The 144179-nt window shown below is 44.7% G+C and overlaps 1 protein-coding gene across 7 annotated transcripts; it reads right to left on the bottom strand.

Moving 5' to 3' along the window:
- Positions 1-36166: 36166 nt before the first annotated feature.
- LOC309333200 (zinc finger protein 711-like) lies at positions 36167-104890 on the bottom strand. 7 transcript variants are annotated; one of them, XM_081846599.1, is made up of 9 exons: positions 104593-104889; positions 95494-95595; positions 91228-91752; positions 50745-50903; positions 46623-46769; positions 44378-44515; positions 41823-41867; positions 40809-40952; positions 36167-39007 (listed from the first exon to the last, which is right to left on the bottom strand). In XM_081846599.1, exons 2-9 carry the CDS (start codon positions 95576-95578, stop codon positions 37830-37832), a joined length of 2421 nt encoding a protein of 806 aa, XP_081702725.1. In that variant the 5' UTR covers positions 95579-95595; positions 104593-104889; the 3' UTR covers positions 36167-37829. The 7 variants fall into 7 exon arrangements, 6 of the variants coding, with proteins under 6 accessions (XP_081702725.1, XP_081702724.1, XP_081702729.1 ...); XM_081846598.1 differs by having other exon boundaries at positions 41823-41870; positions 104593-104888; XM_081846603.1 differs by lacking the exon at positions 40809-40952 and having other exon boundaries at positions 36167-36400; positions 41823-41870; positions 104593-104890.
- Between the last annotated feature and the right edge of the window lie 39289 nt (positions 104891-144179).

Here is a 144179-nt window from a genome sequence, read left to right as displayed (position 1 = left end):
TTATTAGCTGGTCTTTCAAAACAAACAAACCATTTTTTAGTGACGCTGTAACCACTTTTCCAGCTTTCTCTATTTTACAGCCTGAACTAGAGAAGGTTATCTTAAACCCCTGCTTAACAAGACTTGTAACTGAAAGCAAATTATTTTCTAAACTTGGTACACATAAAACATTGGTAAATTTGGTGCTTAAACAGTTAATATCCACACTACCCTTTCCAGCTGACTCATGCATTGTTCCGTCAGCTAGTACTACATTTACAGATTTACAAGATTGCTTTTCTACAAGGGCTTGTGCAGACTTAACAAAAATGTTTCTCGCTGCTGAATCTAAAATCGAGTCCTGTCCAACGTCGTGACTGGTGCCTCGAACTGCTGCAGAAACATACTGGACTGGACTCTTCCTGTCTCCTCGCTTCCCAGTAAACACAGGCCGCCCTTTTCTTGTGTTTTCTCTCACAGAAACAGTGCACTGCCGTACTAAATGCTTGGTTGACCCACAATGATAGCATCTTCTGACTGTGAAAGCTGCTTCCTCTGCGTGGTCAACAACTACTTTAGGTTGCCACCCCTCGTCAGTTGCATATCTTTTACTGGACTGCCTCCCATTTCTGGAGTTATGGCGAGGGGTTGTCGCCTTCCTCTCATGGCGTCTTTCCTCCTCATCAAGCAAACACCCGGTTAAGAAATGCATTGCTGTTATTTTTTGTTGTTGTTGTTTTAAAAATTTTATTAGGTTTTCCAAAAACGAAAGGAAAAAAAAACAGACAACATAAAAGTGCAATACATAAAAAACTTAAATAAAACATTATTTACAACTATACATATTATCAACTTATCTACTTGCGTTATATCACGCCTCGACTTCCCTCCTTCCCAGTTTCGGTTTTCTTATTGTTTCTTATCTTTTGCAGTTTCTTCATATTATATATATATATATAAAATCACAAGAGTTAAACTAACCCTGCTGTAGTCCTTAAGCTTCTACAATTGGTTTCTATATATATGACAAATTTACTCCATTCCTCTACAAACTTTGATCCGTTTTGGTTTCTAGTCCTGTGTGTCATTTTCACTAATTCCGTATATTCAAATAGTTTTACTTGCCATTCCCTGACAGTTGGAATTTCTGGTGTCTTCCATTTTTGCGCTACTAAAACCCTAGCTGCCACCGTTGCGTACAGAAATAGTCTATGATCGGCTTTTCCCCCCCCCCCCCTCCTATTATGCCTAATAAAAATGCCTCCGGCCTTTTTGGAAAGGTATACCTACAAATTTTCTTTAATTCATTATATATTAGTTCCCAGAATCTTTTCATTCTCTCGCATGTCCACCACATATGATATAAGTCTCCTTCTTTGCTTTTACATTTCCAACAAGCCTTGTCTCCCATTTTATACATTTTTACTAATTTAACTGGCGTAACATACCACCTGTACATCATTTTTTCTAGGTTCTCCCTTAGTGTGGAACATGCCGTAAATTTCATTCCCTTATTCCATAAATTCACCCATTTATCATAATCTATATTATAACCCAGGTCAATTGCCCACTTTACCATCACCTCCTTAATTTCCTCATCTTTGGTGTCCCATTCCAGTAAAACATTATACATCTTTGATAAGAGTTTTGTTTTCCCTTCCAAAATTTCTGTTTGATATTTAGATTTTTTCTCACTAAATCCTAATTTTTTTATCTTCGTTCCATAGCGCATTTACTTGATGATATTGTATCCACCCTGTCAAATTATTTTTTAATTCCCCATATGTTTTAATTTTCCAGCCTCTCTCAGTTTTCACTAAAATTTCCTCATAAGTTAATCTTTTTCCTTCCATATTCGATTTTTTTATTGTTAGTATATCTATCGGTGAGAGCCACCAGGGTGTTTTCCTTTCTAATAATTTTTTATTTTTTTCCCCAAACTTCGTATAAGGCACCTCTAAAGATATGATTCAAGAAACCTTTATGAACCTTAACCTTATTGAGCCATAAATAAGAATGCCAGCCATATCTGTTGTTGAAACCTTCTAAGTCCAATAAATCCGTATTTTCTAACATGATCCATTCTTTGATCCAACATAAACAGGATGCTTCATAATACAATTTTAGATTTGGAACTGCGAATCCCCCTCTTTCTTTCCGATCTGTTAACAGTTGAAATTTGATTCTTGGCCTCTTTCCCTGCCAGATTAATTTTGATAATGTTTTTTGCCAATTTTTAAATTGTGTTACTCCCTTAATTACTGGAATTGTTTGTAAAAGAAACAGCATCTTCGGGACTATGTTCATTTTAATTGCAGCCATTCTCCCAGACCATGACAATTCAATCAAACCTTTATTGCATTAGCATACAGCCATAGCAGGATAAAAAAATAAAAATAAAAATAAAAATGCTAGAGACAAACAACCAAACAAAATTCAAAGCGATATTACTGCGAATGTATATAAAGCATATAATGGCCCCAAAATAGGCTTGGGACATTAGGTTAAAAAGGTAATAAAAGAATTAAGACAGGTCCAGGTCTAGGACACACTACCCCGTCAGAGTAGCCCTGAGTTTCAAGGCCTGCACGATAAAGATTGCCACCCCACGTGTAACTTGGGGATTTGCGTCCACAAGAAGCGATTTCAAACAGTCTTCCTTAGATGTGATGGTGGACGGGATCAAGAGGAGGAGCTTAGTTCTTATTAGCTCATAAATAGGGCAGTAGAAAAAGAAATGTATGAAGTCCTCTACTTCATTCATTGTGCATGGACATAGACGCTGAGTAATAGGGGTCTTAGAGTAAATCCCCTGCAGGAAGGCCGTGGGTATAGAATGGAAACGGGCCATGGTAAACGCTCTTCTCAAATTGGGCTCCGTCAGGTCTATCAAATAGTTGGCAAGTGATCTTACCACTTTCACTTTAGGGAGCCACATGGAGAGGCGAGCTGTGGTGGACTGTGCCCAGTCCATGGCCTCGTCTCTAGTAAGAATCCAGGCCCGGATTTTATGTTGATCCCAAGCTGACAGCGTGTCCAGATCTGGGAGGGAGTAGCGTGCAGTAATAGTCTCCATGGCCTTGGACCATTTATTGCTGTGAGAACAAGTTAAAAAGTCTTGCCTGGCTAAAAGGGAACCTGGGGCTTTGATTAATTTACAATAAAAACTAATAATTCTAATGTGGGCTCTCGCAACAATGGAGGGGAGGCCCAGTTCTGTTCTTAACTGTGCAGCAACCGAACCCTTGGGGAGACCCAGTACCTTTCGTGCAAAGGAGTTTTGTAGAATCTCGAGCCGTTGTAGTGTTTTTAAATTCCACCCCCAGATTTCAACCCCATACAGTAGCATCGGGAGGACTTTGCTGATAAATGCTTTTCTGATTGGTGGAACCAACTGGCCGCCTTTTGCATAGAAGAATTTCTCCAAAGCTTTGATGGTTCTACGGGCAGCCAGGATGGACATATTTAGGTGAGCTGACCAGCTAAGCCCATACTGAAAAGTGATACCCAAATACTTGAATGCTGAACAATATTCAATAGAGTGGCCCTCAAAATTCCAGAATGGCTTCCGAGTTTTCGTGCCAAAAGTAAGAATTTTGGTTTTGGCGAAATTGATTTTGAGGGAGTTGGTATCACAATATGTCATGAGCCCTCTGAGCATGTTGTTTAAGCCCTGCTTGGTTAAAGACAGTATCACCATGTCGTCCGCGTAGAGTAATATGGGGATCTTGAGCTGTTGTAAAGAGGGGGCAGATTGGTTTAGGGCTTTCATGGTTGTAACAATGTCATTGATGTAGAAATTAAATAGAAAAGGGGCCAAGAGGCAGCCCTGTTTGACCCCTTTATTCAGAGGGAAAGAATCAGAAAGGGCTCCCAGAGGGCCAAATTTTACTCTGGCCGATATATCATTGTGAATTTCCATAAGAAGGTGGAGGAGCCTCTTATCTATGTTGGTGTAACTAAGCTTCTGCCATAGCCTATCTCTAGGGATGGAGTCGAAAGCGGAGGTCAGGTCCACAAAAGCCGCGTGTAGTTTGCAGTTGAACCTGTTTAGGTATTTATCAATCAGGGTAAATAGAACAAGACATTGGCCAGATGTACTATGACCTTTACGGAAGCCAGCCTGTTCCGGGTGGAATAGCTTTGTTTCTTCTGCCCACTTGATTAATTTCTCTAGCAAGAATCTAGAATGAACCTTGTATGAGATATCCAGCTCATGACAATTTTAATCTGTTCCATGTATCCAGATCTCTTTTGATTTCTTTCCATATTATATTATAGTTATCACTAATTAAATTGATGTTTCTCATTGTTAATTTGATCCCTAAATATTTCACCTTTTTCACTGCTTTGATTCCATATTTTTGTTCCAATTGTTCTATCACATTCCTTTCCAAATTTTTGACCATCATTTTTGTCTTTGTTCTATTTAATTTAAATCCTGATAATTTACCAAATTCGGACTTCCGGTTCAGCGCGACTCCGACTCAGGCGGGGATTTCTTCTCAGCGGAGAATCCCGAGCTTTTCGGAGAAAATAGGGGTTCCACAGGGCGCCGTGGTCCCCTGAAAAGTATCTGGAGGGTGTTCAGATACACTGGTTCCCACGGAGCCAAATCGCGGACCTCTCGGCCGTCAGGTAGCTCCGGTTCGGCGCGAAGAGTACGGCGGGAGGAGAAGCGGGCTGAGGGAAGCCATAGCTGTCTCCGAAAAAGCGAAGCCCCGAGCCTGTAGAAGAAGCGCTGGATTCTCAAAAAAGCAAATTCGAGCTCAAATAAGGATGAATTAATGTGACTCTATTTAAGGAAAGATTCGAACAAAAGGAAGTCAAAGAGAGCTCAATTTTCATCTGAAATCATCGCGGACGCAGAGATCTAAACAAAGCGGTGGAAAACGTGAGTGACGCTAGCGGATAAGTTTCTCTCTCCTCTCTAACTTTTCCTGATTATATTCGAAGAAACAAAATAACTGGCAGAAGAGGAAAGTAGAGGGGGAGCAAAAGGACAATATTTTGCTACTTTTAGCTATCCTTTTTTGCTACTTTTAGTCCTCTTTGTGACGGTGGGAAAGAAGGGAAATTTAGTTTCACTTTTGAAAGTTCTGCGCAACAGAAGATTCCATTGTGTTAATGCTCAGACTCCATTGCTCATTGTTTTTGTGTGCCTGGAAGAAGGAGGAGGAGGAAGAGGTCTCTTTTTGTGCTGTATTTTTACTTTAGATAACTTTAAACAACTTTAAATAACTTTTATTGACAGGCTAATACTGCCATTGTTTTTGGGAAATTAAATTAAAAGTTGGGCAGGGTTTTTTTTCTGTTCTTTTCTTTTTTTTTCTTTTTTGCCGGATGGTGGACTCCTGGTGGATGGGGGAGAAACTACAAGTTGTTTTTCTGGTGTCTGCTGGATGCTCTGGGCTGGTCTGTCGTGTTTGAAGCCGGATTTTTGACTTTTGGGGGAGGAACTTTAGTCTGCCTGTATCTTTTTTGGAACTTTTTGCTAGTCTGAGTCTCTGTGGGATTTAGCCCAATTGAGGGCAAGAAGATTAAGAGTGGTTCTAAAAAATAAGTGACCCTGTAAGGAATAGCCTAAATGGTGGCAGGAAGATTCAAGATTTGACTTAAACACCTGACTTCAATTTAAACTTTTGGATACCCCTGGAGGGATTATAACTGGAATTTTGTTCTCTTTTTCCGGCTCTTGGATTACCCTATTTGGTGGATTAGCCTAATTGGTGGCAACAAGACGAAGATATTGGACATTTAATCAAAAAGATTTATTATAACCATATTAGGACTAAATATACTGAACTTTGATGATTTTTATTGAACTTAAATGATTGAATTTTGTACTGATACTGAGCTTTGGAAAAATTAATCTATATTTTTTCTTTTCTTTGGGATTGGTGATCTTAATATTGAAATAGGCTTTATATTTAATTGATGTGTTATTAACATATTTGTGTAAAATGTCGCACTTACCGAAGAAAGGTGGGGATGGGGGGACCCCGGCAGAAAGAAAGGGGTCCAAGCAAGAATCAGACTTTAGAACCAAAATACTAAAAGTGTTTGCAGAGATCAGACAAAGTGAGAAGAACTTAGAAACAAAAATAGAACAGGTGGACTCAAAGATTGGGAAAATGGATAAGAAAATAGATGAAACAGTAAATGAGCTGAAAGGGCAAATTAAAGAGGTATCTAAAAGAACTCATGTGTTAGAGGAAGGAATGAAAAGGATGAAACTGGAAATGAAGGAGCTGAAACGTGAAGATGATAAAATTAGGGTAGGTCTCCTGGAAACTAATAAATCACAAGAAGAAATGTGGGATGCGATCTCCATGAATGAACTTCGGCAACGGGAAGTTAATTTAAGGTTGAGGGGGTACCAGAAAGCCAAGGTGAGAATATTAGACAAAAACTAGTAACAGAATTGGTTGGAGTTTCAAGAAGAGGAGGTGGCGAATACAGTACAGAATGCTTTCAGAATGAAAGTGAAAACGACTAAAGCAAGGAAATTTCCAGGGGACTGCCTGATAACTTTTAAGGACAGAGATATGAGAAATTTGGTTCTTCAAAAAAACAGAGAAAAAAGATTGTCTATAGATGGTTGTTACATAATCATCTTTAAAGATATTCCAATTAGATTGTTGAAACAGAGAGACCCCTACAAATCACAAGTGCAAATGCTTAAAAAGAATAACACAGAATTCAAGTGGGAGTTCCCGGAAGGGATTTCTTTTACTTACAAAAATAAGAGACACAGACTGACCAGCCCGGGAGAGATAGGCAAATTCCAGAGAAAATATAAAGAATTACTAACAGAGGAAGAAGAAGAAGTCAAAGGAGCAACAGGAGGAGTGGGTGTCAAGAGGAAAAATGGAGGAGAACCTCATGAAGAAGAAGAAAGAGAAGAAGGAGAAGAAGAAGAGGAAGAAGAGGAAAGATTATAACAAAATAAATTAGAGGAAATTATTATTTTTATTAATTGGAAACAATATGGCATTAAAAATATGGAATTGGAATATTAATGGACTGAATAAAAAAAAACCGGAATAAGGTGGAACAATTCTTAAAGAAAAAAAACTTAGATATAATTTGTTTGCAGGAGACACATGTGGCAAAAAAGCACAGGAAAATTCTGATTAACAAACGACTTGGAAATGAATTTATATCTTCAGATAAAGAAAAGAAAAGAGGAGTGATTTTGTATATAAAAAGTAAAATTGAAGCCCAGCAAATTTGAACGGGGTAGTCTCTTCAGAAATGGATAGACTGAGAAATAACGGATCGAAAGAAGGTAAACTACCCAAAACATTCTTTGAAATGGTTAAAAATTGTAATTTAATAGACATTTGGAGGTTAAGATACCCAGTGGAAAAACAATTTACATTTTATTCAGAACCAAATCAGTCAATGTCTAGAATCGATCAAATCTGGATTTCAAGTGAACTAACTCCAAGAATCCTTCAAGTGGAAATTGAACCAAGAGTAATCTCAGATCACAGTCCGATCAAGTTAGAACTCAAAGGTTTTGAAGAAAGAACATTCAGATGGAAAATGAATGATTATCTATTCGATGACCAAAAGGTTGTACAAGAGGCACAGAAGAAACTGAATGAATATTTTGTGGACAATTGCAACAAAGGAACGAAGATGAGTACAGTGTGGGATGCAAGCAAGGCGGTGATGAGAGGGTTTCTTATACAACAAAATTCAATTAAAAAGAAGAACAGAGAGAAAGAAAAGAGAGAGATTTTAAAACAAATCATGGAAAACGAAAAAAAACTAATTAAAAAACCAAACAATACAAGAATTAAACAAAGCATTAAGGTTTTACAAACTCAGTTCGCAATGATAATAAACAAAGAGGTGGAATGGAATATCAAAAAACTAAGACAAAAGAACTTTGAATTCGCAAATAAATCAGGAAAGTGGCTTGCTTGGCAGATCAAGAAAAGAAAAGAGCAAAGTACAATAAACAAAATTAAAGTGGAAGAAGAGATAACCAATCCTAAAGATATTAGGAAAGGATTCCTGGACTTTTATAGACAATTGTATAGACACAAAGAAAAGAACAATATGAGGAAAATAGAAAGATATTTAAAAGAGAAAGAGGTGCAAAAGATCCCGACAGAAGCAATAGAGAGGCTGAATACCCCAATTGACATCGAGGAGATTAAGGAGGTAATAACAGAACTGAAAAATGGGAAAGCCCCAGGACCAGATGGTTTTACAGCAAGATATTACAAAGAGTTGAGAACAATTCTGATGACACCATTAAAAGAAGTAATGAATAACATTTTAAAGGAGAGAGAGATTCCGGAGACTTGGAAAGATGCATTTATAACCTTTATTCCAAAAGAGGATGCGGACTTAACACAAGTAAAGAACTACAGACCAATTTCTTTATTAAATACGGACTATAAAATCTTTGCAGGAATAATGGCAAAGAGACTAAAAAAGGTATTACAAGAAATCATTCATGAGGACCAAGCGGGTTTCCTTCCTGGCAGACAGATGAGAGATAATGTGAGGAATATAATAAATATTTTGGAATATCTGACAGCCAGGAATGAGAAACAAGCAATGTTAATGTTTGTGGATGCTGAAAAGGCATTCGATAATGTATCATGGGATTTTATGTTAAAAAATATAGAACATATGGAGATGGGGAATGATTTCTTTAATGGAATTAAGGCAATATATACGGAACAAAGGGCGAAGTCGATAGTAAATAACGTGATAACAGAAGAAATTAAAATATCAAAAGGTACTAGACAGGGTTGTCCGCTCTCACCACTACTGTTTATAATGGTCCTGGAGGTCTTTCTGAATTCAATTAGGAAAAACGAAAGGATAAAGGGGGTGACAGTAGGCCAAAATGAATATAAAGTTAAAGCCTTTGCCGATGATTTGGTTATAACGGTGGAAGAACCGATGGAGAATGCAACTGAAATATTGGAGGAAATCGAAAAATTTGGTGATGTGGCAGGTTTTATAATAAATAGGAAAAAAACTAAAATTTTAATCAAAAATATGGAAAAAACAATGATGGAAGTGCTGCGACAACAAATGGGTATTGAAATTGTCAAAAAGGTTAAATATTTGGGAATATGGTTAACTCCAAAAAATATCGACTTGTTCCAAAACAACTACGTTCCAGTGTGGAATGGAATTAAGAAGGATCTGGAGGTATGGGGAAGGTTAAAACTATCCTTGTGGGGTAGGATTTCAATGATCAAGATGTCGGTGCTACCAAAGATGTTATTCTTATTTCAGATGATTCCAATACTAAAAGGAGTGACTATTTTTAAGGAATGGCAAAGATTGATTTCAAGATATATCTGGCAGGGCAAAAAGCCGAGAATCAAATATAAATTACTAACAGATGCAAAAGAAAGAGGAGGCTTTGCCCTGCCAGATTTGAAGTTATACTATGAGGCATCGTGTCTTTGCTGGTTAAAAGAATGGATAAAACTTAAAAATACAAAACTTCTTGACTTAGAAGGATTTGATAACAGATTTGGGTGGCATGAGCATCTATGGAAAGAAAAGAAAAAGGGTTACAAATCGTTTGAAAACCATATCTTCCGGAAATTGTTAATTGAAGTTTGGGACAGATATAAAAACATATTAGAAACGGGGATCCCACATTGGTTATCCCCATTAGAGGTTATAGGAGTTAAAAAAACTAATATGAGGAGCGAATGGATTACTTATGGAGATTTGGTGGTGAAAGAAGGAGAGAAATGGAAAAGGATTCAAAATTTCAAATAGAAATTGTTAATAATGATTGTAAGATAATCTCAAAAATGTACAAAATTTTACTGGAATGGCACACGTTAGATGAGGAAGTAAAAGTGGTAATGATTCAATGGGCCAGAGATTTAGGGTATAATATAGATATGGAAGATTGGCAAAAAATATGGAACGAAAATCTGAAGTTTACAGCATGTACTACGTTAAAAGAAAATGTTATGAAAATGGTATACAGATGGTATATGACACCAGCTAAATTAGCAAAAATGTACAAAACTTGTAACAAATGTTGGAAATGTAAAGAGAAAGAGGGTACATTTATTCATATGTGGTGGGAATGTAAGAAAGTGAAGGGGTTCTGGGAAATGATATATAATGAGTTAAAGAAAATGCTGAAATATAGCTTTGTAAAGAAACCAGAAACCTTCCTACTGGGAATAACTAGAAAGGAAATAAATAAGAGGGACTGTAAACTCTTTCAGTACGCAATAACAGCAGCGAGGATATTGATGGCTCAAAAATGGAAACAAGAAGATGTACCGACTCTGGAAGAATGGAGAACAAAACTAACAGACTATGCAGAACTGGACAAATTAACTGGAAAAATTAGATTCCAAAGAGATCATAAGTTTTTAGAGGACTGGGGAAAATTTAGAGAATATTTGAAAACGGTATGTGAGGAATACACAACGCTAGTGTGTTTTAAAGAAGCTTTGTGAAAAAAATAAGGAATATTGCAAGAATGTAAATGAGGATAGAAAAAATGTATTTTTTTAAAAAAAATATTTATTAAGATTTTTAAATACAAGTATAAACATAATAACCAATATAACATGTATCGTAGCATAGTTTCATAACTTCTTTGGACTCCCTCACGTCTCCCGCTCCCACTTACATCATTGTAAATTTTTACCAGCAATTTATCATCTTGTTTACATTCTTGTGCCCCATTCATTTAAATATAGTCTAATAGTTCTCCAGAAGATTTATATTTCTCACTTGTCATCCCAATTCCATCTAATTTAGTGGTGCTCAATTATTTATGATCTAGCATCCTTCTTAACATTCAACCAAATTACAATATTTTTGCAAATACATCTTAAATTTCTTCCAGTCTTCTTCAACCCTCTCCTCTCCCAGGTCTCGGATTCTGCCGGTCATCTCGGCCAGTTCCATATAGTCTATCAGTTGCATCTGCCATTCTTCCAGGGTGGGTAGATCTTGGGTTTTCCAATGCTTAGCGATGAGTATCCTTGCTGCCGTTGTTGCGTACAGGAAAAAAGTTCTGTCCTTCTTTATCACCCTCTGGCAGACAATACCCAGGAGGAAGGCCTCTGGTTTCTTGGGGAAAGTATACTTAAATACCTTTTTCAACTCATTATATATCATTACCCAGAAGGCCTTCACTCTAGGGCAGGTCCACCAGAGGTGAAAGAATGTTCCTTCATTTCCTTTACATTTCCAACATTTGTTGTCAGACAAATGGTATATTTTGGCAAGTTTAACTGGGGTCATGTACCATCTATATATCATTTTCATTACATTTTCCTTCAAAGCATTACATGCAGTGAAGTTCAGCCCAGTGGTCCACAACCTTTCCCAGTCCTCAAACATGATGTTATAGCCTATATCCTGTGCCCACTTTATCATAGCCGATTTAACCATTTCGTCTTGTGTGTTCCATTTTAACAGCAAGTTATACATTCTTGAGATTACCTTAGTCTTAGGTTCTAACAATTCTGTTTCCAATTTTGATTTCTCCACCTAGAACCCTAACTTTTTGTCATTTTTAAAGACTTCTTTAATCTGAGCGTAGTGTAGCCAGTCTCGCACTTTATCCTTCATTTTCTCCAAACTCTGCAATTTCCAATTGTCAGAAAAAATGTATTTAAAGGCGATACTAAAATTAAGGAATGTGAAGATAGAAATTTAACTACGGATGATTGTCAGAGAAGTTGAGGGAGGTCCAATAAGTTAAAATATGTGATGTGAAAATTTGTATGATTAATAAAAATTCGATAGGAAAAGATAATTTACCAAATTCTTCTAATTCTTGTAAGCCTTTACCAACCGTAATTTGTGGTTCTTCTAATGTAAGTACCAAATCATCCGCATATGCTTTCAGCTTAAATTCCTTTTTTCCAATTTTGATTCCGCGAATTTCCGGTGTCTTCCTTATCTTGTTTGCTATCACCTCTAGAAACATTATGAATAGCAGGGGGGATAGAGGGCACCCTTGTCTCATTCCTTTTGTAATTTCGAATGACTCTGTCAGATTGTTATTAATTAATTTGGCTATTTGTTTAGAATATATAGCCTTTATACCTTTTATAAATGTTCCCTCTATCCCCATTGCTTCCATGCTTTTTAATAGAAAATGCCACAACACATTATCAAACGCCTTTTCTGCATCAATAAAAATTAGCACAGCTGGTATTTCATTTTTAACTTCCAGGTATTCTATGATGTTTACAATGTGGCTTATATTCTCTTTAAGTTGTCTGTTTGGCAGAAACCCAGCTTGACCTTTATGAATATAGAAAATTGGGTTTGTAGCATTTGAATTGCTTGTTTATTCTGATCGTCTTTGGGTTTTGCTATTAATTTCTTTTCTCACTCTTTCAATTGTGCCAGGACTTCTTTTTTCTTTTCTCTTAACCTTCTTCTATAGTTATTTTGTTGAATCAAGAAGCCTCTCATAACTGCCTTGCTTGCATCCCAGACAGCTTCCAAATTTGTCTCATTGTTTAAATTCCATTTAAAATATTCTTTCAGGGTTTCTTTGGCTTTATCAATAACTTCTGAATTCTCAAAAAGATTTTTGTTCATCCTCCATCTATATGTGCCTTGAACATTACTTTTCACCTCTAAAATTATGGGATTGTGATCTGATAGAGTTCTTGGTAATATTTCACATTTCAATGTTCTTGGAGTTAGTTGAGAGCCAGTGTGGTGTAGTGGTAAAGAGCGGTAGTCTCGTAATCTGGGGAACCAGGTTCGCGTCTCCACTCCTCCACATGCAGCTGCTGGGTGACCTTGGGCCAGTCACACTTCTTTGAAGTCTCTCTTCCCCCCCCCCAATAATTTTTATTAAGTTTCCATTTGCCAAATTAAACATATCATACCAATTAGTCCAAATTATATCAATACAAATCATAAAGTCCAAATGTTTTCCAAATTAATTTTTTTTTGTGGGGGGTACCCATGCTTCTCGATCGTCAGGAATCCAAACATCCAAATTCATGCTGCTTTTCCTCATTGCAATGATGTATCCAGTCCCATCTTCTCATCTTTGTCATTATTCATTTTCCTTTTCTGTCACCTCTGAGTTTTTTCCACAAGTGGATTGAAAGGAACAGTCTTATTTTGTCTCTGTGTGGGTTTTGTAATGCTCTCGTATGTCTCTCACAAAAATCCAACAATCAAGTTTACAAGTTTCCGAGCAGACGCGCCATCTTGTCATTACCATGAAATACAACCTAAATGTCCACTCGTTTACTTTCCAGACCCGCTGCCTCATAATTAGTCTTCCAGGAGGATAACAGCCCTTTCAAATTTACGATTCCAGCATGATATCCAAACGGCTCTTCCTCCCTAGACCATCCCTCTTGTAGGCAAGGTCTACCTACGCATCGAAACATTTCTTGCTGCGTCACCGAGACTCACTTCTTTCCAAATCTTTCACAAACATATTTTTTCCACACAGTTCATTTTCTCTCCCACTTGCAAACTGGTCGTCGAGACGGTTTTTTAAGGGGGAGGGTTATTGTATACTCACATAAAAATAAAATAAAAGTCTCCCCCCCCTTCATACCGTTCCACATACCAATATGTTGGCAGTCCTCTGATATTATCTGTTCCTTCCATCCTTCTGTCCCGGTCTTCTCTCAGTGGTAACATTATTAGCAGATAAAGCATTCCTGACTTCTCTTGAAGCATGTGCGTTTATTTTCCAATTATTTTCTTCTTTTTAATCATTTTTCGCAACCAGGCTCGCTCCTGAAAGTAGCTGGCAGGGAGCTCCGAGCCTGCCCGAGGGCTTTCCGCCTAGTGCCTCTCACCCCCTCCTTCATCCGAACTCAGGGGTGATTTATGGCAACAGCAAGCGAGGCAGCATCTTTTCAATTCCCTGAAAAGACGAAGGGAGGCTGATATACTCCCCATATTCAGCCTCTAATTACCTCGTGCAAGCTGGACAAGATGTTATAGCAGCCATCTTTCAAGGTGCCCCTAGCGGTCCACCTGACTTCTTTGAAGTCTCTCAGCCCCACTCACCTCACAGAGTGTTTGTTGTGGGGGAGGAAGGGAAAGGAGAATGTTAGCCGCTTTGAGACTCCTTAAAGGGAGTGAAGGCAGGATATCAAATCCAAACTTTTCTTCTTCTTGTCTCGAGATCCATATTTGGTCTATCCTTCCCCAGCTTTTCTGAGGTTCCGAATAAAAGGTGAATTGTTTGGTGGTTGGATGTCTAAGCCTCCAGACATCTGTCAGTTCCAAGTTCTCCACAAGACTGAAAAAAGTCTTAGGTAATTTACCCTGCATTGTTAATTGGCTTTCTGGAATTGCCTCCAGAGTCATCACTGAATTATCCCATGACTCAGGAGGTGAAGACAGCACAATATAAACCTTTCTCTGCTCAGAAAAATGTTCCCCAAGTTCATTCAACTGTGAAAATAAATCACACATTCTTTGAAGGTGTTTTGAAACACATTCACCCTCACTTAGTCTGGCTCGGTACAGAGCTCTCATTAGAGTAATTTTGCTGCCAGCAGTGTCTCTAATGTGTATCTATGGCGAAAATTATGGCTTTTTCGGTAGCCTTTGGAGCCCGGCACACTTCCTCTCCGCAGCTCTGGTTACCGTCAGCTACTTGTAGCAGAATTCCGCAGCGTAGAAAACTGATGCAGTGCGTGTGTGATAAATCAGGCTACTGACGAGCATTCTGGCTTAGCTCTCAGTCTTTAATCGTGTAGAAAAACAACATAACTCAGACATTGATCAGACCCGGTGAACGCGCTGACATTTTGCTGTTCACCGTCCGGGAACGGAAGAACAAACTGGACACAGAGAAAGAACACTCCCCTCTGTGAGAACTAGCTACGCCTCAGGAATGTGAGACGTCACTCAGAACTTCTTAACCCTATAAGTTCTGATTCTCTCCACACCCCCTCTCGTCTTGCTTCCTGAGGGGAAATGTGACCATACATGTACAGACCTCTGAGAGTTCAATCCCTTTCCCATTGCCTTTCGCCCCTTCCTGGCATCTTTGTCAGGCAACTGTTGAACCTCCTCAAAACTCCCAGGTTCGCACTGTGCGAAACCAACCCACACACCTGTGGCCTGATACCTCTCAGGTGGAATGCCCTTCGTGGCGCGACTGGACCGTCTGGGCACAAATTCAGGTACTTCCTCTGACTCACTGTGGTCAGCAGGTGTGTCCTCACCATCTTTATCCTCCCCCTCTGACTTAACGCGTCTTCAGGCCTTTTGTACTTTGCTAACAGGAGACGAGGGCTCACTTTTGGCCTCTCCTTTAACAACCTGTGGAGATGTCCAACCCTGTTCTTGACCCTGGTCATCGACCTGGTCCTCATCAACAGGATCAGCCTCTGGCTCCCCTTCCTCCTCAGAATCAGACAGACATTCAGAGAGCATGTCATGACTAGCAATGCACTTTGACCAACCATCCTGCTCACAGAACTCAGCATGTTTACTGACCAGAAGCTTGGTCTGATCACCTGCTGGATATGCAAACCTCCATCCCTTAGTTGCTGGTTCATATCCACAGAAGATCATTTTCTGAAACCTAGGTCCACCTGGCTTTTGTAGTGCCTTTGGCACTGGCACCAAGGCCGGTGACCCAAACACACGGAAGAAACGCACCTGCGGTTTCTCTCCGTAGAGCACGAAATGTGGGGTTTCACCTACCACTGAATTGTAGGACCTGTTAGCCGTAAAGGTCACTGTCCTCGCCGCCTCCCACCAAAAACTTTGAGGCAAACCAGAGTCACACAGCAAAACCCGTTGCTTGAACCAGAGCTTCACATATGAGCTCTGCCACGCCCCTCTCCTGAGGAGCCGTCACCTTGTGACGTATCCCTTTCTGGCGAAAGAACTCCTGCAGAGCAGACCCAGTAAACTCTGCACATCGGTTACTTTTGAACCCCTTCACCTTGGTGGAGAACCTTAGTTCCACCTCTGCAACCCAGTCTTTAATCAGTTGTGGCGCATCTTCTTTCGATTTCAGTGCATAAGACCAAGTGACTCGGCTGTAATCATCCTGCAGCGTCAGCAGAAACCTGGCCCCTCCCAGACTTGGCTTTGGCATGGGACCAAACAGGTCTATGTGCACAAGCTCAAAAGGTTTTGTGGTTACCCGCTCTACCCTGGGATAACTGCACCCTTTTACCTTTGCCCTTTTGCATGCCCTACAATTTAGGGATCTGCCACACTCCTGTATCTTGCAACCCTCAGTGCACTCTGGTAACATCTGGATTTCTTCAAGAGAACCATGTGCTGTCTTCTTGTGCCACGCACACGCACATGAAACATGAGTGGGATCGGTTGCACACTTTGCTTGTGCTTTCCCAGCATTCCCCTCACCCTTCAGAGGCATTTCCAGAACAAAGAGGTTGTTTTCCCCTTTTGCAACATTGGCTAGTTGCTTTCCCCCTCTGAAAATTGTACAAACATTGTTCTCAAAGCAAACCTTATACCCCTCCTGTAACAAAGAAGGAACAGATAAGAGACAACATTTCATCCCAGGTACCACGTAAACTTGCAACTCCGCCTGCAAGACAGAAAAATAAACATTTGCAACATTAGAAATCGATTTTTGTCTCCCATCAGCTAGCTCAATTCATTTCCCAGCTGAAACAGTTCTGCAGTTCCACATCTCGACAGCAGGTGTCTCTGTTATCAGGTGCCGGCTGGCTGCAGAGTCTATGACCCAGCGCAGCACTCTCTCCTCACTGGAGCTGTCCTTCAGCATTGCCATAGCAACAAACGTCTCGCTGCCCCCGTCCTTGGGGCCTCTGCAGCTGTCATCTCTGGCTGTCACGGCAACAAACTCCCCCCGGCAGGAAGACTTGCCCACGACTTTCACAGCTTCCGTAGATACAACTGCCTCCATTGCCTTGGAAACCGGACTTGTCTCCGCGTTCCCACACAGTTCTGTAGCCCTTATCTGCACTGTGCGCAGGTGGTTGGCCTTGAAGTTTCTAGCTCTTTGCAGCTTCCCAGGCCCCGACTCACGACGAAAACAACTCTTGGCTGCCTTTGGAAATTGAGGCTTTTCTGAGCTTTCACCGCTCACTGCCCCCCCCCACTGCTCCCAGGGCTCCCAGGACGTTTTCCTGCACCCCTTCTGGTGGGTAAAGGGCTCCCAACGCTTGGCCTCTCTCCTGGCTCCTCACACAGGCACGTTGCAGCATTCATACAGCTGCCAGCAACAGTCCCTTTGTTCCCCCGTGGGGGCTTACAGCTCTTCCCAGCTGTGTGTCGGCTCTCAAGAATGTGCCCAGCGCCATCTTGCCTCTCCCCTTCGGATGCAGCCACATCTTGGCCCTTGCTTCCCACTCCCGCTTCACAAGCCTCACGGAGTGCCAGCCAAGCAGCCTCAGGCCTTTTAGCATCCAGAACAACTGGCTTCAGATCAGCACTCACATTCTCTGCCAGAAAAACAAGCACACGCTTCTCAGCTTCACTTAGCTCTGCAGCCATTTCAGCCTCTGCTTTCCCAGCCACCTTCTGTGGTGGCTGAACTGCGTCCCATAGCTGCGCCCCGACTAGAAGCAGCTCTACGTGAAAGTTCCATTCCAACCAACTTTCGCAAGTCAGCTTCTCACATGGCAGCTTAAGCTCAAAGCCATGCTCCTGGGACTGAGCCATCGCTCCCCCGGGGCTGAGCGTACTCACGTAACCAGCTCCTCCGGCTCCCGGTCCAGCAGATCGGAGTCTCCCAGCGAGTCCCAGCTTCTGTTCGGCTAGCTTCCACACACACCGGCACGTCTTAGCATCAGCTTCAAAGCTTCAAAGCCTTTTTTTATTGCTGACCCCATAACCTATGGCGAAAATTATGGCTTTTTCGGTAGCCTTTGGAGCCCGGCACACTTCCTCTCCGCAGCTCTGGTTACCGTCAGCTACTTGTAGCAGAATTCCGCAGCGTAGAAAACTGATGCAGTGCGTGTGTGATAAATCAGGCTACTGACGAGCGTTTTGGCTTAGCTCTCAGTCTTTAATCGTGTAGAAAAACAACATAACTCAGACATTGATCAGACCCGGTGAACGCGCTGACATTTTGCTGTTCACCGTCCGGGAACGGAAGAACAAACTGGACACACAGAGAAAGAACACTCCCCTCTGTGAGAACTAGCTACGCCTCAGGAATGTGAGACGTCACTCAGAACTTCTTAACCCTATAAGTTCTGATTTTCTCCACAGTCTCTCTCTCAGTGCTTTTCAAATCTCACTTGCTGTTTCAAGGTCTCACACATGAGATAACTGAGACTTCTCTAAACTCAAAATTAAATTGGCATAGGCTTTGTCCTCCAGCCTTTGGTCTGCTTCATCTACTTCTTCATCCTCATCTTTTACAGGAGGGTTAACAATTAACAGTCCAACATTGTTCTTTCTTTAAAAATGCCTGCATCTGTAAACTCCATGACATATAATTGGACTCTCCCAGATTCTCTACTGGAAAACATGAAGCTCCCCCTTGAGCTCCAGCTCCAAGTCCAGCCATGGCTCCACCCAGCTTTCAGCTTTCCACTCAGTCTTTACTCACACGTGGCTTGAAGAATTGTTCGGCTCCTGGTCTCAAACAGACACTCCCTGCCGATGCCTTCACACAGCCAGCTGCTTGAGAAACGCTGAGTCACTTCCAGTCTCTGGGTTCTTTTCACACTCTGTCTCTGCCCACTCAGGACTGGGCCCATAACCTGTTAGAGGGGGATTTTCCACTGGTGGCAGATGACAGAAGACTTAAATAAGGACTTTATTACAAAACAACAAACAGCAAAGCTTCTGGGTGTTTTTCCTGCAGGCAGAGTTCAAACTGCAGCTTTTCTCCTTTTGTAGCCACGGCCAGCTGCAACCAATTAGCCCAGAGCTCACAAAAACTGTTCTTAAAGGTACAAACATGTTTCTGTGCAGAATGACTCCCAACATTCTCCCCCAGGTAGACCGATAGTTTCGGGCTCTGGATCCATCCTGGAACCCAGTGCAAAATATTTAGATTCTTTTTTTCAAACCTTATGCCAAGGACTCTCTGGCATACATTGAAGACACAGCACATTTCATTCGACAAGTTGAACGGTTACAAGTATCAGACGCTACGGTTTTAGTACACAAAAAATCCTCTGGAAGAAGTATGCCACATCATTCTACAATTGTGGGAATCTAGACAGGACCTGCACCCCCCTCTGAATTCCTATTAGACTTATTGGATATCGTTTTTGAAAATAATTATTTTCGTTTTTTAGATCAATTCTACTTTCAGTCCCAATGTGTGGCCTTGGGCTCACCTTTAGCTCCTTTGGTGGCCAATATTTTTATGATCTCATTTGAAAAAACTCATATTTTGAATAACAATCCATATTCTAAGTCTTTGCTGCACTATTATAGATGATCTGTTTTTTTTTTCTGTTCAGCAATGAACATTACTTTTTACAGTTTTCTACTTGGATTAATTCCATACACCCTTCCCTGTCTTTTTCAGGACAACATAGTACTAATTCCTGCAAATTCTTAGATGTGGAGGTGGTAAAACAGGACGGGTACTTACTTGTGAAACCTTTCCATAAACCCACTAATTGTAATTCTTTACTTCATTACTCTTCCTTTCATCCTAAGCATTTTAAGGACAATTTACCGTATGAACAATTGTTGAGGATCAAGAGGAATTCCTCACTACATAATGATTTTCTAATTGGAGCTGAAACCCTTTCCAAATCTCTATTAACCAGAGGTGTCAGCTGCATCCCATTGCTGACAGAGGAGGAGAGTGTGGAGAGACAGGAGGAGGTAATTAGGCAGGAATGCAGAACTAGGGAGGAGCAGCCTAGTTGCAGTAGATGCCTGAGCTCCGAGAACAAGGAGAAGGAAGGGGGGCGTTCAAGGGAGAAGACACAGACTGACAGTTTAAGCTCGGACTCAGAGGGAGGGCCACTGGAAATAGCCCATCCCATGACACATAGGCACGCAAGAATTAATGAGAGGTGTGAACAGGAAAGGAAGTGAAAGTGGGGCTTTAAATGTGGGAAGAGGAAGGGGTGGAACTCAGACTTGGCAACAGCTAATTTGGAAGCAGACGCTGAGTGACTGAGCTCCAGAGTGATTTGTGTGTTTGAGAAATAAACCTGAGTTATTTACTGCCAAAGTTGTCTCACTTCTGTGGGAGAGACCCAACCATTACAGATTGCTGAGTCTCAAGTTATCTCTCATGCTGGAGGACAAGAAGAACGTGATGGATGGGCAAGTACTGGACATGGGAAATGCAGCTGGAGGAGCAGAGGGAGGGGCAGGAGAGTCCTCAGACCCCATATTAGAGTTGCGAAGCTACACACGGCAGCTCAAATCTCAGGTAGACGTTTTAGCAGGAGCGTTAAATGAACAGAAGTTGAGCTCAGAAAATGAAAGGAGCCTCAGAGCCAGCAAGGGGCTTGGGGTGCACCCTGCTAAATACAATGGAGACACAAAACACTATGCAGCCTTTAAAACTGAAGCCAGATACATCTTGGACATAAGATCAGCTGAATTCAGCTCAGGTAAGCATCGCATCGTGGTTTTGATCAGTTGGCTGGAGGGGCTAGCGAAGGACTGGGTCATTATGCTGATGGAGGGCCAACACAGCGCTCTAGGAAACCTGCGGGAGTTCTGGGAGCTGATGGATTCCATGTTCAAGAGCCCGCTGGAGCATGTGGCCATGGAACAGCAACTATTGAACTTGCGACAAGGAAGTGGCTCGGTGGCCTCTTATTGGACTGCTTTCAATTTGCTAGTGCAAAGAGTTGGCTGGGGACAGAACACAGGGCCGCTTGCCGCCATGTATCACACAGGATTGAACCCGTCAGTCCTAGATGAGATGGCGAAGATGCAACCCATGCAGTTGCTGGACGAGATAGTCTGAGCCTTCCTATAGCTTGGCTTACAGCAGGAGCAACGGAAGCTGGAAAAGAGGGGGGCAGGAGGACTATTGGGGGTTGGGGTCCACACTCCTAAGCTGCCGGAGCAGGGGGTCAGCAGCACACGTAGTCAAGGAGAAGCTGTTGAACCAATGCAGTTTGGCTCGGTGGAAGGGGGCAGAGCTAGAATGGCATGGAAGGAAGGAAGTCAGTGTTAGGATTGTCCTACTCACATGTAGGACTCCGATAGAGACACATGCCCAACTGGCATGTTCTCTCCCTCCTGGTCGGTTGTTTGGGAGCTTCAAAAGCTTTCTCCAGCCCGAACATCACAGCGACTGATACCAAGAGGCATTAGCACGCTTATGGAACCTGCAGAGTATTAGCAGTTCGCATAACAGACTCAATAGCTCAGCATTTTCGCTAAACTAGTTTATTTACGTATAATGCACTCGGAGCATTCTGATTCAGCTCCTTCCTCTTTCTCATCAAACAACAAAGAGAAAAAACAAAGGACAATAGTCCCACATCACGGAACACAGTAAGACAAAACATCCTGTCTCCATCACTTCCCACTATGTGGAATGAAAACATACACCATCATGTGACATAAAACAATCCCGTGACTGCAAGCATGGAGTAAGAATCTTAAAAGTCAGCAGCATAGGGAGATGCACAGTTGCTTTGTGTGTGGTAGGTAGGGGCATTTGGCTAGACAGTGTCCCGATAGGAAGACAGGGGGGTCCCTGTCAGGGGCCAGTGTTGAGGAGAAGCCCAAATCCCAAGCAGCACAGTCGGGAAACGGCTGATCCCAGCTCTCCAGGGAGGCCAGAGACTGGGAGGCAAGCCAGTAGAGGGGCCTCAAATGGAACCAGCTGTTCCTGGGATAGCTCTGCCAGTGATGCTACAACTCCCAGATGGTTGGAGGGTGCAAGTGCCGGGGTTGGTGGAATTGAGAGCCTCGCTAGATTTTGTAGATGCAGATTTCGTGAAGCAACACACCCTCGAGACCCAGTGGTTAGACTCCCAAGTAGAGGTCCAGACGATTGATGGTTGGCCCCTAGTAGTGGGGGAGGTGGTCCAAACCACACAGCCGTTAGGGGTGGAGGTGGCAGGGCACAACAAAACGAGGAGGTTCCACGTCATCAAGCTAGCTACTTATCCCCTAGTCCTGGGCATGATGTGGCTCACAAAACACGACCCCGCAGTGGCCTGGGTTCAATGGTCCTTAACGTTCGCATCAGCCTATTGCCAAGCAAATTGTTTGGAGCGCGAAACACCTAGAGAGGTGGGAGTGAAAGGGGTGGAGGTAGGAGGGAAACTCACGGGAGAAGAGAGTTCCATACCCCCACAGTATAAGGCCTTCAGGGACGTGTTCTGCAAGGAGGAGGCAGATAGGTTACCGCCACACCGACCTTATGACTGCAAAATAGACCTGGCGCCAGGGGCCCAAATACCCACGTCGTCTCTACACCATGTCGGAGGCAGCATTAGCTGAGCTGAGGGAGTTATTGCAGAAGAATTTGGCAAGCGGTTTTATCCAGCCAACCAAGGCGCCAGGAGGAGCCCCCAGTCTTCTCTGTAAATAAGAAGGACACCCCAGAGAAAAGGCTTATTGTGGACTACAGGAAGACCAACCAACTCATGATTCCCAGCCGGTACCCCTTGCCACGTATTGGGGATCTGCTAGAGAGGTTGAGATCAGTGAAAATTTTCACCAAACTGGACCTGGGGGGGGGCCTACAATCTGATACGTGTGAGGCAAGGCAACGAGGGGAAGACGGCCTTCAATACCAGGTATGGGACTTTTGAGTACCTACTGATGCCATTTGGGCTGCAGTCGGGCACTGCCACCTTCCAGGCCTTCATCAACAATATTTTGGCAGGCTTGCTGGACTGTAATGTGCTAGCTTACCTCAACGATATTTTGATCTACTAGGAGAGCCCTGGCGAGCACGTGCAACACATAAAGGAGGTGTTGCGGCGACTGCGGGTGCACAGGCTCTACGTGTGAGAGAAGTAGAGTTTTTGGGATATAGAGTGTCGCCTGGCGGAGTATACATGGATCCTGCGAGGGTGAAGGCGGTGTTGGAGTGGCAGAATCCCAAGACGAAGAAGAATCTGCAGAGGTTCTTGGGCTTCACTAAGTATTACCAGAGGTTCGTGCCCAACTACTCACAACTCACTGCACCCCTCACGAATTGCTTGAAGGGTAAGAAGCCGTTTGCCTGGACAGAGGAGGCGCAGTGCGCATTCGAGAGGCTCAAGGAGATGTTCGCAGCAGAGGAGTATCTGAACCATGTAGATCCATATTGACTGATGGTCTTGGACGGCTTGTCAGTACCTGCATAGGAGAGCATCGCTCCCGTATTACTAACCAAATTATGGAGGCACCTTTGGTGGATCAATTTGTGAAGCATAACCATTCTGATACAGACTTACTCTATACAGTCCTAAAACACGGTACAGTGGTACCTCGGGTTAAGTACTTAATTCGTTCTGGAGGTCCGTTCTTAACCTGAAACTGTTCTTAACCTGAAGCACCACTTTAGCTAATGGGGCCACCTGCTGCTGCCGTGCCGCCGGAGCACGATTTTTGTTCTTATCCTGAAGCAAAGTTCTTAACCCGAGGTACTATTTCTGGGTTAGCGGAGTCTGTAACCTGAAGCGTATGTAACCCGAGGTACCACTGTATAAGGAGGGATTATGTCAAACTGTTACATCAGGAAGAAGCTAGGTTGATTTTCCTATTTAAATCCCTATATCCGGGGGGATTAAACAATGAATTAGACCTAAATTGTTTTGTTTAATTTGCATGTCAATGTGGCTGTTGTCTGTAGTTTCATTTCTGTATATTGGATGCTGTACCTTTAAATTTTATGTTATTTCATTCACCTGCTAGTGGTCTTTATAATGCAACCATGTCTTAGCTAACAGTGTCAGCCTATTACACTGATTAGTGAAAGCTGAACCATATGTATCCTGTGTAACCTTTTGGATGTTTTACTTGGTAATGTATCTCTTATTGTGTAATAACCATTTATAGAATATTTAGGTATATCATCTCATTTATTGTATTTGCATGTAATTGATTCTATTTGGTATTATTATCAGCTGAGGAAACAGTCACTGATTGAAACAGTCGGTTATCCTGGAAGGACTGTCCTATTGCTGTGTCTGGAGCACCAACATTATTCAGCTTACTCTCTGCAAATACTGCATAAGACACTTACCTTGGAAGGCATGTTGCCTCAAGCTTTAGCGATTTTTTGTGACATTATACTAGCCTAAAATCCCGCATTTTGGGACATTTTCTTAACTCACATTAGTTAGTGTCACCATGTATATATTGTAAGTTATCTGATTGTAAATTAAGACATAATTCAATAGTGATATAAAAGTATTGTAATTATATTATTAGCCTACCATGTTGCTTTTGGACTGTCAGATTGTTCTGTTTGCAACACAGGGGTTCTTTTTTATTAGCATACTGATGGTACCTTGCCCCAAACCTCCTAATGACGACTCCCACATGGCTTCATGTAGATATCAAATAGCACAAGAGATAAGATAGTCCCCCTGTAGCACCCCATAACATGGCCGCAAGAGGGCCAAAACACACTCTCCTAATCCTACCTTCTGGACTTGATCCTGAAAGTAGAATTGGAAGCACTGTAATACACACAGTGCCCTCAATTGCCATTCCATGTCATTTGCCACAGGGTTGGTGCTCCGCAGCTCTTTCTCATATTTTGAATTACTATGACTTTATTGAATTGTATTAATCATTTTGATGAATTTGTTGTTTTTTGATTTATTTATATGCTATTGTGTTTGATAGTATAGTAACTACAATGATTGTTTTTTAATGCTATTGTAATTACTGTGAGTTGCTTTGAACTCAACATTTATTGTTGGAAAAGTGGAATATAAATATTATATCAAATCAATTCCCCAGAGCCAGTCCAGGAGGATACCATGGTTGATGGTATCAAAAGTTGATGAGTGATCAAAAAGCAGGAGCAAGGTTACACTCACCCTGTCCCTCTGAAGATGTAATCCATCAGGTTGACCAAGGACAACACAGTTCCGTAGCCAAGCATGAACCCAGATTGGAATGGATCTAAATAATCTGTGTCCTCCAATAATGTTTACAGCTCTGCACCACAGCCCTCTCCACCACTTTTCCTCCAAAATGGGTATTTGCAGCCACCCCCTCAAGCAGTGAAGAGTTAATCACACTCTGGACCAGGGATCAGGGATGCTGTTGAGAAGCAGGGTGGTTAGTAGACTCTGGCCCAACACCAGGTGCAGACCATCCATCTAAGTCAGGCTTTACCAAACTTGGGTCTTCAGCTGTTTTTGGACTACAATTCCCACCATCTCTGACCACTGGTCCTGTTAGCTAGGGATGATGGACCCTGATAGATTCAGTCAGGCCTTGCAGGACCCTGCTCCCTCTGGTGGCTCATTGGGTGAGCTTGTTGAGAACGCACCTAGACGCCTTCTGTGACCCTGCAGAAACTGAGCCCCCTGGTTCACTGAGGAGCTCTGGAAAATGAAGTGGGACCTCAGACAGCTAGAGTGAGTATGGCGGGGTGCCCGCAACAGAGCGTCAAGAACATCCTATAGAACGCTTATGAAAGCCTATGAGATGGCAGTGAAGGCTGCTAAGAAGTCTTACTTCTCAGCCTCCATTGCATCCACTAGCTCTTGCCCAGCGCAACTTTTTAGTATAAACGTCCCTAGAGGGACGGCCAAATTTAAATATGAATTCGACACACAGCTGTGAGGCATTTGCAACCTTTTTCACGGAGAAAGTCTTGTTGCTCTGCCGTGACCTCCCTGCCAACTTGTACAATAACGGAACTGGATCCCCCTCGACTGTCTTCGGGTCCAGTATTGAACCACTTCGACTGGATACTCACAGCCGATGTGGACAGACTCCTCCAAGCTGCAAAGCCCACCACTTGCCCTGTTGACCCTGTGAGGAGAACCTGAGCTTACAGGGTTAAACAGCTCAGAGTGTACGTCCTGCCTACTGTGGGGCGGGGAGAGACTCTGCGTCACTTCCGAGAGTCTCAGTCCTTTGTTCTATTCTGCTTTCGCTTTTACGTGGAGCAGACGTGTCTCACGATGCTGCGTGCTGTGTTAGACAATGGATAGCTTTGCTGTAAATAAACTGCTTTTAGTTTCTTAGTATCTCTGTGTGAGACTGCTTTGTGCACACTGAAGCACGGAAGACAGCAGCTTTCTCTGGACGCTGCTAAACTCTGCTTTTGCTCAGAGCTTTGGAATGCAGAGGCCTGGCGCAGCATTGGAAGCGGGCCGGACGCCAGGCTTATCTGGGCAATAAATCAACTCTACAGACCCGTGCCCATCCTGGTTGATTAGAGTGTGTCCACATGAGGTGTGGGCCCCCCTGGGTGACATCATTAATTTGTCCTGTGGAGTGTGGTGGTTAAGGGTTAACCTCCTGAATGTCCTGTATCTGGGAAGGAGCTTTGGAACGGAAGCTGTTAAGTTCTTTGTCTGTGAAAGTTAGTTTCACTTTGCTCCGAGAGCGAGAGAGAGCAAGATGTGATCAAGTTCCAATGGAACTGTTTGTTGTTTTTGCTTGTAAATAAACACTGTTAGAGATAGAAGAACAGTGTCTGGACTTTCTTTCCTTTCTCCTTCTCACACGGAGGCAACCGCTGCTACTCTGCAAAACTGCCTTAGGTCGTTTTTCCACAGAGGCTGTGCGCAGGAGAGGCGCACAGTAGCTTGCGCAGAGAAAACGGACAGAGTTTTGGCACAGAGGAAATGCACTGGACAGGCAGATAATCCAACAGGTTATGGAAGGTTTCGTTTATTTTGCCGGGTGTGAGAAGGGAACACAAGGAAAAAGCCAGTTCTGAAATCCTGCCTGGGGATGAGGCAGTCCTGATTTCACTGGTGAAAGCAGAGCTTGCTGCAGATAGCATATTTGAAGGACCGGCCAGCAGAAGCGTGAGTAAGCTTATAGCCCTGGGGGAAGATGGCTCAACCGCAAGCACATGAGTCTTTCAATGTGCCTTTTGAGAGGCTGAATGGCAGCAACTGGGAGGACTGGTCGCACCGAATGTATTACTGGCTGTTGGGAGAACAGCTCTGGTCTTGCATGCAACCCCCTCAGGCTGCTGAGAGACCTACTGAGGCAGACGTGGCTGCAGCTCTGGAAAGGGAGCAGAGTGTGCTTGTGCTGGGCATGCTAAGAACAAGCGTGGACGCTTGGCTTTTGCCTCACCTTGAGGGAATTAAGGAAGCCTGGGTCGCTTGGCAGGCACTGCAGAGGGCGTGTGAAGCCACAGTGGGAGCCAAAGACCGAAAGGGGGCCGTGAGCCTAGTGAGGGCTGAAAGCAACGTTCCTGGAAGCTGTTTCTACGCTTCAACACATCTGTGTGATGGACAGGGAGAGAGGCAGAGAGCTGAGAGGAAAACAGTTGCAGGCTGTTCCTCTGGAAGCTGTGCACCCAGGAGTGGGGGTGCAGGCAGCAGAAGCTGTGAGAGCTCTGTAAAAGCCAAAGTCTCCAAGAGTTGTTTTCGCTGTGAGTCGACATCACACCTCGTGAGAAACTGTCCACTAGAGGCCCCAGACTCCAAGGACGGCCGGAAAGGAATGCAGAGGAAGCAGATAAGAGACGGTTCTCGAGACGGTTCTCAGGCACAGCGGAGTGGGAGAGCCAAAGGCCGGAGTGAGAAAGGCAAGGAGAAAACATCTCTTTTCCACCTAGCTGCATCCATGGCAACCCTGGAGGAATGTAAACAACCAGCTAGTCTCTCTTTTGTCGTCAATACTGGAGCAACTCATACCCTAGTGCCATCAAGTGGGCTTCTTCGGAACTGCAAGTCTGTGAAAAGTGGACATTTTGTGTCGCTGGCTGATGGGAGCAAAAGACCTTTAACTGAGTCTGGCATGTTATGTTGTTCTTTCCTAGACCATGAGGTCCAGGCTTTTGTGGTTCCAGAAAATGCCAACTGTCTTTTATCCGTGTCTGCTCTTGTCGCTGATGGTTTCAGTGTAACGTTTGCAAATAACATATGTTCTTTTTCCAGGGATGGGAAGAAGCTGTACAGTGTTGAGTGCAAAAATAGGCTGTCATGGTTGAGATGCCTATTGCTGTTGATGACCCCCCTGAGGTAACACAGGTGCAGTGCGCAAACGTGCCACCACACAATGATTTTCATCTCTGGCACCGCAGATTTGCGCATACAGGTTGGTCATATATCAAGAAGGCCCCAGAGTGTACTGAGGGGTACAAGTTTAAGGGATATGACAAGTTCCTAGACTGCAGAGCCTGCAAGCAATCCAAGGTAACCACATGCTCATATCCCAGATCCAGTCAAAAGACTAGCAGGCCTTTGAGCTAGTCCATGCAGATTTGTGTGGGCCCATGCCAGTGGCATCTTTGGGCGGGTCCAAACATGTTTTGTTGCTTTTGGATGGCCAACAGCAGTAGAGTTGAAATTTTTTAACATCTTTATGCGTCCCCTCGCCAAGCTTGTCCGGAGCTTTAGTTTGGGCTGCCATCAGTATGCTGATGACACCCAACTCTTATCTGCTGATGGTTGGCCAACCTGACTCTGCCCCAGACACACTGGTCAGATGTTTGGAAGCTGTGGCTGTAGGGCTGCGTGCGAGCCAGTTGAAGCTAAATCCTTCAAAGACAGAGGTTGGGGTCGAAGTATGCTGGGTCGGGACGATATGGGGTTGGAGGGCCAACTCCCATCTCTTGTGAGGGCGAAATTAGTGCCAGCACCTTCTGTCAAGAGTTTGGGTGTAATCCTCGACACCTCCCTTTCTATGGAGGCGCAGGTTGTAGCTACAACAAAGGCAGCATTTTTCCATCTCTGTCATGCTAAGCAGTTGGTCCCTTACCTCTCTCGCCCTGATCTCTCCACTGTGATCCATGCGACGGTCACCTCCAGGCTTGATTATTGTAACTCACTCTATGTGGGGCTGCCCTTGAAACTGACCCAGAAACTTCACCAGGTGCAGAATACTGTGGCAAGACTCCTTACGGGGTCCTTGACGCAAGATCACATTCATCCAGTGCTATACCGGTGGAATACAGGATCCAGTTTAAGGTGCTGGTTTTAACCTTTAAAGCCTTATACAGCCTAGGACCCTCGTACCTATGGGACCGCCTCTCCTGGTACGCCACACGGAGGACCTTATGGTCTGCAAATAATAACATCTTGGAGATCCTGGGTGTCAGGGAACTGCCATCGGAAAGGCAGGTGGTGGAGAGGCTCTCAGAAGCTAGGAGAGACTCAGCGGCCGGGGAAGGCACCAGTAGGGGGAGTGTGGGAGATCAGAGAGAGAGTGAGGCGCCAGACTGGCTCAAGGAATCTTCCGGCGAAAACAGTGGAGAAGTTTCAGGACCTCCTATAGGTACACCCACTCCTCGCCGGAAACTGTCGCGCCGAGAGTCCAGACGACGCGTTTCCGTTAAGGAGCTTCTATGCTGGAGTCGTTTCCGTAAACGCCCACTGTCGGATGCTGCCAGCGATTAAGGGAGTCATGCTTAAGGGGCTCCGCTGTACACAGAGTCTTGAGAAACATGCCCAAGATCTGAGGGACTGAACTTTTACGCACAAGTAGCTCATAATCCCATCACAGCAATCCGACAGTCTCTGTAAGCGCTTGTGCAAAAGGCATCATGAGCAACCCAACCGGAGCCGGAGACGCAGGAGGAGCTGGAGCGGGTCCAAGCCTGGAAGAAAGGTACAGGGTGTTGGAACTCCAGCTAGCGCTGCAAACGGCGAGGCTCGAAGAGAGGCGGGCTCAGGATTCAGACAAGGGAAAAACCACCCCACTTGCCAGGAAGGTGCCAGAGTTGGTGCAAAAGTTTGGGGGTGATCCCAGAAATTATCAAGCCTTTAGGACTGAGATGCAATACGCCCTCAATCTGCAGTTTGATGACTTCCCAGATGAGGAATCGAGGGTGGCGTTTGTCGTTGGGCACCTGGAAGGTGGGGCCAAGGACTGGGTGAGGCCCCTGATGGCAGGGAACAGTGATGTTTTAAAGGACACGAGGAAATTTTTTCGCGCCATGGACCTGATGTTTTCCAGTGAGATTGAGCAGGGGGTGGTGCGCAGACAACTGATGGCGTGTAAACAGGGGAATCGCTCTGTCCGAAAGTACTGGACTGAGTTTACCATGTTGATCCATAAACTGGGGTGGGACCTGTCTGCAGACCCAATTCAAATGCTTTTCGAAGAAGGGTTATCCTCGGCGGTGAAGGATGAACTTTCCCGCGCGCCCAGGGCGGAGTCTATGGACCAATTGACTAAATCAGCGCTTGCCATCGGAGCGCGCCAAGAGGCAAGAGCCTTGGAAAAGCGGGAAGGGAAAGGGGAACGTTGGAGTGAGTTCCGCATTCCAGAGATACCAGGGCAGCAGTTACCGCCAGTAGAACCGATGGAGATTGGAACGGCGCGTGCGCGCGGAGTTTCAAACGCCAACGAAGGGCGGAAGAAAGAGGGCAAGAGCGCCAAGAAGTGTTTCCTCTGCCAACAGCCAGGTCACTTTGCCAGAGTCTGCCCTCAGAGGAAGGGATGGCAAGGAATGGCGGGAGCTGTTGGGGGGGAAGAGGAGGGGGTTAAGGAGCAAGTAAAAGCCAACGCCTGGTTGCCAGCATCGGGGCACAGCAACCAGGCCAAAGAGCAGTGAATGTGCCCAAGCCTGAACCCCCAAGACCAGTGCTTGTCGTGGAGGTGGTGCTAGAGCTACCAAACGGACATCCGCTAAAGATAAAGGCGCTATTGGACTCAGGCAGCTCCTGCAATTTTATGAGTAAGGAGTTTGCAGCGGAACACCAGATACAGACTGTTCCTTTAAGTAACCCTCTGCAGGTGACAACAATTGATGGGAGGGAGCTGTTAGGGGGAGAAGTTAACCTCCAGACTGTTCCCATGATAATGAGGGTGGCAAGACACACGGAGGTCATAGCGTTTAATGTGGCTACCCTGGGAGGAGCGCCCATCATATTGGGGATGAGCTGGCTAGCGCTGCATGACCCTCTAGTGGGATGGCACCAGAGAGTAGTCTCATTTGGGTCAGCGTATTGCCTGGCACACTGCAAGGGAGGGGAAGCACAGGTAGAAGCCCAGGCCACGCTAGCAGGGATGGAAGTAACAGATAAAGGGGAGGTACCATGACAATATGCCGACTTGGTTAACGTCTTCAGCGAAAGAGAAGCAGATAAACTGCCCCCGCACAGACCCTTTGACTGTCAAATTAACTTACTCCCAGGAGCACAACTGCCAGTGGGCAAGCTGTATGCCATGTCAGACAGGGAGATGCAGGAGTTAAGGGAGTTCATTGACAAGAACCTCAAGCGAGGTTTCATCAGAGAGTCACGAGCGGTGGGGGGCAGCCCAGTGTTCTTTGTGGACAAAAAAAACACGGATAAACCCAGATTGGTCGTGGACTTCAGGGCCCTAAATGCAGTGTCAGAACCCGTGACTTTCCCCATGCCCAGAATCGATGACATTTTGACCCGGGTGAGGAAAGGGAAAATTTTTACCAAGCTGGACCTAAGGGAGGCGTATAACCTAATACGTATGAGAAAAGGAGACGAGTGGAAAACCATTATGTTCACCCCTTTGGGGGCCTTTGAGTACCTCGTTATGCCCTTCGGACTACAGGCGGGCTCAGCCTGTTTTCAATCGTTCATGAATCATGTCCTGGGACCATTGCTTTACAAGAACTGTGTAGCGTTCTTAGATGACGTCTTGGTGTACTCAGAGAATGAGGAGCAGCATGTGCGGGACGTAAGAGAGGTACTGAGTAGACTGCAAGCAAACCAGCTGTGGGTGAAACTGGAGAAGTGTCAGTTTCATACCAGAGAGGTGGAATTCTTGGGGTACCGGTTGTCAGACAAGGGATTGGCCATGGATCCCAGCAAGGTTCAAGCGGTACTGGAATGGAAGACACCTAAAACAAAGAAGGACGTGCAAAGATTCCTGGGCTTCGGGAACTTCTATCGGAAGTTCATCAAGAACTTTGCCCACTTAACGGCACCCATCACTGATTGTCTCAGCAGCAAGAAGAAATTTGTCTGGACGGAAGAGGCGCAGCGAGCGTTCGAAAGTTTAAAGAAGGCGTTTGCGTCGGAAGAACAACTTTTGCACGTGGATCTACGGCAACCAATGAGAGTGGAGACTGACGCGTCAGACCGAGCGGTGGGGGCGGTGCTTCTACAGCCGGGAAAGGATACGTCGGAATGGAGACCGTGTGCCTTCTTCTCGCGGAAGTTGAACAAATCCGAGAGGAACTACACCGTGTACGACCGAGAACTACTCGCCATTCATGAAGCGTTCCGGAGATGGCGACATTTGCTGATCGGAGCGCAGCACAAGGTCCAAGTGCGCACCGACCACAAAAATCTAGAATACTGGAGAACTGCCCGAGTACTGAACCAGACACAAGTGAGATGGGCCCAGGAGTTCTCCAAATTCCATTTTGAAATTTGCTACGTGCCGGGGAAGGAGAATGTCAGAGCGGACGCTCTCTCTCGAAAACCAGAGTATTTGGAGGGGGAGGGAGCGCCAGAGGAGAGACATATCATTCCCGAGGACCACTGGGTGTGTGGGGCGGCATTGGTGGGGCAAAGAGAACTGGTAGAGGGAACCGAGAACGATGATTACGCCCAAGATAAACTCAGAGGACTCCGGGGAGGTGGAGAGAACACAGGGGGTTTTGAGGAAAGGAACGGAACGTTGTATTACAAGGGGGCACTGTACATACCGGAAGGGGAATTGAGGGGCCGGGTACTCAAACAATTGCACGACAGCCCCACAGCGGGGCACTTCGAGCAACACAAAACCATGTGGTTGGTTACCAGGGAGTTTTGGTGGCCCAAGGTGAGGGAAGACGTACGGGAATATGTAAGGGGGTGCGACCGATGCCAACGAGCTAAAGGGGAGAGGCGGGCACCAGCGGGGCTATTGGAACCCTTACCCACACCAGAAAGGCCATGGGAGGCAGTATCCATAGATTTTATGACGGATCTGCCAAAATCCAAAGGGAAGACAGCTGTCGTGGTGGTAGACCTGTTAACTAAGATGTGCCATTTTATAGCCTGTTCACACACGGTCACAGCGGAAGAAACCGCCCAGTTGTTTGTAAAGCATATTTTTAGGTTGCATGGCGCCCCCTTGAGGGTGGTCTCAGACCGGGGGAAACAATTTACTTCCAGGTTCTGGAGGAAGCTCATGAGCTTACTGACGTAGAAGTCAATTTTTCGACTGCCCGACACCCAGAAACAAATGGGCAGGCGGAAAGGGCAAACGGTATTTTACAACAATACCTGAGGTGTTATGTAAATGACAGAGAAAATGATTGGGTAGATAAGTTGGCCCTGGCAGAATTTGCCTACAACAACGCGGAGAATGTGTCGACAGGGATGAGTCCCTTCCTGGCTAATTATGGGTGTCATCCTAGAGCATTCCCAGGAGAAGGAGGGGAAAGATGGAGTGTCCCAGCAGCGAAACACTTTGTGGAAGAGATGGAAGCGATCCACAGACAACTCCAACTTAACTTAGAGAGGGCCAAGGAAGAATACAAGAAGCAAGCAGACAGAAGCAGAAGGGAAGGTGAAACCATAAGGGTGGGGGACCGGGTGTGGCTGTCCACCCAAGGACTGCCATTCAAGGGAGGGTGTAAGAAATTGAGACCCAAACGGCTAGGACCCTTTGAGGTCATACAACAGGTCAACCCGGTAGCATTCAAACTCAGGTTGCCCAACCACATGAAACTGCACCCAGTATTTCATAGGTCCTTACTGTCACCGTACCGAGAAGGGCGGGAGTGGGGGGAACGTGAACGGGAGGTCACTCGAACACCAGTCATAGAAGAAAGGGAACGCAACATGCAGGTGGCAGAAATAATTGATTCCAGGTGGAAAGGAAATCAGGTGGAGTATTTGGTTGTATGGGAAGGGGAACCGGAATCAGAAAACACGTGGGTACCGGCAGAGGAGGTCAATGACGAGGTTTTGATAGAAACGTTTCACCAAAGGTTCCCAAGGAAACCTCAGCCCGTAGCACGGTTCGGGAGGGAACACTTCGGCACCACCGATGAAGAAGAAGAGTTTGAAGGGTTCCCGGAATCAGGGCTGGAGGAGGGAATAGACTCCGACAAGGAGGGGGACTCAGGGAGAAGAGACGGGAATCAGTGGAGAGAAGTGTTTGAATCCTCTGACGACGAGGAGTGTTCTTTCCGGGGTTTTCCATCCTCACCGCCAGTAAAGGAGGGGGTGAAGGGGGCCCTGGGGGGGAGGTGGATGTCAGGGAACTGCCATCGGAAAGGCAGGTGGTGGAGAGGCTCTCAGAAGCTAGGAGAGACTCAGCGGCCGGGGAAGGCACCAGTAGGGGGAGTGTGGGAGATCAGAGAGAGAGTGAGGAGCCAGACTGGCTCAAGGAATCTTCCAGAGAAAACAGTGGAGAAGTTTCAGGACCTCCTATAGGTACACCCACTCCTCGCCGGAAACTGTCGCGCCGAGAGTCCAGACGACGCGTTTCCGTTAAGGAGCTTCTATGCTGGAGTCGTTTCCGTAAACGCCCACTGTTGGATGCTGCCAGCGATTAAGGGAGTCATGCTTAAGGGGCTCCGCTGTACACAGAGTCTTGAGAAACATGCCCAAGATCTGAGGGACTGAACTTTTACGCACAAGTAGCTCATAATCCCATCACACTGGGCCTCAGAGAGATTAGGCTGGACTCGACCAGGGCAAGGGCCTTTTCAGCCTTGGCCTCAGCCTGGTAGAATGCTCTGCCACAAGAGATCAGGGCCTTGCGGGATTTGACATCTTTCTGCAGGGCCTGCAAGACAAAGTTGTTCCACCAGGCCTTTGGTCAGTGCTCAGCCTGACTCTTTTCTTTTTATGTAAGAACTAATATGAAAGAGGCCTCCCAGCATTCTCACAGGCCCATATAAGATCAGCGTAAACAGCTGGGCCAATGAGCACTTATTGTTCCCAACCCTGCAGAAAGCCATCTAATTAGACTTTAGTTTGATTTTGACCTGTTTTTAGGAGGTAATTTAATTATTGTTTGATTTTATACTAATGTTATATATCTGATGATGAGCCCGACTTTGGCCAGGGAGGGTGGGATATAAATAAAAGTTGTTTTTATTTTTATTATTGGAGTTGTAGTCCAAAAACAGCTGGAGACCCAAGTTTCGGAAGCCCTGCTCTAAGTTTATCTCAACACCTGCCTCAAACCCCTTGCCTAGCCTGGTACAGTACTGAAAACCCAGGTGGGCACAGCTGGGTAAAGTCAGGCCCACAGAGCCTTCTCACCGAAGTCTCGATAATGCAAGGCAGATCAACCTGCTCACCCACAATCAAGTCATGGATGAGTATGGACTGATGTGGCATTCAGCAACAGCAGCACCAGACCAGGGGGCTCAGCAGATATTCTACCAATAACTTATGGTGGAGTTACAGATAGGTAGCCGTGTTGGTCTGCCATAGTCAAAACAAAAACAAAAACAAAAACAAAAAAAATTCCTTCCAGTAGCACCTTAAAGACCAACTAAGTCAGTTCTTGGTATGAGCTTTCGTGTGCATGCACACTTCTTCAGATACCTGAAGAATTTTTTTTGTTTGTTTGTTTTGATTATGGTGGAGTGAAAGAGCTGGAACAAGTAATTGAGACCAAGCAACTAAGCCTCCACCCCCAATGTTGTTCAGCCTCCACCACTACAACTGTGCCCTTGCCTGCCCACCACCACTGCAATTAGGGCAGCATCTCAACCACTCCCTGCTACCTGCTCACCCAGAAGCATTAAAGCACCACCATTCACCCCATATGCAGCTAGGGGATTGGACCACAGAATAGGAAACTAAGGTCCTGTACTATACATGCCCCACACTGTAAGTAGATGCTAAATCTCCTGAAGCTTAAAATGAATTTCAAACCAGACTACATTTACTTTTTGTCTACTTTAAATGTTACTGTTACAACTCTCATTGAACTACTGCAAATGACTAATATTGGTTCACTGAATAGAACACAGAAGAAGGAAAACCTGAATATGAACACAAAAATGCCAGGCAATCACACATGACCAGTTAAATGGAAAAAAACCATTCTACAAACCTTTTTCTCTAAATGGAAGTTAAATTTCTGCGCATTTAACTGAGAAAAATTAAAGACACTATTATTTCTCCTCTTTACTTACTGTGATTGCAATTTACAGTAAGTTCTCAAAAATAATGACCAGGCTATCAAACAATTAAATTATGAAATAAACGATGAGTGAGCAATGCATGCCTGAAGTGCAAGAGATGGATTTTATTGTATGCTCATTACAATGAGTAATAATAATCTTGCATAACAGTGACAATCTTATTTTACAGAGTGTACATCATTTTTTTACAGCCACATAAAACACAAGTAGTTTTCTAAGGTTTCCCAAACTTAACTTTCTGAAGTTTAGAAATATAAAAGAAATTGGTTCTCAAGGAACAGATTCTCATCTGATGGAAAAACCAAGTATGAATATTTTCTGAAACGCAAAGCCATAAAATAGTAGCATGAAGTAAAGTTACAATTTATCATGTGAACAGCTGTGTAAAAACATGAAGCAACTTTAAAAAGTTTTTTAAAAGTACACATTATATGCATAACATTTATGAAGTTTTTAGTTATTAAATTGTCCTAGACCAGCTTGTTATACTAAGCGCCATTTTGATTTGCACCATGCTAACACAAAGCATTGTTTAAAGGGATGCATATTTCAAATGTATACACTGTAAACTGAAGATCCACCTCCAAACTCCAGCGGTAGCATAATGTCCTGGTTAACTACTGCATATATAACTTTATTACAGATTGAAAATGCATGTTTATAATATGTTATATGTTTCACATGAATTGATTAAAAGGTGCAACTTTCATTTCTATACTGAAACATTTTTTATTAGCACGAAAACACCACAGTAGTCCTACCTTGCCAGGAACATTGCCCCATAAAATTCTCTAGGTATTTCTAACTACTGCAGCATTGATATTCATTTTGTTTATTATTTTTTAGGGAATATAATAAGGAAGCAAAAAAGAAGAAGTGTGAAACCTTAGCACCAACAGCCGCATCTATTTGTTTTCCTTTTTAAAAATAATAACAATAATTTTATAATAATTATGTTGGTCTAAAGGTACTTTTTGTTATATGTGCCATACTGAACATTCGACTGCATTTTTCACGCAAGAAGGGAAATTATATACATACACATCTTTAACCTTAGCACCAAACAATACCTTTTGAGCTCAAAAACAATGTTGTATTTTTAACATCACATCCTACAATAAAATGGGCTAGCAGTTCTGGGGAAACATTTAAATATTGCTCATTGAACTTAAATAAATAACAGAAACAATGTTTCCTGATGAAATGTGTGTTTGCTTTAAAAATGAAAAAAGACAGATCTCAAAATTTGACTTAATTCCTGAATACTATTTCCCAGCACAATTTAAAAATGTAATGACAAAGTACTGACTTCTATATAGTGTCACTGTTCAAAAAATGCATAATGTTAGATTTGCCTTAACATACATTTTTAAAGAACTCCATCCCTGATTTTCATTAAGGATTTAAATTGCATTGTTGGTAAAGGGCTAAGATAATTGACTTAAAATATTTTCTTTAGCTTAGTTATGTATAATACTTGAAACAGAATACATTCAGTCTCTTTCTACATCTATTCAAACGTTCATCTCTTTGCATTTTACAGTGTTCTTTAGGTTCTGATGAGCAACTGTCATAGAGCTGTGAGATCCCCCGTCAAACCCTAATAATTTAAAAGACTTATAATACAAATAATGTAAAGTTATGATTTAATATCAAACTTTGAAAAGAGGAGAAACAGTTCATGAGAATTTTGTTCCCCAATTATGATGTCACAGTTTCTAAACTGCTTTCTTCTATAGCTCATATATTATATTAAGGCCTCTTTGTGATGCCTCATTATATGCTGCTTTTTCTCTGATGGTCTACGGAATCCCTTTTTGCAGTACTCACACCTGTGCGGATAGTCTTTTGTGTGTATTGATATGACATGCCGCTTGAAGCCTGATGCATCTGTAGTGCTGTACTCACAATATTGGCATTGGTAGACTTTTCTTCCACTGTGGGTCTTCATATGCTTCTTCAGTTCAGTGTGTTGCCTAAATCCTTTCTTGCATCTTTTGCATTTGAAAGGCAGGTCCTTAGTGTGAACTGAGAGGATATGTCCACTAAGTACAAAAGGATCTGAAGTCTTAAAGTTACAGTGTCTACACTGATGTATCTTTTTACCTTTATGTGTTTCACTGTGCTTTTTGAGCTCTGATGGACGATGGAAACCTTTTTCACACACCTCACATTTGTGAGGAAAGTCCTTTGTGTGAACAGATATTATATGTCGTTTCAGGTCACTCGAGTTGGTGCTCTTGTGGTCACAATGTGGGCACAGATGAGTCTTATGCCCTTGAAACAACTCTGTGTGCTGCTGGAGTTCTTTCTCATCTGTGAATGTCTGTGGACAATGTTCACACTTAAAGGGCAGGTCAGTACCATGCTTGGTTTTGATGTGTGTCTTCAGATTGGACTGATCAGCACAACGGAAGACACAATGCTGGCACTGGTAAGGCTTCTCCCCTGTGTGGGTCCTCATATGCTTTTTGAGCTCAGAAGGATGTCGGAAACCTTTTCCACACTCAACACAAACATGAGGGAAGTTCTTGCTGTGGACCGCAAGCAGATGTCTATTAAGCAGTCCTTGCTCTGCAGTCTCATAGTCACAATATTTGCACTTGTGCAATTTAGATTCCTTATCTCTTAAGATCAATTTATTTGAACTCAATGGGCTTGCTTCACTGTATCGCCTGGTGTACTCTGTGAATTCGTGTGTTTTGTCAACTCTGTTGATAAGCTTATGGCTTTCCAAATGATTATGAAAGCTTACTTTCTTATTAGTTGTAAAATCACAATCTGTGCATTGGTACTTCTTCTTAATCATGTGATCTGGGTGGTTTTTCATATGCCTTTTCAAGAATCCCCTGGATTTAAATTTTTTTCCACATATATGACAAGGGTAGACAGTTAAGGGCTGTCCATCAGGACCTATTATAACAGCTGTTTTAAATAAACATAAAATATCATGAAATAAATTGTAACAAGAAAAAGAATAATTCTGACATCAGTCAAACACAACACAATATCATAAAAAATAGTGAGCAGAGCAATCCAAAAGTGGGAGTGGAGAGAGAACTAAAGGCAGATTAACAACTTTTCCTATGACCCACCAGGCTCAGGCCAGCAGGGCAAAAAGTGTGGAGGAGGGCAGGGCTGCATTTTGCCTTTTATAATTTTTTCCTTTCCTGTTATCATTTTTTATTTCTTTTAAAAAGTTACCTTCCCATTTACAGTGGAACCTTGGTTGCCGAACGTAATCTGTTCTAGAAGACCATTCGACTTCCGAAATGTTAGACAACCGACGCGCAATGGGAGGTCGGCAAAATCCATTGAAAAAATGGAGAAACAAGCCTCGGAAGCCATTTGACTTCCGAGGCACGTTAGAAAACAGAAGCATTCACTTCAGGTTGTCGGTGTTAAAAAGCCTAAATGTTCGACTTCCAAAGCGTTCGTCAACCAAGGTTCCACTGTATTCCAAATGGAGGGAAATAAACAATGCCAGCTACAGGGTTAGCATAGTTTCCCCCCAATTCTGGGGACATGTCAGTGCAGTGGGAGGGGGATGGATTCTATGGATCCAGTTTCAGCACATTATTGGAATGCCTCCTTTTTACTCTCTCCAAAATCTCTACTCTAATACTGCAAATCGTTATGCAGCCTCAAAGAAGAGGCATACAAGGCCAGACCTTCCTCTTACAGTCTTTTCAGTTTAGCAACTTAGCAACTTTCTAGTGTGACAAGTTCAAAACACTTGTCAATGGTATTTTGGCTAACAACTCCTCATCCAATACCAGAAAGCAACTATTATATATGGATTGCTTTGAGAGACAATTTACTATCCCAAGCCAAGTTCCAATGTACCTCAGGGTAGTTCCAAAACAAAAACATATATGGTATCAGGCTTCCATGAATCAGTTTTTGTTTGAAAAATGGCATGGGACAGTTTTACCCCAACACTTTAGGTCAGCAGGAACAAAAAGCTTCCAAATATGGGATATTTTATTCCCCCTGGTGTTTGGAAACACACACACACGGTATGTGTACTGTACTTATATCAGTTTTCCTGGATAGTTTTTGTTTGGAAACTTTTACTCCAGTATTTCACACTGGCTAGAATAAAAAAGGACCTCTATTGCAAAATTCAGTCATTTTCTTTGGATATTTTTATTCCCCAATACTTTTTTATTTTTGTTTTCAGACAGAAAACTGTAAATGGTAAGTGGCTGAATTATGAGAATATTCTCTACTGCTGTGCAGGTGACAATGCACCACAAGGACTACATCGTAGTCTTATTTCTATATAAATTCTGCAAACAAAATGAACCTGGGTGGGGATTCTTTTCCTCTTGCTGATTGGTAAAAGATTTCAAATTACAATTTCTGCTAGCTGTTTTATGTGTACAAACCCACAATGCAACACACTAAAGAACAATATCTTATAAATTATCTTTTTGCCATTTCCAACCCATGTCCCTCCTACTATATTAATGTAACAAGAACTTAGCTACTACATGAATACTACATGAAATTGCAGTATAAATAAGTCAGGAAATACTCTTCAGACAGTGCAGATAATAAAATAAGAGAAAATTGGACAAAATTTTATTGTAGTTTTCTCTTTAAACAAACCACCCTCCTAATGATGTAAGAATGTGGCAATAACTACTCTTTTTTATTCTAATTTAATAATGTTAAAAGCTACAGGTAAGTAGGTAAATTCTAGCCAAGAAAGTAATTTTACCTGTTTGCCACTGCCTTGCTTCCCCTCTCCTCCTTTTTTTGGCTTTCTGTTTAAGAAGTCTGTTTGTGCTAATGCTATCACAGATTTGCAGGTATTGTGTTGCATTACCATTTTTGCTTTCTAATCTTGCATCCAAGTTGGGTCCTGATATGAAAGACCAGATACGCATCACAATGTTGCAAGTAGCTTCCTTGTAGGAGCTTATTTTGAAAACTGAAGCTGTTTAGCGAAAGAACCAGCCGCTGCAATTGTGTTTGCACTGAGAGTGAGACAATGAGATTCTGCTTCGTAATAAGATGCTAGAAGCACTCGCCGGAAATAGCTACATACATTGTTTAATATAACACATAAAAAGCAATTATTTGCTTTTGTTTCTAGTCATCTTACATAAGCCATTCTGGAGTCAGCTGAAGAGCAGGGAAAATATTTTGAGTTAATCAATCAAATAAATAAATAAATAAATGCTGTCAGCTAATATGATTGTCATATATGAGTCTATGTATATTCAGGCTGCAACCATATGCACATTACTTGAAATAACCCCCAATGAACTCAGTGGGACTTATTTTTGAGTAAACATGCTTAAGTAAACATGTCCAACAGCACTCCTATAATGAAAGATTCACTGGTTCCAGAACTGATAGGGGAGAAAGGAACAAAAATTGTCCCATCAAAGAACCTGATACACAGCTCTCTGCTCCAACTTAGTTTCCCTTCCCAAATTCCTTCCTGCTTCCTTTAGATTCTTGATAGAGACTTTCACCCAAATGAAGCAGAGGTGAAGAGGGTTTATTTTGGTAATGTCACAGCTGTGGTAACAACGGCTGCAGCTATGGATAGCCCTACCCAAATAACTGATTAATATCATACTGTAATGTTGCTTTCTTTTACATTTAATTTATCTGCTATTCTAACATTCATACGCTGATTCTTATTAAGTTGCTGATGGAGCCTAAATGTAGTTAAGAACTGCTTTGCAATACTAGACATATAAGCAAGTCTTCATCTACTCACCTGGTGTTTGACAGTCTTCATACCTCCGGGGAAGTCTTCTATCATCTCCTAGGGGAAAAGGTTAGCCTTTAAATGTTTGTGTGAAACTATTTTTAAAAATAACATTTGCCACATAAGCAGAGGTCACAGCATTAACAGTACTGTCACACCATTCAGCAACAACAAGCCTCATATGAATGAATGAGATTGGATCTACACTGAGTCTGACCTCTTGTCCATTTATTCCAGTTCTGTTGATGACAGTAGCTTGCCAAGATTTTAGACAATTGTCTTTTTCAGCAGCATCTACCTGAGAACCTTACTAAATGGAAATGCTGTGGATTGAACCAGAGACCTTCTAAAAGCAATGTATATGCTCTACCATTGAGCTATTGCCCATATATATGTGTGTGTGTGTGTGTGTGTGTACACACACACACAGAGAGAGAGAGAGAGAGAGAGAGAGAGAGAGAGATTATTTGGCCAACCATCTCTTGACCCTGCACTATAACACTTGATCAGGGACAGCCTGCCCAAGAGGCACAGTAAGGCCATCACCTCAAACAGCAGGTTGCGGACAGCTGGGAAGGATGGTAGATCTGGCCTCCAAGGAGTGTGCTGCTCGCCACCTCCTGCACTTGTTGGCCACCTCCACTGAGCACAACATGCTACCCATTCCCACCATCATGCACTGCCTGCCGCTGCCCACCCCTCTCCAGCCTCCTTTTACTCTCAGGCCACCTCCAGCTGGCTCAGACAGTGGCAGCAGCTGCAGATGTGGTGGCAGTGGGGAGCTGTGGCAGCAGAGCATCATTTTAAGTTTTGCCTCAAGTGGCCAAGCATCCTGAGCCAGCCCTGCCTTTATACCAGTGAAAAGGAACAGATAAGGGTATATATGGAAGCAGGAACTAAATGGAATAAGGGAAGTAGAAAGGAAGTTTAAAAATTATGCTGTGTGCTTCTGGTCAGCCACTTATGAGACAGGATGGAAGGCACAGCAGCAGCAGCAGCAGCAGCCGCCGCCTATATTGTCTGCTTAAAATGGGAAATGCCGACAGTTAAAAGAACAAAAGGGCAAAATACAATAGCTTCTTCTACAATAACCATGGCAACTGTGGTGATGGTATTTGTAGACACCTGCTTTTATACACTGGTCAGATAGCATATGACCTGATCACACTTGCAACAACAGCTGAATTTGCCATCTAGCAGCAGAGGTTCTTTTAAATGAAATATAATTTTTATTTTATTCTGCAGGTTTGTTTCAAATGCTTTTCTAATTTCATCAGGTGAGATCAACTATTTCTGAGGAAAGGAGAATAGGTGGAACAGGAGTTGCCTCAGAGGAGGAGTACTTGGAGTCCAAGTGTAGGTGGGCTGGCAAGTTTCTGTAATTATAAACAGAATATACAACTAAGTGCTTGAAAACGCATTTTTTGAGCAAGACTTTGCACCTCCCTTAGTAACAGTAAGTATTAAACTACAAAACATCATTTTGAAGGTATTATTTCAACCCATATATGAACTGGAAAAGGTGGAAAGCATTCTGGAGCCTTTAAAACATGGGTCGACAAACTAAGGTCCGTGGGCCAGATCAGGCCCAATTGCCTTCTAGATCCAGCCCACGGACGGTCCGGGAATTGCCGAGTGGATTGCCAGTGCGCATGTTCTTTCCCTCTCCATCCCTCTCCCTCTCACGGCAGCGCTTTTATCCTCGAGGACAGAGCAATCTTGTCCCACGCCAGGCGTCATCAATGGCGGCAGTTGGCTCGCCTGCCCACCTGCCTCAACAGGGTGGCGCTGTGAAGGGGGCGTGTGACGCCGGGTGCCAGCTGCTTCTGCGTTTTCCTCCTGCTCCTCCTCCCTCTCCCTCAGTCCACCCTCCCTTCCTTCTCCACGCCCCTTTTCCGCGCCGCTTCCTCGCACACTTTCTTCATCGCTGCCTGCCTCCCTCCTTCATTCCTCCCATGGCGTTCAGATGGGTTGTTGCGGTGGCTGTGGCCGCCGCTTGTGGGTTGGCAGGCGGCTCTGTCTTCTTCTCTGTGGTGCCTCTTGGGAAGCAGCAGCAGCAACAGCAGCAGCAGGTGGTGGGTAAAAGCTTGTGATGCCCCAGTTCCCCTACCTCCGTCTGTGGCTCCTCAGCCAGGGCTGCTGCTTCTGTCTTCGCTGGCCAACACAGCCTCCTACCCCGCCACAGTGCCTGGCTGGCTGGAGAAGCCCAACTGCAGCTATTGGGATGACAACTGGGACAGGTAAAGCGAAGCATCTTCAGGCCTCTTTGTGGGCGGGCAAAAATCGTTCCCCCCCCAAAAAAAAAATACAGTCCGGCCCCCCACAAGGTCTGAGGGACGGTGGACCAGGCCCCTGCTGAACAAGTTTGCTGACCCCTGCTTTAAAATGAATTCATACTCTTTGGTACAACATGTCTTATTGCTCTCTTATGTCCACAAAATAGCAAAACATTATTTGGGCAGAAAGAGATTGGTCAATGCAATTAACTCTATGGGAAAACTGCAAATTAAGCAAGAGTGGAGAAGAGACTCTCATTAAGATTAAGATATAATCTAGCATCCTACCATAAGCAGCAGCCCACGCAACAGGAACAAAAGTTTTATTCACACAGGAGTCTTCAAGCTGTGCGTCGGAAAGTGATGTTGCTTCTTCTTCACCAACAATAACCTCCATGTAGACTTCATCAGCTATTTCAGCACAACCTATATTCAGTTTTAAAGGGTATGGGAATTAATGACACTATCCATGCAACTTTTCATCTTTGCTCAATTAATCCATATTTGACTCAGTACAGTTATCTACTACCAGAGTACATCAATCTATGTGCGAAAAAACCAAAATCTGAATGCCAGATTCATGAAATTGTCTTGAAAGGTTTACCCCCATGACTAAGACTGCAAACCCATGCATATCTACCAGGAAAGAAGCCCACTTAACTTGGTCGGGGTTGCTTCTCAACAGAAGCAGCCAGCGGGGAGAGGCGCAGCCACACCTGGCCTCCCATCAGTGGCATCAATGTGCATACCATGAGAAAGCTGCAGTTCGGAGGTTGGTGAGGCAAGGGCTACACCTACTTCTAAATGAAAATGCTTAGAATTGCATTGCAAAGCTATTTATTAGCTGTGACAAGTTTAACATGGTTCCTCAGCACACAAGATTGACCTAAATATGGTCGTCTTTTGAATTTATTCACAACATAATATAGCCGCATCATAGAGTTCTAAGAATGTAACAACAACACCTATTTCTATAGCATTTGGAGTGATCAAATAACTTCACATACGTAACCAAGTAATCTTTACACCAGCTATGTAATATCATTTTTTCCATTTTGCAGATTGAGGGAATGAGTGGCTTGCCTATGAATACTAACCAACTAAGTCATACTTGGGAGTAGACCTATTAAAATTAATGAACATGAGTAACTTAGAAGCATTGTCTCTGTAGTAAAATTTCAACCAGGAACAAAACATGCATCTGTGCATGGCTTAGACATTAATTTGTTGTTTTTAAAAAGTACAGATTTTTTTAAAAAAGCAAACACTAACAAAAGAGTGGGTTTGGTGATGTTTCTTTATATTATTAAGATGTACAACGGTATAAACAAATTTTGAATACTGAATAAAAATGCAGTGTAATCCTGACCTGTAGTTCTGGCTGGAGGCATTTGGAAGGGGCAGGGGTGCCTCAAAAGCCCCTAAGAGCAGGCCCATGAACTATTCCAGGCTGAAAATGGTGAAATGATTCCTTCATTGGCTTTAATTGGTGTAGGGGGGGTAATAAAAACCCACAGATCTGCAAGGTTTGTTTCTCAGACAACCTACTCCTTTTCAACTTCCCACCCTGGACAGCATGAAGAGGTAGATTGTCTGCCACTTCACTCTACACCCCACCTTGGATTGCTCTGCCCACTAATAAAATTGTACCACATTGTAGAAAAATTACAAATTTGCAAGTGAGAAATTATTGGCATTTATGTATCACGAGTACAATCCTGTGTGCGTTTACTCTGATGTAAGTCTCACTGTCTTCTATGGGGCTTATTCCTTAAAATAGTGTTTACCTGCTTACCTTGGAGTAAACCCTGTTGAACTCAATGAGACATTGTCTTTTGAGTAGACATGTACAGAATTTCACTGCTAATCTATGAATAAAAAATGTAAAATTAATTAATGAAGGGCTTATGTATATGTGCTCTATGTATAGGATGTCTTATTTTTATGTTACGGTAACGTGTTGACATTAAACCTGACAGTGCTGTAGTTCATAAAATCACTTCAGAATGTCCAAAAGGCATAAATAAATAAGAAAAAGTGAATGTTGACAATCACCTACTTTGATTATCTACATTCATGGGCGTAAGTCTAACAAATGGAGAAATATCTAGTTATTTTCAGACATTCACAAAATGCCTCTGGGATTGTCAGCATCCCCATGTAAATGCCAGCTGCCGTAACATTACTGAAATTCACTTAAACATAAAATAAATAATACACACTGCACAGATATAAGTGTGCTACCAATAGCAGCTAGGCAACTGTCCATCTACATACTGGATCACAAGTCTGTGATGTGGCAATATAGTGCAAACAATAGGACACTCATGACTAGGTTTGCTATGACCTCTCCATATGGGCTTTGCACATAGCTTGAGGAGATTGGATGTGTTAGGATCTCTATCCTCGTTTGAAGTATAAAATGATCGGTTATCAATATATGGATAAAATCAATTTACTTTCATAGTAATTGTAGGGGGAAGAGAAAAATGACAAGATTACTCTCTTAGCAACACAAAAATAAAATTCTTACTAATATCTTCATCCTCCTGAGAGGAATCCTTAACAGCCATATAAAGCATCTTCTCTCGCTGTACTCTGCCAACACCTCCTTGCTCTAGAACTCCAGCTACAGAATGCCCATTATGAAAGTCACTCTCTGTTACAATTTCTGTTCCACCTTGAAGAGAATAATTAATTTTCATTTAATAACATTTTAAAAGAAACAGCAAGATGTTTCATTTCTCTCCTGTGTGCTTGGTGAAATAAGAAGACAACAAAAGTCACTAGGGGAAAAGATAGCTTGATGGGACAGCATTATAATTTGTAAGTAGCATGACAAATTGCCATGGCCTGGGCATATGGCAGGCATGAACTAACTTAGAAGAGCCTTTACAAGGGCGTGGGGAGAGAAGTTAGTTCTGAAAGTGGAGTGAGATAACTGAGGAAGAAGCAGGGGTTGACTGAAGCTATTTGGAATCTACGGGCACAGCTTTCATAGTATTGTTATGTTATTTAATTGTTTTTGATTGTCTTATGAAAAACAATACAAGAGGTTTAACAGGAGACCATTTCAAGGAAGTATTCATTTTACACAATGTAGACAGCAGCCCTGGTGGGATCCACTTCAGTGGAGGGCAAGGGCAAGGGCCACCCCCTCAGCATTGCCTTTGGGGGGGGGCGGCCTTGCCCTAAGTGTTTGTAAGTGTTTTTAAATGTTTTTTTATTTCTATGCTTGACTTTTTTTATTTGTTTTGCTTGGCTTTGTTGTTGCTGTTAATGTGTGGGAAGGAGGAAGAGAAATACATGTCTGTGAAGAGGGGACTTGGGGAGAGCAAGGGCCTCCCCCCCAATCATAGTAGTTCTGGACAGGGGGAGGTATGGTGTAGGAGGTGGCACAGGCCGGGGAAGGGGCACATGACACAGGCAGTTAGTAACTGTGCCATATGCCAACCCCTCCTCCAAACTGGGGAAATTGTGGTTTCCTTATCAGACAGCTCTCAAATCTGCGGCTGCTGCTGTTGAATGCCAGGTTGGCTCTGAATAAGATCTGCCTTATGCATGATCTGATTATGAATGAGCAGGCGAGTCTGGTCTGTATCACTGAGACCTGAGTGGGTGAGCAGGATGGAGTTGGCTGCACCCAACTGTGCCCACCTGGGTACTCAATGCAGTGTCAGGGCAGACTTGAGGATCAGGAAGCGGGAATTGCTGTGGTCTACAGAAATTCTCTCTCTCTCCTGGCTCTCTGTCCAGTTGCATGGGGAACAATAGTGGTTGTTCCTGGCATTGGGTAATCAGGACAGATTAGGGATTCTGCTGGTTTAGCACAACACCTTGCTGGCCAGCAGTTTCCCTGACACAGCTGGTCTCAAAAGCAGTGTTGAGGACCCCCAGATTGCTGGTTTTGGGAGACTTCAACATCCATGTCAAGGCAATGGACTCTGGGGTGGCTCAGGACTTCATGGCTGTCATGATGACCATGGGGCTGTCACAACATGTTATCAGCCCAATGCATGTGGAATGCCACACTCTAGACCTTGTTTCCTCAGAAAACAGAGTGATCTAAGAGTGGGGGATACTGACATCAGTCCCTTGTCATGGTCAGATCACGTCCAGTTGAGATTTAGGCTTTCAGCACCTTTTCCCCCTCTGCAGAGGCAAGGGCCCTATGAGGACAGTCTACCTTTGGAGACTGATGGATCCAATTGACTTCCAGACAGCCTTGGGTTTCCATGCTGATATGACTCCTGTCGAAGCCCTCGCTGACTTGTGGAATATCCAAATGGCTCAGGCTATTGACTTGATCGCCTCTGAGCACGCTCTCCCACTTCATGGACCCCATTTGGTTCCCCGGTATACTCCAGAGCTCAGGGCAACGAGCCCAAGCTGGGAGACGGCTTAAATACAAGTGGAGGAAAACGCCAAATGAATGCAATCAAACACTGGGGAGGGCTCATCATCAAGCCTACTTAGTGGTAGTGAAGACAACAAAGAAGGCATACTTTGCTGCCTCCCTTACATCCTCATTGTGCCATCTGGCAGAGCTTTTCCAGGCAGTGCGGGGCCTTCAATAGTCTGGCCCAAAGGAGCAAGCAGAACTAATGGTAGCTCACAGTGACTTGTTTGCAAAGCATTTTGAGGATAAAGTTGCTTTGATCTGATGGGACTTTGACTCTGCTGTTACAGCAGATGAATCTCAAGGGGTGTCCAGAGCACTGTCTAGTCTTGTTGTGTTGAATGAGTTTCAGTTGTAAGGTTTGAGGACGTTGACAGCATGCTTGGATCAGTCAGGGTGATGACTTATGCTCTGGATCCTTGCCTCTCTTGGCTGATAGAAACTAGCAGAGAAGGGACATTTGGCTGCGCCAGGAAGGTGACTAATGCCTCCTTGCGAGAGTGGATGGTCCCTGCCTGCTTGAACCACTCCTCAAGAAACCCGCTCTGGATTCGCAAAATCTAAGTAATTACCAGCCAGTTGCCAACATCCCCTTCTTTGAGTGGGTGTTTGCAGAGCAGATCCAGGTACTGTTGGAGGAAACTGATTTTCTAGATCCATTTCAATTGGGGCTTAGGCCCAGTTTTGCCACAGAAACAGCTTTGGTCACCCTGTATGATGACCTCTGTCAGGAGAGAGACGGAAGAAATGTGTCACTGTTCATTCTCCTTGACCTTTTTTTAATACCATCAACCATGGTATCCTTCTGGAGCAGCTATCTTGAGTTGGTGTCATGGACGGGCAGGAGCATGAGAGTTGGGGGAATGTGTGGGCAGAGGAATCAGGTGAGGTTGAAAATCCAGGTGAAGAGGCCAGTGATTTGTGGGGTTTCTGTGCCACCCATGGGGCAGCTGCCGGAGTGGAGCTAGAGGTGGCCAGAGACCAAGTGAAAGGAGGTGGGGAAAGAGCTGGAGGAAGTATCAGAAGCTGAAGAGCCTGTGACGGGTCCAGAGACAGTTGTGCCTTTGGAATCCCCTCTGTTCCCCAATCTACTGTCTCCACACTTATGGAGAGACTTAAAGCAATGGGAGCAGCTGGAGCTGCCAGTCAGGAGAAGCCATTGGGTACTTGCAGGCACAGCATCAGACTAGTAAGTTTAAGAAAGCAGGAAGGGGAGTGGCTATACTGTTGCTCAAATTGTCCAAGACAGAGAACCGGCCAGAGAGGTAGATTGCCTAGCCAGGTAGTTAGTGTGGAATAGTGTGCATATCCTTGCACCTTAGGAGCTGATGTAACTGAGTGCTTTGCTAATAGAGAAATAAAATTCCAGTCATTTGTCCTCATTGGTCTGGGTGTGTGCAGGACAGATGGGCGGCCCTGCTTTGTGGTGGTCCCAGGCCTACTTGGATGGTCATTTCCAGAGGGTGATGCTTGGGGAGAGCTGTGAAGCCTTCAATGTGGGGTTCCTCAGGGTTCGATTTTATCCCTCATGCTGTTTAACATCTACATGAAACCGCTGAGTGGGGTCATCCAGTTTTGGAATAGGTTGTCAGCAATATGCTGAAGACACACGGCTCTACTTCTTCTTTACACCTTCAGGTATGGAAACGGATGTGCTGGAATGTTGTCTTGCCTCAGGAATGAACTGGATGAGAGCCAACAAACTGAAGCTCCATCCAGGTAAGACTGAGGCACTGTTTGTTGGCGGTGCCCTAGTCCACATGGATGGGAGGTGGCCTGCTCTTGATAGGGTTTAGATCAAGCATAGGCAAACTCGGCCCTCCAGATTTTTTGGGACTACAATTCCCATCATCCCTGAACACTGGTCCTGTTAGCTAGGAATGATGGGAATTGTAGTCCCAAAACATCTGGAGGGCCGAGTTTGCCTATGCCTGGTCTAGATTACTGCTCTTCCCAGAGAGGCTTGCCTGGTTACTTCACTACATATTTTTAGGCACCAGGCAAAAACGTTCTTCTATAATCAGGCCTTTGGTTGATTAAACAATCTATGGCCCTTTACATGTGCTTGTACACAGGAGTTATTGATTTTTGTTGTTCTTATTATGATGATGATAGGTATTTTGTGTTTTCATTTTGGACTATTATTTTGTAAACCTCCTTGTGATCTTTGGATGAAGAGTGGTATATAAAATTAATAAATAATAATAATTTTTGCAAACACTAGAAACTAGCAATAACAGAAGCTGGGATACATACCTATTTCCACATCATCCTCAGCTTCAGCTTTAAATATGTAAACTTTAATAACTTCAGAACCAAAACCATCATCTTTAGATACGTTTTCATGTGAAACCTCACTGTTGATTTTTAATGGTGTGTTTCCAATATGGTCGAGCTTTTCCCCAACATCATCCACTATAAAAACAAAACAAAACCAGTTAGAAGGAAGCAAGAAGTGTTAGCAATGTTGGTCCATTGTTCTTAGCTCATTTGTGCAAAACCTAATATGACTGGTAATATAAAGCTGGTGCACAGACCAATCACCTTGTTCTTGTTTATTTTGTGAAGATTACACATAATATGAAGAGATTTGTTTTAATTTTTTGTTTTACTGTTTTAATAAGTCAATGTAGTTAATTTCAGCATAAAAACGATGAAGTGCAGTGTAGAAACATTTCTGTTACATTATAATGTCTGATTAAACAACTAAATAAGTCAAGTTACAGATAGGTAGCCGTGTTGGTCTGCCATAGTCAAAACAAAATAAAAAAATTCCTTCCAGTAGCACCTTAAAGACCAACTAAGTTAGTTCTTGGTATGAGCTTTCGTGTGCATGCACACTTGTGTATCTGAAGAAGTGTGCATGCACACGAAAGCTCATACCAAGAACTAACTTAGTTGGTCTTTAAGGTGCTACTGGAAGGAATTTTTTTATTTTGTTTTAAATAAGTCAAGATACTTTGTTTTTGTATTGATACTCTTCCCTCCCCCTTCAAATACAGTTATATAGTATTAAATGGTAGGTTTGTTCATGTTACCAATTTTTTAAAAAAGAAATTATCATTGTATGTATTTATCTTTGCAAGATCTTCAAAATACCAAACACTGCTAAGATGAGAATCTCTTTGAAGGGTACAGGAGAATCGCCACTTATGTGGGGGTTCCGGTTTGGGCCGCTGCACGTCACCAGGATGTGCATGAGTGGGGATTCCCCCGTTCCACTCCTGCCTCACCCCCTTTTGGTATGTGTGTCAGCGGGAGAACACATGCTCTTCACACGCAAGTAGGGAAATGCCTGTGTAGCATTCCAAAAGATGAAAGGGTAACAGAACAACAGTGTAAAATGTTAGTGAGTCACCCTGTAAGAACCAGGAGAGATGTAACACTTAGAATTTCATAGATCAGAGCAGGATGGTACATTCAATCCCTGCATCTTACCCTTCCTCATAGTTAAGTTTATGTCAAACTAGATTTAACCATGGATAGGACTGAGGGCTTTTTCTTAACTAGAGAATTGATCAGTATGAGTTGTACAGGTGAAACTCAAAAAATTAGAAGTGCCACAGGCTGATAGCATCCATGCCACGCCGCATTGAGGCAGTAATTGATGCAAAAGGGGCCCAACCAAGTACTGAGTACATATGCATGCTTCTACTTCTCAGAGGTCCAATATTGCTCTATTTGCAATCCTTGTTTTGCTGATTTCATTTCTAATTTTCTGAGATAGTTAATTTGGGGTTTTCATCAGCTGTACGCCATGATCATCACAATTATAACAAATAAAGGCTTGACATATCTCGCTTTGCATGTCATGAGTCTATCTCATATATATCTCATATATTAGCTTCACCTTTTAAGTTGAATTATTGAAATAAATGAACTTTTCCACGATATTATAATTTTTCGAGTTTCACCTGTATTCAACTAAGTCCTAATCAAAAGCTAGTTATGTCAATTCACTTCAATGGGTCTACTATGAGTAGGACTAGCACTGAGTATCACCCTATATCTTGTTTAAATGTAAACTATGCTTAAGGTTGGTGCCAATACAAGTCCTAACCTTAGTTAGCCTTACAGTGGAGGAGCAGGAGAAGGGAGGGAAGTGTGTGTCATATGATCCCACTCCTGATCTCTTAACCATGATTTAAGAGATTCAGAACATTACATCTATAATGGGCTTAATTCTGAACTCACAAGCAACCCTTTCACAAAATCAGCAATATCATCTAGTCCAAGTGCTTTAACAAAATTTAGCATAATTTACTTTGTTGGAACTTGGAATTAAATGCCCAAGATGATACCGCTCTGCAACTGGTCAGCAAGAGGTCAAACTCCTTTGTAGCAATTAATTCTTCCAGGAAATTTTCACATATAATTTCCCAAGTTAAAGAAAACTACATTCAACATGTACTGATAATATATAATGCTTATAATATATAATATATAATACTTAAACATAATAATGCATATTTGTTTTATGTGTGCTCATATTGCCTGTGCTGGATGTTATTTAACAATACCTGCTAAAACTGTAGCAGTATTTGGTGTCACTGATGAAACTTGTATTTCAGAAGTTTGTGAATGAGTCAGAACACTGCTGGAGCTATTGAAAACAGAACTAAACAGAACTATATAGAATTAAAAATGCTAAGCACATTAAAAATATTTATATATCAGTACTGCTACTGTTAACCATTGCAAAATTAAGCTTCTGTGACTGACTGGAAGGTGTTTGATAAAAATCCATCCCTCCTGCTTATGCAACCTGCATGTGTGCGAGAGCAACCCCATGGCATACAGTAGCCTTCCCCAACTGTTGGTCCCCAGAAGTTGTTGGCCTACAACATCCATCATCCCCAGCCACCATAACCAATGGTCAGGGACAGAATCATAAAACTGTAGAGTCAGAAGGGACCATGAGGGCCATCTAGTCCAACCCCCTGCAATGCAGGAATGTTTTGCCCAACCTGGGACATGAACCCATCCATGACCATGAGATTAAGAGCCTCATGCTCTACTGAGCATCTAACATCTGGGCCCAAGGTTGAGGGAAGTTGGCATAAAGCATAATGAGAGCCCTTTTCTTCTGCTAGCTCACAGAAGGTTACAATACTGATCAGAATACAAATAGCCTGAATGCTGAGAACCTGGAGAAAACCAAATCAACTGGATTAACATTTAGAGAAAAGGCTACATCAGTGTTTCTCAACTGGGTGCCAAATGGCGTCCTGGGGGCCCCCAGAATATTCCAAGGGGGCCACAGGTGAAAATCACATAAATGGGGGGGGCACAGCATGAGACTAGGGGGGCACATGGAGAAGTGAGAAGTGAAGAAAACAGAGAAGTAGAGTGAACAGAGAAGTGACCATGCTTCCCAGTGGATGGATCGCCACGCAGAATCTGCGGCAATGTCCCTTCGGCTTCCTTCTCCCTCCCACTTCCACCACTGCAAGCACCAAGCTGCCCGCATCTCATTTGTCATGGGCAAGGTGTGTGGCTGCAACAGTGTTAGTGTGTGGGGTTCTGTTTCTTCGTGTAAGTATTGCTGCGAAAGGAGGTACTGCATGTTGATGTATGCAAGAGTACTGCATGTAATCTTCAGGTATTTTTAGCTGCTGTGTTTACCATTTCTTTCGCAGTTGCTGTGTTCAGTTGCTTCTCATTGTAAAGATCTATTGGTATCAGACATAATTTTTCATTTGTCTTTGTTCAGATGTTCTAACGCTGTTTTATTTCTGAGAAGTGATCTCAATTTTGTAGTTGCAAACATATGTAAAATTAGTCTTCATCTGTATCAGTCAAGTATCTTGGCTATGGATTTATTCTGTCACCACAAGACCATACAATACCTATGCGTTTGATATGTATGATGACACTTTCCAATGAGAATATGTGTCCATGTAAGTTGCAGAAACATTTTTAAACTTCTCATAAAGACAAGTAGGATAAACCACTAGAATATTTTTGAGTGTCGCAACCCAAACACGCTCAACCTGATTGAACCCGAGGTATGACTGTAGTCTCATAGTTAAAAGTTCAGAAGTTTGCTTTGCAAATTGATGAATTGTGTTTACCAGATAACACAGCAATGCTTATGTTAGATATTTGCAAGACAGAGTGTCTGTTTTGACAGCTTTGTGAGGACAATGACAAAGACTTCACATGCTTATTATTGCATACAGAAGTCTGTTGGCTGTCGTTTTGTTGCTTTGTGGGACTCAGTTGTGACATTTTTCAGAGGCAAGAAAATATGACCTCTGTTAAATGTGATATATTTTACCTGTTTGATGTCTCTGAAAAGCTCAGTTTGTTGAACAAAGAACTACAGGGCAGGAATTGTGACCTTTTTTCAAGCAAGGAGATTATTACAGGCTTTCTTGGAAAAGTCAAACTGTATACCATCAATTGGATGTCGAGAATTTGCAGTTTTCCTCTTTGGCAGCAGTTAGTGATGAATTGAAAGAGGATGAAATAATTGTGTATGTGAATCATTTGAAGCAGCTTTATAATGCTAAGGAAGTTTGTTTGCATGATCTGCTGGACATGGATATTCTGGCCTGGGTAGTTGATCCATTTGCTGTGAATGCTGCTGTCATAGAGCTACAGAGTGACATAGCAGCCAAAGTAAATTTCAGTCAAGAAAAACACCATTTTGGGATAAAGGATACAATATCTAAAAAGTTTACACAGCTTTGAGATAAAGCAAAATTGTTTTTCATGTCATTTCCTACTCTGTATTTGGCAGAATGAGGTTTCAGTCGTGTGAATTATTTACTCAGCCTAACATGGAATCGCCTTCACGTAACGGACAGAGGTGATCTTCAGTTATCCCTCACAACAATAGAACCAGATGTGAAAAAGCTTGTTTCTGGTCATCAAGCACAAGGGTCACATTGATCAAGAAATACATTTTTATGTAATTGTATTTTGTATAAATTATAAAACGTTCTATTTACAAAAAAAAAAAAGACATTTAAATAGCTACCTTTCGAGCAGTAGGACAGGGGGCCCGCAGGAAGGAAACAAAGTCGGAAGGGGGCCATGGTCAGCAAAAGGTTGAGAAACACTGGGCTACATTATGCCTTTTAGAGATCCCCTCCAATATATGTAGGTAGAAAGGATAGTGCCACCACTGCAGAAAAAGTTATTTTTTCAAAAATATAGTGAATAACTCCTTAATTAGGGTTGCCATATTTTGAAGAGCAAAAAAGTGGACACATTTGCCAATTTCTACTTTTTACTACAGATTGCAATTTTTAAAACTCTCTGTGTGTGATATAGAAATATATATCTACACATACCCCTCTATCTTCCACACCTCTTTCTAATGCTCCCTCAGTCACAAACAAGAATTAACTAACAGACCACTGGATCAGACAATCTTTCACCTTTGCCACATGCAAGAGAATAAAAAAACCCCCATAGAATAGACCCACGATTTCAAACAAAGAGAAAAAGACACCACAAAAATCAGGAGAGGTGTATTATCGCCATGCTATCATGCAGAACGAAGGCAGGGAATAATGTAGGGGTTCTGGATCATGTAAACTGGGTGATGTGGTGGAAAGGGGAAGGGAGGAAAAGAAGGAAGGAGGGGGGGAATCGGGAGTCCAATCCGGAGGGAACTACTGCCTCAGCCTTGCTCCTCTCCCCTTCCCTCCACTGGATCTCCACTGCAGCCACCACCGGCCTCTCACTGCCTTGCTTGGTCTACTCTCAGTGGCTACTGCTGTGGCGCTGCTCAACCCCTTCTCCAGGACCTCATGTGACCTGCCACAATTTGATACATTAAACACAGTGTGTCTGGTTTCCTGGAGGGGCCCTGAAGCAGACTGCTTGCTCGGGGCCCACGGCCGTACTTAGGAGCTGATTTGCTAGGAGTACCTGCACCCTGCCAGAGGTGAGCCAGCCATTGCCAAGCTTCCCAAAAGAGGGAACCAGAGTTTTCTCTTGTAGGGGCAACTTCATGCTTACCATATTTGATTTGGGTGCTGCCTTTCTCCTCTTTTTTTTTTTAAAAAAAAACCCCAGACATTTTTGCAAATGAAATTTTACCCCTGAAAAAGCAGTGGTGTCTGGGAAAATCTGGACATATGAAAACCCTACCTGAACTACTCACTTAGCAGAGAGCCTGAACCTGTATTAGAACAATAATGTTTTCTTCTTCTATAATAGCCATTTGTCTTTGAAATGTAAAGCATTTATTTTTATTTTAAAATTTAATTACACAGATCTGCATAATGTTAACTATACCTACGTTGTAGAGGGATAAAAAAGGTAACAACAAATCTATGGACAGTATTAGTGCTAAAAAGCAATGTGTAAAAGCTTGTGGATGGAAAATGTAAGAATTTCAGACTATTCATAAACAGCATAGCAGTTACTAAACGCATAAACAGTGAAGAAGTTACTCAATGCAGCAGTCAGAAGATGTGTACTAAAATAATTTTGTCAGAACAAAAAGATGACAAGCAAGTGACATCTTGGCATACAGCTGAAGTGAATTGACTATTGAATATTTCTTTTGTTTCCTTCTTTCAAGATTCTGGTTGAAAAATCATATTTGATGCATAACAGCCCACTTCTGCAAATTCTCATGCATTGGCTTAATTTTAGTCAACAAAAACAATTCTGGGAGAGCAAGAATAAGGTTCTTTACAAACAATAAAGATATAAATGTATACCATAGGACAAAGAATGTGTTTCAAGGTTCTAGAGATGCTAAATGCACAGGACAAAGTAAAAACAAAATTACAAAAACTTAACTTATTCTTATATAGTGATAACAGAGGCTATTCATACATCATTTTGATATGTCACTAATAAAGAAATGTAACCAAGTTAACAGGAAGTACCATACAAGATTTGATTTGCTTTTTATACTTTTCATTTATCTTGTTTAAGATAAGAAACAGAAATGCTAATGTCATGAACACGTCTGCCCAAAGTAGAGAAGTACAGCATGAGTTAGCATGCAGTCAGCAACAAAGAGGCTTGCATTTCTCTCAGACAGCTGGAAGCAGTTGGCTGTCAACTTCTCTCTCTCCCCCCCCCCCACTTCTTGACAATGAAAGGAATGCAGATAAGCCATCAACAGAGGGCTGGTTGGAGAGAAGCCAACTCTATCAAGAAGCACAGGCAGGCTTGAAGGCAGGAGGGGGAGCATTTCCTAACTGAAGAGGAGGTAGTTAACCCCATGAGTCCAAGGAGTAGACGAATGGGGAAGGTATTAGACAGAAAGCAAACCCAGAAATGTAAGGGTCATCATTCAGGATATTCTGCAGAAGCAGGTCAGAAGGGTCAACTGAATCGTAAGACACGGACGCTTGGCTAGAGCATCAGAGGCTAATTGTTTGCTTTGCAATAAACCTTCAAGCTAATTATGACTTGCATATGCTGTGTTATCAAGATGGCAGCCTGGGCTCCTGACAGCTAACATACATATAGGCCTGGGTTCTCATATTACAGTAAGCCAAACTATAGCATACCCAGGCTGTACATGTGAGGAGAATCAGAACTTACAGGGTTAAACAGTTCTGTGTGACGTCTCACATTCTGAGGCATGGTTTTATTCACATACGTGAATCTTTCTTTGCGTGTGTTTTACTTTCATTTTTAGCTGTCGAGCCAATGAGATGTCCGCTCGATCTCCGGGTTCATAGAATCATAGAGTTGGAAGAGACCACAAGGGCCATCGAGTCCAACCCCCTGCCAAGCAGGAAACACCATCAGAGCACTCCTGACATATGGTTGTCAAGCCTCCGCTTAAAGACCTCCAAAGAAGGAGACTCCACCACACTCCTTGGCAGCAAATTCCACTGTCGAACAGCTCTTACTGTCAGGAAGTTCTTCCTAATGTTTAGGTGGAATCTTCTTTCTTGCAGTTTGGATCCATTGCTCCATGTCCGCTTCTCTGGAGCAGCAGAAAGCAACCTTTCTCCCTCCTCTATGTGACATCCTTTTATATATTTGAACATGGCTATCATATCACCCCTTAACCTCCTCTTCTCCAGGCTAAACATGCCCAGCTCCCTTAGCCGTTCCTCATAAGGCATCGTTTCCAGGCCTTTGACCATTTTGGTTGCCCTCCTCTGGACACGTTCCAGTTTGTCAGTGTCCTTCTTGAACTGTGGTGCCCAGAACTGGTTGATTTATGATGTTTTTCTGTACGATAATAAAGACTTCTTAGACAGCAAGAAGCCTGCGTACAGACTTTGATTTATCACCCACACAAGGCACTAACCACTGCTGCGAGACTCTGCTTGGAGCCAGGAAGAAAGCTTAAGGCTCACATTTGGCAAATGTAATGACTCCCAGTCAGAAGAGGATGCACCCACTTTGCTCTTCCCCAGTCCTTTTAGCACAATACAGTACAGCAACTAAGTTGGACAGAAACCCCAGATGATGAGCTTGCATTTTTTAAAAAAAATGTATTTAGCCCTTCTAGAAAAAAAGTTATGAAGCAAAATGTGTAAGTTCTCTTTGAAGCAATTTCTGTGAAATGAGCCAACTGCTCTTGCCTGTTAGTGGCTTTAGCCAATGAGGTAAGTCAAAGATTTGAGTGTTAAGTGAGTTGTTTGGACACCAGGCAACAGGAATCCTTGGTGTTCTAAAGAGCTGCTGTTTCCCCTTCTCCTTTAGTGTACCTTTCCTGTTTGTGTCTTATTTCCTAGTCCTTAGATCCATCCATTTGCTGTTCTATTTGTTTTGCTTTACTGCCTGCCAGCCACATAGAGCAGTACGCAGGCAGCTACTTGACATACTTTATAAAAATACGTATGTTGGGGTAGAGGAAGAAGTGCTGGAATCACAGCCTGCTGGCCAAGTGGAACAAACAGTAAGCCACAACTTGAAAAACTTAGAAAAGGGGGGGGGGGAGAGAAATGCAAGATCCTGTTTGTTTTGCCACCTGCTGACACATGGAGCAAGCAGCTGCTTGAAAGAGAACTGCTTGGAAGAGCTTTCCACCCCAATAATAAGTTTCAAAGCTTTACTGCAGAACAGTCTTAAATACTAGCTACAAAAGATAACTGTTACAACGGAACAAAGGAACACATTGCTCTCAAGTTATGAGGTTCTGTCCTTTATGCAGTTCAGTAAATGTTCCTCTTTGGTTCCAGAGAGAGTTCCTAAGCTTGTTCATCACTGCAGAGCTTAGCTTCATCTGCCACTGCTACTGCTAGCCATCACTGACTTTTCAAGTTTTCTCTCCTACTTTGAGAGATCTGCAGTTCAGATTGCCAGCAATGAGTCAACAAGTAGCCTAAGCCTGTGAAATGGAAAAAAACACAGCCTTCTGCTTTCACCTAGAGTGGAACGTCTTGCTTAATGTAAACTTATCTGCCTTGCAAATACAAACCTTTACATAAGTTTGAAATTCAGCATATACAGATATTTTATTCATATTAAACTTATAACTTTAACAGAATGCAGGTGTGTGTTGGCTATAGCAACCCTTTGTTGTTTTCGTTGCATGCTCTACAGTAGGGCTGACCAATACCTGCTTTCCAACATTGCAATATATTGCCAACTAAGCTTTCTGATATGGCAGTATATTACCAGGTCAGCAAAGAGAAAAGAAAGAAAGAGAAGAGTTTGGATTTGACATCCCGCTTTATCACAACCCAAAGGAGTCTCAAAGCGGCTAGCATTCTCCTTTCCCTTCCTCCCCCACAACAAACACTCTGTGAGATGAGTGGGGCTGAGAGACTTCAAAGAAGTGTGACTAGCCCAAGGTCACCCAGCAGCTGCATGTGGAGGAGTGGAGATGCAAACCCGGTTCACCAGATTACGAGTCTACCGCTCTTAACCACTACACCACACTGGCAGGTAGGAAGAAGGCAGCTGCCAGCCATGCATACAATTAGCATCACCGTGCACAGCAGCTGCCTCTTTCTGGCAAGGCTGGCCGACCGGAGCACATCAGCCAAGGCACCACATGGCATGGCACTGTGGAGCCGCCAGCCTCCCCCAAACCACCTGCCACGGCTCGCCTCGAAGATAGGTTTCTCACCACGCAAGCGGCATCTACCAGGAGCCACTGATCTGTTTGGTGGAAAAGAATTTACATTATTTTCTAGTCTATGAAACTAGTAAAAGACCAACAACTTGCCAGTCAGCATTAAGTATGTCTTTTTATTTGTGACGATGCATGTGTATGACTGGCTGCAGTAATATAAAATCATGCTTGGATTCAGTTATCTTTTATTTTCTAGCTCTAATCTACAACAGCACACCAGCAACAAACAACGTTAACAGCCAAAACGTAACAGCGTTTGCAAATGAAAGTTTTTTAAACATTATTTGCTAACAACAACAAAAAATGGAACAGATTTTTTTTATGTTTGAACCATTTTATGTTCATGTCTCTTTGATTTTCCTGCTCTTTTGGAAGCGGCAGCCATTTTCTGACTTGTGTCCTTAAAATTCCAAATTTGAGCCCCCAGACCAAAAGGCTGGTGACCAATGACTTAGCATGTTTTCTGAACCAGAGAGGTGAAGGTCTCTCCTCTTTAACTACAATCTGTAATCTTAACCATGATCCTGGGTTCAGATGACATGCTAAGCCAAACACTGGTTTAGATGCTGCTCTGTACTGAAAAGACCAAGGAGGGGCAAACTCCTTGACTGGTCCGGTACGTTTCCACAGCAACAGAATTCCCGGACTTGTAGCAGAGCGGGCACAGCGAGTGCTTGACGTGTGAGCGAAGACAGAGTCCACACGCTGTAGTTCTTCTAAACTAGACAGCTTTATTTACATCAGACAGATAAAATAACAAACACTCCATCAGAATCAGCAGACATGATGTCTCTGCCTCTCTCCGCAGAAAAGTGAAAGTACCTCACAGACAAAGAACTCAGCTTTCCCGGATGTTGGGAAGGCTCCTCCCCAGATGCAGGACACACAGAGATGTTAACCTTGTAAACACCAAACCTCACACCCCCTCGTCCTGCACTGGGGGAATGTAAGTGTGACCACTTACCTCTAAACACAGACCTTCACAGAACTCCCCATGATGCTGGAAGGTCAGCGGTTTCGTGAACCCATCTGTCAGAGCCACCCTGGGTCCCAGCTCACAAGAGACCAAAGTCCAGTCCAAGCTATATACAAAAGGTTTTATTGAAGATCATTGTCGTCATTACATCCAAACTCCGTGGCTCCGCATCTGTTACCCTTAGATGTTAGAAGTCCCCTCTGAGTCCGTCCCTCCCCTGCACCAATTTAAGAGGCTTGTACTGCTCCACCTTTTCCTCTCTTTCCTTTTCCGCAGGGTCTTCCTGCCCCCCTGTCTTCCCTCTCTCCGGGACTCCCCAGAGGCTGAGTCTTCTCCCGCCTGCTCCCCCCTCCTTCGTGCTTTGGCACCAGGCTCCTCCTCAGAGCTCTCCTCATTTCCGCGCGCCTCTATATTTGAACTTGGCGCGCGTACGTTGCCTCTGACCTTCCTTTCTACAGTTACGCTGCTCTCGGTACTACACTCCTCCCTTTCAGGCAGGACGTCTTGCTCCGAACTCCTCCCCCTTCCTCCTTCCTGTCCTGCTCTTTCTGACACACTGGCAACTCCCCCCCCTCTACTCCGTTCCGACGGGGGAGCTGGTCCCGCTTTGCCACTCCCACTGGGGATTCCCTCTTCGTTCCCCTCTCTCTGACTGATTCCCTCTCTATTGCCCCTTGGCCTGACCAGGGGGGCTCCCTTCTGGGAATCCTCTGATTCGCTAGACGGACTTTGGGACAACCTCGGCTCGTTGTCGTCCTCTTCCTCCTCGCCCTCGCTCTCTGTCTCCTCTCTCCCTAAAACCCTGACATCCATCCCCCCCTCGAAGCCCCCCCTTCCCCCCTTCCGCTCATCGGGTGCAGGTTGTGGAAGCTGCCGCTCTTCGGAGGCGGACGCAGGATACAGATTCTGCACCTCCATCTCCTCTGTTTGCAGTTCGTTGTACGAGTGTTCGAATTCGGGTTCTTGACCCAAGGTGTTCTCTTCTCCCTCCTCCATTGGTACCTGGTCCGGTGCTGCCTGCCAAGGTCCCGTCAGCCATTTCCTGCGCCAGTCCTCCTCTGGTTGCTCGTCCCACCAATAAGAGGGTTCTGTGTCCACTCCCGAACACGATCCCCTGGGCGAGTTGGAGTCCGGCGACCTTTCTTCAGCTGAAGAAAAGCCGTGGAAAGTGCTGCCTGAACATGTGGGCGTAAAGAGCCAGTCATCAAAGTACTCGGCTGGCATGGGTCTATGAGGGAAAAGGGCATGGAACTCGTCTTTTAAAAGAGGTTCGTCTAAGGCGTAGCCCGGCACCCAACCATTGGCACTGACTGGGGCACCCTCTCTGACTAGAAAATATTCTACTCCCTCTTGCCCCCATCTCGAGTCCAGGATCTCTGTGACCTCGTTGAGTGGTTCGGCCCTAGGCGCCCTCTCCCTCTCCTGTGACTTAGTGTGTTGTTGCGTGACTGTGTCAGACTCCTGAAACCTGTGCGGTGCCTTGTAGGGAGTGAGCACCGATCTATGAAAGACCGGGTGCACTCTGGAACCTTCGGGGAGGGCTAGTCGAAAGGCTACAGGGTTGATTTTAGCCTCCACCTGGTACGGCCCTAACTGCCTGTGCCCCAGCTTCTTCTTGGCCAACGACTTGGCTGGCATCGCTTGGGCCGCTAACCACACCCAGTCCCCCACCTGGATCTCCTCTCCCTCTCTCCTGTTTTTGTCAGCCTGCACCTTATATGCTTGCTTGGCCAGCTCTAAATGTCTCCGCAACTCTTCGTGCACCTCCTGCAGCTCCGCTGCAAACTGGTCGGCTCCTTGCGGCACCCCCTCTCCCGGTGCCACGAACCCCGGGAAGGTTCTGGGGTGACGACCATTGTTCGCGAAAAACGGCGTCACCCCCGTGGACGCGTGCTTCGTGTTGTTATAGGCAAACTCTGCCATCGGCAGGTAGTCCACCCAAACTGCTGGTCGCTGGTTGGCGTAACATCTCAGGTACTGCTGCATGATCGCGTTGACCCTCTCAGCTTGGCCGTTGGTTTGTGGGTGTCTCGCCGACGTGAGGTTGATCTTGACGTTCAGGATACCTAAAAGCTTCTGCCAAAAATTGGAAACAAACTGGCGCCCCCTGTCGGACAGGATGGACTGCGGCAGCCCATGCACCTTGAACACGTGATCGATGAAGAGTTTGGCAGTCTGTTCCGCCGTCGCCACCTTTGCGCATGGAATGAAGTGCGCCATCTTGGTGAACAGGTCCACAACCACCAGTACCGCCGTCTTCCCCCTGGAGCTGGGCAGGTCAGTAACGAAGTCCAGAGCTACCCTCTCCCACGGTTGCTGTGGCGTTTCCAGCGGTTCCAACAGCCCCGCTGGCTTCTGGTGTACTGGCTTGAACCTCTGACAAGTGTCACACCTGGCGACGTAATCCGCTACCTCTCCACGCATCCGGGGCCACCAAAAGTCTCTTGCCACCAGTTCTATTGTCTTCTCCTTACCGAAGTGGCCCGCACTGGGGGCGTCGTGCAACTGCTGCAGAACCTTTGCGCGAAGCTCGTCGCTTGGCACGTAGAGGGCACCTTTGCGAGTTAGCAGCCCGTCGCGTAGTTGGAACTCTTCGCCACTCTGCACACCTCTGCGCAATTCCTCCATCTTGGACTGTGCGAACTGATCCACTTGCAACGCGCGTCACACCGCGTCCAGATCTACTGTGGCGGCAGCGCACGACCACGCCTGCGGTGCGAAAATGTGCTTGGCTGCTACAGGCGCCGCTTCATCGAGATATTGCGGTTTCCTGGATAGCGCATCGGCTATAACGTTGGAATCTCCTGGGACGTACTCTATCCGAAAGTCGAAATCCGCGAAGAATTCCGCCCAGCGCATGTGCCTCTGGCTTTGGAGCTTCGCCGTGCGCCAATACTCTAGGTTCTTGTGATCCGTGCGGACCTGTACTGTGTGCTTGGCTCCTATGAGGAAGTGTCGCCACGCTTTGAAAGCTGCGTGAATGGCTAACAGCTCCCTGTCCCATATGGTGTAGTTTTGCTCCGCTTTGCTGAGCTTTCTGGAGTAAAAGGCACCGGGTCTCCAGTTTCCATGTGGATCTTCTTGCAGGAGTACGGCTCCAACCGCTCTGTCTGACGCGTCGGTCTCTAGTCGTATGGGCTTGCCTGGATTCACGTGCAGCAGCTGCTCCTCGGAGGCGAAAAGGCTTTTAAGCTTCTGAAAAGAGCGCTCCGCCTGTTCCGTCCACACAAACCTCTTTTTCTTGGAACTGAGAGTGTCCGTGATCGCTGCCGTCTCCTTTGCAAAACCTCTGATGAATTTGCGGTAGAAGTTGGCGAAGCCGATGAATCTTTGGACTTCCTTCCGATTGCGAGGGCTCTTCCAGTCCAACACCGCGCGGACCTTGGCGCTGTCCATGGCCAGCCCCTTGTCGGACAGCTTGTAGCCTAGGAAATCCACGTCCGTCACATCAAACTGGCACTTCTCTAACTTGGCGTAGAGCTTGTTCTCCCGTAGTCTCTGCAGGACTTCCTTTACGTCCTTCTCATGGGCCTCCTCCGTTTCCGAAAAGATCAGGATGTCGTCGAGGAAACACACGCATTTCTTGTAGAGAAGTCCCGCTAGCACGTGATGCATAAATGCTTGGAAGACGTGAGATCCATTTTGGAGACCAAATGGCATAACTCTGTATTCGTACGTGCCCAGAGGCGTGAACATGGCCGTCTTCCACTCATCGCCCTCCCGGATGCGTATGAGGTTATACGCTCCACGCAGATCCAATTTGGTGAAGATCTTCCCCTTCCTGATGGTTGCCAGGAGATCATCTATCTTGGGCATGGGGAAGGCCTTGGGTTTGGTCTTACTGTTTATGAATCGATAGTCCACAATGAGTCTTTTCTGGGGCGTGTCTTTCTTCTTTACAAAGAAAACAGGACTGCCCCCCACCGCTTTCGATTCTCGGATGAATCCGCGCTTCAAATTGTGCTCTATGAACTCCCTGAGTTCTTGCATCTCGTCCTCAGACATGGAATACAGCTTTGCAGTCGGCAACTGCGCCCCTGGCACCAGGTCGATGGCACAATCATAAGGCCTGTGGGGCGGCAACTGGTCAGCTTCCTTCTCGCAGAAAACCTCCAGGAACCCCTCGTACTTGCGGGGTACTGCCTGCACCATGCCAAGTTGCAACTGCTGCTCAGCTCCCTCCTCCTGGCTGGACTGGATGCAATGTTGAGCACAGTACGATGAGCAAAAGGTGATCTGCCGTTGGTACCACGCTACAGCAGGACTGTGTCTCTCCAGCCAACTCATGCCTAATACTATAGGCGTGTCTGAAAGGCGGGTGACATTGAAGCTGATGACTTCTCGATGATTTCCAATCCTCATCACCATGGGAGGCGTCTGTTGCACAACTTGTCCTCCTAGCAATTTCCTGCCATCCACTGTGACTACGTTCAGAGGTGTTGTCGCTGGCAGAAGCGCTATGCGATGCTGCTTGACAAAGTGCGTCCCCACAAAATCTGCGTTGCTCCCAGAATCAATCGTGATGGGGACTTCCAGGGTGGTTCCATTCGGCAACTGAAGTGTTGCAGTGAGCTGCACCGCTGGCTTGGGTGGTAAAGGGTCTGTGCGTTGCAAAAGCGCTGGGGACTGCTCTACAGATTCGCCTGGCTGAGCCCCAGCAGCTCTGCTTCCAGCCAGGCACTGTCGTTTCCCTGAGGTTGCTCTGCTTGCATCATTTCTGCTGCAACAGTTGCTAAAGCTGCAGTGTGTTTCTGCAGCCTCTGGGGACACTCTTTCGCCATGTGCTGTGCACTGTCGCAAATGTAACACTTCCTGGTCCCTCTAGGAGGCTTTGCCTTCACTGCACCGGAAGCTGGGGCTCTGGCTGTTGCTTGAGCCTTAGCACCACCAAGTTCCATGGGCTCCTCCCCCTGCCTTCCCAGTGGCGAAGGATGTGACTGACTGAACTCCCTGGGGATGAAAGAAGACGTCCTCGCTGGTGGACGCACCTGACGTTCTTCCTCAGTGTGCCAAGGACGTCCCTCGTGCCGTATCCCAATCGCCAAAGCCCTCTGCACAAGCTCCTCCAGGGTCTGGGGTCTGTCTCCCCTGGCAAGTTCATCCTTAATGGGACCGCTGAGCCCCTCCCAGAACAAATCCCTCACAGGTGCACAATCCTTCTCCCAGCTTAGCGCAGTCAGTAAAGCAAAAAATCTAGAATGGTACTGACGCACAGTGGCTTTGCCTTGCCGCAATCCAAAAATTTCCCTGCGTGCAAGATCCACATCTACAGTAGACTGGAAGCAGGCATCCATCGCTTTAATGAATTCATCTGCATCGCGGCGGGCAGGGCCATCTTCACGCCACAAATTGCGCAACCAGTCTCTGGCCGGCCCATGCAAGTGAGAAACAATAAACCCCACTTTCTCCTCCTCATCTTTAAAGTCATGACGAAGCAAGTGCAATGCATACAAAACGTCTGCTCTGAAACTGGGGTAGTGCTTCAGGTTCCCATCGAAGTGGGTGACTAGGCTGCCCCCCCTCCGTCCAAGTCCAATCCCCTCTGATCTGGACCCTGGGAACCCTTCCCTGCTTGCACGTTCCCACCTTGTTTGCAGGTCCTGGCAGCGCTTCTCCATTTCGTCATGCTTCTTCTGAGACGCAAGGACTGCAGCAGTGAGTTCGGAAACTGTAGTTCGCAGCGCTGTCAACTGCTCCTCCGCAGTCATGGCTGTCACCGTTCGTGAGCTTTGCAAAAAAAAAATTTTGCGTTCTTTGGAGGGGACTTTCTGTCAGAGCCACCCTGGGTCCCAGCTCACAAGAGACCAAAGTCCAGTCCAAGCTATATACAAAAGGTTTTATTGAAGATCATTGTCGTCATTACATCCAAACTCCGTGGCTCCGCATCTGTTACCCTTAGATGTTAGAAGTCCCCTCTGAGTCCGTCCCTCCCCTGCACCAATTTAAGAGGCTTGTACTGCTCCACCTTTTCCTCTCTTTCCTTTTCCGCAGGGTCTTCCTGCCCCCCTGTCTTCCCTCTCTCCGGGACTCCCCAGAGGCTGAGTCTTCTCCCGCCTGCTCCCCCCTCCTTCGTGCTTTGGCACCAGGCTCCTCCTCAGAGCTCTCCTCATTTCCGCGCGCCTCTATATTTGAACTTGGCGCGCGTACGTTGCCTCTGACCTTCCTTTCTACAGTTACGCTGCTCTCGGTACTACACTCCTCCCTTTCAGGCAGGACGTCTTGCTCCGAACTCCTCCCCCTTCCTCCTTCCTGTCCTGCTCTTTCTGACACACTGGCAACTCCCCCCCCTCTACTCCGTTCCGACGGGGGAGCTGGTCCCGCTTTGCCACTCCCACTGGGGATTCCCTCTTCGTTCCCCTCTCTCTGACTGATTCCCTCTCTATTGCCCCTTGGCCTGACCAGGGGGGCTCCCTTCTGGGAATCCTCTGATTCGCTAGACGGACTTTGGGACAACCTCGGCTCGTTGTCGTCCTCTTCCTCCTCGCCCTCGCTCTCTGTCTCCTCTCTCCCTAAAACCCTGACACCATCTGCCAGGTTCTTCGAACTGGGACAGTACTTCAGTTCCACTAATCCCAACTGAACACTCTGACACACATTCTGGAAACGGATGTCTAGGTGTTTGGTTCTGGCCTTAAACTGCCCAGACTCTGCCAACTTCAGACAGGGTTGATTGTCCTCCCAAACCGTGATGGGCAAGCAACACTCTCCGCAGATCTCTTGAACCAAGCACACATAGAACTCCAATTCCCTGCAAATCTCAGACAGCACGCTGAACTCAGCCTCAGTAGAGGAGAATGCTATGAGACTTTGCTTTCGGGACTTCCACCCAACCAAAGAATCCCCAAACTTCACCACCATACCAGAAACAGACTTCCTGTCCTCCAGATTCGCCCAATCGCTGTCTGCCCAGGACGTCAACTTGACATCGCCTTTGGCTGACAGCTTGAGACAGAAGTCTTTGGTATCTTCAGCACCCGCTTGACACCATTGTAGGCTTGGGTTTGTAGCTACCCGGCTGAGCAGATTGGTAGCAAAAGCTATGTCAGGTCTGCTCCACTGGGACAGATACAACAGACTACCCAGGCCTGACTGAAAGAGGTCAGCATTTTCAAACTCAGTGTGTTCCACTTGCTGACTGTCTTTCATGTAGCTTGTCTCCATGGGTGTCCTGACCCCTGCACATTCAGACATCCTGAACTTCTCAAGCAACTGCTCAATCTTGCTTCTCTGACTGAGCAAGTAACTTCCATCTTCAGTTCTAAAAATCTCCACGCCCAGGTAGATCTTTACTGCACCCAGGTTCTTAAGTTTAAAACGTTTACCAAGCTCTTTGGCAAACTTCTCCACCTGTCTATTTGTCTTTGAGACATGGACTATATCATCAACAAAGACTAAAACAATTTCCTGTGACTCTCCTGACCCTTTAAGGTACAGGCAGCTGTCAGCAAGACTCCTCTTGAAACCTAGCTTCTCTAAGGCTTCATTCAGACAAATTCCTGGCCGATTGTTTTAAACCGTAAATCGATTTGTGCAATCTCCACACAATGCCTTGCCCCTTGCCCTCAAACCCTAGAGGAGGAAGCATGTACAACTCCTCCTGGAGGTCTGAGTTCAAGTAGGCTACATCCACATCAAAGTAATGCACCTGCAAAGCTCTTTGTGCAGCAATGGCTAAGAGCGTGTGCAGAGTTTCACTTCTGGAAGTAGGAGCATACACCTCAGTGTAATGCAGCCCCTTCCGCTGCGTGAACCCTCTGGCTACTAACCTAGCCTTGTACTGTGGTTCTCCAGTTTCCGTGGGTTTAAGGCAATAAACCCACCTGCTGCTCACAGCCTGTTTGCCAGCCAGCAATGTTGTGAGGGAGAACACACCTAGAAACTCCATTGAGCTCATCTCCTTCTGCATCGCCTCTTGCCATTTGCTGGCTTCTTCCTGAGGCAGTTTCTGAACATCCTCAAAACTTTCAGGTTCACACTGAGCCACCCCAAGACATACACTTGTGGCCTCAAACCTGTCAGGTGGTTTACCTTTCATGGCCCGGGTTGACCATCTTAGTGTGAGCTCCAGTACCCCTTCTGACCCACTAGGGCCAGCTAGACCATCCCCAGTGTCAGAGAGGTCCCCCTCTGACTTGCTGCACCTTTTGAACCTTACAACTGGACTTGTGGGCAAGGACGGTTCACTTTGGGGCTCTGACTTGACAGCTTTAGGAGAGGTTCTAGGCTGCTCCTGCTCTGGACTCTGTTCCTCAGCAGCAGGATCAGGCTCCACCTCTTCCTCATCAGCTGAGTCAAGACAACTCTCTGAAAGTATATCTGGGTTACCATGTATGCGTGTCCACCCACTTTGCTCACAGAACTCAGCACTTCTGCTGACTAGAAGTCTGGACTGACTGCCTTCTGGATAGGCAAATCTCCACCCCTTGGTCCCTGGTTCATACCCACAGAAGATCATCTTCCTGGACCTTGGTCCACCCTTTCCGCGTTTGGCATTTGGCACAAGAACCAAAGCCTCACAACCAAAAACACAGAAGAAATGCACCTTGGGCTTCTTGCCATGCAGCAGAAAATAAGGTGTGTCCCCTACAACAAAATAGGAATGATTCTGAGAAAATGAAGCACACCACCAGGCTTCAGCCCAAAAACATTGTGGGAGCCCAGAATCAAAAAGCATAGCCGCAACAGCCTCTTGTAGCATTCTGTTCTTGCATTCAGCAATGCCATTTTTTTTAAGACTATGTGCGACTGTCAACCTGTGACGTATTCCCTTCTGGCAGAAGAAATTCTGCAGCACAGACCCGGTGAACACTGCACCACGATCAGACTGAAAGCTTCAGATCTTTGAAGAGAATTGCAATTCTACAGCAGAGATCCAGTCTTTCACCAATGCTGCATCTTCCCTTTTGTGTTTAAGCGGGAAGACCCAAGAATTCCTCGAAAAATAATCCAAAAGCTAAAGAATGTGTTTTGCCCCATCCAGACTGGCTACTGGCATAGGGCCACACAAGTCTGCACACACCAGCTCAAAAGGCCTGGTTGTCACCCTACTAGACCAGGGGTATGAGCATGTTTTTACCTTGGATTGCTTACAAGCTCTGCAATCTAAAAACTTATCACATGCCTTCATTTTGCACCCCTCAGTGCACCCTGGGGCCTTCTTAACGTAACCCCAATTCAATGTGCCATACGTCGATGCCACAAATGTTGACAGCCATCATGTGTTGGAACATTGGCACACTGCACATGTGTTGACTCAGTGGGACTGTTACCTGCAACAGGCATTTCTACCACAAACAGCCTGTTTTTGCATTCAACACTGAACAGTTGATGCCCACCCCTGGAAAAAGAACATGCTATTCTCAAAACCAACGCTGAAACTGTCGGCAACGAGGGCAGTGACGGATAGAAGACAGCTGGACATTTCTGGAACTACAAAGGCCTGAATCTTGTCTGCAAGAAAGGACAGTACAGTGAGCCAGACATCATCAGAGCACGTCGACTTCCATCTGCCAACTTGACAGTTCTTCCATTTTTAATAGCCTTACAATCCCACAGAAGCCCACCAGATGGCATGCTCCACTGTCAATCACGAAGGTCAGCACAGCATCCTGTTTACAGCTCTTGACTGTTGCCATGGAAGCTGCCAGATGATACTGCAAAGACGTGTACTTGCTCTCAGTTCCTTTGGAACTTTTGTGCATTTTCCCACATCTTTGCACTGAGCTAATCTGCTTGACCTTGCATTCCTGAGCCTCTACCGGGCAGCCTCTCACGAGATGGGAGGGGGACCCACATCTGTAGCAGCGTCTCAAAGCAAACACTTTCACAGATTCCTCATTGCTTTTCCCTGCACCCCCACTCCTCGGTGTACAGCTTCTAGAGGAACAGCCAGTGCCTGCTCGCCCCCACCTTTCTGTCTCTTTTCCTGTTCATCACAAAGATGCGCCGAAGCATAGAAACAGCTTCCAGGAACGTGGCCCTTAGCTCCCACATGGCTCTCGACTCCCTCACGGCCCTTGGCTTCCACTGTGGTTTCACAAACCCTTTCCAGTGCCTGCCAAGTGGCCTGGGCCGTCTTGAGACCCTCAAGGTGGGGCAACAGCAAATCATCCACGCTAAGCCTCAGCATGCTCAGCACACTCTGATCCCTCTTCAGAGCAGCTGCCACGTCTGCTTCACTCCAGCAGCTCCAGCAGCGGCCTGGATCGGTGGGGTTTGCATGCAATCCCAAAGCTGTTTGCCCAAAAGCCAGTACTTAATTCTCCTTGACCAGTCTTCCCAATTGCGCCCATTCAATCTCTCAAAAGGGACGGTGAAAGCCTCCTGAGCCTGAGTCATCTTCCTGGGGCTATAAGCTTACTCACGCTTTCTGCCAGCTGGTTGCTTCAAAGATGCCTCCTCCAGCAGGCTCCTGCTTTCACCAGCGAGATCAGGACTGCCTCTGCCCCTTCACAGCAGCAAACAAGATCTCAGAGCTGGACTTCACTTATCAGGACTGCCTCTGCCCCTTCACAGCAGCAGCAGACAGGATTTCAGAGCTGGACTTCACTTCTCCTCCTCACACTCAGCACAAACGTGGCTGGCAACTTGCCATAACCTGACCGGTCCAGTACGTTTCCACAGCAACAGAATTCCCGGACTTGTAGCAGAGCGGGCACAGTGAGTGCTTGACGTGTGAGTGAAGAGACAGTCCACACGCTGTAGTTCTTCTAAACTAGACAGATTTATTTACATCAGACAGATAAAATAACAAACACTCCATCAGAAACAGCAGACATGTCTCTGCCTCTCTCCGCAGAAAAGTGAAAGTACCTCACAGACAAAGAACTCAGCTTTCCCGGATGTTGGGAAGGCTCCTCCCCAGATGCAGGACACACAGAGATGTTAACCCTGTAAACACCAAACCTCACACTCCTCTCTAAAAACTAACATATTTGCACGGTCCTAGTAAGCCATAGTTTGGTTTACCATGACTTGTGAATCAGGTTGTTGAATTCATGCACACACACGTAGAGCTCATATTAAGCTGATTTTGTCACTGGATTCGATATGATCGCAGCTTTATGCAGATACCAGAAAATTTAATAAATAAAAGGGGTGAGAGACCAGGAACCCCATCCCACCCAGAACGGCCATCTGATATCTCACAGGAGCCCTCGTGTGAGCTTCCCAGAGCCTGGTAAGCAAGACAGTGGGCTTAAGCAGCTTTTTCCAACACCATGTTTTTCCACCACGGAAAGAGATTTTTAAGTAACCCTTCCCCCATCTTGCTTTCTAGGCTCTGGGAAAGTCCTGAGATATCTCAGACTACCCTGTGAGATCTTGCAGAAGTGTTGCAGAGCCTTCTAGAGGACTCATGTGACCTGCCCAGAGCCCCAGCTTGCATGGGGAGCAATGCCCATTCAGCACATTAGAAAGTCTTTAGAAAGGTAGAGATGGTTGTGCAGGGCCGTTCCAGGGGTTGTTCTGGTTTTGCACAATTTTGCTTAGATGTGTGATAAGCCAGGAATATAACCCTCAAGTAAGAGATCTACCTGTATCTGTTCTCCTACTGCACCCAGCCTGTGTAAGCTTCAGTGCACAAGCATTGCATGAGATGAGATGTTAAGTCTCTGAGTTGATGACAGTAACTCAAGTATTTCAATGGTCAAGTGTAATTATATTCTCCACCATTTCTTGCCCACTTATCCTATCTAACTGTACTGTATCATAGTAGTGTTTCTTTTAACATAACTGCATGGGTGAGGAAGAGGAACCCCAGGAAAGATATTTGATCATAAAAATAGTACCCTCAGGTAAAATATTTGTAACAGTATTATTGTAGCACATAAAAGTGCATGAAACATATCTTACCTTTTATATATATAAAAAACTCATGTTAAAAATTGTTCAGTCTCCAGTCTGAAAGGCAGCAGTTTTAAATTAAGTGATATAATAATGAACTAGTATCCTAAAATCATCATCCCGGACTCAGAGGTGTATACTACACAACAAAATTAAAACTTGAACAGACAACTTTGAATCCAGTGATAAAATGTGTACAATGCATAGGGTATTTTAATTGAATATAGTAATTGCAACTTCTAGAATGTAGTTTAATATCAAATCTAGGCCTGGGCGATATGAGGGCCAGAGCATGGTGGAGGCTTCACCACGCGGTATACCACGAGTGAAACCACCATTGCTCCCAAGTCCCTCCGCCCTCAGTGTCTGGCAGGAGGAACAAGAGCCCCCGGCCTGGGCTTGAGATTGGGTGGATAGGTGAAGGATGCTTGAAATCGGGGTGGTGGTGGGTGGGTGGAGGATCGTGGAGCATCAGGCAGGGTGAAGGAATGGTAATTGGGGGGTTGATGGATGAAGGAGTCCAGAGAATCAGGCAGGGGGTGAAGGAGCGGTGAATTTGAGCGGGAACACACTGGAGCCCAGAGGAGAAATCTGTTCCTCAGGAAATAGGCTGCCCTGAGGGGAAGGGACTGTGGCACTGGGGAGGTTAGCGAGTGATGCAAACCAGGGAAACAGTGCTTGTCCTTCCCCTTTCCTAGTTTGCTGTGTGTGTCTGTTGCATCCCTTCCTTTTCAACATTGCAATGTATAGTCATATCGCAAATGTTTGGCTGGTGATACATTGCGATGTTGAAAAGCTGACATCACCCAGCCCTAATCCAATCTATATTAGTAATATTTAAATGTGGAACTGTAAGGTGTAGTTTAGACACTACAGTGGTACCTCAGGTTAAGAACTTAATTCGTTCTGGAGGTCTGTTATTAACCTGAAGCACCACTTTAGCTAATGGGGCCTCCTCCGCGTCGCCACCACCACACGATTTCTGTTCTCATCCTGAAGCAAAGTTCTTAACCCAAGGTAATATTTCTGGTTTAGCGGAGTCTGTAACCTGAAGCGTCTGTAACCTGAAGCGTCTGTAACCCGAGGTACCACTGTACTTGCTGTCTAGAGTTCATACAGTAGGTAGTGGTGATAAAATTTATTTTCCCTATATACTGCTTTAAAATGTGAAATAGTTGCATGGATTTAGTCTGATGTAACCAAAGGGTGATGCTGGCCACATGACCCGGAAGCTGTACGCCAGCTCCCTCGGCCAATAAAACGAGATGAGTGCCGCAACCTCAGAGTCGTCCACGACTGGACCAAATGGTCAAGGGTCCCTTTACCTTTTTTTTTTTTTAATGATATTTATTCAACTTTTCAAAAATACAAAAACATTAAAACAACAGAGTAAAAAAACAAAGACAAAAAGAAAAAAGGCAGAAAAAGGAAAAAAAGAAATATATATATATAAGTTCAAAATTACTTCATTTCATTATCTTGTGTCTTAGACCTCCTCATACCTCCCTTTTTGTATTCCAATTTAATCATTATTTCAGCAAATTCTTCCCATATTTGTCAAAGATAATTTATCTTAACAATCTATCTCAATTTATCAATATTATCTTAACTTTACCTTCCGAACCATAAACTTTAAAATTTAGAATTTAAATTTATATTTATACTTAATACCTTCAAGTCTTTCTGCTAAAGCCAATTATTTCCTTTCCGGCGCAATCTATTATTTCATTAATATTACTCAGAAATAGCAAGATATGTAAAAGAAAGTTCTCTTCTAGTTTTATCCATCGTCCCTTTCTTCCTGGTTTCGGGTTGTGTCCGTCCTTTCTTCGCTTTAGCTCTTAACCTTCAGTCCGGTGTTCTAATGTCTGAGGCTCTCAAGTCACTTCCATGCCCCCTCTGCTGACTTTCTTGATCCTGATTATAGTACAACACTTCCTTGTCCCTTGTTGAAGTCTTTCGTGATTTCTTCCCTTTCTCCTTGGGGAGTGGATCTCTGGGGAGTTCCATACAGTCATAGTCTCCATTTTCATTTGTCAGGTTGTTCCATTCCCCCCAGTTCCACTCCCCATTGCTGATTTTGTAATCCAAACAAAAGTTGCTCCAAAAATACTTGTCCTCTTGTTTCACAGTCCCACTAGAGTTAGGAATTTCCTTAACTCCAGAGGTTTGCAGACACCCTTTAAGTTCAATGACGTTAGATCTCTCATTTTGTAACTTTTGAGGTATAATAACAATCTCTTCCATCTTCCACTGCCCTTGGGTTTGCCTTAAGTCAGTTCCCTGAATTGGTTGTTGTAGAGTTTCTCTCTCTTCTTCTCCTGTCAACTCATACTTTCTAGCTACAGCAGCCATGACATCCAGTTTTTCACCCACCAAGTTCATGTCCTCCTGCAGCTGCTGTAGCATAGCATCCACTTTGCCAAGGGCAGAAAGCAAAATTTCCTTCCTGCTCATTTCTAGTCAAGGTCAAGTATCTGGTCTCACGCTGATTCTCACAGCTGTTATGTCTCTTTGTGAACTGCAACAAAGAAACTAACCAACTCCCTCTAGAGGGCACAGCTTCTGTTTAACCTCCATCTTTAAAATGTAGCAAACAAAGGAGAATTCACTTTCAATTTTCTAGTACTTTGTTTCCTTACAAAAAGCAAAAGCAGAGGGCAACATTAAAGTCCATTTGTTTCTCTTTTATTTTTATCTGTCCAAATCCGTTTTCTTCAAAGAATCTGTCCTGACGTCCCGTCCCCAGGTTAGGGGCAATGGGAATTTATATTCCTTAGCTTTCTCTCTGCAGGATTAGGTAGTCAAAATTCTTTTACCCCCTTTCCTCCTGCTGTCAAGGGGGTTTTGATGGTCATAGGTGCAGGAAATTTCAATCTTAAATTCAAATTCAAGGCTATTCAGTTTGTACGATCTTTGCTTCAGTCTGTTTACAAAAAGCGGGAGGCAGACTTCCTGTTTAGACCTTCCCGCTTCGTGCCTAATTCAGAAAAAAAATTCCCTTGGTCAAATCCTCCGTTTTTACTCACGGGTACTTGTTTAGATTCCAAATGTCAATCAGGAAAAAGTCAGCGCACTCCGACGATGGCTATGTAGCTTCCCTACGTGGAAATAGCAATCGGTCCACTGCACCGCACTGCTCACCCCACTTTGCGCCGGAGCCCCGAAAAGGTGTTTCCTCGCGAGTAGGGGAGGCGCTCTTGGTGCTTTGCCGAACCCCACGTCCCCAGGCTTCTCCGCCTGAGGTTTCTAGCGGGTCCCCACTCTCGCCGCGGTGGGAGACCCAAATTCCACGGAGCCCGTTCCTCCAGTCGGAGGAACTCCGCCATTCGCCGATGGCGCCAACCCAGAAGTCCACCTTTTTACCCTACCTTAAGTACATCCCAACTAGATGGGTCAACAAATTATTCTAGTGACCAATTTTACTGAAAGGATTACATCAACACAAAAACACATTTTTTTTTCCTTTTACAGCAAGTCTTTAGTGAAAATATATTAGTACATGTCAGATTCACAGTAAAAATTTGGTAAAATAGTTAACTTGTGTATTCCCACCAAGATGACAATAAAATAATGGGAGCACAACGATGCCAACTGATTAACACCAGAGCTGAAGTAAGACTGAGTCTCAACTCATCACTGAGCCCTGGACAAGAAGCCACAGCTTGTCCATACAGATCAAAGACAGTCAATGATGGTTCAAACAAGCTGAAACTGTTTTGGAACACATTTTTAAAAGAAAAGTCTGACTAGCTTTTCAGGTACCCTTTAATTGAATACCTTTTTGAAGAAATACCTGAAGTAACTGATATTATGGTTTCAAGTCTTCTTTATTCTGTTACATTTTAATCCAGGAAGACCCATTTATCCTAAACAGAACCCAGTAAGGCCAACATGTACAATTGCAATTGCAATTATTCAACCCCCATGGCAAATCATGTTTATCATCAAAATTTACAGACTTCCAGCTGTTTGCAGTGAGCGAATCAAACAAAAGCAATTGAAATAGCTCCACACAACAGATGCTTCAAGTGGTTTCCCGAAATGCAGCTGAAATTGCAACTTATACTGGCTTCTCTAGTCTTGCTATTATTCAGCCCCCTGAATAGAATCCCTCACAACAGCACAAATACAACAGGTGTTGTCTCAAGCACACCTGATGCAATGAATCAAGGGCTTCATTAGTTGCACCAGGTGTACTTGAGCTGCAACACATGAAATACCTGAGCTGGCTAGGGGGTTGAGGAGTGTCAAATTTGGATGCATGTTAGATATATGGCTAAGCCAAGAGAATGGTTCAAGAAGGTAAGAGAAGAGAACATCACCCATCACAAACAAGGAGCAGGATACAAGAACACAGCGAAGGCACTGAATGTTCCTAAAGACACTATTGGAAGCATAGTTCCCAAGTTCAAAGTTACGGTGGTTACACTATCTGGATGGGGCAGAAAGAGGAAGCAAACTGCAGCAGAAACCACATTTCTGAGAAGACAGGCTGGGAAAAACCCTTGAGTGACTGCAAAAGAGTTGCAGTAAGACTTGGTGGTAGAAGGCACTGATGTTTCAGTGAGCACAGTAAGGAGCATACTAAATGCAGAAGGTATCCATCAGTGTTTGAAACTCCCATTGTTCCAGATGCATTTTGCGACGGAATTTCATTAGAGTGAGCAGTTTCTGAGCTCTGGGTGCAGTACTGCACCTAAAATTTCAGATAAAAACTGCAGGGTGGAAGGAAAGGAGGAGCTTTTTCTGCCTCCCCACTTCCAGCTGCTACTCTGAAAACTGAAGAGACCCTCTTAATAATATTAGGGGGGTGGGCTAAACCATGTGAAAAATGAAGATAAAAAATTAGCTGCAGTTCATTCATTTTCAGCTTTGTATCTCGTTATAAAAAACCATGCCTAGACATTCCGTTGTTGCACCCATAACCTGCTGGAATGTAATGGCGCCCGGCACGCTTCCCCTTGTGCCTTGTGTGTGGGTGATAAATCAAAGACTGTACGCAGGCTTCTGCTACCGTATTTTTCGCTCTATAATACACACCTGACCATAACACGCACATCGTTTTTAGAGGAGGAAAACAAGGGGGGGGGGATTCTGAATGAAACAGTGGATGTATCATTTTTGTGCCTCATGCTGTGGCCACAGACATGTGATCTGATGGTGAATTTGGGGTGACCCAATGCAAAGATCCTGAGGATCCATGTGGATCCATGCTTTGTAATCACGTTTTCGCACCATTGCAGCCGCAGGCAACAGTGGGTGCGTTATTTGTTTGGTGCAGGCTGTAGCCATGGACATGCTATGTGATCTGATGGTGAATTTGGGGTGACCCAATGCAAAGATCCTGAGGATCCATGTGGATCCGTGCTTTGTAACCACGTTTTAAGTGGGGAGAGAAGGAAAAACACAGAAGGGACAAGGAGCACGAGAGGGGTGTGCAGAGAAGCAGCTGGCTAAGAATGCAGGAGAGGGATTTAATGGGAGGGAGGAAAGGAAGGCAAAAGTTTCCACCCACCCACCCACCCACCCAAGCCAGCCCCCCCTCTCTCTCCCACCTGCATGTTTTCCGGCTGCCTGCGAGTCCCTAAAATGCTTCTCTGGACGCAGCAGCACCGGAGCACGGAGAGGAATTAGAAGGAAGGACGCGATCCTTTCCTTTCCCCTCTGCTTGCCTGGAGGGGAGGGGATTTGCCTGCTCTTTGTTCCGTTTGAGCAAACAGCAACCGAAACAGAAGAGGGTGGGCAGTAAGACCCTGAGGCAGAATGCAGGAAAGCAACAGCTTCCTCACTCGCGCGATCGGATTTTTGCCCCTGCACTTGGGCCAGACGGCTCCAGGGACCACACATTCGCTCAATAACACGCAGACATTTCCCCTTACTTTTTAGGAGAAAAAAACTGCATGTTATAGAGAGAAAAGTACAGTAATCTAAAACAGTCTTTAATGAGTAGAAAAACATCATAAATCAGACCGTCGATCGAGCGGACATCTCAGCTCGACAGCCAAAAACGAAAGCAACTCACACACAAAGAAAGATTCCCGTATGTGAACAAAACCACGCCTCAGAATGTGAGACGTCACACAGAACTGTTTAACCCTGTAAGTTCTGATTCTCCTCACATAACCTAGGTTTAAGGCGGCGTTTAGCTCCTAGATTTCATGTTTCTTTTTTAAAAAATATTTTTATTAGAAATTTAAACAAAACATATTATGCAAAAACATGTCATCCTCAATTTTTCCCGTACCATAAATATGCGTGCCAACCAAATCTGTTGTCATGTCCTTCTAATTCTAATGACTCTTGCTTATCCAACCTCATCCAGTCCCTGATCCATACCAAACAAGCAGATTCATAATACAATTTAAGGTCTGGGAGGGCGAAATATTATAAGAAATTAAATGAACAATTAGTGAACCCATTGAAAGATGTCATGAATGAAATATTGAATACAGGCGAAATCCCAGAAACATGAAAACAGGCCTATATAACAATAATTCCAAAACAAGATGCAGACTTACTGCAAATTACAAACTATAGCCCTATCTCCTTGTTAAACAATGATTACAAATTGTTCGCAAATATATTAGATTAAAAAAAATTAAATGAGTATATATATCACGATCAGGCAGGGTTTTTATCTGGCAGACAAATGAAGGAGAATATAAGGAATATTCTGAATATAATAGAATACCTGGAGGCTAAAAATGAAAAGAAAGTGGCAATGATGTTTTTGCCGTAAAGCCATCCGGGCCTGGAGACTTGCCATTTTTAGAGCTTTTTATTGCCTCAAGTAATTCTTGCATTCTTATCTGGGAGTTAAGAATGATCCTTTGTTATTGTTCAGGGAAGTTTTTAATCTGTGATATTTTAATGTATTTCTGGTTTTTATGGAAGCCGCCCAGAGTGGCTGGGGAAACCCAGCCAGATGGGCGGGGTACAAATAATAAATTATTATTATTATAAATTATTATTATTTTATGTGTGGCATATTACTACTTCTGATATACTCTTCTATCTTAAATGTTTTTTCTTTCCCTTGTCTATACAGCTCAGAAAAATATTTAACAAATCCTTCTCTTATTTCCTTCAACTTGTCTGTGATTCTGCCATTTATGTCAATTTTGTTTATGGAGTTTCTTTGTTCACTTTTTTCAGCTGCTAACAACTTTCCTGGTTTATTTGCATGCTCAAAATATTTTTGTTTTACCCTTTTTATTTTCCAGCTAATTTCCTCGTTTATGATCATTGAGTATTGAGTTTGTAGTGTTTTAATTGCTTGTTTTACTGCCTCTTTATTTGCTTTGTTTGGTAGCTGTTTCTCCTTTTTCATAATTTCCTCTAAAATTCCTTTTTTCTTTTTCTCTCTCAATTTCCTTTTAAATGAGTTTTGTTGTATAAAGAGTCCTCTCATTACAGCCTTGCTTGCGTCCCAGACCATCTGTAATTTTGTTTGGCCTTGACTGCTTATTTCAAAATAATCCGTGAGGGTCTTTTTTGTGTTTTCAACAAATTTTTGGTAATCTAATAAATCATCATTTAATCTCCATCTAAAAGAAATTTGGCTTTCTTTTTGTAGTTCCATAATCAAGGAATTGTGGTCTGAAAAGGTTCTGGGATTAATTTCAGTTTTTTGACTCTTATTTCCAATTCTTTGGAAATCCATACGGAGTCTATTCTTGAGCTGCTGTCATCTACATGGCTGTAAAAGGTATACTCTATCAAACACATGTCTCATTCTCCATAAATCTATCAAATTTAGATTTTGAGTCATATCAAAAAAGGTTTTTGACAAGTTGCCTTCCTTAGTGTCTCCCCCCCCCTTCATGGATCACTGCCTTGCCGTGGCGAAGGGGCTTGAATAACTCAGAGAAGCTATGAGCTATGCCATGCGGGGCCACCAAAGATGGACAGGTCATAATGGAGAGTTTTGACCAAACGTGATCCACCTGGAGCAGGAACTGGCAAGCCACTCCAGTATCCCTGCCAAGAAAACTCCATGGACAAAGACAACAAGCATATAAAAGTTAAGATGCTGGAAGATGAGCCCCTCAGGTCGGAAGGCGTCCAACATGCTACTGAGGAAGAGCGGAGGACAAGTACAAGTAGATTCAGAGCTGATGAAGCGGCTGGGCCAAAGCCGAAATGTCTCTCAGTTGCAGATATGCCTGGAAGCGAAAGGAAAGTCCAGTGCTGTAAAGAAAAATATTGCATAGGAACCTGTAAGAACCATGAACCTTGGTAAGTTGGATGTGGTAAAAAATGAGATGGCAAGAATAAATATTGACATCCTGGGCATCAGTGAACTAAAATGGACGGGAATGGGCGAATTCAGTTCAGATGACCATCATATCTACTACTGTGGGCAAGAATCCCGTAAAAGAAATGGAGTGGCCCTCATAGTAAACAAAAGAGTGGCGAAAGCTGTACTGGGATGCAATCTCAAAAATGACAGAATGATCTCGATATGAATCGAAGGCAGACCTTTTAACATCACAGTAATCCAAGCTTATGCACCAACTACTGGTGCTGAAGAAATTGAAATTGACCAATTCTATGAAGATTTACAACACCTTCTAGAAATGACACCAATGAAGGATGTTCTTCTCATTATAGGGGATTGGAATGCTAAAGTAGGGAATCAAGAGATAAAAGGAACAACCGGCAAGTTTGGCCTTGGAGTTCAAAACGAAGCAGGGCAAAGGCTAATAGAGTTCTGCCAAGAGAACAAGCTGGTCATCACAAACACTCTTTTCCAACAACACAAGAGACGACTCTACACATGGACATCACCAGATGGGCAGCATCGAAATCAGATTGATTATATTCTCTGCAGCCAAAGATGGAGAAGCTCTATACAGTCAGCAAAAACAAGACCTGGAGCTGACTCTGGCTCAGATCATCAGCTTCTTATAGCAAAATTCAAGCTTAAACTAAAGAAAGTAGGAAAAAACCACTGGGCCGGTAAGATACAATCTAAATCAAATCCCTTATGAATACACAGTGGAAGTGAGGAACAGGTTTAAGGATTTAGATTTGCTGGACAGAGTGCCTGAAGAACTATGGATGGAGGCTCGCAACATTATATAGGAGGCAGCAACGAAAACCATCCCAATGAAAAGGAAATGTAAGAAAGCAAAGTGGCTGTTCAACGAGACCTTACAAATAGCGGGGGAGAGAAGGCAAGCAAAATGCGAGGGAGATAGTGAAAGATACAGGAAATTGAAGGCAGATTTCCAAAAAATAGCAAGGAGAGACAAGAAGGCTTTCTTAAACGAGCAATGCAAAGAAATAGAGGAAAACAATAGAATGGGAAAAACCAGAGACCTGTTTAAGAAAATTGGAGCTATGAAAGGAACATTTCGTGCAAAGATTTCCATAATAAAGGACAAAAGTGGTAAAGACCTAACAGAAGCAGAAGACATCAAGAAGAGGTGGCAAGAATACACAGAGGAATCATACCAGAAAGATATGGATGTCTCCTACACCCCAGGTAGTGTGGTTGCTGACCTTGAGCCAGACATCTTGGGAGTGAAGTCAAATGGGCCTTAGAAAGCAGTGCTAATAACAAGACCAGTGTAAGTGATGATAGTCCAGCTGAACTATCTAAAATTTTAAAAGATGATGCTGTTAAGGTGCTACACTCAATATGCCAGCAAGTTTGGAAAACTCAGCAGTGGCCAGAGGATTGGAGAAGATCAGTCTACATCACCTCCTGGGCCCATCACCTCCTGGCAAATAGAAGAGGAAGAAATGGAGGCAGTGAGAGATTTTACTTTCTTGGGCTCCATGATCACTGCAGATGGTGACAGCAGTCACGAAATTAAAAGACGCCTGCTTCTTGGGAGAAAAGCAGTGACAAACATAGACAGCATCTTAAAAAGCAGAGACATCACCTTGCCGACAAAGGTCCATACAGTTAAAGCTATGGTTTTCCCAGTAGTGATGTATGGAAGTGAGAGCTGGACCATCAAGAAGGCTGATCACCAAAGAATTGATGCTTTTGAATTATGGTGCTGGAGGAGACTCTTGAGAGTCCCATGGACTGCAAGAAGATCAAACCTATCCATTCTTAAGGAAATCAGCCCTGAGTGCTCACTGGAAGGACAGGTCCTGAAGCTGAGGCTCCAATACTTTGGCCACCTCATGAGAAGGGAAGACTCCCTGGAAAAGACCCTGATGTTGGGAAAGATGGAGGGCACAAGAAGAAGGGGTTGACAGAGGACAAGATGGTTGGACAGTGTTCTCGAAGCTACCAGCATGAGTTTGACCAAGCTGCGGGAGGCAGTGGAAGATAGGAGTGCCTGGCGTGCTCTGGTCCACGGGGTCACAAAGAGTTGGACATGACTAAACAACAAGTCTCTTTTTTCCTGGCTGATCTGTCTTTAACTAGAGATGGAACTCCATTTAAGTCTCCCATTAGAATGATCTTTTGATCTGCGAATTCAAGTAATTATGTTTCTAATTCTAATTCTGTTTCTAATGCTTTCTTGTCATTGGGTGCATAAATGCCAACCAGTATCACTTCCTCTCCCTGAATTTTAATTTGTATTATTAGAATTCTACCTTTTTCATCCTTCTGAATCAATTTGGGTTCAAGTGCAGGATTAATATAAAAGACTATTTGTTTTATCTGATGAGATGAAATCCATACCTATTTTTTTTATTAATTAAGACCCTTTTGTGCTTTTTTGCAATGTGTGTCTCTTGGAGACAAATTATATCTAACTTCTGTTTTGCTATTACATGTTCAATCCAATGACGTTTGGCTTCACAGTTTAAACCATTTATTTTCCAACTCAGTTAATTTAAGATTGGCCATTTTCAGAGTCAGTTACAGTATCTACTTTCCCTGATGCAGCCTCTTCCAGTGCTAGTTGTTCCAGAACTTTCTTTTGCTCAGCTCGGGGGTATCCCCTATCTTGTTTGGGATCTAAGTCTCTCCTGTTTTTGTCCAGAAATTCTCTCGCCTGAAATTCTGATGTCAGTCTATATGTCCTCTTCATGTATGTAAAGGAAATGCCCTCTGGGAATTCCCATTTGTATCTGATGTCGGCTCTCCAAAGAACCGTTGTCAAAAACCTATATTTTGTTCTTCTTAATCTCAGTTTCAGCGGAATCTCTCTAAAAATGTCTACTTTCTGCCCAGCAACCACGAGATCATTTTCAAAACTGTTCTGAAGGATTGCGTCCTTCACTTTTTTTGTCACTAATGTTAGAAAAATGTATCCTGGCTGCTTCCGTTCTCTACTCTGAAATGATTTAATTCTAACACAGCTTTCTACTAGGCCGTCCAACCAGTCTGTGCTTTCCTCCATCCATTCTGAAATTGTCTGCATCACATATGTCTCTAGAATTGGCTCAGAGTCAGAGTCTCTTGTAATTGCAAAAGTAGAACCTGAACCTCTAAGTCATTCTGTTTCTCTTGAACCCCTTGTACCAATCCCAACACCCCTTTTTGTTTCTCTTTTACTTCTGTGACCTCTCTTAGTTTTTCTAATTTGTCTACTTTTGTTTCCAAGTTGTTGACCTTATCTCCCAATATCCCAAACTGTTCTTTCAAAACTTTATTTGAGTTCTCAATGGCTCTATGTACTTCTTCCTTCAGTGATGTTAGATTTTTCCATATCACTGCGGACCTGTTGTGTAAATTCTTTCATTGAGTTCAACATCTCTTTTCTAAATTCCGAAAGCTACAAGGAGGAGGAGGAGGAGGAGGAGTTTGGATTTGATATCCCGCTTTATCACTACCCTAAGGAGTCTCAAAGCAGCTAACATTCTCCTTTCCCTCCCCCCCACAACAAACACTCTGTGAGGTGAGTGGAGCTGAGAGACTTCAAAGAAGTGTGACTAGCCCAAGGTCACCCAGCAGCTGCATGTGGAGGAGCGGAGACACAAACCTGGTTCCCCAGATCATGAGTCTACCACTCTTAACCACTACACCACACTGACAATGCAAAAAGATCTGTCTGTTCTTTCTCTCCCTTATCCCTATTGTCACCAAGCTGTACGCTGGTCCATCTAGTAGCTGCCGCAGCAGCGGAAGTAGTCACTTTCCTTGTTGTTACTCTGTCTGTTCCAGACATTTCTTATCTGTTGGTTCCCAGTATTGTGTGAATTGATCAAGGTCACACCTGCAGGCTCTGAGTCTATTCAGCCGTGAGACTGACCCCCCCCCCCCCCGATCTCTCTTGGTTTCCCTTTCCCTTTTGTCTGCTTTCTCCCTCCCCACCACACTGTAACAAATACTTTTATCACCACCAAAGCAAAAGGGAAATGTAAAAAAACAAACCCCAAATTTCCATTAGATCAAGAAATATAATATATTCCAAAATGCAGAGAAAGTGAAGTGGTATAAATGTTAGGACAGTCCATTTTCCTGTTATTGTCTTTTAGAGAAAAGGAGTAGAAGAAACATTGTTCTTTAAATTGTACTTATCTACTTGCAAGGTCTCAAATGATGATGGTTTGCGAAAGTTCCAAGACTTATAGTTCCTTTTTATTTTTATTGTAATCCCATGGCATGTCTTCAAGCTCACAAACAGGCCGGATTTTTAATCAGAAAATCTTATTTGGGGAGCTCTTTCAGGTTTTTTTGGGGGGGGGGGTTCAGAATGCTTGGGAAGCTGTTCCAGGCTATTTTCCACTTTGGGGGGGTTACCCCCCAAATGTGCAAGAGTTCCCTGCAGGCTTCCTTTCCTCTCCTCCCCCTTCTTTAGCTCCTCCAAATTTTTATATAAAATTGCTAAAACCACCAGCAGTCAGTAAAGTTCCATTTGTATCTCACTAGGTATCTGGATACAGTTAAAGTTGCAAGCCATTAGAATGTAACCATCCATCCAGTCAAAGTTGAGTGTTACAGTTCCCCTTTGCTATAAGCAGAATCCGAGTCCCATTCACAAAAAAGTTCCCTTTGCAGAGCCTGTCCGCAAATATCGGAAGCTGACTTCCTGTTTTGCTTCCGTTTTGCCAAATAGTAAATTTAGAGTCTAATTCCACGTTTAAAATATTTTATTGACTTTTACCTCGAATCTGCTGCTTCTGGTGACACATCATAGCTTCGGCAGCAGGCTGCATTGATGCTGAGAGCGATCTCAAGCCTCTTCCCCTTCCCTCCCGCGCGCACAGCAGCGGCCGGGAGATGATTGGGGAGAGGCGAGATTTTTCACTCTGCTGGAACCCTCAGGTCCCCACTCTCCTGTGGGGGTTTTTTTGGGGGTGTGCTGAGATCCAGAACTGCCCTCCAAGCCTTTCCTGCCAGCTCCGTGTCGCAGACGACACCCAGCACACCGTCATTATCCTTCGCAGCAGACTGGAAGTGATTTCATATGTTTCTAACACTGGTTTCCATGCCAGAACTCCAAGGCATCACTAATGACCCAAAGGAAGGAAGCTGCCTTTCCTCTAATTGCTTCTTTGACTGCTCATTAACCATGCTGGTGTCTCCTGGGCCCTCATGGTACCTTGCCTCAACTGCCCTGTACATGCCAATTGAGTTTCTAATAGTGTATTTTTCAACTACTCACAAGCGTTTTGGAGTGATTTGACTCTGCTGACTTTGGCTTTCAGCTTCCTTTTTACCAGTCTCCTCATTTAATGGAAGTATCCTCTTTTGAAATCAAATGTGAGCATGTTGGATTTTTTTGGCAACTGGTCATTTGCATGCTTATTTAATTTAATAGCACTATGGCCACTGCTCCAAATTGGCTCAATAATACTTACATCCTGGGCACCATTCAAGATTAAGTGCAGGTTTGCCCCCCCCCCCAAGTTCATTCCAACACCAATTCTTCTAGACAGAGTCATTTAGAATATCTAGAAATTTTACCTGATTTTCAATAGTTGTGGGCCTATTACTTTCTGGTCTGGTCCACACAGTAAGCCCAGAGAAAAAACTGAGCAAATTACTGCTAATGCAAATTATCAATATCATATTGTTGCTCTCAGCACAAAGAAGTATACAGTGGTACCTCGGGTTACAGACACTTCAGGTTACAGACGCTTCAGGTTACAGACTCCGCTAACCCAGAAATAGTACCTCGGGTTAAGAACTTTGCTTCAGGATGAGAACAGAAATCGTGCAGTGGCGACGCAGTGGCAGCGGGAGGCCCCTTTAGCTAAAGTGGTGCTTCAGGTTAAGAACAGTTTCAGGTTAAGAACCAACCTCCAGAACGAATTAAGTTCTTAACCCGAGGTACCACTGTAGTATCCCAATCAAGGGAAGTAATAGTACCACTCTATTTTGCCTTGGTCAGACCACACCTGTAATACTGTGTCCAGTTCTGGGCATCACAATTTAAGGAGGGTATTGACCATCTGGAATGTGTGCAGAGGAGGGCAACCAAGATGATAAAGGGTCTGGAAGCCAAGCCTTATGAAGAACGGTTGAAGGAGTTAGGTATATTTAGTCTGGTAAATAGGAGACAAAGTTGAGATCTGATAGCCATCTTCAAATATCTCAAGGGCTGTTACATGGAGGATGGCACTGCTCCAGAGGCAAGGACTCGAACCAATGGATTCAAGTTACAAGAAAGGAGGTTCTGACTTTCTGACAGTAAGAGTTGCTCAACAGTGGAACAGACCCCCTTGTGAGGTGGTGGACTCTCCTTCCTTCCAGTTTTTAAAGCAGAGGTTGGATGGCCATCTGTCATGTATGATCTAGCAGAGATTCCTGCATTAGAGTTTGGACTAGATGACCCTCGGGGTCCTTTCCAACTCTACAATTCTATGAATTGTGGAGAGATTATTTAGAAGATAAATGCTGCAGAAATGCCTGTTTGCCAAAGATCAAGAAAAATACTATTTGCCACCTCTAACTTACCTTTCTTGGCTGTTTCCAGGTGTGAGATGTTCAGATTCACTGTAGATTGCCAGCTCCCAGTTTATGTGATGTCTTAGCATGTACTATGCTGGTGATATCACACCCATCCTAGAAGCCCTTGAGATATGTGCCATAGTTCTACAGCTGTGCTATTTCTTTTTTGGGGAAAACCCCTTCCCTAGTATCTATCTCATAGGAAACAATAAAGGAATGAATTCATAACATTTGCAAAATAAGCAATGCCATTTTACAGGCTAGGTAACTTCTGGCCAACATGCCAGATGTGGATGGCATATTATGAGTCTCAGAATAATTTCTGAAAATGTGATCTGCAGCAGGAGCAACAATGTTGTTCTACACATTGCTAGTTACAAACTCCACTACCTTTCAAGACTGTCATAATGATATCACTGGGGTGGTGGAATTCTACTACAATTAAGGCAGACTTGCTAGGGGAAATGGAATAGCACCAAGAAAAAGTTGCCCAATATATTGCTTATATTGTAAATAAGCATAAGAACGGGCCCTGTTATTACTAGATTTTTGTATTTTTCTCTGATTTTATTATACAATTTTAATGTTTGCATTTCTGCATACCGCTTATCAATTTTAAATATTAAGCAGTTATAAATGCTGTTAAACAAAATAAATAAATTATGGAAGAAGGTGGTGGTGGAATATTACCTTACCCCTAAAAGACAGCTCCAGTGTGGTTCTGTAGTGGGTAGTATAGGATCATCAAAGAGTAAAGTTACCGTAACTTCCGTCATAGAGCTTCAGTATGCTGATGACAACGTAGTGTGCGCACGCTCAGAGGATGACCTCCAAACCATCCTAAACATCTTTCCAGAAGCTTACGAAAGGCTTGGCCTATCACTCAACATCCAAAAAACCAAAGTGCTGCACCAACAAGTACAAAATAACCCCTCTGCAGCACCACAAATCCAACTCAATGGTGTAACCTTGGAAAATGTCCATCACTTCTCCTACCTAGGCAGTTATCTTTCCACAAGGGCCAACACTGATGCTGAAATCCAGCATCGCCTGAGTTCTGCGAGTGCAGCTTTCTCCCGACTGAAGTGCAATGTTTGCAATGTTTGAGGATCAGGACATTCGCAGGGAAACCAAAATGCTTTTTTACAAAGCTATTGTACTGCCAACCTTACTATATGCTTGTGAAACATGGACCACTTATAAACGCCATCTCCAACTCCTCGAAATATTCCATCAACAGTGTCTCCAAAAAATTTCACACATCACTTGGGAAGACAGGCGAACTAATACCAGTGTACTGGAAGAAGCAAAGATCAACTTCGTTGGACTGGTCATGTGCGGATGCCTGATGATCGTCTTCCAAAGCAACTACACTATTCCGAACTTAAAAATGGAAAGCTTAATGCTGGTGGTCAACAAAAGAGATTTAAAGAATGTCTCAAGACAAATCTTTAAAAAATGTAGTATAAACACTGACAACTGGGAAACACTGGCCTGTAAGCGCTCCAGTTGGAGAACAGCCTTTACCAAAGGTGTCAGGGGCATTGAAGACACTCGAACTCAGGACGCAAGGGGAAAATGTGCTAAGAGGAAGGAACGCTTGGCAAATCCACACCGTGATCAACTCCCACCCGGAAACCAATGTCCCCACTGTGGAAGGACGTGTGGATCCAGAAATGGTCTCCACAGCCACTTACGGACTCATTGTTAAAACTGTGTTTATGGAAGACAATCTTACTCAGCTACGAGTGATCGCCAAAGAAGAAAAGAAAGAAGGATCATCAGTAATGTACATGCAGTGCCATCATAAGGATCAAGAGCTAGCAATCCACTGTGGGTGTTTGAACATCACAAACCTGAAAAACAAAAACAAAAGATGTTTTATGTTATTTGTGTCACATCTCTTACAGCAAAATCAACGGCACCTTAAGGACAAATTTCTTATGGTATAAGCTTTTCAGGACTACAGTCCACTTCATCAAATGTTTGAAGTGTTATCCTGAGTTGCAGTCAGATAGTATGTGTATGTATAAAACAAACACATACCTCTCTCTCTCTCTCACACACACACTCACTTTCACCCACGACACACACGTGCCCCCAACCCAACAGTGTGTGTGTAAATATATATATACACACAGAGAGAAAGACACACATGCAGTTGATAACACTTCCTATATCTGATAAAATAAATGGTATTTCACAAAAGCTCATGTCACAGTAACTTTGATAGTCTTTAAGGTCCCATAAGAAAATGCTGTTTTTATTGAGTATCTGAGCTTCAATTTATGTATTGCCATTAATTTCCTGAAACAGGTCATTATAAAATCTAGATTTTTAAAAAAGAAAAAAACCTTTAAAAATGTAGAGTAACGTACTCCATTTGGAAATGTGTGCTAAAGAGCTCAAGGAATAATCAAATCTGTGAGGTCATATGTGTTCTTGAGATTATTTCATAACGTTTTCCATTAAGTCCTGCTCCCATGGGTCCCAGAATGTATATACTCTAGACTGATGCATCATTCCCATGGACCTCTAACTGTGAAAACAAAATCTCATTATATGGGTTGTATTAGAGCCACGTGTGACAGAAGGCTCTTCGATTTAGCAGGTGTTTAAGTGGAAAGTAGGGTAGTATCATTTTTTTCAGACTCCTCCATTGTCTCCCAAGACAGAAGGAAGCCAACTCAACTCTTTCCTCTGCAATCTCCTACAAGCCCTCCAAAATCAGCTCAAAAGAGTTGGGGAACCCTTTGGAATAGTGAAGTATGTAGTGTGTGTGACTGTCAGAGAAAGGAAAATTTGCAGAAATCCCTTCACTCCCATTCTGGGCCATGGAAGCCTGTGCTAGATCCAACAGTCTTCCATAAGTGAGGGGATATGAGTGGATTTATGTACACTAACTTACTTACTACAAACCACATTTAAGCTGTATTGACTTTTCGACTGGCATAACACTATTTCTGCCAAAATTTTACTGGGAAAATACATCATACTCACAACCAATTATATTTCATAGCCTCTCATCATTGGATCATTTCTAGTCTGAATAGTCAAATGTTGTATAAACCTTTACTTAACTTACAAGATATCATTAAGTAGTCTTCTGATGTGCTCTTGCCATCATCCTCATCTTCAGTCTTTATAGTAACTGTAGAACCAGGAATAGTGCCAGATGTTTGAATCACAGTTTCTGTATCTGAATTGGTTACAAGAACCTCTTCTGAAACCATTGTGGGAGAGTCAGATCCTGACACAGAATCTTGTACCACATGTTCCAAATGTCCATCAGGACTCGTAACAAGATCAGCCACAAAAACCTCATCAGGAACGCCAACAGTTTCTGCTACTATATCTGAAGTCAAAACATGATCACGGGTATCTAGTGCTTCTTCAATAGATACATCAGCTTCCAATACAGATTCAGGAACTATCACCCCTTCTGTAACATCAGTTTCGGTTATGATATCAGGTCCTTGGACAACTTCAGTGGCTAAGCCATGATCAAGGGTGATCCCATCTGTGACAAAATTGGAAACTAGTACAGCTTCAGGAACTGACACAACAATATGATCTCCATCAATGTGAGCAGTACCAGTCATTCCAGCCACTATGAAACAATTGTGAATGAGATAAAGCATTAATAGTTGCATTGCTGTAGCATAACAATTAGCATCTAAGAAATACATCCTACGAATATGACATAAGAATCAGAGACCCAGGGTGTATATTTTGATTTAATTGTTTCAAATATTAATGACATTTAAAGTTCAGAAAGATAGAACATATCACTGAATAGTTTTTATATATGGCTTCTGTGCACCTACATTTTATAACGTTTTATAACCCCTGTGCTCTTGAGGCCATAAACAAGAAACCCCATCTAACACTGAAAGTGGCACAAACGATCATTAAGGATGTTGTTCTAATTAACATTGGAGTGTAAATCCAAACATATCCTTGAAGCTTCCTGGGAGATAGGTGAGGCAAGGAAAGTGAGATAGAGAAAGGAATGTCAGCAGCCCTGCCAAAGGCCTAGTTGCCAGGGTAATGGTGATAGAAATGTAACATTTGAGGCCCAAATGGTCTGGGCACTTGGAACACCCAAAGGTAATTGCGGGGGGGGGGGGCAGATGGCAGTATACATACAGTTGCAATTCAATCCCCATGGCAAATCATGTTTATCATCAAAATTTACAGACTTCCAGCTGTTTGCAGTGAGCAAATCAAACAAAAGCAATTGAAATAGCTCCACACAACAGATGCTTCAAGTGGTTTCCCGAAATGCAGCTGAAATTGCAACTTATACTGGCTTCTCTAGTCTTGCTATTATTCAACCCCCTGAATAGAATCCCTCACAACAGCACAAATACAACAGGTGTTGTCTCAAGCACACCTGATGCAATGAATCAAGGGCTTCATTAGTTGCACCAGGTGTACTTGAGCTGCAACACATGAAATACCTGAGCTGGCTAGGGGGTTGAGGAGTGTCAAATTTGGATGCATGTTAGAAATATGGCTAAGTCAAGAGAATGGTTCAAGAGAACATCACCCATCACAAACAAGGAGCAGCATACAAGAACACAGCGAAGGCACTGAATGTTCCTAAAGACACCATTGGAAGCAGAGTTTCCAAGTTCAAAGTTACGGTGGTTACACTACCCGGATGGGGCAGAAAAAGGAAGCAAACTGCAGCAGAAACCACATTTCTGAGAAGACAGGCTGGGAAAAACACTTGAGTGACTGCAAAAGAGCTGCAGCAAGACTTGGTGGTAGCAGGCAGTGATGTTTCAGTGAGCACAGTAAGACGCATATTTCTTGTTAGTATTTCATGCCTCCGATGCTGCAGATGTGATTGGTATAATTCACATGCCTGTCTGGGAAGAGTGTGAGAACGGAAGACAGTCTTATGTCTTCCGCTATGTGTACTGTTACACTGAACTTTTGCTTTTGACCTGTCTGTTCTCTCAGAGCTGGAGAGAAAGGATGCAATAATTCCTTTGTCTGTATGTAGTGTGTAAATAAATACGCAGATTAGCTCTACAATGTCTCGTTCTTCTTGCTGTGTTATGCCAGAAGATTAGTGTGCATATATCAGTTGATATATGTAGCTGAAGCGCACTGAAGAAGGTGAATGCCTTTTCCAGAGCTGCGCATACCGGAGGACGCTCAGAGCTTGGGGGCTGCAGGGGCACCCCAGGGCATTTTCCCAACATTTCTATGCCAGAACTCCAAGGCGTACACCACTGCTGACCCAAAAGCTCAAGAAAAGTTGGCTGCAATAAGCTCAAAATCATATAAATAAGCCACAGTAGTTTTGGGATTCTGTTCTGTGGAGCGATGAAACAAAATTGGAACTTTTTGGCCCCATGGATCAGCGCTATGTCTGGAGGAAGATGAATGAAGCACACGCTGAAAAGAACACTCTGCCTACAGTGAAGCATGGTGGTGGCTCGGTGATGCTCTGGGGCTGCTTTGCATCCTCTGCCACTTGCAGTTTGCAATGTGTGGAAGGCAGGATGGATTCATTGAAGTATTGGGAAATCCTAGGAGGAAACGTCATGCTGTCTGTGAGGAAGGTGAAGTTTGGGTGTCACTGGACCTTCCAACAGGGCAATGGTCCCAAGCATACCTCAAATTTCACCAAGGTTTGGTTGCAGAAGTAGTCCTGGAAGCTTCTACAGTGGCCATCAGTGTCACCTGACCTGAACCCCATAGAAAATCTCAGGTGGATTTGAAGAAGGCGGTTGCAGCACACAAACCCAAGAATATTGCAGTCATACCTCGGGTTACAGACGCTTTAGGTTGTATGTTTTCGGGTTGCGCACTGCGCCGAACCCAAAAGTACCGGAACGGGTTACTTCTGGGTTTCAGCACTCACACATGCGCAGAAGCTCAGGAACGCTGCCAGAAGCTGTTGTCTGGCAATGCATCTAGTTTGCAGTAGGCTGTAGCAGCAAAAGGCTCCTCTACTAAGTACTAAAGACGCTTGCCATGAAGGGGTTGAATAATAGTGAGACTGAAGAAGCCAGTGTAAGTTGCAATTTCAGCTGCATTTGTATTGCGTATTTACCATCTCGTGACCTGTAACCTTTCTTGATGCATGTAGAAAATTTAACAATGTTATATTTTGATGTTTTATGACTCTGTGTGCTGTGTCTATAAAACTCTTGTTCTGATGCTCCTCGTAGCACACCTTTTTCTTAACTGGATAGAACCACCATGTTAAGTTGAGCTCTGCCCTATTGCAATAGCTATAATAAAAGCTGGGTTCCTCCTGGATGCTGGACTTAAATTAATTTCCTTGATTCCATGTTTTATTTAAAAGGTGGTCCCTCACCTGGGTAACAAACAAAGTGGTGTAGATGTAATTTTTTACCACAAATACAGTCTGGTAAACTACTCTACCTTCCAATACATTTAATTATAGTTTTAAGAAGTTATGATAGCTGAGCTACTAAGCTTCAAAAGATCCCCATAGGTAGCTCATGTTATTGTCTTCTGAAGGAGAGGATAGGTTAGGCTGGCAGTTTTTTGATAGCCATATCTGGTCCATTCTAAGTACACACACACAGAGAGAGAGAGAGAGAGAGAGAGAGAGAGCGAGCGCGCGCGCGCTAGAGCTCACTGGGCCTGTTTCCGTCATACCCTTTTGCACAGCATTTTAAATGTGTTTGTGGGAGGGGGAGCTGTTGTTTGTTGTTTGGTTTTAACTATTTATGCTTTTATCTTGTATTTTTATCTTATGAACCACCCTGAGATCTTTTGAAGAAGGTTGGTAACTAAGTAAATAAATAATCTTAAGATCCGCTGAGCTCAGCTCAGTCAGCTAGGTTCTGGCTGAGCTGGGAGAGATACAATAATGTATCTCTGGCTGTGTTGGGAACCTCCTGACTCGGATCCGCTCATCCCAGTGGAACTTACTATAGGATTGCTCTCCTAGTATACAGAATATGATTAATTAAAACAAAAAATTAACTCTCAATTGCCATCCAATACTGAAGCTTACATTATTTCAAAAAATAAATACAATAGTATTATAAACAATAATTGTTTGGGCATCCTTTTGGCAAGCTCAAAGTAAAGATAGCACCACTCTACCATACACATCCCTCAAGCCTCTGGTCTACTAAAGCAGCAAGTTGGCAGCAGTGCAACATAGAACAGGTTGTCAAGAATGCCAGCCAACCCCTGTGCTACAGCCAGGCCTTTACGTCCTCAGGCTCCTGCTTAGTAGTGCCAGAAATGCCTACTTCCTGTGTCATGTTTGGCACCTATGCCACAGGTTATTTATTCATTATACACTGCAAAAGATTAACAAGCATGAGTTAAAAATGAAAGGTCGTTTTACCAAAATCCTGCATAATCATGGTGTGAGGCATTTTGCATTCCTCTGTCTGCAACCCAAGACTTCCACCACCTGGATCCATAATCATCTATGCTCATTCACAAACTGTGAAAAGAAAAGTATATGGAAATTACTACTTGTACTAAGATAAATGTCTTAGAATGATGCTTTAGCACTTAATACAGAATTCAATGCAAGCCTCTTTAGCAAGCACATGTAAAGTTATCTTATTACTAGATTTCACAACAAGCGCAAATATCAGCATCCACCCCCAGCATCTCCTAGTAGAGCAGAGAGAGAACCCTGTTTGAAATCCTGGAGAGCTGCTACCAGTCAGTGTAGACAATATCTGGCTAGAAGGAACAATGGTCTGACTCAGTATAAGGTGGCTTCCTATGTACCTACCAGCAGACCAGCTGAGGAATAAGAAAGTAGACTCAGTTGCTATTTGGATGACAGGATTTGCAAATAATAGCGTAACCAACCTACAAACATTTATAAATGAGTAACACTTCAATTTATAGTGGTATTCTAAGCATGTCTACTGATAAATAAGTCCCACTATGTTCAGAGAGGCAAATGCCTTAGCAAATCTATTTCAGATTGCAGCCTAACACAATGTTATTTATAGAGTCATACAATGGAAGCTGAATGGAATCCATTCCAGAAGTCCGTTAGACTTTCAAGGTGCGGATTCGGATTGGCTACAGGAGCTTCCTGCAGCCAATCAGAAGCCGCAGAAACCCCGCCGGACGTCCGGCTTCCAAAAGAACGTTCGCAAACTGGAACACTCACTTCCGGGTTTGCGGCGTTTGGGAGCCAAAACATTCAACTGCCAAGGCATTTGTCAGCTAAGGTACAACTGTACTGAACACAGTAGTAAGTACCCAGATAGTAGGGCTGTTTAATAAATCACCGTATCATTGAATATGGTATTGAAATAACATCATGGTAAGTGCTTCAACAAGGCAATATGCTGGTGAACAAAAGGTGGAGACTTAACAGCTTCTCAGGGCTCAGCTGAAGATACTTTACAGATATTGCAGGCACTGTGTCTCCAACTTTGTTTCCTCTTTCCCTCCTCACCAATAAGAAATGATGATTACTCCTTAGACAAACCAGCAAACTTTTTCAGCTTCACTGGTATCTTTCCACTTAGAGCTCAGCTAATTATACACAGCCTGATAAACAAAGAACTGGAAAGCTCTTCTTTCTTTCCTCACCTCCATCCTACTTTATTGTCCCATCCTTCTATATCCAGTAAATTAGTATTCTTTAAGATCATCCAATCCTTTCCCGTGAAAGGCCGTGAGGGCCAACCAAAGTTGTTGACCTTTTTTTTCAGGATTGAAGTTGTTGAGCTTTTTTTTCCTGATTTTACCCCAAATATGTTGAGCTTTTTTAGGATTGAAGTTGTTGAGGTTTTTTTTAGGATTTTACCCTAGGAAATAAACTGCCATATGGGCTGGATTAAACCGACTGGCGGGCCGGATTAGTCCCCCGAGACAGACTTTGGACATGCCTGCTTTAACCATACAAAACATGCTGCTTCGTAGTACAACCTAAGGTCTGGCAAAGCGAAGCCACCTCTTTCTTTTAAATCTGTTAATAATTTACATTTTATTCTGGGTTTCTTACCTTGCCAAATGTAAGATAAAGATAAAAACCAAATACCTGTGCCATTCTTTGAAACAGTTAAGTCCATTAATAACTGGAATGGTTTGAAAAAGGAACAACATTTTCGGAAGGACTACCATTTTAATTGTAGAGATTCTCCCCCATAACGACAGTTTTAATCTATTCCAGCTCTCTAGCTCTTTTTTTTATACCATTCCAGGCCTTTATATAATAATCCTTATAAAGATTGATGTTTTTCATAGTAATCCAAACTCCTAGGTATCTGGCTTTGTTCATAACTTTTAACCCTGTCTCTTTTTCCAACTCTACTTTTTCTTGTGCGTCCAAATTTTTCACCATAAGTTTTTTCTTTGTTGATTTTGAAACCGAATAATTGGCCAAATTCGTTCATTTTCTCCAACAGTTTTAAAATATTTTCTAATGGTGTTTTTTTTTTGTAATTATCAGGTCATCTGAAAAAACCATGACCTTATAGGATCTTTTTCAGATTTTATTCCCTTCTATTTTTGGGTTGTCCCTAATTGCTTTTAAATGTGTTTCTAACACTGTTATGAAGAGAAGGGGAGTCAGTGGGCAGCCCTGCCTTGTCCCTTTAGAAATGTCAAAAGGTTCTGACAGTTCATTGTTTATAATCAGTCTAGCCCTTTGAAATGTATATATTGCTTGATGTTGTGGCAGGAACCCAAAGATTCTTGGGGTTCGCCAACTATTATTGTAGGTTTGGGCCTGCCTATTCAAGACTGACTGCACCGTTCACTGATTGCCTCAGGGACAAAAAAAACCTTCCGGTGGACAAATGATGTGCGACGGGCATTCCAACGTTTAAAAACCATGTTCTCTTCAGAGATGTATCTGGCACATGCAGACCCTCATCAACCACTAATAGTGGAGATGGACGCTTCTGATAGGGCAGTAGCGCTGCTGCTGCTACAAGAGGACATAGAGGGCAACCTTCGGCCGTGCGTGTTCCACTTGAGAAAGCTGAACCTTTCTGAGAAGAACTACACAATTTGGGAGAAGGAACTTTTGGCAATCAAGGAAGCCTTTGAAGTGTGGAGACATTTCCTGGAGGGAGCTCTGCACCAGGTAGAAGTGCACATGAACCACTGGAATTTGGAATGTTGGCAGGCGGTGAAACAGTTGAATCTGAGGCAAATTTGATGGGCAGTTTTTTTGATAGCTTTGACTTCAGAGTCAAGTATGTGGCCGGGAGCCAGAAACAAGGGGCAGACGCCCTTTCAAGGAAACCTGAATACCAGGAAGAAGAATCAGTCTTGGTATACAGGCATATCTTGACACCGAAACAGTTGCAGTTGGCGGCAGGATTAGTGAGAGACGAGACAGACTTTCAGCGGCAGACAAGAGAGGATGCTTTCCCCAGAGACAAATTGAGGGCACTGGAGGGAGATAATAATGATATTGAGGGTTTTTCAGAAAAAGAAGGACTTTTGTACAGGGGTGACTCTCTACGTTCCAGCAGGGGACCTTAGAGCCACCGTTCTGCGTCAATGTCATGACAACCCTACAGCAGGTCCCTTTGGTCAGTACAAAACATTATACCATGTGACGAGACAGTTTTGGTGACCAAGGGTAAGAGAAGATGTAAAGGATTATGTGCAAGCTTGTAAAACGTGTCAACAGGCAAAGAGACCCAAGGAAGCCCCACCGGGCTCACTACAACTGCTACCTACCACTCAAGAGCCTTGGGAAACCATTGCTATGGATTTTATAACTGATCTACCAAGGTTGCAGCAACAGACAGGAATTTGGGTGATGGTGGATTCCCCCCCCCCCAAAAAAAATGGCCCACTTCGTGCCTCATAAAAGACTCCCAACAGCCCCCAAAACAGCACAGTTGTTTGTAGATCATGTGTTCAAGTTGCATGGACTTCCCCGTCAAGTGATTTCAGATCGCAGAACCCAATTTACCTCACAGTTCTGGAAAAAACTCATGCAGTTGCTCAAAGTGGAAATAAGCCTTTCCTCGACCAGGCATCCAGAAACGAACGGAGAGTCAGAGAGAAGGAACACAACATTGCAGCAATACCTACATTGCTATGTTAATTACCAGCAGGACAATTGGGTAACCAAGCTTCCTCTAGCGGAGTTTGCATATAATAACGCCCTGCATGTTTCAACAAAACAAACCCCATTCTTTGCAAATTACGGTTACCACCCTCGTGCGTTCCCGTCCCCGTCCCCAACCAACACCTTGTCAGTACCTGCCACGGAAAATTTTTTAGAGGAGTTGGCAGCCATTCAGGAATTACTGGAGGAATGGTGGAACTATGCTAAAGAGGCTTATAAGAAGGCAGCAAATGCTCACCGCCAACCGGGTAGGGAGATAAAAGTTGGGAATCAGGTATGGTTGTCAACACGTGATCTACCGCAAAGAGGCAGATGTAAGAAATTAGATCATCAGAGAGTGGGTCCGTTTGAGGTGACAGGCCAAATTAAGCCTGTGACTTTCAGACTCCAAATACCTTCATCTATGAAGATTCACCCCATGTTCCACAGGTCAATGTTATCCCCAGTGGTGCTGGTGCATCCGTATCAGACATCTAGGGAAACTCCTCCCCCTCCCATTGTAGTGGAAGTGTAGAAGAAGATTGTGAAGTTGAGCAGATTTTGGACTCTCGATAGCAACGTAAAGAATTACAGTACTTGATTGGGTGGAAGGGTTATGGAGCAGCCAAGCACTCATGGGAATATGCAGAGCATGTGCATGCACCTGATTTGCAAAAAACGTTTCATGCGAGACACCCCCAGAAACCCAAACAAGAGGGGTGGGATGAGGAGAATCTTAGAGGGAGGGATGATGTGAGGAATCAGACTGAAGGGTATTGCTCTGAGGAAGAATGGTGGGAGCCCCCCTCTCCCTCTCTCTCTGTTGCTGCAAAAGACTGTTTTCGCTTCATGCTGTTATCTACAGAGAGGGGGAAGGTAAGCCTTGCCTGGCAGCCTGACACTTATGCTGAAATGGGAGGTTGGGTACTATGTGAGAATGATGGGGAGGATGTTTTTCCGTAGGCAGTGCAAGCAAATGTGTGTCTACTCACAAGCAAGCACTACTGGATTCAATGAGGCTTACTCCCAGGAAAGTAGAAGTTTAGTTGATCTCAGTAAGGCTTATGCATGCGGATTCCACTCAGACCTCTGAGTGGGGAAGCAGATGCAACTTCGTACAGTGGTACCTCGGGTTAAGAACTTAATTTGTTCTGGAGGTCTGTTCTTAACCTGAAGCACCACTTTAGCTAATGGGGCCTCCTGCTGCCGCTGCTGCATGATTTCTGTTCTTATCTTGAAGCAAAGATCTTAACCCGAGGTAATATTTCTGGGTTAGCGGAGTCTGTAACCTGAAGTGTATGCAACTTGAGGTACCACTGTATTGTCTGGAATATAAGACGCACCCACAAATAAGCCGCACCTTTAAAATTCAAGGCTTATTTGTGGGTGTGGCCCGCCTCCCGGCATTACTGTAATGAACAGGGGATGGGGGGGCGATGGGCGCCCACTCCCCAAGCTGGCGTCTGATTCCGAGCGTGCTGCGTGTCTGCCTCCTAGCACTACTGCCCTGAATGGGGGGCAGCCGACGATCGGCTCCGAGCACACAGTGTGCCCACCTCCCAACACTACCACCTCGTGGCACTACCTCCCCAAAGGAGGCTTGGGAGTGGCAGGCAGGCTGTGCGCCGTTGCCCCATGCCCCCGGGCTTCTTTCCCCTTCCCCTTTCCTTACGGCAGCTCTGGGGGAACTTGGCAGAGGTGGGCGGGCTGTGTGCCATTGCCCCATGGGCTGATTCCGGGGGGCCGGGAAGCAGTGCCGCTTTGCTGCAGCCTCCCCCCTTCCCCTTTCCTTACAGTGGCTCGGGGGAGGCTTGGGAGACGCAGATGGGATGGGCGCAGTTGTCCTGCACCCCCGACAGCCCTCATGAGCAGCTGTTTCAGCAGCGATACCGTAAGGTCGCAAATATAAGCCACACTTTTAACTTTTCACAATTGGAATTTGGGAAAAAAGTGTGGCTTATATTCGGGCCAATACAGTATATTATATGGAAGTTTATTTAATATTTTTATTGAATCTACTACTTCCTTACATGTTCAGGCCCTCCTCCGCTGCAGGGAGCCTCAAGGGCCTCAGCTGCTGCAGGGAAGCGTGGTGCACCCCCTGCCTGCTGCAAGGGGGTATAGCCTGACTCTCTGCTGCCAAGGGGAGGTGTGGCAAGGCCCTCTGTTGCTGGGGGGAAGCATGGCACACCCTCCACCACTTTGGGGAGGTATGGTGGGACCAGTGTTAGAAACTGAGATATGAAAGCTAGGAGCTAAATGGCACCTTCAACCTAGGTTATGAGCATAACAATGGAATGTCCAGGCACACTTTTTTTTTTAACAAGAAGAATACAAAGCTGAAAATGAATGAACTGCAGCTAAAATTTTATGTTCATTTTTCACATGGTTTAGCCCACCCCCCTAATATTCTTAAGAGGGTCTCTTCTCCAGTTCCTCCTTTCAATCCACCGTGCAGTTTTTATCTGAAATCTTAGGTGCAGTACTGCACCCAGAGCTCAGAAATTGCTCACCCTAATGAAATTCCCTGTCGCAAAATGCACCTAGAACAATGGGAGTTTCAAACACTGGGTGAGACCCTCAGCCGGCACAGGGAGGCACAGAAAAGCCCTCTGCTGCTGCAGGGAAGCGCGGTGAACCCTCCACCACTGTGGAGAGGCGCGTCAAGACCCTTTGCTGCTGCGGGGAATTGCGGCACACCCTCTGCCACTGTGAGGAGGTACATCGGGACCCTCTGCTGCCACAGGGAGGTTGAGCAAGGCCCTCTGCCGCTGCAGATATATAGCGCTTGATATATCGAGATATCGTAATATTTAGCTGGTGATATATTGTGATGTTGAAAACCAGATATCGCCCAGCCCTACCAGGTAGAAATACTAAGTGAGCTGCATCCAAATGTGTTCCACCACTCACTGAAGGCTTTTCAAGCCACTGGAGGCTTTCATGAACAGAAAATGGTGGAAAGCAATTTTTGCCAACTACCCTTCCCTCTGCAGTCTCCTCAACTTCCACACAATTCTACTCCAGAAGGTTAGATGAGCCTTTGGAACAGTGTGGGAGGGGGAAGGAGGGCTGCAAGAGGAAGCGAAAATGGCGAAAATGGCTTCCCTTCTTTCCATTCATGAAGACTGTACTGGAACAAAAAGCCTTCTGTGAAGAACACCATACCATAGGTTCATTTAAATTTTATAATCACAATTTTTGACAGCTAAGGATTTCTGTTGTTGTTTTTACACATTTAGTGTGAATAGTAAAAAGTGGTGTAACAGGTGTATAAGACTACTGCGACAAGAAAAGGCTGGAGCAATAATCTACCACCAGGTAACAAAAGACCACCTCAGGTTCCTGTAAACGTTCCTGTAAATTATTATTTTGAAATAGCTGTGATTCACTTCTGAATATCCATTTCCAATTGCAGGATGTTAAGAACTTAATAGATTATGAAAATCCATTACATATCAGTACGTACCATAATACTACATTAATTCAGTTTATGCATTGTACTGACTCATTTTATATTTTGTCAAAATCCTTTGCTGCTGTAGTAGACAACACATTACAATTTTGGGGTTCTGTTTTTAAAAAACTTAGCACTTTCTTAATGACATCAAACACATGAATTTCTTAAGTCTCTTGGATAGGCATTTTAACTCACTTTTAAGTTCCCCAGAATTAAAATAAAAACATTTTTTCACTCTTCTGCAAATGCAGTGCTCAATTGCCCAGTGTGTGCAAACTGTATTTACTTGGCTCCATTCCAGTCTGGCTTTACGACTGTTCATGGCACAAACTGCCTTGATAACACTGAGTTATGAAATTTATCTGGAGAGAGATGCAGGGTGTGCCACCCCACTTATTCTCCTTGATCTCTCAGCAGCTTTTGATACTGCTGGCCACAGTATCCTTCTGGAGAGGCTCAGAGGAACTGTGCTTCAGTGGTTCCAATTCTACTTACAGGGCCATTTTCAGAAAATAGTAATGGGAGGCTACTGTTCAGCACCATGGGTGTTGCTCTGTGGTGTCCCACAGGACTCCATCTTGTCCCTCATGCTCTGAAGCCTGTGGGAACTGTCATTAGGAGATTTGGAATGAAGTTTCATCAATATGCAGATGTCACCCAGCTCTATCTCTCTGTTCCACCTGCATCGGGAGAGGCAGTTGAGGTGGTGCTTAGAGGTGGTGGTGGTTTGCATGTGGGCCAATAAACAAAAGTTGAATTTTGAAAATACAGGTTGTATGTGCCCCAAGTCCTCATGAAGTAGGCTGTAGTCTATATTATTAAAGTTTATGCAGTAGATGCATTTAATCTTAAAGAAGCTGAAAGACTAAGCTGGGGGGTTTTTGGTAAATATGTGCAAGTAAAGGCAGCAAACCACTGCAAACTTAAAAGCACATGGGCAAGTCCCAACAAAACTTAAATGTAAACACACAGAAGGGGTCAGACTGTTTCTGGCTGGAAAGAGCTCTCCCAAACCAAGTCGTGGGGCTCAAAACGTAAATTCTTTTTTCCAAAGGCTTCCAAGGTGGCGGCTACTCAATAAAGGGGATGGGGAACCTTGCGCTTGAATGAGGCGGAGACCCGCGTGCCTATATACACACAAAACGCTCCTCTTCCCCTCGCTTCCAATCAGCGCCCGTGACGGGCAAACAATAAAGCGGCTCTTTAGAGCGCGGGTAGGGCAAAAGGGGGTGGGGTTGTACCCATCCTTCCCAGAGCTAGTGTTGCACGGCCGAGGAAGGCAAAGAGCCAGCGATGCCTCGCGCGGGATCTGAGATAAGACATGACGACGAAGGCTCCCATCAGCTGTGGGCTGTCGGGGGAAAGAGGAAGGAGTTTTCAGCCGACAACTCCCCTGACAGCCGCACCGCCGGCGCTTCCTTCTTCCCCTGCACCCTTTCCGTTTTGTCTTTAACATCCCACAGTACTATAAGGCGCAGAAGCGAGGTTTGTCTGGCGCTACAACCACTGGCTATTAGAAGACTTCGGGGGGAGGTGTGTGTTTTCTAAAAGTTGAATAAGGCAGAGGAAGAAAAAGGCCTCTGTAAACTGTGCTTCTCTGTTATCTCTGCCGCTGATTCTGACAGCCGCCATTTTGTTTGCCGCCATTTTCTGGCCGCCTCTCGGGGACAGCTACAGTGCTGGGTCGAACCGCGCGGCGGAGTAGAAGCCGAACGCACACTCGCGCCCCTCTGGTTGTAAAGCCCGAGCGGGTTTACATGTGAAGCGGGGAGTAAATTTAAAAAAGTGGTGTGCTACGTAAGTGTTGGTAGGCGTTGGGGCCTGTTCTGGGGCCTAAGCAGCCTGGCACCTCTCCCACACATCCGCCCTTTAAAAAACAATTAATTAAAATTTTCAACAATCCCCTTTCCGCGATTGAGCACCCCCCACCCACTCACCTTCGCTTGGCGTGCTCCTGCTCGAGCTGGAGGAGTGGAGAAAAGAGGACTTGACTGCCGCTTTCCGGGTTTCGCCAGGTCCGAGGCCTGCACTAATCACAGGCTAAGCTTAGGAAATTGCAGGTGAGCGAGAGAGCGAGCGGCCTGCTCACTCGCAAACCTACACGCACATCCCCCCCCCCCCGCCCTTTATCCCTTCTTCTCCCCCTCCCCCCAATAGTCTAGCGACCAGTCTTTGCTAAAACAAACGTCACAAAGGAGCGGGCATCAACCTCTTGTGCGCACCGTTCTTCTTTCACTTGCCCCGCCCCCTTCCCGACAGTATTCTGAGCACGCGTAGCAAAGTTAATGAAGTTAGCTGTGCCCATGCCTTCGTGCCATTAGTGGGGAGAGAAAGGGAGCTGGAGCAGAAAAGCAAGCTGAAGGCTCCTTCTTTTACTGCAGTGGAGGAAAATGGGAGAGGAAGGAGACCGACAACCAAATGCATTGAGTGCTTGATTTTGCGTTTCATTTTATCACGCCATTGTCAGTCCGAAGGTAGGAAGGCAGAATCTGCTCTTGACAAAACTCCAGAAGCATGAAGAAGATGGGTGGTTTTTGTTTTATTTTTTAGGGAAATAAAATGAATTTTAGTTTTGAACCCTTTATTAAAAATGAGAAGTTAACAGGTATTGTTACCAGAAAAGTGTATTACCAGAAAATAGGGGGGGGTGCCTTTAACAGCCCAACTCCCCTTTTATGGGACTCAGAGCATAACTGAGTCAAAGTATCCACAAACATTTTAAAGTTAGATGTGTGAATACTTAATATTTAAGTTGTACTAGCAGGGACTTGGGTTCAATAATTGTGTTCCAATATTGGAACTGAGGACATTCAGATGTTTTCCACGTAATCCATAGTTCAATGTTTACATCACTGATGGTGGAATCTGTTTCACATGCTTTGTGGAATGCTTGTACCTGTAGACAGTGTAATGCAGTTAAAGTAACTTGATGAGCATATCAATATCTTTTCACATATGACAATGTGAGGCAGGATTCTGCAACACCAGAACTGACAATACCAGTTATTTCCAATTGCTGTTACTAATTCAGTTAATCCACTGCAAGTTAACCACTTGCCAAGTAAGTTAATGACCATCATTTCACTATGAAGGCCACACTTCATGAATATAATGTGATCCTCACTATACTTGTCAGGAAACTTCCACTGCAGTTCCTTTCCAATTGCATATACAGGCATTTGATTTCCATTTAATTTAGCTGTTGCCATTATTATGATATCCATAACATGACGTACCATTGCTGGTGTTGCAATTTTGTCATTTAAAAGTGGAAGCAATGCTGCATTACATTTTAATTTCCCTATACCAGGTTCATTTTTTGCATGAAAAGCAGCAAAGAATACTCAAGGTACTTCCTCCATTCTTTGTGTGTCTTGAATATGCATTCTCTCCAGGACAGAGTTTAGCCAAGGATATAAAACTTCCTTGGGGCGAAGGCAGGATTGTGATCAATGTAGCATGGATTAACAGTTGGCAAACGTAGGTCCCTTGTCGCTTTACCAGTTGCAGGAAAAGTAGTGTAAGATTCGGGGAGGCAGTTGACTAATTTCTGGCTCCTCTGCTGGATATGAATGCTGTCGTCATCATCCTCCATATCTACTTCATGTTGAGGATGCTGAATAATTGTAACACTTGAACCATGGAAAGAGGTTACGGCAATAGATCAGTGTTTCCCAACCTTGTGCCTCCAGCTGTTTTTGAACTACAACTCCCATCATCCCTGACTAGCAAGACCAGTGGCAAGGGATGATGGGAATTGTATTTTTTTATATATAAATATTTATTAACAATTTTTAAATACAATACAAAAGAAGAAACAATATAACATGTATCTTAACATAATTTCTTAACTTCTTTGGACTTCCTCACATCTCCCGCTCCTGCGTTCCTCACACCAAAAAAAAAAAAAAAAATTTCCAGCAATTTATCGCCTTGTTTCCAATCTTATTATCTAATTTTCCCATGTTTTTTCTCTAATTTTAGATATCCTTTGTTCAAATCCTAAGAATTTAAATGTAATCTAATAATTATCCAAAAATTTATCTTTTCTTAAATCCCACTTATCTTCATAACACCATCTAACTTAGTGGTGCCAGATTATTTATGATCTAGCATCCTTCTTAACATTCATACAATTTACAATATTTTTGTAAGTAAATCTTGAATTTCTTCCAGTCTTCTTCAACCGTCTCTTCTCCCAGGTCTCGGATTCTGCCGGTCATCTCGGCCAGTTCCATATAGTCTATCAGTTGCATCTGCCATTCTTCCAGTGTGGGTAAATCTTGGGTTTTCCAGTGCTTAGCGACGAGTATCCTTGCTGCCGTTGTTGCATACAAAAAAAATGTTCGGTCCTTCTTTAACACCCTCTGGCCGACAATACCCAGGAGGAAGGCCTCTGGTTTCTTAGGGAAGGTATACTTAAATACCTTTTTCAGCTCATTATATATCATTTCCCAGAAAGCCTTCACTCTAGGGCAGGTCCACCAGAGGTGAAAGAAAGTTCCTTCGCTTACTTTACATTTCCAACATTTATTATCGGACAAATGGTATATTTTTGCAAGTTTGACTGGGGTCATGTACCATCTGTATATCATTTTCATAACATTTTCTTTCAAAGCATTACATGCAGTGAAGTTCAGCCCAGTGGTCCACAACCTTTCCCAGTCCTCAAACATGATATTGTACCCAATGTCCTGTGCCCACTTTATCATAACCGATTTTACCGTTTCATCTTGTGTGTTCCATTTTAACAGCAAGTTATACATTCTTGAAAGTACCTTAGTCTTAGGCTCTAACAATTCCGTTTCCAGCTTCAATTTTTCCACCTGGAATCCTAACTTTTTGTCAAGTTTGAAAACTTCCTTAATCTGAGCGTAGTGTAACCAATCTCGCACTTTATCTTTCATTTTCTCCATACTCTGCAATTTCCAATTATCTCCGTCTTTTTCTAGTATTTCCCAATACTTTGGCCAATTGGCCTCCATATTAAGTCTTTTTCGGGCCTTAGCTTCCAATGGTGAAAGCCACCTTGGAGTTTTATTTTCCAGTAAGTCTTTATATTTTGTCCAGACGTTAAACACTGCTTTTCTGACAATATGGTTCTTGAAAACCTTGTTAATCTTAACCTTGTCATACCATAGATATGCATGCCAACCAAAAGTATTGTTAAAACCTCCTAAATCCAGTACATCAGTGTCTTCAAGAAGTAGCCAGTCTTTTAGCCAGCAGAAAGCTGCTGATTCATAATACAACCTTAAGTCTGGCAGGGCAAAGCCCCCTCTTTCTTTCGCATCAGTTAATATCTTAAACTTAATTCTGGGCTTTTTGCCCTGCCAGACAAATTTGGAAATATCTCTCTGCCACTTCCGAAAGCACTCTGTTTTGTCCACAATCTGTAATGTTTGAAACAAAAACAGCATTTTTGGCAGTACATTCATCTTAATAGCAGCAATTCGGCCTAACAAGGAAAGTTTCAATCTTGTCCAACTATCTAAATCTCTCTTAATTTCTGACCAACATTTCTCATAGTTGTCCTTAAATAGACTCAAATTTTTTGCTGTTATGTTTACCCCTAGGTATTTTACTTTTTTAACCACATTTAACTCTGTCTCTCTCTGAAATCGTTCTGACTCTGTAACTGTCAAATTTTTTTCTAATACCTTGGTTTTCTGCTTATTTAATTTAAATCCCGCCACCTGACCAAACTCTTGAATCAGTTGTAATACTCTTTTCGTACTAGGTTCTGGCTCCTGTAAGGTCAAAACTAGGTCATCTGCAAAAGCTTTAAGTTTGTACTGTTTCGCTCCGACCTGAATTCCTTCAACCAACCGGTCCCCCCTAATCATATTCAAGAGCACCTCCAGGACTGAGATGAATAACAGTGGGGAAATAGGGCATCCTTGTCGTGTTCCTTTTTCAATTTTGAACTCTTCTGTAACCACATTGTTAACTATCAATTTAGCTTTTTGTTCTGAATAGATTGCATCTATCCCATTTTCAAACCCCCATCCCACTCCCATCCCTTCCAAATTTTTCTTCATGAATTTCCAAGAAATATTGTCAAAGGCCTTCTCTGCATCTATAAAAATTAACACAGCTTTTGTATTAATATTTGTTTGCAGTAGTTCCAAAATATCAATAATGTTCCTTGTGTTAGCAAACAAATGTCTACCTGGGAGAAAGCCTGCTTGGTCCTTGTGAATTACTTCATTTAAAACTTTTTTAAATCTGCTTGCTAAAATGTCTGCAAAAATTTTATAATCCACATTTAAAAGGGAGATGGGACGGTAGTTCTTAAGTTGTGTCTTTTCAGTTTCCAATTTAGGTATCAATGTGATAAAAGCTTCTTTCCACGATTCCGGTGCCTTCTTCCCCTCCATAATTTCATTGCCCACCTCCATCAGTGGTTGTATCAGATAGTCTTTCAATGTCTTATAGTACTTGGAGGTGAGCCCATCTGGCCCTGGAGACTTGCCCAGTTGCATATTCTGAATGGCTTGTTCAATCTCTTGTCGTGTTATTTTACAATTCAGGATTGATCTTTTTTCTTGTGACAGTTTTGGTAGTCCATTCTTTATCAAAAATTGTTCTATCTCAGTCACATCTTCCGTCCCTTGAGTATATAATTTTTTGAAGTATCTCTGGAAGCACTTTCTAATCTCCACAGGGTTCTGAATGTTCTTTCCTTGAATCTCTAGATTTGTAACTGTGTTTAATTTTTGTCTCTTCTTCAACTGCCATGCTAGCAGTTTCCCACATTTATTAGCCGACTCAAATGACCTTTGTTTCATTAATTTAACTTTCCACTCTATTTCCTGGTTTATCAATTTGGAATATTGTGCTTGATAGAGTTTAATTTCTCTCAGAATCGGCTGTGACTTCGGATTTAATCTTAACTTCTTCTCACATTCTTTAATTTTTCCCAGAATCTTATCTTTTTTCCCATTTTGTGTCCTTTTCTTTGCAGCATTCTGTTGTATCAAGAACCCCCTCATCACAGCCTTACTTGCATCCCAGATGATTCTTTTTTCCACCATAGTGTTCAAGTTTATCTCAAAGTAATCCTTCAAAGCTTTTTGGGCCTTCTTAGTAATCTCCTGATCTCTAAACAAATTGTCATTCATCTTCCATCTAAAGGAGCCGGCTGGTAGTAGTCTCATATCCATCTTTACTGCATTATGGTCGGAGCAGGTTTTTGGGCAGATTTCCACCTTTCTGGTCTTGGGTGCCAGACCTCTAGATATCCATATTTGGTCAATTCTTGTCCATGTCAGTTGGGCTTCAGAAAAGAATGTTCCCTCTCTTTCCAAGGGGTTCTTTGTCCTCCAAATGTCAATCAAGTCCATATTGTCAGTCAGTTCGAAAAAAGTCTTAGGTAGTCTGCCATCTTTTGTCACGTTTTGGCTTTGTGACTTGTCCATGTTGGTTGATACCATCCCATTCATATCTCCCATCATGATGTTATCATAGTCCAGATAATCCAGCATGCTCTCATGCAGCTTCTTGTAAAATTCCGATTTCCCCTCATTTGGTGCATAGATTCCTAATATCAAAAGCTTCTCTCCTTGGTGTTGTATCTCTATTGCCAAGATTCTTCCTTGCTCATCTTTAAATAGAAATTTAGGTGACAGGCTCTCCTTTGCATAAATCACCACTCCTCTTTTCTTAACTCGATCCGAGGAAATAAATTCTTGGCCTAATCTTTTGTTTATTAACACTTTTTTATGGAGCCTAGTCACGTGCGTTTCTTGCAGACAAATAATGTCCAATTGTTCTTTTTTCAATATATGAAATAATTTCCTCCTTTTTTCCGGGGAGTTGCATCCATTAATATTCCAGCTCAGAAGTTGCAGAGACATCCTGAATAAATCTGTTATTTCTCTGGTGGTGGTATCTTTTTCTTTGGATCTTCAGGTTCCAAGGATGGGGGTGCAGCTAATAGTCCAGGCCCCGAAGGTGTTTCAATTCCTTTCTGAAGGTCCTCTCCGTGTGCAATCAAAAATTTATCTCCGTCTTCAGGTGTTTTAATTTTAACCTTCTTCCCTCTGAAAGTGAAGGATAATCCCTGAGGAAATTCCCACCTAAAGATAATTGAGTTGCTCCTTAACAATCTAACCAGTTCAAGATAGGTGGATCTAAGGTCCAAGAGTTGTTTCGGGATATCTTTGTAAATCTCAGCTCTTCTATCCAAAAAGTCCAGTGACTTTTTGTAATGTAGGCCCAGTATCTTGTCTCTTTCCTCCTTCGACCTCAAAGTTATCAAACAGTCTCTGGGCTTGTCTTTCCTTGCAAATTTTCCAAGTCTAAAAGCCGACACAATTTTAAAGTCCTTTTCCTCCTCTAAGGGCCAAAATTTAACAAATTCTTTAGTCAGGAACTCAATTAACTTTCCTGGTTCAAGCTCTGGTATAGACCTTAACCTTAAATTATTTTCCCGATTCCGAAGTTCTATCATAGACAAATACATCTGTTGCTCTCCAACTTGTTTATGCAATGGTTTTACCTCTTGTTCTAAATTTTCAACTTTTTGGCTGGTTGCCTCAGCTAACTGTCCAATTGATTTTACATTCAGAGCCACTTGTTCAGTTATTTTGTTTAGACAGGCTGTATTTTGGTCAATCTTGGACGTTTGTTCATCTGCTTTCTTATCCAAAGATTCCACTCTCTTGTCCAAAGATTCCAATTTTTCAAAGATTTTCTCTAAAATAGAAGCAGTTGCTCCTGCAGCCATATCTTCCAACTGTAGTTGCTCAGTTTCTTCTTCCCCTGCCAGCGGCAGGGTAGACACAGTTTCTTCCCCCGCCGATGGCAGAGTAGGCACAGAAGATCTGCGTGTCTGTAAGGCTGAGGTTAGAGTTGTTTGTCTAGTTTTTACTTTAGAATCCTTTTTTCTTGCGCCACTCATTCCAGTTTTATCTAATAGTCAAGGTCAAACCAAGTTGTTCCCATGGGAATGCAACGGCCCAGAGAATAAGCAGTCAAATAGGAGGAAAGGAAAGAGAAAGTAAAGTCACAGCTGAAAATCCAAAGTCCTCTAGAGGGAGCTCAAAATGTCTTGAGAGAAAAAGCCAATTCAATATAAAAAAACAATAACATCCAGTTTAATGTCCAGGAACCTTCAATAAGTTGTATTTAGCAGAGTTGGTTTAGCCAGCATAACATTGTCTCTAACAAGTGCCAAGTAATGTTTCAAAGTAGCAAGTCCATCAGCATCAGGTTGTAACAAGGCCCAAATACAAAGTAGCCAAGTCTGCAGGCTGACAGTTCTATTATTCAGGCAGTCCAAATACCTGGGTTTCTCAGTCAGAATTGTAATTCCTAAAGAAGAGGCTTAACAGTCCAAATAAAGGGTAAATCACTTAAAAGAATTAAGTCCTTACTTTAGACAGAAGCAGCTTCAGTGAATGCTCAGATCTATTAGTTTTAGCGCCTCTTCAAAGGCTCCACGTCAAAATCTTTTGCTTTGAACTTTAAACAACAGCGGAAGACGGACTTCCTGTTTGCATCTCTCCGCTTTTAGCCAAATTTCTAATAATTTAGGCTCCAATTTATTATAGTCCTTTCTTACTCACGGGTTGTTACTTTCAGGATCCGATATTTCCAGGAAAAAAGGTCAGCGCTGTGATGGCCTGGGATTCCGATTCAGAGGATGAACCAGAGGAATCCCAGCCTGCACAGGAGTCCCCGCCTCCAGGGCCGGCTGAACTGGGGCAAGGCCTAGATGCTGAAGAGCCTGCACCTGTGACAGAGCATCAGGAGCTGGCCCCAGGTGAAGCCCTTCTGGCCCCAGAGGGGCTTGACGACTCAGTGGCCACAGGTGAGCCTCCTCCAGGGCCCAGTAACCCTTCGGCCTCTCCTGATCTGCAGAGGCTTAGGGCAGAGAGGCGAAGGGAACTGGTTGCCCCCAGGAGGAGTGCTCGCCTTAAGGCCAGAGGAGGCGGGGCTCCTGGGGGTCGGGACCGCCCCCGGCCTTAGAAGAGGATAAAAGCCCAGTCAGCCTGGCCCCAGGTTGCGGGAGCAACGTCGTTGTTGGCTTTGGACCTTCCTGTGTTCCTGATCCCTGCTTGGCCTCCTGTTCCTGACTATCCGGTGTTCCAGTTCCCAGCTCGGCCTCCTGTTCCAGCGTACCTGTTCCCCGCCCGGCTCCCCGTCTTGGACCTCGCCCCTCTTCGTGTGGACTCTGCTTACACCCACGGTACCTTCCCCCGGGACCAGCACAGTTTGCTCCCGCCACACCCGCACTCCCCCTTCGTTGGGGTGCGTTCGGGAAGAGCCAGAGGCCATGGCTGACCAGGCGGCTGCGCTGGTGGCATTGGCCCAGGAAAACCAGGCCTTGACCCACACCGTTCAGCAGCTAAGCGATGTGGTTGCGGCGCTTCAGCAGCGGTTGGAAGCCTTTCCAGATCCTGGGGCCGACGCCCTAGCTCCAGGCAAGTACCCAGTGGCCTTGCCAGAGAAATTTGATGGGACCCAGGCCAGTTTTCCCATGTTCCTCGCCCAGGCCAAGTTGTACATTCAGGGGCGAGCCCGGAACTTCCCTGACGACCGCACCAAGGTGCATTTTTTAATCAGTTTGTTAAAGGACCAGGCGGCCAAGTGGGCTTTGCCACTGCTCCGGCAAGACTCTCCTTTGCTAACGGACTATGTGGGGTTTTGTAACCACTTAGAGACTGCGTTTGGTAACCCACTGAAGGAGAGCCAAGCCAATCGGGCGATTCGTCGGTTGAGACAGGACAAGTCCACAGCCGCCGCCTACGCCACAGAATTTCGGCTGTTGGCACAAGACTTGTCTTGGAATGACTCTGCACTACGGGACCAGTATCTTGAGGGACTGTCGGACGAGATACTGGACCAGTTGGCCATGATGGATCGTCCCACCACACTGGATACCCTCATTCAGCGGAGCCTGCAGATAGACGATCGGTTGGAGGACCGTCGCCAGACCCGGGACCGCCAGCACTCCCGACTCCTGGCGCCAGTCCTTCCCAGCAGGTCCACGCCCACAGCCGAGTTGCCAGTCGAGCCAACGCCGCTCGGGGCTGCGCGACCTCGGCTCTCCCCCTCGGAGAAGTCGCGGCGTCGGGAGGGGAACCTGTGCCTTTACTGCGGTGGGGGTGGACATTACGCCCGTTCCTGTCCCGAGAAGCTACCAGTCGCAGGGAAACCGCCAACCTCGGTAGCCGAAGGCCCTAGCAACGTGGGGTCCCAAACCATGCAAGAAGGGCCCTCACCAGTAGAATTGCGACATCTCATGGTACCGGTGCGTCTCTACCCTCCAGGTGGGCCCTGGATTCTTACCCACGCTTTGGTAGATTCGGGGGCAACCCGCTCCTATATGGACGCTGCCTTTGCCGCGCATCATCAGGTGCCACTTCAGAACAAACCAGAACCGGTACAGGTGGAGGCAATTGACGGACGGCTCCTGCGTTCGGGTGCCGTCACTCGGGAGACCCAGCCCTTGGTCCTGTGTCTCCAGCAGCACCGGGAGGTGCGAACCTTGGACATTGCCTCCATGCCCCGGTTCCCCCTGGTGCTCGGAATGGACTGGCTAGAGGCTCACAACGTTCAGATTGACTGGGTCAAACGGACCGTACACTTCCCAGATCCATGTTCCCATGCTCAGTCGCAGATGCTAGCGGCCGCACCCACGGAGGAGGCAGCACCCACGCTCCCAGCCGTGTACCGGGACTACCAAGACGTGTTCGAGGAACGGGGGGCAGACCAGCTGCCGCCGCATCGGTCTTTTGACTGCGGCATAGACCTCCAGCCCGGAGCGCCCCTACCGGTGAGTCGCTTATACTCTCTAACAGAGCCAGAGCGCGAGGCTTTGCAGGACTTCTTGCGCAAGAACCTGGAGCGTGGGTTCATTAGGCCTTCCACCTCGCCTACTGCGGCACCAGTGCTCTTTGTTAAGAAGAAATGTGGGGAACTCCGTCCTTGCCATGATTACCGAGCCCTGAACAAAATCACCATCCCAGACCGGTACCCCTTGCCCCTTATTTCGGAGTTGCTGGAGCGGGTGCAAGGGGCACAGGTGTTCACCAAGCTGGACCTCCGGGGGGCCTACAACTTGATTCGGATCCGAGCCGGGGATGAGTGGAAGACAGCGTTTGGGACCCGGTACGGGCAGTTCGAATACTTGGTTATGCCTTTTGGTTTATGCAACGCGCCTGCTGTGTTCCAACGCTACATCAACCACGTGTTCCAGGATTTGTTAGATAAGTACGTGGTGGTGTACTTGGATGACATACTGGTTTACTCCCGTGACCCGGCTCGCCATGAGGGACATGTCCGGACCGTGCTGCAGCGCTTGCGTGAGCACCGTTTGTACGCAAAGCTCAGCAAGTGCGAGTTCCATCAGCGGACTGTGGACTTCCTTGGTCACCGGCTCTCTCCAGATGGGGTGCAGATGGACCCTGGGAAGGTGGCAGCGGTTCGAGAATGGGCGGCACCCCGGAACCGCAAGGACCTACAGCGTTTCCTGGGGTTCGCCAACTACTACCGGACCTTCATCGCAGATTATGCTCATCGCACCACCCCGTTGACCCGGCTACTGCGCCCAAAGATGCCGTTTTCCTGGGACGAGGAGGCAGAGGAGGCGTTCCAGGGGTTGAAGGCCTGTTTCCAGAGGGCGCCGATCTTACAACATCCTGACCCCTCTCGACCCTTTGTGGTGGAGACCGACGCCTCCAGTACGGCTCTCGGTGCCGTCTTGTCTCAACAGAATGGACCTGAAGCGCCACTCTTGCCCTGTGCCTTCTATTCCCGCCAGCTCCTACCAGCGGAGCGTAACTATACTGTGTGGGAGCGGGAACTACTGGCCATCAAGGTGGCCTTTGAGGTCTGGCGCCACCATCTTGAGGGGGCACGACATCCGGTGGAGGTGAGAACCGACCACCGGAATCTGGAGTACCTCCAGACCACCCGCAAGCTGAACCAAAGACAGATCCGGTGGGCGTTGTTCTTTTCCCGGTTCCAGTTCCGGATCCGCTATATCCCTAGCTCTCAGAACCAGAAGGCAGATGCCCTGTCCCGGAAACCTGAAGACAACGCAGACACGGTACAGCAAGCAGAACCCACCACGATCCTACCTCCAGCTGCGTTCCTGGCCACCCAGGAGGCGGAACCACTGCAGGCTCGGGTGCGGGAACAGCAGCGGGTCGACGCTTGGGCCCAGGAACGACTCCGGGAGCTGGCTGAAGGGTCCAGCCCACAGTATCCGGGGCTGGTCCTGCATCAGGGCCTTCTGCTGCACCACGGCCGTCTGTACATCCCGCCAGGGCCACTGCGGCTGGAGGTTCTCCGGATGGCCCATGATGCCCCAGCAGCGGGGCACTTTGGACGGTATCGGACCACCCATCTGGTCAGTCGTGAGTTTTGGTGGCCCCGCCTGAAGGCCGACGTGGCTCGCTACGTTGCTGGTTGTGATGTCTGCCGGCGCGCCAAGGGCCCTACCGGGCGACCCCCCGGCCTACTTCAGCCATTGCCAGTTCCACCGCGCCCTTGGCACACGGTTTCGTTGGACTTTGTAGTGGACTTACCCCCGTCTCGTGGCTGTACCTGCCTTCTAGTGTTCTCCGACCATTTCACCAAGATGGTGCACTGCACCCCCTGCCCATCTGTACCCACAGCCAAGGAAACCGCTCAGCTGTACCTTCAGCATGTCTTCCGCCTGCATGGCCTACCAGAGCGCGTGGTGTCCGACCGGGGCGTTCAGTTCACATCCCGGTTCTGGCGAGCATTACACCAGACCCTCGTGACAGAGGTCTGCCTCTCGTCAGCCTACCACCCACAGACCGATGGCCAGACGGAACGGGCGAACGCGGTGCTGGAGCAGTACCTCCGGTGTTACTGCAGCTACCAGCAGGATGACTGGGTCGACCACCTGGCATTGGCGGAGTTCGCCTACAACAACGCGGTGAATGCATCCACCCAGCAGACCCCGTTCCAGGCCAGTTACGGTTATCATCCACGGCTGTTTCCAGATGTGCTGCCGGCATCCGCGGTCCCGGCGGTGACGGAGTGGCTTCAAGAGCTCCAGTCCCAGCAACAGCTTTTGGTGGAGCAACTGCACCAGGCCAAGGAAGCGTACAAAGCCCAGGCCGACCGCCACCGCCAGGTGGGGCCGGAACTTCGCGTCGGTGACCTGGTTTGGCTCTCCACTCGCCACCTCCACCCCTCTCGACCTTCGCGGAAGTTGGACGCCCGCTTCACCGGCCCATTCCCTATCGTGGACCAAGTCTCTCCTGTAGCATTCCGTCTCCGGTTACCCGCAACCCTGAAGGTTCACCCGGTCTTCCACAGGTCCCTGCTGAGTCCGGTGGCCCCACCCGACGAGTTCCACCCGAACCGTCCCCGTCCGCAGCCAGTGTTGGTTCAGGGAGAGCCTGAGTATGAGGTGGAACGCATCCTGGACTCCCGATACCGCAGGGGAAAGCTGCAGTATCTCATTGACTGGAAGGGGTATGGACCGGAGGACCGTTCCTGGGAACCAGCGGCCAACGTCCACGCACCTGCCTGCCTCCGAGAGTTCCATGCGACGTACCCCGGCAAGCCGGGTCCGGACCCTCGGTTGAGGGGGGGGCCTGGGAGGGGGGATGGTGTGATGGCCTGGGATTCCGATTCAGAGGATGAACCAGAGGAATCCCAGCCTGCACAGGAGTCCCCGCCTCCAGGGCCGGCTGAACTGGGGCAAGGCCTAGATGCTGAAGAGCCTGCACCTGTGACAGAGCATCAGGAGCTGGCCCCAGGTGAAGCCCTTCTGGCCCCAGAGGGGCTTGACGACTCAGTGGCCACAGGTGAGCCTCCTCCAGGGCCCAGTAACCCTTCGGCCTCTCCTGATCTGCAGAGGCTTAGGGCAGAGAGGCGAAGGGAACTGGTTGCCCCCAGGAGGAGTGCTCGCCTTAAGGCCAGAGGAGGCGGGGCTCCTGGGGGTCGGGACCGCCCCCGGCCTTAGAAGAGGATAAAAGCCCAGTCAGCCTGGCCCCAGGTTGCGGGAGCAACGTCGTTGTTGGCTTTGGACCTTCCTGTGTTCCTGATCCCTGCTTGGCCTCCTGTTCCTGACTATCCGGTGTTCCAGTTCCCAGCTCGGCCTCCTGTTCCAGCGTACCTGTTCCCCGCCCGGCTCCCCGTCTTGGACCTCGCCCCTCTTCGTGTGGACTCTGCTTACACCCACGGTACCTTCCCCCGGGACCAGCACAAGCGCTCACCGACAGCAGCTGTGCGGCTTCACTCCACAGAATAGCGATCGACTCACAGCGCCGCGACCCCCTCCGTGATCAGAGGCTCCTTACGGGGTCCCTTCTCAGTTTCAGGAGCCGCTTCTGGCGCCCGCCGAGTCCCACGGCCACAGGCTCTTGCTGCCTGTGGTTTTTCGGTGCGGGTCTCCGCTTTGCCGTAGCGGACGACCCGTTTCTGCGGAGCTTCCCCCTCAGCGCAAGAGGAGGACCGCCATTGCCGTTCGTGCCGCCTCCGGAAGTCCGGGATGATGGGAATTGTAGTTAATGATAAATAATGAAATTACAGAGGGATTTGATATCGAGAGAAGGGTTAGACAGGGATGCCCCCTGTCACCACTGTTATTCATTACGGCGCTGGAAACTCTTCTAGGAGCATTAAAAAAAGACAAGGAAATTAGAGGGATAAATGTAGGAAACCACTGCTACAAAGTTAAAGCATTCGCGGATGATGTGATTATAACGATGGAAGCACCATTAGAAAGTATTCAAAGAACCCTAGAAAAAATGAAGGAATTCGGCAAGGTTTCGGGTTTTAAGTTGAATAAAGAAAAGTCGAAACTATTGGCAAAGAATATGGGAGAGAAAGACAGAGAAGAGTTAGAGAAAACAACAGGGTTAAAAATAGAAGGTAAAGTGAAGTATTTCGGCCTTTGGATAACAAATAAAAATATGAACTTATTTAAAGACAACTGTATCAAAAAATGGAAAGAAATCAAAGAAATCTTAGGAAAATGGAATAAATTAAAATTATCGCTATGGGAGAAAGTATCAATGATTAAAATGATGATACTCCCAAAAATTCTGTTCCTCTTCCAGACCGCACCTATAATAATAGGGACTAAATATCTGAAAGACTGCCGAAAAGACCTTGCCAATTTTATTTGGCAAGGGAAAAAAGCTAGAATTAAATCTGAAATTATGACGGCTTTGCAGTTCCAGATTTAAAAAGATATTATGAAGCTGCATGTTATGCAGTTCCAGATTTAAAAAGATATTATGAAGCTGCATGTTGGAGCTGGTTGAAAGAGTGGATGTTACTTTAAAATATGGAGATTTTGGAATTAGAAGGTTGGGATAGAATTCATGGATGGCATGGCTAATGTATGGGAATATACAGGTACAAAAAAGATTTACGAATCATTTAGTGCAAAAGGGTCTATTTGAAGTTTGGGAGCGAACAAAGCAGAAAATCATAGAAAAAACTCTGTGGTGGACCTCCCCAGTAGAGGCAACCTCGACACTCAACAATAATGCAAGAAAACTGTGGCCAGCCTACAAAGAGTTAGTGGAAGAAATGAATGGAAAACCAAAATTAAAAGTTTATGAGGAATTTAAAAAGATGGGAATAAATTGGTTGGAATATTTTCAATTGAAAGCGACTTTTGAAAAAGATACAAAAAGCAGAGGGTTTGAAAATAAAATACAGTGGTACCTCGGGTTACATACACTTCAGGTTACATACGCTTCAGGTTACAGACTCCGCTAACCCAGAAGTATTACCTCGGGTTAAGAACTTTGCTTCAGGATGAGAACAGAAATCATGCAGTGGTGACACAGCGGCAGCAGGAGGCCCCATTAGCTAAAGTAGTGCTTCAGGTTAAGAACAGACCTCCAGAACGAATTAAGTTCTTAACCTGAGGTACCACTGTATCAAAGTTAGATAAAGAAGTCTTACAGAGTAAACAAAAAATACTTACAAAAATGTATAAATTATTAAATAATGTACAAACAGATCAAGAAATCAAAAGTAATAATATGTTAAGGTGGAAACAAGATTTAGGTTATGAAATTGAATACAAAGATTGGGTTAAATTTTGGGGGGAAAATATAAATTTTACAGCTTCTTATCAATTGAAAGAAAATTTCATGAAGATGCTGTTGGGATACTGCCAGGGAGACATAGGCCATCATGCCTCCACGTCGTTTCCCAGTCTCCCATGGAAACAGTATCAGTCAATTAGCGACACGAGCCTCAGAAATAGCTGTCCACATTCCAGGACTCGTGCATGCCCTTTTTGCAGAGTTTCCACAATGAAAGATTCACCCAGGAGAGCATATTCTACAGATTTATTCAACGTTGGTCAGAACAAAGGAAAAACATGACTGCCTGCCTCCGTGTCGAGGCAACAGACTGAAAACAAAAGCTATATACAAAACAGAAACTTCCTGTGAGCAGGAAGTACGCAGGCTTGTGACACACAACAGCCTGCTCCCTTTTTAAAGGTGGAACGGAAATATCCTAACATCCTCCCCCTTTCCGTGTAACCTGTAGAACCTGTGGTTCAACCCAATTGCAACCTCTGTACATAAACCTTAAGTTGTTCTCTGTTAACAACCTTAGACAACAGATCAGCAGGAATTTCATTTCCTGGCATGTAGGACACCTGAATGAGTCCTTTCTGAATACACTCTCTTGCATGATGTAGCTTAATCTGCAAGTATTTGGTTCTTTGCTTTCAACTCTCTGAGTTCAGCAAAGCCAAACAGGATCTATTGTCTTGGTACACTTGTATAGGACATTTCATAGAAACTCTGATGTCCTGAAACAGTTTCATCAACCATTCACAATCCATGGGTGAAAATGACAGAGCATTGAAGTTCTGCCTTTTTCACATCATCTTCATCTTCCTCTGAGTGACTCTGGAAAATTCCCACATTTCCCCCCCACTTAGGATTGTACTCAACACTCTTTGTGAACCTAATGGACTTAGAGTCAGTCATCCATACCCTGTATGCACCTTTTTCATACCCCATGAACAAACCATGTGCCCCACGCTTCCCAAGCTTGCTGCTCTGTGGGGTGTGGACCCACATGTCAGAACCAAAGATTCTCATGTGCTTGACGTAAAGTTTCTTACCAAACCTCTTCTCATAGGGAGTACAACCAATAGGTGATGACAGTCTGCGATTATAAGTGTAAACAAACAAGTTCAAAGACTCCCCCCAAAACTTCTCAGGGAGATTGGTATAATGCAGTAAGGTTTTCAAGCCTTGAAGCAATGTTTGATTTGCTCGGTCACAAAGTCCATTCATCCATGGAGATCTAGGCGTTGAGAGGTTGTGCTGGATTCTCTTCTCAGTCAGGAAAGCTTCAAACTGCTGAAAAGTGAATTCACCGCCTCGATCAGTAAACAAACAGCCAATACGTTTACTGTGAGCATTCTCCAACCATGCACAGAACGCCTTGAACCTAGGAAACACTTCTGATTTATTTTGGAGCATAAACACATGAATGTACCTGGAAAAAGAATCAATTAAAACAATGAAGTACCGTATTTTTCGCTCTATAGGGCGCACTTTTTCCCCTCCAAAAATGAAGGGGAAATGTGTGTGCGTCCTATGGAGCAAATGCAGGCTTTCGCTGAAGCCTGGAGAGCGAGAGGGGTCGGTGAGCACCGACCCCTCTCACTCTCCAGGCTTCAGGAAGCTATCTGCAAGCCTTTGGAGCACGGCGGGAGTTCCCACCGGGCTCCGAAGGCTTGCGGATAGCAACCTGCAGCCCGAAGCCCGGGGAGCGCAGCGCTGTGCACCCTGGGCTTCGGGCAGAGTTTGGTGGTTATAGGGTTAAACTCCTTGGTGTCCTGTATCTGGGGAGGGGCCTTTACGCAAGGCCGTGCGTCACAGTCTTTGTGAGTTGGTTTCAGTTTTAGGCAGAGAGATGCTGCAGACAGAAGCTGCAGACAGTCTGTGTGTGCTTTCAGCACAGGAAAGATGCCGGAAAGTTCCGGTGGTGTACAGATGATTTACTGCTGTAAATAAACACTTTAGAGATAACAAAGAACTGTCTCTGGACTTGATTTATCCCTCTATCTCACACGGACAGCAGGACCGCTGTGACTCTGAATTTTCTGCCCAGGTTGCCCCAGCAGATGTTGAGCAGCGGGGGCGCGACTAGACGGCAGATTTATAGCCACAGGTTATGGATCTTACGTGTTTCCTGCCAAGTGTGAGGAGGGAGACAAGCAAGTGGGAGAGTGCTGGTGAAGAGTGGAGCCAAGAGGAGGCTGCTTCTTCAAAGGACTGGCTGGCTGGCTAGCAACACGTGAGTACGCTTAAGCCCCGGGGTGTGGAAAAATGGCTGCTCTGCAACCGCAAGCCCATGAGACTTTTAACGTGCCCTTCGAACGCTTGAATGGTTCAAATTGGGAAGACTGGAGCAAGCGCATGTACTACTGGCTGGAAGGAAAACAGATTTGGGAATGTATGCAGGCTGATCCAGTTCTTTCTGTGCCCGGAGCAGCAGCTGGAGAAGTTGAGAGAGCTGCAGGGGCGGTGAGGAAAGACAAAAAGGCTATGTCTCACATGGTGATGGCGATGGAGGCGTCGCAACTCCCTCATATTGATGGCTTGCGAACTTGTCACCAAATTTGGTCCGCTTTGACTATAATACATCAAAGGACCACAGCTGGGGCAAAGATCCCTGTGATACGTTCTCTGTTTGAGAAGAGGCTGTCCCCAGGGGAATCGATATGGGACCACATTGCTCAGATGCTGACTATTTTCAGCAAGCTGCGTCAGCTCAATGTACCCTTCCCAGACGAACTCAAATCTTATACCCTGTTAAGCTCTTTGGACAGGAGTTATGAGGACTTGGTTCTAACGATGGAAACGATGCCGCCGAACGATTTAACGATTGAATATATAAGCGGACGCTTGATTGATGAAGAATCGAAGCGGCAGAGGGCTGGGAAGGAGGGCACAGGCTGCACCCCAAGAAGGAGTGGGGGGAGTGGCAGCCAGAGGCAGCGAAGACTGTGTAAAAGCTTTCGCTTCCAAAAGATTCTATCGATGTGGCAGCAATACACATCTGGTACGTAATTGTCCACTAGAAGCCCAGGAAGGCAAGGACACTGGCCAGAAAGGAATGTCAACAAAGCAGATAAGCGGCAGTTCCAGAGCCGGTTCCCAGCAGAGACGTGGGAAAGGAGCAGGCCAGGAGGAAAACAAGGACAAGTCGTTTTATCATCTCACAGCTGCGATGGTGTCTCTGGGAAGCAACAAAGGCCCCAGTCGGGGGGAGAGTGTTGCTATGGCAGCGTTGGAAGACAGCCAGAGAGCCACTATGACTCTTGTTGTGGACACTGGAGCTACCCATTGCCTAGTGCCATCTAGTGGGCTCCTCAGAAACTGCAAGAAAGTTAAAACTGGTCGATTTGTGTCACTGACTGATGGTTTGAAGAGACAGTTAACTGAATCTGGTTCTTTGTACTGTTCCTTTATAGATCATGAAGTGCAGGCTTTTGTGGTGCCTGAGATCGCCAATTCTCTTTTAAGTGTGTCAGCTCTTGTTGCTGATGGCTTTGATGTGGTGTTTACTAACAACATTTTTTTTTTTTATAATAATTTTTATTCAATTTTTAAAACACATAATTAAAAGACAAACACATCACAGAATACAAACAAACATAAACAAATCAAACATAAATAAATTCATAATCTTATTTTCTTGTAACTTCTTTCAATCGACTTCCCCATACCTCTCTTTCGCTGCATCCTTATTTTAGAAAGAATTTTTTTTAGCAACCCTTTAGTCAATTTATCCATTTAGTTCCCTTCATTAAATTCCCATAAATTTGTTGGTTACAGCTGTAATTCTCTGCTTCTTACCCCTTGACATCTTAACGTCCTTGACGTCCTACTGGGAAGATCCAGTTTTCTGAGTGCATGTTCTGGAAGTTGGGCAATAGGGGCAGTACAGGATTCCTTTTGGTGTACCGACCTCCCCGCTGCACCAAGGATTCCCTGTCTGAGCTGCTTCAGGTCGTGGCGGATTTTCTCCTGGAGACACCTAGTTTGGTTGTCCTAGGGGATTTTAACATCCATGCCGACACGACCTTACAAGGGGCTGCTCGGGACTTCGTGGAAAGCATGGCCTCCATGGGGCTGTCCCTGAATAAGTTTGGCCCAACTCATAGTCATGGACATGCCTTAGACCTGGTGTTCACCTCTAGTGACGTGGGTGATCTGACACTAAGTAAAAGTGAAACAAAAGAAGTGCCATGGTCAGATCACTTCCTGGTGCAACTGGACTTCTCCGCGACCCTTCCCCTCTGCAGGGAGGTGGGACCAATTCGGATGGTCCGCCCTCGCCACTTAATGGATCCAAATGGTTTCCAGAGAGTGGTAGGGGATGCCTTATCCCATGTTGATGGCCTTTCAGCTGATTCCCTGGTGGCCCGCTGGAATGCGGAGTTAACCAGGGCTATCGACTGTCTGGCTCCGAAGCGCCCTCTCCGATTGCATGGAGCCCGGACAGCTCCGTGGTTTTCTTCGGAGCTGAGGGCGATGAAACAATCGCTGAGACGGCTAGAGCGTCGGTGGCAAAAAACTCACTCCGAATCTGACCGGACACAGGTTAGAGCTCAACGTCGAGCCTACCAAGTGGCGATAGCGACGGCGAAGAAGACTTTCTTCACCGCCTCTATTGCATCTGCAGAAAATAGTAGCAGGAGACTTTTTCAGGTGGTTCGTAATTTAACGGAACCACCTTTACCACCGGGGCTTTGTAAAGACCCCAAGATCTCCTGCAACGATTTTGCAAAGTTTTTTGCAGATAAAATCACTCATATTCGGAAGGAGCTAGACACCACCGTGGGAGCAGGGCTGGGGCGGGAGAGTGCTAGAGCTCTGTCTGGTCAAGTTGCATGGAATCGATTTCAATCCATTACCCCCGAGGATGTGGACAGGCTGCTTGGACGCGTGAAACCAACCACCTGTCTCCTGGATCCTTGCCCATCCTGGCTAATAAAAGCAAGCCGGGAAGGGCTGGGCGATGGGCTCTGCGGGGTGGTGAATGCTTCCCTCTGTGAGGGAGCATTCCCAGATCCGCTGAAAGAGGCGGTCATCAAACCGCTTCTTAAAAAACCATCTTTAGACCCGGCCAGTATGGCCAACTATCGCCCAGTCTCAAATCTTCCATTCTTGGGCAAGGTGATTGAGCGCGTGGTTGCTGAACAACTCCAGGCACGCCTGGAGGATGCGGACCATTTGGATCCCTTCCAATCGGGATTCAGGCCTCATCATGGGACTGAAACTGCCTTGGTCGCGCTGGTTGATGATCTCCGGCGAGCTAGGGACAAAGGTGAGAGCTGTTTCCTAGTTCTGCTGGATCTCTCAGCGGCCTTTGATACAATCGACCATAACATCCTTCTGGACCGTCTAGAGGGGCTGGGAGCTGGGGGCACTGTTATACAGTGGTTTCGCTCCTTCCTCCTGGGCCGTGTTCAGAAAGTGGTGGTGGGGGATGAGTGTTCAGACCCCTGGGCCCTCACTTGTGGGGTGCCTCAGGGTTCCGTCCTCTCCCCCATGCTTTTTAACATCTATATGAAGCCGCTGGGAGAGATCATCAGGGGGTTTGGACTGGGTGTCCATCAATATGCAGATGATACCCAGCTCTACCTCTCTTTCAAATCAGAACCAGTGAAGGCGGTGAAGGTCCTGTGTGAGTGCCTGGAGGCGGTTGGAGGATGGATGGCGGCTAATGGATTGAGGTTGAATCCTGACAAGACAGAAGTACTGTTTTTGGGGGACAGGGGGCGGGCTGGTGTGGAGGACTCCCTGGTCCTGAATGGGGTAACTGTGCCCCTGAAGGACCAGGTGCGCAGCCTGGGAGTCATTTTGGACTCACAGCTGTCCATGGAGGCGCAGGTCAATTCTGTATCCAGGGCAGCTGTCTACCAACTCCACCTGGTACGCAGGCTGAGACCCTACCTGCCCGCGGACTGTCTCGCCAGAGTGGTGCATGCTCTAGTTATCTCCCGCTTGGACTACTGCAATGCGCTCTACGTGGGGCTACCTTTGAAGGTGACTCGGAAACTACAACTAATCCAGAATGCGGCAGCTAGACTGGTGACTGGGGGCAGCCGCCGAGACCACATAACACCGGTCTTGAAAGACCTACATTGGCTCCCAGTACATTTCCGAGCACAATTCAAAGTGCTGGTGTTGACCTTTAAAGCCCTAAACGGCCTTGGCCCAGTATACCTGAAGGAGCGTCTCCACCCCCATCGTTCTGCCCGGACGCTGAGGTCCAGCGCCGAGGGCCTTCTGGCGGTTCCCTCATTACGAGAAGCAAAGCTACAGGGAACCAGGCAGAGGGCCTTCTCGGTAGTGGCACCCGCCTTGTGGAACGCCCTCCCATCAGATGTCAAAGCGATAAATAACTACCTGACATTCAGAAGACATCTTAAGGCAGCCCTGTTCAGGGAAGTTTTTAATCTGTGATATTTTAGTGTATTTCTGGTTTTTATGGAAGCCGCCCAGAGTGGCTGGGGAAACCCAGCCAGATGGGCGGGGTACAAATAATAAATTATTATTATTATTATTATTATTATTATTATAACACTCCTCAATTTTACAACAGTTTTTAAGATATATTTTAAATTTCTTCCAGTCTTCTTCCACTGCCTCTTTCCCCTGGTCACGAATTCTGCCGGTCATCTCTGCCAGTCCCATGAAGTCAATCACCTTTGTCTGCCATTCTTCCAGAGTAGGTAGTTCTTGCATCTTCCAATACTTTGCCAGAAGAATTCTTGCTGCAGTAGTAGCATACATAAAGAAAATCCTATCCTTCTTTGGCACCAATTGGCCAACCATGCCCAGGAGAAAAGCCTCTGGTTTCTTAGTAAATGTCCATTTAAGGACTTTCTTAATTTCATTATAAATCATTTCCCAGAATGCTTTCACCCTCGGGCAGGTCCACCATAGGTGATAGAAGGTACCTTCATTCTCATTACATTTCCAACATTTATTATTGGGCAAATGATAAATTTTTGCAAGCTTGACTGGGGTCATGTACCACCTGTAGATCATTTTCATTATATTTTCTTTTAAGGCATTACATGCCGTGAACTTAACACCAGTGGTCCATAACTGTTCCCAGTCAGCAAACATAATGTCATGACCGATATCCTGTGCCCATTTAATCATAGCTGATTTCACAGTTTCCTCCTGTGTATTCCATTTAAGCAGCAAATTATACATTCTTGACAGATTCTTAGTATTGGGTTCTAACAGTTCCGTTTCTAACTTTGACCTCTCCTTCTGAAATCCTATTTTCCTGTCCTCTTTAAATGTCTCATTTATCTGGTAGTAATGCAGCCAATCTCGGACTTTGGACTTTAGTTTTTCATAACTCTGAAGCTTAACCCTTTCACCTTCATATTCTAAGATTTCACAATATTTTGGCCATTTAGAATCCATATTAAGTTTTTTCACCCCCTTGGCTTCCATTGGTGACAACCACCTGGGAGTTTTAGTTTCCAGTAGATCTTTGTATCTGCTCCAAACATTATATAATGCTTTTCTAACAATATGGTTTTTAAAACCTTTGTACACCATTGCCTTGTTATACCATAAGTATGCATGCCAACCAAAACAATTATCATATCCTTCCAAATCTAAGATGTCTGTGTTCTCAAGAAGTAGCCAGTCTTTCAGCCAGCAGAAAGCTGCTGCTTCGTAGTATAATCTTAAGTCCGGCAGGGCAAATCCCCCTCTATCTTTTGCATCAGTTAAAATCTTAAACTTAATTCTGGGCTTTTTGCCCTGCCAGACAAATTTTGATATATCTTTCTGCCACCTCTTGAAACAATCCATCTTGTCCAGAATTTGTAAGTTCTGAAACAAAAATAGCATTCTAGGCAATACATTCATCTTAATAGTAGCAATTCGACCTAACAAGGACAGTTTCAACCTTGACCATGTTTCTAAATCTTTCTTTACTTCTGACCAACATTTTTCATAATTGTCTTTAAATAAATTCAGATTCTTAGATGTTAAGTTTACCCCCAGGTATTTCACTTTTTTCGTTATTTCCAAACCTGTTTCACTCTGAAACCTCTCTCTTTCTTCCATTGTTAAATTTTTCTCCAAAACCTTTGTTTTCTGTTTATTCAATTTAAATCCTGCTACTTGACCAAATATTTCAATTAATTCCAGCACTCTTTTAGTACTAGTGTCTGGCTGTTGTAAAGTCAAAACTAGGTCATCTGCAAATGCTCTTAGTTTATAATGTCTGGCTCCGACCTGAACTCCTTTAACCAACTGGTCCCTTCTAATCATATTTAACAAAACCTCCAGGACTGATATAAAAAGTAGAGGAGATATTGGGCAACCCTGTCGTGTACCTTTTTCTATAGGTATTTCTTCTGTTACCACATTGTTTACAATTAACTTTGCTTTTTGTTCCGAATATATTGCACCTATACCGTTTTCAAAACCTTGGCCTACCCCCATCCCTTGGAGATTCTTTTTCATAAAGCTCCAACAAATGTTGTCAAAGGCTTTCTCCGCATCCACGAAAATCAAAACAGCCTTTCTATTAATGTCAACTTCTAACAGCTCCAAAATATCGATAATGTTCCTCACATTGTCTGACATATGTCTCCCTGGGAGAAAGCCAGTTTGGTCCTTATGAATCTCCCCTAATAACACTCGCTTCAATCTTTTTGCCAAAATGTCTGCAAAAATTTTATAATCCACATTGAGTAAAGATATAGGGCGGTAGTTTTTAACCTGGTTTTTTTCAGTCTCTGATTTCGGTATAAGTGAGATGAAAGCCTCTTTCCACGATTCAGGTGCCTTTTTCCCCTCCATAATTTCATTGCAAACTTCCTTTAGAGGTTGTATTAACCAATCCTTCAGCATTTTGTAGTAACTGGCGGTCAAGCCGTCTGGTCCTGGTGATTTTCCCAGTTGCATATTCTGGATGGCACCCTCTATCTCTTGTTCTGTTATTTTCTCATTCAGGATCCTTTTATTTTGTTCTGAAATTTTTGGTAATCCGTAATTTCTAAGGAATTCTTCAATTTCTTGTTCGTTTACTGGCCCTTGTGCATATAATTTCCTAAAAAAACTTTGAAAGCAATTACTTATCTCATTGGGTTTGTAGATGGTCTTTCCCTCCATCTCTAAGCTCGTCACTGTATTCAGTTTCTGCCTCTTTTTTAATTGCCATGACAAAAGTTTCCCACATTTATCTGCAGATTCAAATGTTTTTTGTCTCATTTGCTTTATTTTCCATTCTATTTCTTGATTCATCAATTCCATGTATTGCGTCTGATAATACTTTATCTCTCTCAAGATCTCTTGGGACTTTGGTTTGGACCTCAATTTCTTTTCTCCTTTCATTTTTCCTAAAAAAATTTCTTTCCTCTCATTTTGTCTTTTCCTTTTTATAGAGTTCTGTTGAATTAGGAAACCTCGCATCACGGCTTTGCTAGCGTCCCAGATTGTTCTTTTCTCCATGTCTGTTCTCAAATTTATCTCAAAATAATCTTTCAATGTTTTTTGGGCCTTTTTATAAATCTCTTCATCTTTAAATAGGGTGTCATTCATTCTCCATCTGAAGGATCCAGTTGTTGTTAATTTCATCTCCATCTTTACAGCGTTATGGTCGGAGCAGGTTTTTGGGCAGATTTCTATTTTTTTGGTTCTTGGCGCCAGGCTGCTAGTAATCCAAATTTGGTCAATTCTTGTCCATGTCATTTTTGCTTCAGAAAAGAAGGTTCCCTCTCTTTCAAGAGGGTTCCTTGTTCTCCAGATATCAATCAAGTCCATAGTTTCAGTCATTTCAAAAAAAGTCTTTGGTAGTCTCCCCTCCTTTGAAATCACTTGTCTCTGTGCTTTATCCATGTTTGTGGAGACGACTCCATTCATATCTCCCATCAATACGATTTTATAATCCAGAAAGTCCATTAAAGTCTCATGCAACTTCTTAAAAAATTCAGCTTTCCCTTCATTTGGTGCATAAACTCCGACTATCAGAATTTTTTCTCCTTGAATTTGTATTTCAATTGCCAGGTATCTTCCTTGTTCGTCTTTAAATATCATTTTTGGAGCCAGTTTTTCTTTTGCATAGATCACCACTCCTCTTTTCTTCACTTTGTCTGATGAGATAAATTCCTGTCCCAGTCTCTTATTTATCAATAATTTCCTGTGTGTCCTGACAATATGGGTTTCTTGCAAGCATATTAAATCTAACTGCTCTCTCTTCAAAATATGAAAGACTTGACGTCTTTTTCGGGGAAGGTTCAAACCGTTACAGTTCCAGCTAAGAAGTTGCAGAGACATTTTGTTACTAAGTACCTGTTCCTCCAACTGCTCCAAGTTTCTGTTCTTCTTCTGATGGTGGTAACAAAAGTCCAAATGACAGATTAGCAATGTCAGTTGGTTCTTCCTCGTCTACAGTTCCTTTCTGCAAGTCTTCCCTCAACATGTGCTATTTTTACAGGGATGGAAAGAAGATCCACAGCGTTGAGGGGAGAGACAGGCTTTTCCTGGTGCAGATGCCTGTTGCAAATGCTGCTGTTGCAGAACCCCCTGAAGAGGCACAAGTGCAGTGTGCAAATGTACCACCACATGATAATTGTTTACATCTATGGCATCAGAGATTTGCGCATGCGGGGTGGTCTTATGTTAAAAGGGCCACTGAGAACACGGTTGGGTGTGGGTTTAAAGCATGTGACAAATTCCTAGATTGTCGAGCGTGTAAACAATTGAAGGTCACGACATGCACATATCCCAGGTCAGACAGGAGGACCAGCAAACCCTTTGAACTGGTTCACGCAGATTTATGTGGACCAATGCAGGTAGCTGCTTTAAGTGGATCGAAGCATGTTCTGGTCCTGATTGATGATTTTTCGAGACACACCTGGCTATTCACAATCCGACACAAGGGGGAGGCGGCTGCATTGATCAGGGATTGAAAATCAACCAAAGGTAATCTCGGATCATAATGCAATAAAATTGGAAATAAAGGGATTTGAAGAAAAAACATTTAGATGGAGAATAAATGAGAACCTTCTCAATGATCAAGAAATTTTAATGAAAGCACACAAAAAATTGACGGACTATTTTGTAAACAATTCTAATAAAGAAACGAAAATGAATATAGTATGGGATGCCAGCAAAGCCGTGATGAGAGGTTTCTTTATTCAGCAGAATTTGATTAAATAAAAATTTAGAGAGAAAGGGGAAAAAGAGATTTTGAAACAAATAATGGAAAATGAGAAAAAACTAATCAAAAGACCAAACAATTTGAAAATAAAACAAAATATAAAGATTCTACAAACACAATTTGCAATGATAATAAATAAAGAAGTGGAATGGAATATTAAAAGAATGAAACAAAGAAATTTCGAATTTGCTAATCAGGAAAATGGTTGGCTTGGCAGATTAAGAAAAGAAAGGAACAGAATACAATTAACAAAATCCATCGTTGAGGGAACTGAAATAGATAATCCAAAAGGAATTAGAAAAGGATTCTTGGATTTTTATAGACATTTATATAAAAGAAGAGAGAAGAGCAATATGAAAAAAATAGAATTTTTTTTTTTTTTTATAAATATTTATTAAAGTTTTTAAATATAAATGCACAAATAATAAACAGTCTTACTTCTATCACAGACATAATTTCATCACTTCTTTGGACTTCCTCACGTCTCCCGCTCCCATTTACATCGTTAAAAGTTTTTTCCAAACAAATTATCAACTTGTTTACAATCTCATGTCCACTCATTCAAATATAATCTAGCACTTCTTCCAAAAAATTTTATATTTTCTTTAGTCTCACTTATCATCAAATTTCAAATCTAATTTAGTGGTGGCCAGTTTTTTATAATCTAGCATCCTTCTTAGCATTCAACCAAATTACAATGTTTTTGTAGATACTTCTTGAATTTCTCCCAGTCTTCCTCCATCTTCTCTTCTCCCAGGTTACGGATTCTGCCTGTCATCTCGGCCAGTTGCATATAGTCCATCAGTTGCATCTGCCACTCTTCCAGTGTGGGTAGATCTTGAGTTTTCCAGTTTTTTGCGATGAGTATCCTTGCTGCCGTTGTTGCATACATAAAGAATGTTCGGTCCTTCTTTAACACCTTCTGGCCGACAATACCCAGAAGGAAGGCCTCTGGTTTCTTAGTGAAGGTATACTTAAATACCTTTTTCAGCTCATTATATATCATTTCCCAGAAGACCTTCACCTTAGGGCATGTCCACCAGAGGTGAAAGAATGTTCCTTCGTTTTCTTTACATTTCCAACATTTATTATCAGACGAATGGTATATTTTGGCAAGTTTAACTGGGGTCATGTACCATCTATATATCATTTTCATTACATTTTCCTTCAGAGCATTACATGCGGTGAAGTTCAGCCCAATGGTCCACAACCTTTGCCCATTTTATCATAACCGATTTGACCATTTCGTCTTGTGTATTCCATTTTAACAGCAAGTTATACATTCTAGATAATACCTTAGTCTTTGGTTCTAACAATAAAATAGAAAAAATTTTAAAGGAAAAAGAGGTGCAGAAAATTCCGACTGATAAAAGAGACAGACTGAATGACCCAATAGAAACTGAAGAGATAAAAAAGGCTATAAAGGAATTAAACAAAGGAAAGACACCAGGACCAGATGGATTTATGGCAAGGTATTATAAAGAGATGAAACACATCCTACTAGTACCATTGAAAGAAGTTATGAATAATATCTTAAAGAAAAAGGAAATTCCTGAAACTTGGAAAGAAGCTTTTATCACGTTTATTCCAAAACAAGACTCTGATGTAACACAAGTAAAAAACTATAGGCCTATTTCGTTGTTAAACAATGATTACAAGTTATTTGCAAGTATTTTAGCTAAGAGGATGAAAAAGTTATTACAAGAAGTGATTCATAAAGATCAAGCTGGTTTTCTACCTGGCAGACAGAGGAAAGATAATATAAGTAATATAATTAATATTTTGGAATATCTGACAGCCAGAAATGAAAAACAAGCTATGTTGATATTTGTAGATGCAGAAAAGGCCTTTGATAATATATCTTGGGATTTTATGTTAAAAAATTTAGAAGCTATGGATGTAGGTCAAGAGTTTTTTAATGGTATAAAAGCTATATATATGGAACAAAGAGCAAAATTGATTGTAAATAATGTGATGACAGAAGATATAAAAATAACTAAAGGTACAAGACAGGGATGTCCTCTTTCACCACTATTATTCATCTTGGTGTTGGAAATCTTTCTGAGATCTATAAGGAAAAATAAATCAATAAGAGGGGTAACGGTCATAATGAGTACAAGGTTAAAGCCTTTGCCGATGATCTGGTATTGACTGTGGAAGAACCGTTAAGGAGGTATTAGAGGAGATAGAACAGTTTGGTCAAGTAGCAGGATTCATACTAAATAAGAAAAAAACTAAAATAATTGCTAAAAACATGGAACAAGGTCTGATAGAAACAATGCAACAACAAATAGGAATAGAAGTGGTTAAGAAGGTTAAATATTTGGGAATTTGGTTAACCCCCCAAAATATTGATCTGTTTCAAAACAACTATATACCAATGTGGAATGGAATTAAAAGGGACCTGGAGGTGTGGGGGAGGATGAAGTTATCATTTGGGGGAAGAATTTCAACGATAAAGATGAACGTGTTACCAAAGATGCTATTTTTATTTCAGACAATCCCGATAATCAAAGGGGCAGTAATATATAAAGAATGGCAAAGAACAATTTCAAGGTATATCTGGCAGGATAAGAAGCCAAGAATACAGTTTAAGTTGTTAACAGATGCGAAAGAAAGAGGAGGCTTCGCCCTACCAGACCTGAAATTGTATTATGAAGCATCATGCCTCTGTTGGTTGAAGGAGTGAATGAGATTAGAAAATGGAGAATTGTTAGACTTGGAAGGATTTGATAACAGATTTGGTTGGCACGCATATTTATGGTGTGATAAGAAAAAAAAATCACAAAGGCTTTGAAAACCACATCTTCAGAAGATCTCTTATAGAAGCTTGGGATAGGTATAAAAACCTATTAGAACCAAGGATACCACACTGGTTGTCTCCATTAGAGGTGATGAGCGTAAAGAAGATCAATATGAGGGGGAATTGGGTAACATATGGGAACTTGATTGTTAAAGAAGGAGGTAAATGGAAATTGAAACCCTACGAGGAAGTTAAAGAATATGTTAATGATTGGTTGCATTATTATCAGGTTAATGAAATGTTTAAAAAAGAACTAAAAGAAAAAGGTTATGTTGAAAAAGAATCAAAATTTCAAATAGAGATATTGAATAATGAATTTAAAATTTTATCGAAGATGTATAAATTGCTGCTAGAATGGTATACTAAAGATGAAGAAATTAAATCGGTTATGATTCATTTTTTTAAATAAATATTTATTAAAGTTTTTGAATACAAATACACAAATAATAAACAATCTTACTTCCAACACAACGTAGTTTCATCAATTCTTTGGACTCCCTCACGGCTCCCGCTCCCATTTACATCGTAAAAGGTTTTTCCAAGCAAATTATCAACTTATTTACGGTCTTATATCCACTCATTTAAATATAATCTAGCAATTCTCCAAAAAATTTATGTTTTCTTTAATCTCACTTATCATCGAATTCAAATCTAGTTTAGTGGTGGCCAATTTTTTATAATCTAGCATCCTTCTTAACATTCAACCAAGTTACAATGTTTTTGTAAATACATCTTAAATTTCTTCCAATCTTCTTCAATCCTCTCTTCTCCCAGGTCTCGGATTCTGCCAGTCATCTCGGCCAGTTGCATATAGTCCATCAGCTGCATCTGCCACTCTTCCAGTGTGGGTAGATCTTGAGTTTTCCAGTTTTTAGCAATGAGTATCCTTGCTGCCAAAATCGGTTATGATTCATTGGGCTAGAGAAGTTAGCAAGAATGTATAAAGTGTGTAATAAATGTTGGAAATGTAAAGAAAAGGAAGGGACTTTTTATCATATGTGGTGGGAATGTAAGAAAGTGAAAGGCTGCTGGGAAATGATATATAACGAATTGAAAAAAAATGTTGAAATATACATTTGTTAAGAAACCAGAGGCATTTTTGTTAGGAATGATAGGAAATGAAATAAACAGAATAGATTATAAGCTTTTTTTTATACGCAGTAACAGCGGCAAGAATACTGCTAGCCCAAAAATGGAAACAAGAAGAATTACCGTCGATGGAAGAATGGAGAATGAAGTTAATGGAATACGCAGAACTTGATAAACAGGAAGGATCCGAGGCCTACGAGACCACAGATTCACTGAAGACTGGAGTAAATTTGTAGACTATTTGAAAAGTATTTGCGATGAACAATTAACGTTTGTAGGTTTGCAAGAGGCTCTGTGAAAATAATATTAGAAATATTGTAAAAAAAGGGAATAAGAAGGAGGAGGTTTTTAATATAAGGCAATACTAGATTAAGAAATAGTTACAGATAGGTAGCCGTGTTGGTCTGCCATAGTCAAAACAAAACAAATTCCTTCCAGTAGCACCTTAAAGACCAACTAAGTCAGTTCTTGGTATGAGCTTTCGTGTGCATGTGTATCTGAAGAAGTGTGCATGCACACGAAAGCTCATACCAAGAACTGACTTAGTTGGTCTTTAAGGTGCTACTGGAAGGAATTTGTTTTGTTTAGATTAAGAAATGCGGAAGAAGGACTAAAACAGAGGATTTGTAGAAGAGCTGAGGGAACTCCAAAAAATGTATTTGTGAAAAATTGTGTTATGTGTTTTTATATTTTTGTATTGTAAAATGAATAAAAAATAATTCCAAAAAAAAAAAGAGCTGTGTTTTTCCGCCAGGGTGGTTTCATGTGATGGCCTGGGAATCTGATTCAGAGGCTGAACCGGAGGAATCCCAGCCTGCACAGGAGTCCCTGCCTCCAGGGCCGGCTGAGCCGGGGCAGGGCCTTGAAACTGAAGCGCCTGCACCTGTGCCGGATCCTCAGGAGCAGACACCAGATGAATCCACTCTGGCTCCGGAGGTGATTGAGGACCCATTGCCTACAGGTGCGCCTCTCCCAGCCCTGTCAGGGGAAGGTGAGCCTCCCCCTGGGTCCAGTAAACCTCCAGCCTCTCCTGAGCTGCAGAGGCTCAGGGCAGTGAGGCGGAGGGAACTGGGTTCTCTCAGGAGGAGTGCTCGCCTTAAGGCCAGGAGAGGCGGGTCACCTGTGGGCTGGGACCGCCCTTGGCCTCAGAGAAGATAAAGGCCAGTCAGCCCGGTCCCAGGTTGCGGGAGCAATGTCGTTGGAAACCTGTTTCTGCCAGCACCCAGCCCTGTTCTTCCAGAGTTCCTGACCTTGCCCGGTTCCTCGCTTTGGACCCTGCTTCGCCCTTGGTGGACAGTCTCCAGACCCTCGACTCAGGACCGGACTCTGATCATGCCTCACGGTAACCTCCCCCCGGGACCAGCACATTTCCTTTCAGTCTGATCGGGGGGCGGAATTCACAGGTTCTGCGCTGCAGTCTTTCTTCAGACAGAAGGGTATCAGTCATAGATTGACAGCTCCGCATAGTCCCCAACAGAATGGAATTGCGGAACGGAAGAATCAAACGCTTCAAGAAGCGGCGAATGCTATGCTTGCTGACTCAGGTCTCCCACAGCGTTTTTTGGGCGGAGAATTACAAGACTGCGTGCTTCATACAGAATAGAGTGTTCAATTCAAGTGTAGGGACACGCCCTATTTTCTGCTGCACTGTAAGAAGCCCAAGGTGGATTTATTGCGTGTGTTTGGCTGTGCGGCTTTGGTCCTCATACCAAAGGCCAATCGCAGAAAGGGTGAACCAAGGTCCAGGAAAATGATCTTTGTAGGCTATGAGCCGGGTTCAAAGGCATGGCGTTTTGCATATCCTACTGGCAACCAATCTAAGCTGCTTATTAGCGGCAGTGCTGAGTTTTGCGAGCAGAATGGGTGGAAATGCATCCACGGGAACCCAGATGTTCTTTCAGAAGTTTGTCTCAGATGAGGAAGAGGAGGATGAAACTGAACCTGTTGCTGAGAAGCACAGTCCACAGCCACAGAGTCCAGAACCGGGATCCCCAAGGGAGAGGTTCCGAACCCCTCCAAAGGGAAGTCCCAAGACCCCTCCACAGGTCTCTGTCAAGTCTGAGCCAAGGAGTGAGCCATCCTCGCCTACAGGCCCAGTTGTGAGGCCTAAAAGGCGCAGCAGGTCAGAGGGGGAGGTTTCTGACACAGGGGATGGTTTGGCTGGCCCTAGTGAGTCAGATGGAGTGCCGGAGTTCACGCTGAGAAGGTCAACAAGGTCAACCAAGGGAAAGGTACGAAGCCACTAGCGTGTGGGTAGGTGTGGCTAGATGTGAACCTGAATCCTTTGAGAATTTTCAGAAGTTGCCTCAGGAAGAAGCTAGCAAATGGCATGAGGCGATGCAGAAGGAGATGAGATCAATGGAATCTCTTGGTGTGTTCTCACTCACACAATTGCCGGCTGGCAAACAGGCTGTGAGTTGCAGATGGGTTTATCGCCTTAAACCCACATGGGTTTATCGCTTGAGAAGTTTAGGATGTCTGAGTGTGTAGGTGTCAGAACACCCATGGAGGCTGGTTACGTGAAAGAATGTCAGCAAGTAGAACACGCTGTGTTCAGAAATACTGAACTCTTTCAGTCAGCTCTGGGTAGTTTGCTGTATCTGTCCCAGTGGAGCAGACCAGATATAGCGTTTGCTGTTAATCTGCTCAGCAGAGAGACTTCAAGTCCAAGTGTACAGGCCTGGAATGGCATCAAGAGAGTGTTGAGGTATCTCCAGGATACCAAAGACTTTTGCCTCAAGTTGTCAGCTGAGGGTGACGTCAAGCTGACCGCATGGGTGGATTCAGATTGGGCTAACCTTCAGGATCGCAAATCAGTGTCAGGCCTAGTGGTGAAGTTTGGGAACTCAGTAGTTGGGTGGAGGTCCCGAAAGCAAAGTCTCATAGCGCTTTCGTCTACTGAAGCGGAGTTCAGCGCACTATCTGAGGTTTGCAGAGAGCTGGAGTTCTATGCGTGTTTGGTCCAAGAGCTCTGTGGAGAGAATTGTCTGCCCATCATTGTTCATGAAGACAATCAACCATGTCTCAAACTGGCCGAGACGGGGCAATTCAAGGCCAGGACCAAACATCTAGACATACTGTCAGGGAACTGCCATCGGAAAGGCAGGTGGTGGAGAGGCTCTCAGAAGCTAGGAGAGACTCAGCAGCAGGGGAAGGCACCAGTAGGGGGAGTGTGGGAGATCAGAGAGAGAGTGAGGCACCAGACTGGCTCAAGGAATCTTCCAGCGAAAACAGTGGAGAAGTCTCAGGACCTCCTATAGGTACACCCACTCCTCGCCGGAAACTGTCGCGCCGAGAGTCCAGACGACGCGTTTCCGTTAAGGAGCTTCTATGCTGGAGTCGTTTCCGTAAACGCCCACTGTCGGATTCTGCCAGCGATTAAGGGAGTCATGCTTAAGGGGCTCCGCTATACACAGAGTCTTGAGAAACATGCCCAAGATCTGAGGGACTGAACTTTTACGCACAAGTAGCTCATAATCCCATCACAGCAATCCGACAGTCTCTGTAAGCGCTTGTGCAAAAGGCATCATGAGCAACCCAACCGGAGCCGGAGACGCAGGAGGAGCTGGAGCGGGTCCAAGCCTGGAAGAAAGGTACAGGGTGTTGGAACTCCAGCTAGCGCTGCAAACGGCGAGGCTCGAAGAGAGGCGGGCTCAGGATGCAGACAAGGGCAAAACCACCCCACTTGCCAGGAAGGTGCCAGGGTTGGTGCAAAAGTTTGGGGGTGATCCCAGAAATTATCAAGCCTTTAGGACTGAGATGCAATACGCCTTCAATCTGCAGTTTGATGACTTCCCAGATGAGGAATCGAGAGTGGCGTTTGTCATTGGGCACCTGGAAAGTGGGGCCAAGGACTGGGTGAGGCCCCTGATGGCAGGGAACAGTGACGTTTTAAAAACACGAGGAAATTTTTTCGCGCCATGGACCTGATGTTTTCCAGTGAGATCGAGCAGGGGGTGGTGCGCAGACAACTGATGGCGTGTAAACAGGGGAATCGCTCTGTCCGAGAGTACTGGACTGAGTTTACCATGTTGATCCATAAACTGGGGTGGAACCTGTCTGCAGACCCAATTCAAATGCTTTTCGAAGAAGGGTTATCCTCGGCGGTGAAGGATGAACTTTCCCGCGCGCCCAGGGCGGAGTCTATGGACCAATTGACTAAATCAGCGCTTGCCATCGGAGCGCGCCAAGAGGCAAGAGCCTTGGAAAAGCGGGAAGGGAAAGGGGAACGTTGGAGTGAGTTCCGCATTCCAGAGATACCAGGGCAGCAGTTACCGCCAGTAGAACCGATGGAGATTGGAACGGCGCGTGCGCGCGGAGTTTCAAACGCCAGCGAAGGGCGGAAGAAAGAGGGAAAGAGCGCCAAGAAGTGTTTCCTCTGCCAACAGCCAGGTCACTTTGCCAGAGTCTGCCCTCAGAGGAAGGGATGGCAAGGAATGGCGGGAGCTGTTGGGGGGGAAGAGGAGGGGGTTAAGGAGCAAGTAAAAGCCAAGGCCTGGTTGCCAGCATCGGGGCACAGCAACCAGGCCAAAGAGCAGTGAATGTGCCCAAGCCTGAACCCCCAAGACCAGCGCTTGTCGTGGAGGTGGTGCTAGAGCTACCAAACGGACATCCGCTAAAGATAAAGGCGCTATTGGACTCAGGCAGCTCCTGCAATTTTATGAGTAAGGAGTTTGCAGCGGAACACCAGATACAGACTGTTCCTTTAAGTAACCCTCTGCAGGTAACAACGATTGATGGGAGGGAGCTGTTAGGGGGAGAAGTTAACCTCCAGACTGTTCCCATGATAATGAGGGTGACAAGACACACGGAGGTCATAGCGTTTAATGTGGCTACCCTGGGAGGAGCGCCCATCATATTGGGAATGAGCTGGCTAGCGCTGCATGACCCTCTAGTGGGATGGCATCAGAGAGTAGTCTCATTTGGGTCAGCGTATTGCCTGGCACACTGCAAGGGAGGGGAAGCACAGGTAGAAGCCCAGGCCACGCTAGCAGGGATGGAAGTAACAGATAAAGGGGAGGTACCACGACAATATGCCGACTTGGTTAACGTCTTCAGCGAAAGAGAAGCAGATAAACTGCCCCCGCACAGACCCTTTGACTGTCAAATTAACTTACTCCCAGGAGCACAACTGCCAGTGGGCAAGCTGTATGCCATGTCAGACAGGGAGATGCAGGAGTTAAGGGAGTTCATTGACAAGAACCTCAAGCAAGGTTTCATCAGAGAGTCACGAGCGGTGGGGGGCAGCCCAGTGTTCTTTGTGGACAAAAAACACACGGATAAACCCAGATTGGTCATGGACTTCAGGGCCCTAAATGCAGTGTAAGAACCCGTGGCTTTCCCCATGCCCAGAATCGATGACATTTTGACCCAGGTGAGGAAAGGAAAATTTTTTACCAAGCTGGACCTAAGGGGGGCGTATAACCTAATACGTATGAGAAAGGGAGACGAGTGGAAAACCACTATGTTCACCCCTTTGGGGGCCTTTGAGTACCTTGTTATGCCCTTCGGACTACAGGCGGGCTCAGCCTGTTTTCAATCGTTCATGAATCACGTCCTGGGACCATTGCTTTACAAGAACTGTGTAGCGTTCTTAGATGACGTCTTGGTGTACTCAGAGAATGAGGAGCAGCATGTGCGGGACGTAAGAGAGGTACTGAGTAGACTGCAAGCAAACCAGCTGTGGGTGAAACTGGAGAAGTGTCAGTTTCATACCAGAGAGGTGGAATTCTTGGGGTACCGGTTGTCAGACAAGGGATTGGCCATGGATCCCAGCAAGGTTCAAGCGGTACTGGAATGGAAGACACCGAAAACTAAGAAGGACGTGCAAAGATTCCTGGGCTTCGGGAACTTCTATCGGAAGTTCATCAAGAACTTTGCCCACTTAACGGCACCCATCACTGATTGTCTCAGCAGCAAGAAGAAATTTGTCTGGACGGAAGAGGCGCAGCGAGCGTTCGAAAGTTTAAAGAAGGCGTTTGCGTCGGAAGAACAACTTTTGCACGTGGATCTACGGCAACCAATGAGAGTGGAGACTGACGCGTCAGACCGAGCGGTGGGGGCGGTGCTTCTACAGCCGGGAAAAGATACGTCGGAATGGAGACCGTGTGCCTTCTTCTCGCGGAAGTTGAACAAATCCGAGAGGAACTACACCGTGTACGACCGAGAACTACTTGCCATTCATGAAGCGTTCCGGAGATGGCGACATTTGCTGATCGGGGCGCAGCACAAGGTCCAAGTGCGCACCGAACACAAAAATCTAGAATACTGGAGAACTGCCCGAGTACTGAACCAGAGACAAGTGAGATGGGCCCAGGAGTTCTCCAAATTCCATTTTGAAATTTGCTACGTGCCGGGGAAGGAGAATGTCAGAGCGGACGCTCTCTCTCAAAAACCAGAGTATTTGGAGGGGGAGGGAGCGCCAGAGGAGAGACATATCATTCCCGAGGACCACTGGGTGTGTGGGGCGGCATTGGTGGGGCAAAGAGAACTGGTAGAGGGAACCGAGAACGATGATTATGCCCAAGATAAACTCAGAGGACTCCGGGGAGGTGGAGAGAACACAGGGGGTTTTGAGGAAAGGAACGGAACATTGTATTACAAGGGGGCACTGTACATACCGGAAGGGGAATTGAGGGGCCGGGTACTCAAACAATTGCACGACAGCCCCACAGCGGGCACTTCAGGCAACACAAAACCATGTGGTTGGTTACCAGGGAGTTTTGGTGGCCCAAGGTGAGGGAAGACGTACGGGAATATGTAAGGGGGTGCGACCGATGCCAACGAGCAAAAGGGGAGAGGCGCGCACCAGCGGGGCTATTGGAACCCTTACCCACACCAGAAAGGCCATGGGAGGCAGTATCCATAGATTTTATGACGGATCTGCCAAAATCCAAAGGGAAGACAGCTGTCATGGTGGTGGTAGACCTGTTAACTAAGATGTGCCATTTTATAGCCTGTTCACACGCGGTCACAGCGGAAGAAACCGCCCAGTTGTTTGTAAAGCATATTTTTAGGTTGCATGGCGCCCCCTTGAGGGTGGTCTCAGACCGAGGGAAACAATTTACTTCCAGGTTCTGGAGGAAGCTCATGAGCTTACTGCACGTAGAAGTCAATTTTTCGACTGCCCGACACCCAGAAACAAATGGGCAGGCGGAAAGGGCAAATGGTATTTTACAACAATACCTGAGGTGTTATGTAAATGACAGAGAAAATGATTGGGTAGATAAGTTGGCCCTGGCAGAATTTGCCTACAACAACGCGGAGAATGTGTCGACAGGGATGAGTCCCTTCCTGGCTAATTATGGGTGTCATCCTAGGGCATTCCCAGGAGAAGGAGGGGAAAGATGGAGTGTCCCAGCAGCGGAACACTTTGTGGAAGAGATGGAAGCGATCCACAGACAACTCCAACTTAACTTAGAGAGGGCCAAGGAAGAATGCAAGAAGCAAGCAGACAGAAGCAGAAGGGAAGGTGAAACCATAAGGGTGGGGGACCGGGTGTGGCTGTCCACCCAAGGACTGCCGTTCAAGGGAGGGTGTAAGAAATTGAGACCCAAACGGCTAGGACCTTTTGAGGTCATACAACAGGTCAACCCGGTAGCATTCAAACTCAGGTTGCCCAACCACATGAAACTGCACCCAGTATTTCATAGGTCCTTACTGTCGCCGTACCGAGAAGGGCGGGAGTGGGCGGAACGTGAACGGGAGGTCACTCGAACACCAGTCATAGAAGAAAGGGAACGCAACATGCAGGTGGCAGAAATCATTGATTCCAGGTGGAAAGGAAATCAGGTGGAGTATTTGGTTGTATGGGAAGGGGAACCGGAATCAGAAAACACGTGGGTACCAGCAGAGGAGGTCAATGACGAGGTTTTGATAGAAACGTTTCATCAAAGGTTCCCCAGGAAACCTCAGCCCGTAGCACGGTTCGGGAGGGAACACTTCGGCACCACCGATGAAGAAGAAGAGTTCGAAGGGTTCCCGGAATCAGGGCTGGAGGAGGGAATAGACTCCGACGAGGAGGGGGACTCAGGGAGAAGAGACGGGAGTCAGTGGAGAGAAGTGTTTGAATCCTCTGACGACGAGGAGTGTTCTTTCCGGGGTTTTCCATCCTCACCGCCAGTAAAGGAGGGGGCGGGAGGGGGTGAAGGAGGCCCTGGGGGGGAGGTGGATGTCAGGGAACTGCCATCGGAAAGGCAGGTGGTGGAGAGGCTCTCAGAAGCTAGGAGAGACTCAGCAGCGGGGGAAGGCACCAGTAGGGGGAGTGTGGGAGATCAGAGAGAGAGTGAGGCACCAGACTGGCTCAAGGAATCTTCCAGCGAAAACAGTGGAGAAGTTTCAGGACCTCCTATAGGTACACCCACTCCTCGCCGGAAACTGTCGCGCCGAGAGTCCAGACGACGCGTTTCCGTTAAGGAGCTTCTATGCGGGAGTCGTTTCCGTAAACGCCCACTGTCGGATTCTGCCAGCGATTAAGGGAGTCATGCTTAAGGGGCTCCGCTGTACACAGAGTCTTGAGAAACATGCCCAAGATCTGAGGGACTGAACTTTTACGCACAAGTAGCTCATAATCCCATCACACATACGTTTTCAGAATGTGTGTCAGAGTGTTCGTGAGGGGTTAGTTGCGCTGAAATACTGTCCCTCAACCAAGAACCTCGCTGATAGTTTCATGAAACCGTTAACCTTCCAGAGGCATGAGGAGTTTGTGAAGGTCTGTGTTTGGGGTGAGCATTGTTGCTTGTTTCCCCCAGATGCAGGGCAAGAGGGGTGTGGAGTTTGGTGGTTATAGGGTTAAACTCCTTGGTGTCCTGTATCTGGGGAGGGGCCTTTACACAAGGCCGTATGTCACAGTCTTTGTCTGTGAGTTGGTTTCAGTTTTAGGCAGAGAGACGCTGCAGACAGACGCTGCAGACAGTCTGTGTGTACTTTCAGCACAGGAAAGATGCCGGAAAGTTCCGATGGTGTACAGATGATTTACTGCTGTAAATAAACGCTTTAGAGATAGCAAAGAACTGTCTCTGGACTTGATTTATCCCTCTATCTCACACGGACAGCAGGACTGCTGCGACTCTGCATTTTCTGCCCAGGTCGCCCCAGCAGATGTTGAGCAATGGGAGCACGACTGGATGGCAGATTTATAGCCACACCGCAAGCCTTCGGAGCCCAGTGGGAGTTCCCGCTGGGCTCAGAAGTCTTGCGGATAGCAGCAAGCTCCGGGAGCGAAGGCGAGGTTGCGTGCAACCTTGCCCCCACTCCCGGACCCGTTCTGGGGGCTGGGGTTGGGGGAAGCTCGGGCTTCCCCCACCCCAGCCCCACGGCTAAAAAGGAAGCCAAGACAGCGAGCGGGATCCATCCCACTCGCTGTCGGCTTCTGCCAAAGCCGCGCGCAGCCTCTCCCGGCTGGAGAGGTTGTGCGTGGCTAAAGAGGAAGCC

Source organism: Podarcis erhardii, assembly GCF_964252035.2.
Source record: "Podarcis erhardii genome assembly, chromosome: W".
Lineage (NCBI taxonomy): Eukaryota > Metazoa > Chordata > Lepidosauria > Squamata > Lacertidae > Podarcis > Podarcis erhardii.
Note: the sequence above shows the minus strand (reverse complement) of the source record. Positions and strands in the feature narration are given on the sequence as shown.

Bases quoted from the DNA above. Each gene is read 5' to 3' on its own strand.
- LOC309333200 (XM_081846598.1), bottom strand. From the start codon at position 95,578: ATGATTATGGATCCAGGTGGTGGAAGTCTTGGGTTGCAGACAGAGGAA. The intron at 50,904-91,227 runs GTAAGTTAAGTA...TTGTTTTTATAG, and splicing joins AGACTACTTAATGATATCTT to TGGATGATGTTGGGGAAAAG. The intron at 40,953-41,822 runs GTGAGTAGATGA...CTTTCATATCAG, and splicing joins TGAAGACTGTCAAACACCAG to GACCCAACTTGGATGCAAGA.